Genomic DNA, 144,179 nt, shown 5'->3' on the forward strand with positions numbered 1-144,179 from the left:
TTGTCAGCACTTTAAGCTAAGGTGTCGAGGTACCCGTGCCGAGAGCTGCATGGCTGGTAGTGTCTAAATAACCAGTCTTTAACGGTCCCCTCCGACGCCCAGGCTAGGTCGGTTGTATTAAGTGCCTTACCACGGCATGCCGGCTCTGCCGTGGCGGACCACCCCTTCCGTGCCTACTCGTGGGACCAACTAGCTAATGGAATCCAAAAATAATAAAAAAACAAATGAGGAAGAAAAGGAGTTAACGGAGAGTGTGCTGGGCACTCTCTCCGAGGACGATCTTCTGGCCTCCAGCCAGGAAACGATCGTCAAGCCATGTTCGAGCGGTGCAAAACATAGCACCCCGCTTCTACGACCAAGCCTTCTCCAGGCGGCTACCAAGACGACCTCTGGTGAGGAAATCAAGGCAGCCTCTGGAAAGGTTTCCTTGGAGGCCTCTGGTAAGGCCGCCAAGGTGACCCCTGGCAATGCCCCGGCGACCACTGCGAAGGTCACCAAAAAGAAGAAGAAGTCGTCCGGTACCCTGCTCAAAGCGCGCTACCTGAGGGCGAAATTCATTCTGGCAAAGATTGCCAAGAATGAACAAGCCGGTAAAGCGCACGAGCGGGACGCTGAGGACCGGGTGAAGTACGAGGCCACGATCAGAGAGTACGAGGCCGCGTCTGCAGCAAAATTAATCCAGCCACAACAACAACCACAACAACAGCCAAAGCCGGCACGGAGCTCGGCCAAACGTAACCGCTCACAGGATGTGAGTGAACGTGTGGCCAAAAGGAGCAAACACTCCTCAACCCAGGGGGCTGGGGGCCCTTCAACCAGTGCGGCAGGCGCGGCCTCGAGGGCGGCTTATAGTGAGGTGGCCAGAGACCATCTCCAAGTTGCCCTCGTGGACGCAAAAACCAAAAGTGGTAGAGCGGTGTTACCCCTTTGGGACGCCATTGAGGGACGGCTATCGGGGATGGTCGTCAGACACCTCATGGACAAAAAAGGGCCAGCACCTCTCTTCGACTCGGGTGAAATCTGTCGGGGCTGTAGGGTGATAAAATGTGCCAATCAGTACTCGAAGGAACTTCTGGAGAAGTGCCTTGCTACGGTTAGCAACGCCTGGGAGGGGCTTTCGCTAAAGCTCATCCCTGCCTCAGAAATTCCCAGGCGACCACGAGCCAGAATCTGGCTGCCGAAAATGGAGCTGGACAGTTCGGAAATTGTCCCGTGTCTCACGCTTCAGAATCCTGAGGTTCCTATAGATGACTGGTCTGTCATCAAAGTAGAAGAACCTCAGCAGCATAGCTCAGCCATATTACTGCTGATTAACAACGAGTCGCTGGAGGCTCTCGAAAAACAGCAGTTTAAACTTCGCTTTGGCCTCAGGTTGGCCAAAGTGAAGGTCTTCCCCGCCTCTGTCGCCCTGGACGACGACCTGGAGAAATTGGGGGACGACACCAAGAAGCTGCTCGACGATCTGCGGCTGTCTGGGACGGACGCAGATTCCGAACTGGGGGAGCAGTCATAAAGGTAAGTAACACTTTTGAACAGTCTGTTAAAAGTATTACAAATTAACCTTCGTCATTCCAAACTAGCCACAGATAACCTAAGAGTCACCCTCCGGGAGGAGGACATAGATGTCTGCCTGATACAGGAGCCTTGGATCTGGCAGCATAAAATCATGGGACTGAGAGACAGATCCTATGACCTCTTTTATGTCCATACTGATGGTAAGCCAAGGGCCTGTATCCTAGTAAGGAACACAATTAATGCCTTTTTGCTATCTAATTTCAGTTCACCGGATGTGACTGCGGTCAGGGTGGAACCATCCAGTGGTAGTTGCTTCTGCTTGGTATCTGCCTACATGGCCCACGACAGATCGGCGCCTCCTGAGGAGTTGCAGCATCTAGTGGATACTCTCCAGCCAAAGAAGGAGAACATCCTGATCGGATGCGATGCGAACGCCAGACACACCATTTGGGGCAGCAGCGAGATCAATGAACGGGGTGAGTCTCTTTTTGATTTTATACTAAGCCGTAATTTACTTATCTGTAACAAGGGCAACACCCCAACTTTTGTCTTCCCGGCATCGGGAACATCAAATGGTTGGGAGGAAGTTCTTGATATCTCTCTTTCTACGAACTCATCTGCTGTTAGGGTTGAAAATTGGACGGTCTCCCAGAGGAACTCGTTTTCGGACCACAGGATGATCCTCTACGAAATCGATTTCATTCGGGAGACCTTGCTACCCCGCAGAAACCCTAAACGAACAGACTGGTCTCTTTTCCACAGGGTTTTCTGCAAGCAGCTGAATAGGAGTAAGTTCTTGACTACCACTAAGGAACAACTGGACACGCAAGTTAGACACTTAGAAGGGTCTTATCAGACTGCCTTCAAAGTGGCCTGCCCAGTATCCTTCAGCAAGAAAGACTTTCCTCCCTGGTGGAGCAAAACGCTGACCGACTTGAAAGAGAAGGTTAGGAGAGTCTTCAACAAATGTTATCAAATAAGGAACTTTCAAGATTACCGGGATATCTTGAAAGTTTATAAGAAAGCCATTAGAGATGCGAAGCGCAACTCTTGGAAAGAGTACTGCGAATCCATCGAATCCGTAAAAGACTCGGCCAGACTCAGCAGGATCCTATCCAAGGACCACTCCTGTAAAACTCTTGTCAAAAGAGAGAACGGGGAGTGGGCTGAATCTGCAGGCGAATCCTTAAAAATCCTTATTGATGCCCATTTCCCGGAAAACTCTATTGATCCGGTCTGTAACGAAGACCCGAACCGGCAGGAGGGGTTACCTGTGATGCCCCTGACACCGGTCTTGTCCGTCAACAGAATAAACTGGGCAATCGAGAGTTTTTCCCCTTTCAAATCTCCAGGCATCGATGGTATCATGCCAGTAATGCTTCAGAAGACTAAGACCGTGGTGGTTCCCGTTCTTCAAAAGATCTTCTCGGCGTGTATCTCGCTGAACCACGTTCCTGCTAGCTGGAAGAAAACCAAAGTGGTCTTCATTCCTAAGGCAGGAAGGAGGGGCCACGTCCTGGCCAAGGACTTTAGACCTATAAGTCTTACCTCCTTTATTCTCAAGGTGCTTGAAAGAGTGATCGACTGTCACATCCGAGAGCACTATGAAACCAGACTTTCTCCAGCCCAACACGCCTACCGAAAAGGGAAATCTACCGAGTCAGCCTTACATGAGGTAGTAGGGACTGTAGAGAAATCTCTGGAGGGGAAACAATTCACTTTGGCGGCTTTCATAGACATAGAGGGCGCCTTTAATAACATTACGGCGGAGTCAATTGTCACGGCTCTAAGCAGGCTAGGGGTAGAAACACCTATCTACCGCTGGATCTCGTCCCTACTTGGTGGTAGGGAAATAAATGCGGTGGCAGGAGGGGCTAGAATCACCAGATTCGTACATAGGGGCACACCGCAGGGCGGCGTCCTCTCGCCCCTCCTTTGGCTAGTAGCTGTAGATGAAGCCCTAACTCGTTTAAACAGGGGGGGGGTAAAGGTGGTAGCATATGCCGATGACTTGGTCCTGATGGTCTCAGGTCCCTTCCCATCAGTAATGGCTGAAATTTTGGAAGGTGCACTGGCTACACTCAGCAGGTGGGCCGCCAGTAGCGGTCTCAGAGTCAACTCTGACAAAACGGAGTTGATGCTATTCACCAGAAAATACAAGCCTCCGCTGTTTAAGCTTCCTAGACTTAATAACCAGTGTCTTACACTTTCCTCGGAAGTCAAGTATCTTGGTGTAATACTTGACCCCAAGCTCCACTGGAAGCCGCACATAGAAAATCGAGTTAAGAAGGCTAATATAGCCTTCTATGCCTGTAAATCTATGTTCGGCAAGAAATGGGGCCTCAAGCCACGTGTCGTACTCTGGATGTACAACTTAGTGGTTCTGCCAATTTTGACATACGGTTGCCTAGTTTGGTGGTTAGCTCTTCAGAAGGGCTATAACTTCACTAAATTAGAGAGAGTGCAAAGAACTGCATGTGTGGGCATCACTGGTGCCTGCAGAACATGTCCCACCGCTGCGCTCAACGTTATACTCCACTTAATTCCTGTGGATCTGCAAGTTAAATCCATTGCTGCTCAGAGTGCTATCAGACTGAGGGAGTTTGGCCTCTGGAGACAACTCCCTGTTGGGCATAGCAGCATCTTGAAGCAGATCTCCCCTTCCTTCTCTGATATTCGCACCGACCTCTCCATCCGCAAACTGTGCTTTGAGGGTTGTGCTAGGGCTATCTTTCCGAGCAGGCAAGATTGGAAAGAGGGGAGAGTTGTTGCGGATATAGATGCCTCTGTTTTCACTGACGGATCCAAAATGGAGTCTGGAGTGGGAGCGGGGGTCTACTCCAAATCAGCCAACATCTCGGTCTCCTTTAAACTGCCGGAGACAAGCAGCGTCTTTCAAGCAGAGGTCTTCGCGATCCTGCAGGCATGCAAAATGCTTCGGGATCGCTGTTGGGAGGGAGACATAAAAATTTTCTCCGATAGCCAAGCTGCAATCAAGGCACTGTCGTCGCCGCATTGCAGCTCTCTTCTCGTAAACTCCTGTAAGGAGGAACTTAAACGCCTCGAGCGGGCAGGAAACATCTCCCTCATCTGGGTTCCTGGGCACAGGAATATAGAGGGAAATGAAATTGCCGATGAGCTTGCCAGGAAGGGGGCGGCAGAACCGAGTCCGGCTGCCCTCTTCTCAGACATCGGTATCCCCTTGGCCGTCGTTAAAGGGAAACTACACAACTTCTTTCTAAGAAAGGCGCAAGACAGATGGAAGTCTGTCTCATCGTGTGCCATCTCAAAAGCACTATGGCCCCAATACGACATAAACAGAACGCTTAAGGTGATGGGAACCCCCCGCCATTCAATTTCCAAACTCATCGCGGTGATCACTGGCCACTGGGTGATCGGCACTCACGCGGAGAAGCTTGGAATTCCGTACAACCCCCATTGCAGAAGCTGTGGGGATCCTACAGAGAAATAGACTGTGGTACACTTTCTCTGCAGATGTCCGGCTTTGGCGGCTAGGCGCTTGAGATTCCTCAGCGTTCCCTTTGGGGATGACTTGACGAAATTCTCCAGCCTAGATCCCTCTTCTCTCCTCCGCTACATCAACAGCACTGGATGGCTGTAGACGGTCTTATCTCCTCCCTTAATCCTTTCACAGGTAGTGGTCCACTCTATGGTATCAAAACGGCACGTAAGTGCTACTTGTAGCGTACCTGGGGTACTCTTGCCATCTTACCTACCTACCTACCTACCATTTGATTGGCACTTCGTCGGGGGTTTCGCTCAAGTCGCTTCTTCACTTTTTGAACCATTTCACGTGACGTTGCAGTCTTGTGATGACCGTCTCCATGACGTTTCTACTATACGATACTACCATTATCATTGTAACGAGTAATGGTTTGATAAACAAAACCATTATTTACTTTAAGGTACTCGAGCTCACGAACAATCGCTGGTTGTGATTTTCCTGTCAAATATTATGCAATCCCACTATTAAGTTTGAAATCCATTAGGGATTTTTTTTCGCGTTTACTCTCGGCAAAATGCTTCCGCGTGTTTGTAAGCAATACTCTGAACTGTCATTTAGCCAACTAAAAGACAGCTGGTGCCCGTGCATCAGTGAATACTTATCATACCGTCCACCCGAGCAACTGTGCAGAAGATGTTAGCGCCATAAATATAAAGACAGACATTGATCAATACGAAGAACCCAATATATTGCCGATATTTTTCCAACTGCAACTATCACAATCAAAATAAAAAACGAGGTATTACATCTCTTCTGGCTAATATAAGAACTTGTAAATATGCATAAATTTAAGTTTATATTGGGCGGCGACTTCAACGCGAAGAATACCCTCTGGGGATCGCGCTTAACTACGACAGAAGGAAGTGAACTACATAAAGCAGCTGATGAAGTCGGGTGTGGGTTTCTTTCAACAGCTTAACCAGCTTACTGGGCAACAGATGTGAACAAAAATTCAGACTTTATCGATTTTTTCATAATAAAAAAAAACCACAGTGAAGACTCCGATCTCAACTCAGATCATTCCTCTATATATCTAACAATTGACGAAGAGACCAGCGACCAACCCTTTACAATAAGCATACAAATTGGAAATTCTTAATACGTAATAGCTTCTCGATCACAACACAAGAACAACTAAAAGAAGAAGTTTTCAAGTTTAGACAAGATATCCAACAAGCGGCGTGGGGTAGCACACCCTTTTTAAAAAATATATAAATCGGATCTATATATCTCAAAGAAATAAAGCAACTAATACCAACCACCTTTGCTGACGACACAGCAATTCTCGCAACACAAAAAACCGCTGAAGAAGCGAGAGCTAAGGTTTAAAGTGCTTCAGACGCAGAGGAAAATGGACAAAAACTTGGCGAATATAGTTAAACATGTGAACTTTGCCAATAAAAAAGCAAACCATCATCCAATAATGCTACTAGATGCTCCCATTCCATACGCAAACACTGTCATATACTGTTGGTATAACCCTGCATGCAAAGCTTTGTTAGAAATAGTATATAAAAATAAAACGAAAAGAACTTAATTTCAAAATAATAAAAATGAACGACTTGGATGAAATTCAAAACTGTCCATGTACAACAAAATAATGATATATGTAATATTATCAAACCAGCCACCATAATCCAACAACTTCAAAACTCTGAAAAATATTGTCAACACACGTTGGTACGTTCGCAATACCGATTCATAGGGACCTCAACATCTAGTACGGTTTCTGATATTATTAAAAACCAAGCAGAAGTCCACTCTATGAGGCTCCAGAGGCACGCTAACGAGGAAGCCAGCAAACTTCTCAACACCGCAGGCCTAACCCGACGACTCCAGCGAAAAAGCCATACGATCTTATTGGTTGGACAATAGGGCCACCTAACCTAACCTATTGATTATTAATATAAATAAGAGATTTTAAAATTCTCTTACAACACAAAATTGTTAATCCCATGCTGCTTGTGGCACGGAGAGGTGGGAATTGAGCTGCGGATTCCTGGTACGTGAGAAGCTTCGCGAAGTTCACAGCCGTGAGCGAAACGCTTGCCACTATCCGTGTCAAGGTTAAATTCTTCAATATTAGCCTCATTTGTGCGCATGCGCCGACAGATGAAAAGGATTACGCGAAACTCGAAAATGTATATGACTGCTGTCCGGCCCACGACGTGAAAATCATCCTTGGGGAATTTAACACAAAGGTCGGACGGGAAGGCGTTTTAAGTCCCACAATCGGTAAGTTCAGCCTCCACGAGTCTTTGTCGAGTAACGGTCTATGGCTGATTGAATTTGCCGCGGCGATGAAAGACATGCTTCCAGTGTGCTAGACGTACGCACGTTCCGGGGCGTCAACATTGACTGCGACCACTACATGTTACAGCCAAGATACGCATGCGACTGTGCAATGCGAACAGGAACGGTCTAATGCACAGCGAAAATTGGACGTCGATAAGCTGAAATCACAACGGATAGCCCTGCGTATTGTGTGAAAAACTAAAACTATGTGCCAACTCACTAATTACACGACATAACATAAGTAACGGAATGCCAGTGTTCATCGAAATTACACTATTTTCACCAAAAATGTGCAGCTCCCTGCATATGCCGATGACATTGACATCATAGGGAACTGCAAGCGAGATGTTACCGCAACATTTTCCGATATCGAAACAGAGTCAACTAGAGTGGGTCTGGCGGCTATCGAGGGCAAGACGAAGTATGCTGTCCACTAGGAAATATAAATTGCGTTTTGGATCCAGCATTTTAGCCGACAACTATGCCTTCAAGGAATTCATATATTATATAATATCTGGGCACCGCCGTCACAACAACAAACGATGTCAGCCTGGAGAAAAATCGAGGAATCTCGTTTGCTAATACGTGTTAATGTGGTCTCAGTAGGCAAATGTGTAGCAGAGACCTCTCTTGCCCGACAAAACTAACACTCTACAAGACGGTCATCTTGCCCGTGCTACTTTTTTTTGATAATCAGGAGGTGTAAATCAAAATGTTAGAAACATCATCAAAGGTGCCATCACACCAATGGTATGTGCGGCATGCTCCCACTAATACTATAACATTCCTCCTCGGCTGATTTCCACCCTGGAACCACGTTAGCATTTCCTCAAGGTGGAGCCGCGTTTATGTGTATTAACACAAAGGGTTCCTGCGTCCAGGTTCCGCTCCTGTGGGCATATAGAGACTTCATGCCATCGATAGTATTGACTCCTCCTACTGCCTTCGAAAGCGGTTGTGAGGGGAATGAAACATCGGAGAATGTGCAATAGTCCGATACTCACAAACTATTGTCTTGTATTCCGTTTGGCACTGTTGTGTTTGACTCAAGCGTCTGTATCTGTCGTCGGTTTGTCTAAAACAGTTCATATTCACCGCTTAGCTGCTAGCAAAGGTGCTTACAAAACTTAATAATAAACGAAATATAATATAGTTTATAAGGTTTTTTCTCTATTTTTCCTTTTTCCCTTTTTTCCTCAACTGTCGAATTATAACTTAGCTGGATTAAGTATTAAATACTTAACCTATCTTTTTGCTTCTTTTGCTGCTGCAGATGTTATTGCTGCAGTTGCAACTGCTACTGTCGTTTCTAGGCTTTCCTCTCCGAGTCCATGTGGTTGAGCCTCATCACGACTGTAGCCGCGAACGTTTTTACGGCGTCCCATTTGCATTCTCCAACATTGCTCATTCTTCAGTGAAACTTTTGCAATGGAAGACCACATGTTCTGCGCTCTCGACTGTATTCGAGCAACTTGGGTAAAAAGCGCTGTCGGCCAGCTAGAAACGATGTAGTTATTCCAGGAAGCACCCGGTGAGTATCTGAGTTAGGTAATAGTTAATATCGCCATGCTTCCTATGCATCCACCTCATTCCATCTTCTTTGCCATTCGGCGATTGATCGCGTTCTTTCTATTGGCTTTCTGCTACCGCCGGTTTCACTCCTTTTACTCCATATGAGCGATACAACTCCATGCATGGATATCTAGTGGTATCTTTCTAGCAACAGCACATATTGCGTCGTCTGATACCGTTGTATAAGCGGGTGCAGTACGAAGTGAGCTGTATATAACACGATATAACCCATCACAGTTGATATGAGTCATCTCCTCTCTCCTTATGGGAAACCTATGTTAGGCAGTATTCTTGTGAGTGCACCATCGACAGCCGCTGCTTTACAATTAACTGCTGCCAAATTATGCTTGAAGTTGACTCCAAGATACTTAATCGCCTCCTGTGAGAATATTTAGTGTCCACCACCCGTGATCCTCATAATCTTTTCTTGCTTTCGTGTGCTTATAAGCACGGCCTCCGTTTTCTCGGCTGCCAGCTTCAACCCCCCATTACCGTGCCATCGCCGTACTCTCGCCGTTTCATCGCTACATTTTGCTTCCGGCTGATCTTGCCGTTTGTCTACAGGTACCAGCGTATAATGATGAGCATATCGATCTCTACCTTATCGAGAAGTTTCAGTTTTAGGACCCCGTAGTACATGACGTTCCAAAGTGTTGGCCCCAGGACCGATCCCTGAAGGACCCCACCAGTGACTTCAAACTTTTTTGGCTCGTTATTAGTATCATACTGCAGGATATGGTTTCTGAAATAGCTTCTGATGATGCGCAAGAGATAACGTGGCGCCTTCACAAGTTTTAGGGCTAGCAGTATGTTAGACCATTTTGCCGAATTGAAACCATTTTTTACATCCAATGTGATGACTGCGCAATATTTCATGGAGGTGCTTCACTCGTTGATAGCTTCCGAGCTATATTTGTGATTATTCGGACAGCATCTGCGGTTGACCTTACTCGTCGGAAACTAAACTGTTTATCAGAGAACCCGCTGGGGCCTTTTAAGTTCTCCTGCAGGCGATCACAAATGATACGTTTAATCATACAAAAGTTGCTTGCCTGGTTTAAGTAACAGTAACAAGCGTTGAAATTTCCATCGCCTCGGGAAGGTTCCTTCGGCTAGGCGAGCACTGTATAATTTGGCGAATGTGTGGGGCTTTGCCCGTATCGCGGTTTTGAGTGCAATGTTAAAACCCCGTCTGGGCCAGGCGTCTTGCAGTCTTTCACTCGTTTTAGTGTGTTTAGCACTTCTTTCGGTGTCACCGGTTGCACGTTTGGAATTGCATCTATGCCGTATTCCTCGTAGCTTGTTTCCCCCTCTGGGTTGGTGTATGGCGTCCTTCCATCCACATCGTCTGCAAAGCTTCGTACGGTCTTTTCCTTTGCATGTATTCGAGACGTCGTCGAACCTCCAGCATTTGTAGCAAGAGAGATTACTTCCGACAGGCGGTATCGGATCCATCCAAGCTTAATGTGTCCAAGCTCCAGGCCCTTTTTTTCGTCATCCGCGTAGAGCGAAATGTACACAGGCTCTGTGCCTCCGTGTGTATTATGTAGGGTTTTGTTGAACTTTTATCAACGCTTTTCACTTGCGCCTGCTCTACTATGGCGCTGAGAATTTCATTGTTTGTGCTCAGTTTTGGAATAAGTCCTCTGCACTGGACGTCTTAAGGTTGACGTTGCCACATTTTCTAGGGCATTTTCTTTGGCCGCACAGCAACTTGGTCCTTCTAAATCCTTGCTCCTCTTTAGTTCGTTCGCAAGTCCATCTTTTTGTGTAGGCCGAATGTTTTCTACCTTCTCGCTGAGGTCTTTGAACTCTACGCTGTTTTTCACCAATCGCATAATGTCCGCGTATGTCATACCGTCTACCTTTTTTTCAATGATAATCGCATCAGACCTGGCTCTAATGGATCTGCCACCTTTTTTACCTCGCATAGGTTTTTTTTTTGATTTTCGTCCATTCTTCCTTGGCCCCGGAAGGCATCGGTGCATGCGGATAGCTGTCATATTTTCTTGTTTTGGTAGATGAACACTTTGCTGCTGTCTGCACTGCGACAGTTTTAGGGCTTACTCTATATCTAGCTCTCTTAGCGGATAGTTTCCGGCGTCGATATTAGCTTGACCCTTCGCTCTTTGACTTTGAGCTGTGTGATTACGTCAGTATGTGTGCGTTTTATTATGCGACACACTTTTCTAATGCCACTATGGGCATCACCCATCGGGGCGTCGGCGTCAGTGTAGGAGGGGGCGGAGTGCCTTTTGGTATTTCTTTTTGCTATAGCTGTCTGGCCTCATCGCTGTCTAGATGGGATGTTGGCGTCCCAACAATGCCATTTGTAACATTCCTTGCTTTCGCTGTCAATCTATATATTTGTACGTTCGGTTGTTACTGTTGCCTGTGGAGGGGACCGTCTTATAACGGTGCTCCGCTTAAAGGTTTATTCAGCTTCGGTACTCACGTTTTCGTTAGTTTTTATTTTGTGTTGTTGTTTTCTTTGTTCATTTTTGTCCTTTCTATAATATATGGGCTCAAACTCACAACCGCTATCTCCACGCTTGCATGTAGTTTCCGCAAGTTCTATGGTTATCAATGAAACAGGGAGACCATACTAGGCGTGACACTGGTCCTTATAGGCACCAGTGTTCAGAGCCACACTTCAAACCGAAACTAATGGGAAGTTATCTCAACCCAATATACAGAGTCACTGAAGACTACGCGCTTTGAGCGCTCTGTGAGACCTGGCAAGTTTTAATAGGGTGAAGGAGCAGCAAACCCTTCTGTAAGTCATTTCAACTAGATTTCACTCCGCTTACTCAGATAACAGAGGGTCACAGCATCAGCTTGATCACATTCTGTTTCCAAATCAGTATGCCATAATCAGGATCTTATTGGTATCAATCCTGATGACCCTCAGACCGCGCTAACATTTTGTAATCAGCCGCTCCTACCAGGAAGAACAGACGCTGACCAGGTCGGTCATAACCCGGTAACTGGTTGTGATCCTTGATCAAGTCATATACATAAGTCAGTAAGCAAGTTTCACTAGAAGTCATGCGGTTGATTTGAGATTCGTGTGTTTTAAACAGAATTTTCTTGTATGAATACAAAACCAGAAGTGAATATAAATTTGTTTTGTTTGTGCTTTCAATGTTAAACTCAGAGTTATCTTTAGTTAGTAATCGAGGGCATACGCAAAGTTCCATCACGAAAGATCCATCTCTATTGGATCAATGTGCGTTAATTGTAAGATAATTACATTTTCAGGTAAAGCGGCAAGATTGTGTTGTGCAAGTATATATATAGGGGTGTAGGGCAGATCGCCTCCGCGTGGTGCACCCTGGGTAGCGCTAAATGATCTGCGGCCTCAACGGCTTCCTGAACGATGACGACCCCCCTCGCTTTTTCGGATTTGGACAAATTCTTTTCATACTACTCTTTCGACTTTTTTCCGACCCCTGTGCTGGTAGTCGCGGCATTCTGTCACCTGAGTATGCTGAGGTGAAACTCAGCAGAAATGGCTGATGGGCTAATGACGTGACTGCCACCGTCCCGTTAAAACCCTGGCAGGCCTCGGAGTACGTTCCAAGTCCGTAGCCATTGACGGTGTAGGTGTGGTTGAGATGACTCCCGTCTTTATGTCCGGTCTGGCTCTGAACGCATGCCCCATAAGGACATGCGTCAACCCTCGCATGGCCTCCCTGCTACGGCACAGACAACCATGGGACCATTTAAGGACAACTACACACTACAGGTTTGGATAGCAGCTTCGAGTGGGGACTCAACAACAACAACAAAGAACAAAAACAAAAACACAACAACAGCACAGCAAACAAAACAATAACCCTGCAGAAAGCTTGAAGGGGAAGCGGGAGTTCGGAACCGAGCCCCAAAACCACCTCGCAAAGGACTGGAGGAGTGAAATCTTCTCCTAAAAAACCTACGCCCGGGGGGTAGTCTCTAGTGGGGGTAAGGCGTCGGAATCGACGTGTAGGGCAGTGACCAAGGGGGACACCGGGGGAAAGTCGGAACCGACTTTCTCCATAAATCCGGGGGTTAAAGGTGGGAACCCACCTTTGAAAGGTAGCGGATCACAGACGGAGCCATCTGCGACTCCTAGAGCAGTGGCGCTGGATGGGGTAGCCAGCACCAGCAAAGGACTTTCCCCTAGTTTTCCGGGGACTTCGCGGGTATCTCTTCGAGGACCCTCCGTTAGGCCTAAACGGCAGCCAGGCCAGAGTAAGCGGTCCTTCTCTGACCTTCGTATGGCTACCAGGATCCTGGAGCGCTACGGTGGCCAGAATGACCCTCAGTTATCTGAGAGGCATTCTGAGACGCTCGAGTGGGCCAGGAAGGTGATCAGAGGAGCAGAGGAGGGCAGCGGAAAGGGAGGGGCAGAATTGCCGCTTCGCGTACCGCAATCAGACTGAGGGGCTGGGCTATAAGCTTAATCTCACTTATGGGCACTCAAGCATCCTCAGAAACTTCGAGTTCATCCCTCTGTCAACGGATATACCCTCGTTTAGCCCAACCGGAACCTTCTCCACTTATATTCCGTCAAGGGAAGAGTGGGCGGAGGGCTACACTGGGGGGCAGGGCCTGCTGAACTTGTTCACGGATGGATCCAAGTTGGAAGGAAAGGTTGGCGGAGGAGTCTTTTGCGAGGAGCTCCCCATCAGACTCAAATTCAGGCTACCGGACCACTACAGTGTGTTCCAGGCAGAGGTAGCCGCAATCAAGGAGGCAGCCGATTGGCTGCTCAAATGCGTATTAACGGTCAAGAAAGTAAATATTTACTCTGACAGCCAAGCGGCAATAAGGGCCCTCGGGTCTATGACGGTGCATTCGGAATTGGTCAAGGAATGCTTGACCTCGCTTTCGACTGCGTCCGAGTTCTTTAACATCAGCCTCATCTGGGTTCCTGGTCACAGCGACATTGCTGGAAACTGTGAGGCAGATGAGCAGGCCAGACAAGGGACATGCGAAGTGATTTCCCCGCGAAGGGAGAGAATCGGGATCCCCCTGACTACCTGCGGTCTGCTTCTGGAAAGATGGGCATCGCACCAACTCAGCGAGCGCTGGGCAAGTACACAAAAGTGCAAGGTCGCGAAATCCTTGGAATCGCCTCGAGTCCTTTCTGCGCTAGATGTATGGAGGATGAGGTGGAATCATCTCAGCACCTTCTTCTTAGCTGCCCTGCTCTGGCAGGGCTAAGATCTAGGCATCTTGGCTCCTACTATTTTGCCACGCCTGCTGATATAGCTGGTGCTGACATTAAAAATCTGATAAATTTCATCAGCAGCATTAAGCGGTCGACGCAAATATAGTAATCGTTCGTAATCCACACGCTCCTAACCATCCCAGCACCATCTCTCCCCGCCCTCTCCCTGTATCCCATCGGTCTTTCCCTCCCGCCTCACCCCTCCATAACGGCATCACAAAGGACGAATCCTTCTTGTCCAAGTGTGCCCATTCCCTGGGCAACCATATCAACCTAAGACCTAAGTATATATATACCTACATAATTGGCGCTGAAAACCCTTAACCCTAATTGTGGCGTGCGTCTTGATGTTGTTTCACAAAAGGAGGGACTTACAGTTTTAAACCGAAACCGAACGGCAGATATTTTTTATGAGGAGATTTTTCATGGTAGAATTACACTCGGAGGTTTGCCATTGCCTACCGAGGAGCGACCGCTATTAGAAAAAACTTTTCCTTCATTTTGGTGTTTCACTGAGATTCGAACCTACGTTCTCCTCCAATCAGCCAGCCCAGATGGGATATTCCCAGCTATGCTGTGGACCACTCGAGAAAGGACGATTCCGTGGCTAGAGGTATTTTCCAAAAAAAGCCTTATGCTAGGGCATATTCCAAAAAACTGGAGGAGGTTTAAAGTGATTTTTATCCCCAAAGCTGGTAGACGCAGACATGATGCAGCGAGAGATTTCAGACCCATCAGTTTATTCTCCTATATTCTTACAACTCTCGAGCGGTTGTTGGATGTATATATCAGAGAGAAGATGACAAACACATCAATTTCATCATCCCAATATGCCTTTCTCAAAGGAAAATCTACAGAGACAGCTCTTCATGAGGTTGTTAGTACGATTGAGAGGAGCATAGAATAGACACAATACTAACTAGTCGCCTTTCTCGACATAGAGAGGGGTTTTAACAATGTTAGCACAAGATCCATAATTGAGGCTCTTAATATGATAGGCACAGACATAGGTCTCAACGAATGGATAGAGAACAAGCTCAAAACTAGAATAATCATCAGTGAGGTAGGCAGCAGCACGGCAAAACGCTCTGTCAACAGGGGGACCCTTCAGGGAGAAGTGGTTACTAGTTACCAACAATATCCTTACCAAATTGAACCGAAAGGGAATTAAAGACGTGGCGTACGCGAAAGACATAGTGCTTATGCTTTGAGGAATGTTTCCAACCATAATCAGTAAGATTATAGAAGGAGCTCTGGGATTACTCAGCTATTGGCCCACAGACTGCGGTTTAAGTGTAAACTGAGCAAAACTGAACACTAAGAGAACCAACAGGCAAAATACCTAATCCCCAGACTCAGCTGGAAGTGAATATATCACTTTACACGCGTAAGAGAATGTTGGGTAAAAAATGGGGTCTCCGAGCAAAACTATCTAATTGGTCCTAAACAGCCGTTGTAAGGCCCATACTAAAATATGCGGCACTAGTCTGGTGGAATAGAAAAGAAATACCACCAAACCAAGTTGAACAAGATACAAAGAACAGCGTGTATCTTAACTACAAGAGCGTTTAGCACCAGTCCTACTAAAGCACTCAATGTACTAACTCATCTAATACCATTAGACTTACATATAAAAACAATCGCTACTTGCAGTACGGTGAGACTCAGAGCCATAGGAAGGTGGATAACAAGATCGTGCGGTCACAGCAAGATCCTTCTATAGGCACCTTCGCTGCCCGACCTTAACTTCAGGAAAGACTTTACGGTACGTTTTTCATTGAGAGCCGAATGGGGAAAATGGAAGGTGATTGGATGATACGATATTGAAATCTACACTGACGGGTCTTAGATGAACTGTGGTGTGGGAGCTAGATTCCGTTGGGAGCCGCTCAACCTACCTGAGTCAACTGACTTCCTGACTATGATAGCCTGTACCAGGCAGAACTATGTACTAGCGATAAGAGAAGCATGTAAATCACTAAAACTCTACAAGAAAGTTGGTGCGAGAGTAGCTATCTTTTCAGATACTCAATCAACTATCAAGGCCTTAGACTCCAACTCCATTTCAACTAAAATAGCTTAGTCATTGGATTGAAATTACTCTGATATGGGTTCCCAGTCATAGGAACATACGGGGTAATGAGATATCGGATGAGCTAGCAAGGAAAGGTTCGACACCAGACATAGCAGAGGCGGTGGCAGTCGCCACCCCACTCAACACAATAAAAGCAGCTATTGCTTACCACTATCATGTTTTAGCGTAAAGAAGGTGGAAGGAAATAACTACATGTATTGCAACAAAATACACATAGCCGTCATACAAAATCCAAGGGGCGAATTACCTGTTAGAATGGTCTTGACCAAACATTTCACGCATCACTGCAACTCTTACAGGTCATTGGGAGGTAGGGGATCATGCAGCTAGACTCAACCTCCCTTTCAATCCCATCTGCAGAAGCTGTTAATCGAAAGGGGTGAAGCAAAGTCTTTTCCACTATTTATGTGAATGTCCAGGACTAGCTAGGGTGCGACTTCGTTCTTTCGGTAAGCCTTTCTTATAGCAAATTATTGAGTCCTCAGACATCGAGATAAAGAATTTGCTGCTATACCTACGATACTTAGAGAAAAAAAACAGTACATCATCATACGAGAACAGTGGTAGTAAAACGGCGCTGGTTGCTAATTATGATTATTTCTGTAGAAATACTCAACCCCTTTAACAAAAAAAACAGCAATCCACAAAAGTACTCGTTATGTAAATTATATATTATATATACATATAAAATAAAGAAAAACATCTGAAAACATAAAATCAGTGAATATGTGATATATGCACCAGCTTGTTCAATAAGGTTTGTGTTTCGATAAGAAAGGGCATTGCTACTAGATAAAATTTTGTTTTTTTCTTTTGTTGGTACATTTTTCAGGCGAACGCATATGAATTTGCCTTTAAATCTGTCAATTCATTCTTCGATTACAGACCGTGTAGTACCGACGTGTCAAAGTATTTTCTATCATACAATGGAAAAAATTAAGTTTCGTGCGGTGATTGAATTTTTATTTTTTGAAAGCAACGGAAATTTATAAAAGAACGTTGAAAGTGTGTAAGGACTTTTCGCCATCAATCAGTACAAGAGGAAGATGGGTTGCTGAATTTAAACGTGGTCGAACAAACCTGGAAAACGATCCTCGTCAAAGACGTTCAAAACAGCAACAATCCCAGAAATCGTAGAAAAAATACAGGAATTAGTATTGGAAAATCGTGAAGTGACTGAAAGGAATTTAGTAGAAGCCTTAGGCATCTTATTGGCCAGTAAAGCAATATTTTGACTGAAGCATTGGGTTTCAGAAAGCTATGGGCACAATGGATGCCGCATTCATTAAGAATGGAACAAAAGCACATTCGCATGCGACTTTCTCAGTAACATTTAGGGAGTTTTCGAAAGGATAAAGTGGATTTCGTGGATTGATTCATCACTATAGATGAGACTTGGGTATATCACAATGATGCGAAGTCAAAACAAGTGGCAAAAGAGTGGTGTGAACCTGGCTCTTCGGCTCCGAAACGAGAAATCGGCCAAACTGATAAAACAATAAGTTCTGAGCATTATTGTAACCTTTTAGATCAACAACCACTTCAACAACATATTCATTATCGTTTTTTATTTAATATCTCAAACAGAAAAACACAACTTGGGTCCGTGCTGAAGTTTTTTCGTAAAAGCGTCGGAATAAAACATACCAATATTTCGGGCTGTGGAAGCTCGTAACAGATTAACACTTCCCACTGGAAGTATTATAGTTTTAAAATTTGTTTTTTGATGTAGCAGTAGCTTTAGTAAATGTTTTTCCCTATACTTCTTTTAACGCAAACTTTCCGTATTTCCGTTTTCTATAATTCTGAGCCACTTCATACGATAGCAGGGGCCTAATACTGTCTACTAACAAGCTAATCCCATGAATTTTCGGCAGAAACTCGCGTACAGCACACTCGGCGGGCGTTTCATTTCAGTCAAAGCGTATTTTCAAAAATCGCATGAAAGGACGGGATTTACTATAAATAGAGAAACACAGTACTGTTTCTGGAAATAAATTTACGAACGTTGCTTAAGCAGGAAAAGGCTGTCCGCTTTAATATGATACATACATATATGGTATGTATACGATATATGTTTTGAAAAGATGCCTGTAGTTGGACTACCCGGCACATATTAGCAAAACAACAGCAGATAAAGGGGATATTAAGAAACACAAAATAAAAGCTTGCAACAGTGCTTTTGCGTTGCTGCTTTGACGCCAACCGAAAGAGTGGGTGCGTTGCTTTTATTTGTGTTTAAGTGTGGATGCATGCGAGTCCGCGTATATTTGTACTTACATACATATACACACATATTAGCTTTACTTTTGTGAATATGTGCATGCTAAAAACAATTTGTACATGCCATGGCAACTACTATTGCTACTGCTATTAGTATTGCTGTTGTTATTGCTATAGTTGTTACTGTTGCTGTTTTTGAGACTTCCAGTGTTGCTGTATACTGATAGGCTAGTAGTACTAGTACGGTCAATGTTGTTTGTTTTTAGTTTTATTGTTTTTGCGTGTAAGAGTATGATTGCCATCTTGTCTGTCGCTAGCAGTTCCTGCTGCTTTTATTCGCTACATGGTTGCATGAAATTGTTGATTTCTGTGCGGACTAACTGTTGTGGTTGCAACCGCGGCTGAGATTAGGGTTACGTATAACTTTGTTTGCTCTCACTGTTACAACTATACTGTAGCAGTGCCGCTGCCGCTGCTGTTGCTGCTGCTTCTTGCAATATTGTGTTCTGTTGTGTTGCTAACTTGTGTAGTAAATGGTTGATCGCTTGATTGTTAACAACAACATCTACCAGTAAAAATTCAAAAATGAACGAAGTAGGAAGGCAAATTTTTGTTTTGCTCAATGAACACATGAAACAAGTGCAGTTAATTTGTTGACAACAAATAAATTACATATATATGAAATTACATCTGTATAAATAAAACCAGTACAACTGTAAATATATTTTATAATAATGCATTCATATGCAGTAAAATTTATATAAGTGCAATGAACATTACTGACTAAGCTTACAAAAAATCTCAAATTGGAGTGAAATGTACTATTTTAATATGTTTAATACATTTTATGCTGTTTTATGTATCTTATTTACATCAACGTGTCCTTTTTTTTTGTAGCAGAAAATGTGAAGTGTTTAAATGGTCCGAAAAGTAATTAAAGATATATACAAAGTGGATCAAAATTAATCACCCTATCGGAAGATTTATAACTTTTGTAAATGGCGTCGTAAGTCAATCATATATGCCACTTGTGTACTAGACAGCTGCAGTATACAAACAGACAAGCAGTGGAGCACGTAAAGGTCAAAAGGAAGATTCTGTCACTAAAAATTTTTTTTTTTTTATTTAAAAAAAAGTTATTGAAAAACAAAATTGGATGATTAATTTTGCACTACCTTGTATAAGAAAAAGCTTGTGTATATTTGCGTATGAAAAATGTATCCTATAAAATTATTTACAACCACTTATGTCTGATGAAATACAATTATTTATTTAAAAATTTGGTTGAATGAATGCATGACCAGACGAAATAAGTTTCCACTTATTTCCAATTCGGCTAATAAGTAAGCGCGCATATTATTTTCCAATATATGTATGTAGCTTCAGAGATATTGAAATTGCATTAGACACACTCTTATTGATTAAATATGAAATTCCGATAGGCGCATGCCTGCTTTCTGGTATCTATTGATATATTAAATAATACACACCTATTTCTACAAGGGATGAAATGGTGTTTATACATATGCATATTTATGTAGAAATATGCAAACAGTTTCAATGTACATGGAAGGATGTATGTCACGATTAAAATTTCAAACTTTAATAAATTGCTTGTCTTTTCATATTGTATAATTCGTATTATTATATATAAATTACTTATTATTCCTTCATATGTAGACGTATATATACGTATAAATACATGCAGCTTCAGTCAAAATAACATTAGTGTAGTGAGGAAACCAAAACGTCTAATACTCGAATAAGTAACATACATAAGCATGCAAACATATGCGTTTAATTTTATAAATTTTCAACAAGTTTAAATTACCTATTTATCAATGTTTATGAAATCATTCAGAAATTCTGCCATTTCACATGGTACAAAAAACCTCCATTCTTCTCTGTACTATTCTCCTGTTGTTTGAGTCTAAAGTAAGGGTAGTAACATTTATTCACGGTCGTATAGGAGCGTAATTTCGTGTATGATGCACTTTCTCTCAAAAAAAAAGTAAATAAAATATATTGCCAATAACGGTGATGCTATTTCTTTATAGCAGTATATACATATACATATGTATATGTTCGAAAGAGATATTGTCAACTGTTTGACTCGGCAATGCAGCGTCATTATCATATAATTTATTTTATACATTTTACAATTTATTTTCAACACCATAATTAAATTTACGGCGGCCGCCGGAGCCGAATGGGTTGGTGCGTGGCTACCATTCGGAATTCGGAGTCGGCTTGATACTGAAGGTCCCTTCATTTGGGGAACATCATCAAGACACACACCATAAATAGGAGGAGGAGCTCGGCCAAACACCCAATTATATACATTAATTTTAATTATATAATTAAAATTATATACATTTTGGATTTTTCAGGCCAAAAACATTGTTTATGATGAAAAGTGTACAGTATTGCTCCGATAATAGATGCCACTAAATACAACTTTCAAATTTGTAATAATTCCTTTCAAAATTTAATTATAGGGTTATCTAATAAGAGATGTTATTTTGATATTCAAAGGAAAATGCTATTTTTTAATATATATGATCGGATGTTTATTTCATTATAAAGAGGAAGGTATGCCGTTAATAGTGGAAAATAGCATGAGGCAAATGACGACCACGGCCACGCTTACAGGACAATATCCTTTTCATGAAATTTTCCATAACCGAATTGCAAAGTGCCTTCCCTTCGACATCCTCACAAATTCCATCTTTGAGGTCATGAATCGACCCTGGGATGTTGGCGTAGATCTTCTTTATCACGTGGTCCCAAAGAAAAACGTCACAAAGTGTTAAATCACAAGATCTCAGTGGCCAATTGTGATCACCTCTTCGCGATATAACATGTTCCGGAAACTTTCCCCGTAAAAGATCAATGGTTTCGTGGCGCCGTCTTGTTGAAAATATATGTTGTCCAGATCAATCCCATCCAATTCCGGCCATAAAAAATCATTAATCATCTCCCGACAGCGCAATCCATTCACCAATAACACTTGCTATTGGAAAACCCTTTTTAAAAAGTAGTTTTGACACCTGGTAACTACCACCTTCTATATGTAGGTATTATAACAAAATTGTAGAACCGCCGCGATATATGATAAAAAAATCATATATTGTTACTTTGCCAATTCGTTTGAACACTTTTAGTTTGAGAACAGAATTTGATCACACTTTTACTTAAATTATTATTATGAAATGGCTATTTGTGCACTGCGACCTAAAGTGACTAAGTCTTAAAACTTCTGTCTTAATTTCTGCCAGGAATTTAATCTACGTTGTGCCACGGCTGGGCAGTCGCATAGAACATGAGTCTACAACAATCATTTTCTGCCACACCAATTTTTTCATGTGATAATTGAGCTTACAATGTCCTTTTAGTAGTTCAGTGTTGAGTTTTTGTCTTTTCTGCTGATGTTTAAACGTCTTTTAAACGGTTTGGATCAATGAGTATTTTCGATTGCCGACTGCCCGTTTGGGCTCTCCAGTATTTGATTAAGCCTTGCTGTTTCCCCTCACGTAAAAAGGCACTTTAGATGTTTATTTATTTATTTGTTTATCAAACACACAACCAAAAAATTATTTCACAGTGTTCCATTCCCTTCGTGCCCATCATGTTCCGATACCTACATAAGAGTAACAAAGTTTCGTAATGATAGAGTTTGGAGAGTTTTAAAACATTCCTATCTTGATTGAAATTAGAAGCTATCTAGCGATTTTAGAGCTGCTTGACTTGCAGAGAGAATGTTGATATATATACCACGCGTGCCTCTACCAAGACACTCCCTGGTACATAGCTCTAAGGCGTGGACTTCCGCCTGGAAAATGGAAGTTATTTTCCCATTGCAATCGCCTTCTTGAAATTTGGTCCGATAATTCCAACTCCGGCACTGCCGTCTTCCATTTTGGACTCATCAGTAAACAACATCTATGCGCCCTGTTTTAAAGATATTTCATTGTTTCTTCACACTGAGCGATCACTGATGACCACCTTGAAATTCTTGGACAATTATAGTTTTCTTTCCATCTTGTCACAGACCGTCAGGTACGGGGGGTTCAGGATGGAACTCAGAATTCTTACATGACCTATAAGATTGCCCTCTTTAAGGTGAAATAGATTAGGAAGTCTAAGGACTGCACTCGCTGTAGACCATTTGGCTACAAGGTGGAGTGGAATGAGTCCAGTGACCATTCCTAAAGCCGTTGTAGAGCAAGTTTCCATTGCTTCCATTACTCTCAGAGAGGTTATTATATATAACTTGTTGAGTGTCATATGAGTCTTAATTTGGTCTAATTTTGGTCACCATATTAAAGAGGCGTATTTGATCATTGGCTCTAATATTGTCTTATAAGACCATGCCATCATCTTTAACTAGGGACCCCATGTTTTACCATAAAGCCTTTGGCAAGTGTATATTGCTCTCAAAGCTTTATTTGTGATGTGCAATAAATTACTTTTCCAGGTCAAGGTTTCATCAAGTTTGTAGAAGCTAGTCGATGACCAATAGCCAAAGGAGCGGTGATAAAGCACCTCCTTGAGGGCATTTTTGGTTAACCTGACACATAATCTTTTCGGCTCATTTTCAAAGATTATTGTCCTGTTCTTCAGTATGTTGACAACCCATGCTATGATTAGTCCATCTGCTTCCTTCTTAACCATCCCTTCCTCAATAGAGCTGAAAGAAGCGGTATCAAAAGACCCCTTAATGTCAACCGATGTACAGAGGGCAATTTCTTTACCAGCCAACGCCTTTTCGATCTTAGTCGTAAGGCTATGTATAGCAGTCTCAGTCGACTTTCCTGACTGGTAAGCGCATTCTTAAACATGCAGAAGCGAATCCTTAAGATAAGCGTCTCTAATGTGTTGATCAAATCTTTTTTCCATGGCTTTGAGTAGCAAAGAAGTTAAGCTTATGGGTCGAAAGGCTCTTAGGGTGTGGCTCGCCTTTTTGCCAGGTTCCAGAGTGATAGCTACCCTAGCTTTACTCCAATTTTCAGGCACTATGCGCGATTCCAGGCTTATCCTGAAAATATATGTTAAGACCGGTGCTAATTAATTCGCATACGGCTGTATATTATAAACACCTGGGGATTTAAATGGACTAAAAGTGGAGATCGTCCATTTAGTTTTGTTCACTGTAAAGGGCATTAATAACCGAATGTCCCCGGTGTCTTCACTGTCCTCAACTACGCTGATACAGTCCAGCAAAAGCTGTCTCGTTTCCTCCAGACTCTCCGTCCGCCATCTTGAGAGTAGAAAAGCCATTTAAGTGGTATTTATTGAGTGACTTTTTTAGTCTTGTAACCGCTGTATGATATTCAATCTCCGCACAGTGCTTCCTCCAAAATTCTCTCTCTGATTTTCTCAGCTCCTTATTGTACGCCATTAAGGCACTTCTATAGGAGTCCCACTCTCCAGTCGACATGGTGCTATTGAAAAGATGACGGGCTTTCGTCTGAAGAACTTTCAACTCTTTACTCCACCAAGGCGCATTCCTGGCACGCTTAATTTCCAACTTTTCCAGTTTGTTGACTTCAAGATTAAGTTGCTGAGTAACTCTTCTACTCAGAACCCCAAATATTTTGTTCCAAGTAGAATTGTCTCCGATCAGTCTTCCTGATATTTCTAATCTGAAAGATATCTTCAACTTTCCCTATTAGATCGAATCGAATATACCGATGGTCCTTCAATTTGAAATGCTATTTGATATAGAAGCGCTACATTATTACATTTATAAAAGTTGACTCATCGCCTCTATTTGCTGCCATTATATTATTAGTAGTACTAAAATCAAGAAGTGACTCACCGCGTATAAACAGCATAGGAAGATATAGTGAGGCCAGAACAGTCGCTCCTCTTCCTCGGGCACTGTGGACTTCTGCCTGTACTGCCAACAGATCACGTTGTATGAGCTCTGGAATTTGAAGAAATTGAATATGTTTTACGATCAATATTGCCGTTCTGGGCCGATCAATATTGGTATCATAAATCAACTTACAACCTTTGGTTTGCAAACCTTTGATGCTTCCATATGAGACCCATGGTTCCTAAATGGCCACAAAGTTCGGATACGTTTCTGCACCATGGCACCCAGCCTGATTTAGGCTCCTTCTGCCCGGTAGAGATTTATTTGGAGACAGCGAAACTGCCTGCAAGGTTTGTATTGTTTGTGGGGTGGAGCCTGGGACATTATTTTCAAGACTGGCACTTCCGAACCTTACCACCCTTTTTGCGCCGTATTGCTTCCGCAGCCTCCGGGTGTTCGTTTTTTCAATTTTTTAGTGGACCAGGAAAAGCGGACGGTTTCTTGGCACTGGTATTACCACTTCTCGCCCTTGGCTTGGGCCCCGTTTTTCGTTTCCGGAGGCTCAACTGAGCTCAAGCCGCGGCGGATGTTAATGGCTGATCATCCGGCACCTTTGCCGCACTGTCAGCATATTTTAGCCTAGGTCTGCGCAGGACACTGCCAAAGCCGTGAAATACCTTGTTGCCTTGCTTTTCGACTTTTTCAGCCGAACTAGCGTCCAGAGCAATTTCGAGTTCCACCAGTTCACCTTTTAGAAGGCAGTGGAGTACTCGACATTCATTGACACAAAATTCCGATTTCAAGACTCTATTTGTCCCAAAATTCGCACGTTAGACCAGCTGAACTTGAGAATTAGCCAACAAGGATTGTAGTCCTTGGCACTTCTGTCTCATCTACAACCTTCAGATTGGCTCCTTCCCATGTTTTTCGAGTTGGTGTAGATTCCGTAGCCAAAAAATTCAGAACTAAACTAGCCATCCAGGCTTGAAATTGTAGTCTGAAAATGGCTACAGAATGTATTTTTGTACCTTGCAGATTTCCTCCGTAGACCAAATGCCCTCCGGAAAATCATGTGATCTAATCCCGACTTTCTTGGATGCGACGATCTTTCTCAAAATAGGCCCTGAACAAGATACTTCCGACGAAGCACCTTGTGAAGCCAGCGATGGTTGTTTGCAGTCCGTTTTTTTGTTTTAAAGGTGGAGGAAAAATCAGCCCCAGGGAGTTTCTCTTCTCCCTCGCCCGGCTATCGGCAACCCAAAAACAACAGAGACATGACGGTGCTGAGAAAGGGTCACTGGTCCCACTGGTAGCCGCACTACACTGAAGGGCTGACAAATTTGCTGGCGTCAATACGACTGCTAGCTAGCCTAAGGACTTACCCGGAATCGTAGGAAGACTACTCAGCATGTGCGTTGTAGGTAGTTCTTAGTTTGTGTGCTGGTCCATGACAGTGTTTTTCATGCCCCAATTGCCAGCCCAAATGGGAATGAGTTTTCTGAATAAGGTGTGGGTCCATATATATTAAAATTCTTATTTTAGTATAAATATATACATTTCTATCCAGAAAGCTTTATTCTCCAGGTGGCACTGGCGTCGAAATATTTATAGAAATCCTATGGTTATATAATTGGACACACCAAGTGAAGCCAAGTCCTTCTCCACCTGATCTTTCCAACGCAGAGGAGGCCTTCCTCTTCCTCTGCTACCACCAGCTTGTACCGCATCTAATACTTTCAAAGCCAGAGCGTTTGTATCCATACGGACGACATGGCACAGCCAACGTAGCCGCTGGATCTTCTTTCGCTGCCCGATGTCTATGTCGTCGTAAAGCTCATACAGCTCATCGTTCCATCGTCTGCGATATTCACCGTTGCCAACGTGCAAAGGTCCAAAAACCTTCCTCAGGAGCTTTCTCTCAAACACTCCAAGCGTCGCTTCATCGGATGTTGTCATCGTCCAAGCTTCTGCGCCATACGTTAGGACGGGCATGATGAGAGTCTTGTAGAGTTTTGTTCATCGAGAGAGGATTTTATTGCTCAGTTGCCTACTTAGTCCAAAGTAGCACTTGTTGGCAAGAGAGATTCTACGTTGGATTTCAAGGCTGACATTGTTATCGGTGTTAATGCTGGTTTCTAAATACACGAAGTCTTTTACAACCTCAAAATTATAACTGTCAACAGTGACGTGGGTGCCGATATGCTAGTGCGCCGACTGTTTTTTTTGAAGACAGGAGATACTTCGTTTTGTCCTCGTTTACCAGCAAAACCATTCGCTTTGCCTCTTTATCCAGTTTGGAGAAGGCAGAACTAACAGCGCGGTTGTTAGGACCGATGATATCTATATCAGCAGCATACGCCAACAATTGTGCGCTCTTATAAAATATTGTGCCTGAGCGATTAAGTTCTGCGGCTCTTACGATGCTCTCCAACATCAGGTTGAAGAAGTCACACGACAGCGAGTCACCCTGCCTGAAACCTCGTTTGGTATCAAACGGCTCGGAGAGGTCCTTCCCAATTCTGGCGGCGCTGCTGGTGTTGAGCAATGTCATCTTGCATTGCCGTATTAGTTTTGTGGGGATACCAAACTCAGACATCGCGGCAAACAAGTAACTCCTTTCCGTACTGTCGAATACAGCTTTGAAATCGACGAAAAGATGGTGTGTGTCGATTCTCGTTTCGTGGGTCTTTTCCAAGATTTAGCGTATTGTAAATATTTGGTCGATGGTAGACTTTCCAGGTCTAAAGCAACACTGATAAGGTGCAACCAGTTGGTTGACGGTGGGCTTCAGCCTTTCACACAATACGCTCGCTAGAACCTTATAGGCGATATTTAGAAGACTAATCCCGCGGTAATTGGCACAAATTGCAGGATCCCCCTTCTTATGGATTGGGCAGAGCACACTTAAATTCCAATCGGCAGGCATGCTTTCATCCGACCATATTTTGCATAGGAGCTGATGCATGCACCTTGCCAGCTCCTCGCCGCTATGCTTGAATAGCTCAGTCGGCAGTCTGTCGGTGCCTGCGGCTTTATTGTTCTTTATCCGCGTTATTGCTATTCCCACCTCGTCATGATCGGGTAGCGGAACGACAATTCCGTCTTCAACGATTGGGGTATCGGGATTTTCACATTCTCTATGACATGCGCAGCTGTCACTGTTTAACAGGTTCGAGAAGTGTTCCCTCCATAATTTAAGAATGCTCTGGATGTCGGTCACCAGATCGCCGTTTTTGTTCTTACAGGAAAACGCCCCGATCTTAAAACCTTCTGTAAGCCTCCGAATTTTCTGATAGAATGTTCGGGTGTTGTTCCTATTGGCCAGCAGTTCAAGCTCTTCGCCCTCACGTATTTCGGCCTCTCGTTTCTTCTTTCGAATAATACGTCTCTCTTCCTTTCTTAGCTCTCTGTAGCGATCCCAGATGGCTCGCGTTGCGCCCGATCGCAGCGTGGCTCTATAGGCGGCATCTTTTCTTGTTACAGCAGCATTATATTCCTCGTCGCACCAACTTTATTTTCGGGCCCGCCGGAATCCGATTTATTCTTCGACGGTGGTACGTAGAGAACGAGAAATGTTGCTCCATTGGTGGCGAATCTTCTGGCTGTCTGTTGTGAGTACAGCTTTTCGATGGTGAACATTCTTTGCGTAGTTAGATGTACGCATTTCGCTGCATAGAGGCGTGTGCGTAGTTTGGCTGCAAGAAGGTAATGATCCGAGTCGATGTTGGGTCCTCGAATCGTACATACATATAAAACACTAGAAGCGTGTCTACCATCTATCATAACATGATCGATCTGGTTTCGCGTTTTTCGATCAGGAGACAGCCAGGTAGCTTGGTGTATCTTTTTATGCTGGAATCTGGTGCTGCAGACTATCATGTTTCGGGCCCCGGCGAAGTCGATCAGCCTCTGTCCGTTACCGGATGTTTCGTTGTGCAGGCTGAATTTTCCGACTGTGGGACCAAAAATTCCCTCCTTACCCACCCTGGCGATGAAGTCGCCAAGCACGATATTTATGTCGTGGCGAGGGCAGCGCTCATAGGAACTTTTCAAGCGCTCATAGAAGGAATCTTTAGGGGGGGATGTTTAAGTGGCGGGTCTCAAACCCAGCGCACAACCAGCTATCCTGGAATGTTTCGCCTTCTCACTTTAGCTCAGTCCCGAACGGGTGTTCGGAAGCTAACCAGAGGATACGTGGACTAATCCCGGACGTTGTGAGCTGCTTGAACCATATGCAGAAGAATCGTCCTGGCCACTCCCAAGTGAATGGCAGTCAGTAACTTTCCCCACTTGCGTGGACTTGTACACATGGAACCATGAAAACGTCCTTAGCGCACCATAATTCGGACAAAAATTAATAAATTTCAATGAAATATATTACTTTTTGTCTAATGTAGTTTGGTACTGAAAATGGAATTAAAAACAGCAAATTATTCATATGTGGTAGAAATAATGAGCCTAAAGAAATATATACATACATATGTATGACGTAACTAAAGTTTTGGAAATTGATGACGATTTAATAAAACTTGCCTGAGCTTGGTACATGTATTGCTTGCCACTTTATTTATATTCGACATAAATATTACTGAAATCGGATGAGACTCTCTCCCTCTCTCTCTTTATCTTAGCTTCAGAGTCTATGGTAGCTTCATTAGCAATCCTCCTCCAATTCAGTCTCTCTCTTGCCTCATTTCTCCAATTACAAACGTCCATCGCTTTTACGTCTGTTTCTACGTTATCAAGCCATCTCTTTCTTGGTCGGCCTCTCTTTCTTCCTCCAATTGGACGCAAAGTAAACACCCTTTTTTGGATTCTTTCGTTGGACATTCTTATGATGTGGCCAATCCGCTGCGCTTTAATAAAACGTACTACATTCGAATGAACTACTTTCTTATATGTTCAGTCAAAACTTTTGTCCGTCCGTCTGATGTTTTAACATAAATTTATGATTACAACATTTTAAAGACGTCCGTTGCTGTCCATGGTCGCGCGTTCAACTTGATTGCCTCAACTATTAATGGTATTTTCCTTGTGATTAGGCGAATAAAATTATAGTCCTCGTACTCTTGTTCAAATTTTCCTGCTGCGAAGTTTGAACTCACTGAAATTGTGTTAATGGTACGGGTTTTGAAGTTATTTTCTTCGAACGCAACTTATAAATGGAAATTTCAACCGGAAGTATGTACTGTAGTGGATCTTCTTCTGTCTTTGATTTCTATACAAACTAACGCTTTATAAATTAAAAGTTTTATTACAAATTGGTACTTAAAAAGTTTTTTCGGTGATACACTTTTTCTGAACGCTGCGACAACACTGTCGATACATTCAATAGAGCATGAAATATGGCACCTTAAAAATATCTAGAAAAATACAAGTTAACACATGAAGCCCGTCGCCACCGTGACACCACAGGGCAGACGATGGCTAAGAAATTCTTCCAGAGTGTAAGCGCGTGAAATGCTCGAGCTAGGGTGTTCCCACGCCAAATAAGTGGACATATTAAACCCCTCGCCACAGAGGAGACTTTGGCGTAGCAATTCTGCCTGTGTGCAAGCGCGTGAACTGATCGCGTCAGCGTATTCCGACGCCATATAAATCCAAGCTTACCGGCGAATGCTACAGCAACTGCGTCAGCGCGAACTGCATCAACAACAGCAACAAGGATCATATAATGCTTAAAACCAATAACTTACATTCAGAACTTTTTACTTCATCTAATAAACAAAACGACACTCCTATGGAAAATAACTACAGTTCAAATTAAATCTAACAGTGCTCGAAACCACCATTGATTTAATAGCTACATAAAGAGTCTTCTTCACGAGCGCAACAAAGCGTATCGTAAGCTGTGCAAGTGGTAACCATCTATAGAATATTTAATTTAAAAATCACAAATATTAAAATTACAATATTACCAAACCATTCATTCGTTGTGTTTTACACCACACGAAAAAAAAAGCCAAGATGATTATGTAGATATCGTCATAATCACCTTGGCCTTATATTTTTTTCTAAAGCAATAATAAAAAAAGTCCAATATCATTTATTTCATTACATGTTTAAAACGGTTACCTCATAACGGAAATTATTCCGCATTTATTGCTAGTATTTTTTTTAACACCCAAATTCTTCTTCTATGCAAAATGAAATAATTATAAGACCAAAAGCGTTTGCTTTTAATTAAAAAAATTTCCAATGTAATTTATTTAGTTAAAATTATTATATTGTATTATATGTAAGTGCTTTTCATCGCTTTATCTCGTTATAATATTTATGTGGTAGTTTTGGTTTAGAGACAAGAAATATGCCGCGCGGAAGAGCTTTGCCTGAATTTAAAGATAGAGAGAGAGTGACCTTACAATGAGAGAGATTGCGTCAAGATTATAAAGAACAAAACTAGGGTTTTGCATTACTTCAAGTGAATTGTAGTCTATAATAAGTAAAACGAGAACCTAAACCTAAAGTTAACAAAAGCAAAACGCCTATGTATATGATTCATATCCACAAAAATGAATAGTGTCAAGTATATAGAACTTCTAGACGTGCTTTGTTAATCCTTTTTTTAATCATCATTTCGATGAGGAATAGATTTTCCAGCATGCCATTCATGCTTCCAAAGCAACAAAAGAGTTGTTGTCAGCGAAAAAATACCTATTTCTAAATAGCCTGACTGCATTCTTGACCCTAACCCAATCGAAAATGTATGGGCAATACTTTCTCAAAATGGAAGACAGTGTGATAGTGCTAAAACCCTTAGAAGTGCCATTATTGTCGGATGGTCAAAATTGATCAAAATATTATAAACAACTTAATCAAATAGATTTCTCGACGACTTCAACAAGTTATAATCAAAGGAGGCTCCAACACAAATTACTAAGCTCCAAATTATAAACTAGACTCAAGAATTCTATTTGTTTTTTTGAATTATAATAACATTGGTCTTATACTTTTTTCGTTCTGTAGATTTTACTTTTCTTACTAATTAATTTGAGTTTTGCGAATTGTCAAACATTTATCATTAAAAGTTTAAATATTAATAACATAAATTGTTGGCCCTAAACTGGTAATAAAAATATAATATAAGAAATGGAATTGGTCTTATAATTTTTTCGTGAGATGGTTTTTTATAGAGATGACGGCAACCGGCTGTCAAAATTGTCGAAAAATTAAGTAATCTTAAGTAGACGCCACCTTTAGTATTATGTACACCGTGTATCTACGGCGTCAACATTTTGAGAGTAACTCCGGCTGACGCGTCATCGGGCATTCGACCGCTCATTTGATACGTATTCCATCATTCGTTCAATCAGTCGTTGCTCAGACCATAGATGATGAGATGCGAAACTCTTTTTCTCGTGAAAGCGCTGAAAAATGAGCATTTTTATAACATTCGTCAGTAATGCCAACCGGAAGAAACACTGAATGGGTATTTTTTAAACAAAAATTGGAAATTTTTAGTTTCCACACCGCCATTGAAGTTAGTATTTACTGCGCGGTTGCCCAGTAGCCTTATATCTCCCATATACACTTACATATAATAAAAATAAGCAGAATCAGCATAAAAAACATAAATAAGCGAAAACAATCAAAATTTATATTTAAATGAAATTATTCAAAATTAAAATACAAAGGTAATAAAGATAAAACAAAACACACAATTTAAATACAGTGAAAAAACTTTTTACAAACATCTAACACAAGACCAAAAATACTATGTACAAACCCGCTAACAAAACAGGAAATGCAAACATACTGGCAAGATATCTGGTCACATTCCACACAACACAACAACAATAGCACCTGGATAAAACAAGAAGAACAAACATATCAAAACCTTATACAACAGGAAAATATTACAATAACCCTTTCAGAATTGGAACAACCCCTCAGAAACACCCATAACTGTAAATTCCCAGAGATTAACCACATACATAACTTTTGGTATAAGTCAATAACATCTTTACACTGCAAACTTCTCACACTTATTAACAGCACACTGCAAAATTCATTACACCTTCCATCATTTCTCACACAAAGCATATCGTTCATTAAATCTAAAAACAGCCAAACCGATAACCCAGCAAACTACAGACCAGTAACATGTCTCCCTACTCTCTACAAAATCATAACATCACTCATATCACACAAAATATACATACACCTCATAGACAATAACATACTAACAAATGAACAAAAAGTTTTCGGAAAATATAGCCAAGGATGCAAAGAACAGCTCATAATAGTTCAAATCATCACACAGCAAGCAATAAAAGATCAAAGAAATCTCCACACATGCTATATAGATTACAAAAAAGCATTTGATAAAATACCGCACAGCTGGCTAATAAAAGTCTAAAAATATACAAAATACAACCCAGTTACTTACTTTTTCTTCAAAAAAATATGGCAAACTGGGTAATCAACATTTACCTCCAAACTCACTTAGAAAATATCATCACATATAATATAGCAATAAACACGGGAATCTTTCAGGAAGATTCCCTAAGTGCGTTATGGTTCTGCATATGTTTGAATCCTCAATACAATAGAAATACTAAATAACGAAATATTACAAAACATGGAAGAAAAAGAACATTACAAATACCTAGGTTTTCATCAAAGCATCAAAATAGACCACACCACAATCAAAAAAGAAATCACAAATGCATATCTAACACGGCTTAAGTAAATCACAAAGACCTTTTTAATACGTATGCTGTACCACTACTAACATACTCATTTGGCATCATCAAATGGAGTGACACAGATATAGAAAATCTAAAAATAGCCACAAGAACAAAGCTTACAAAATATCAAAAACACCACCCACATGCATGCAAAGAAGAAATAACAATACCCCGAAGAGAAGGAGGGAGGGGGCTAATAGATATCCAGCAGTTACATATCAACCAATTACTAAATCTCAGAACATATTTTTACTCACAAACCACAACCCTTCACACAGCAATAACCCAGGCAGACCATAACCTAACTCCTCTTAATCTACATCATCGCAACCACATCAGATGTACACCGACCATAGAAGAAATTAAAGAAATATGGAAACAAAAACAACTCCATGGGAAACACCCACACATAATTGAGGTTGCCCAATAATTGAAAACGATACATACAAAATCTACTGGGATAGATCGATTTAGTCTGATAAAACATTAGCATGCAATAGACCAGATATTACAATAATCAATAAAAAAGACAATACCACCCAATTGCTTGAAATAAGCGTACCAAATGATACCAACATACACAGCACATACATTGAAAAAATAGAAAAATACGCAGATTTAGCAGAGCAAATAAAACAATATGGAAACAAAACGAAGTGAGTATCATACCACTCATAATCTCAAATACGGGAATACTGCATAAAACTTTTATAGAATATTTAAAATTAATAAGGTTAGGTTAGGTTATGGTGGTAGTCGGTCTGCACGACCAACTCACTTAGACCTTACCGGTCCGTTGTGATACCACTTTGCTACACGGGAACCTCATTTATCTTCCTTCGTGGAACCATTTCGTGGCTCTTATGAAGCGTAGTATTGATGCCAACCCCACGCCAGATAGTTCTGTAAGAGAATTAAAAAAGTATTTACCTAGACAACCTGCTCTGATTTTAGCTAGGGCTGGACAATTGCAAAGGAAGTGCTCAACTGTTTCTTCCTCTTCCTCATCTCTGCAACTTCTGCAATATTCAATTCAATAAAATTAATATCCATTGACAAAAAAATTCACGCTAATATTCAAAAAGCAGTGATAATAAAAACATGCAATATAGTTAGGTCCTTTTTAAACACGTAGTAATAAAAAACGAAAACACTTTGACATAAATAACAATAAAATAATACAAAATATAATACAAAAGACAAATACTTAGTACCGACACGACTTGCATCCCGAATGTGTGAAAATTGACTCCGCCTCGCACGGTATGCGGGGTGGCGTGGGAATAATAACAATAATAATAATAATAATAAAGTAATGAACACGAAAAACATAAGTATAAACAAATACAGAAAATATTGCAATTTTTATAACATAACAAATAGCCCATGGTGTTTAGGTTAAATGCTGACAGCAAAATAAACGTTTTTTCGTTTGCATCCATTCGGACAACATGAGCTCCCTCGCTGGACCTTTATTTACTGTTCTATGTCTATGTAAAGCTCATTCAGCTGATTGCTCCGTTGCCTTCGATACTCGCCATCGTCAACAGGCAAAGGTCAAAAATCTTCTTCAAAAATACTCCAAAGACGCCTCATCAGATGTTGATATCGCTCAAGCTTTTGCACCTTGTAATGGGACGGGCATAATGAGAGGCTTATAAAGTAGTATATGTGTTCATTCAGAGGATTTTAATACTCGATTGACTTCCCAGTCCTACTCACTCATACACTTGCAGGCCAGAGATATTCTCCATTGCATTTCAAGATTGGCATTATTATCGATTCAGTCTTACATCAAAATCATAGCTGTCAACAGTGGCGTAAGTGCCGAAACGCGACTGCACGACGGTTTGTTTGATGACAGCAGACCTTGCCAATGTTGACGGCGTTGCTGGTATTGATCAAAGTCATCTTGCACAGCCGTATTAGTTTTGTGAGGGTACTAAACTCAGATATCGCGACATATAGGTAACTCCTTTTGATGCTTCCGAATGCCAGTTTAAAATCGACAAAAATATGGTGTGTATCGATTCTCCTTTCATGGGCCTTTTTCAACACTTGGCAAATTGTAGATTTTCCAGGTGTAAAACCACACTGATAAAATCCAATCACTTGATTGATGGTGGGCTTCAGTCTTTCGCACAATACGGATGAATCCTGCGGTAATTAGATTGCAAGATCACTCTTCTTATGGATTAGGCAGAGCAGACTTACATTTCAATCAACTGTTACGTTGACTATATCTGACCATATTTTGCATAGGAGCTGATGCATGCATCTTACCAGCTTCCCTTCGCTCCTCGTCATGGTCGGGTAGTGAAATGACAGTTCCATCGTCAACGACTGGGGGATCGGGATTTCCATATTGTGTGTGATATTTACAGTTGTCACTATTCAGCAAGTTTGCGAAGTCCTACCTCCATAATTTAAGTATGCTCTGTGCGTCAGTTACCAGATCGCCCTTTTTGTTCTTACAGGAAAACGCCCCGGTCTTGAATCCTTCTTTAAATCGCCGAACTTTCTGGTAGAACTTTTGGACTTTTTTCCCGTCGATCAGTACGCCTTTCCCACTTTCGTATTTTCGCCTCTCGTTTCTTTTTGCTGAAAATAAATTTATTTTCCTTTCTCAACTCATGGTAGCGATTCCACATAGCTCACATTGCGTCCGATGCCTTGTTGCTCTACAGGTAGCGAGTTTTTTTCCGCGGCAGCGTGACACTCCTCGTCATTCGAACTAATCTTTCGGGCTCTTCGAAATCCGATTTCTTCTTCGACAGCGTTACGCAGAGAACGAAAAATGTGCCTTCATCGCGCTTTCATGTCGGCTCTTTCAGAGCAAGAGTGAGATATCAGTAACCTTAAATATTAAAATTTGATTTGTCAGGATATCTAAATAAAGTTATACCTAAATCTAAATATACCGGGTGTTTGTGAAGCTGCATGAGAACTATCGATATCGATAACTTTGAATAGATAGCTGAGAATGCCACACTGTGTTGATATTTCTGTTCAGTAAGGTTTGGTAAGTAACGCCAAAAAAATGCCTCCAAATTGTGGAAATTTCCTTTCAAAAAAATAAATCTGTTCGCGAAGTTCGTAGACCACTGGCGGCATGATCGGTCCTAATTTCTTTCGAAATGAAAAAGGAGCTGCCGTTACGATGCATGACAAGCGCTATAGAGCGATGCTGATTGGATTTTTGTTTCCAAAAATTAACCGGCTAAACATCGACGACATTTGGTTTCAACAAGACGGTGCAACTTGCCATACAGAACGCTTACAATTGATTGATTGCAATATTCAAGCCACCACTTTTTCATAGCAAAAAGTAGTCAAAAATTGGAGTGATCTAAGGGACCATGCAATTCGTAGTCGCGGCAAACATGTTAAAAAAATAAATGCTGTGGAGATCTGGCAACGCAGTTGGCTCTGGGAAAAACGCGGTTGGCTCTGACAGCAACGGGAGCAAGGCAGTTAAACAGAATTTGTAGGATATAAACATAAGTATGTTCTCCCCGAGGATTTACTTGTACATTCATAAATTGGTTGTCAAATAAATATTTACAGTGTAAGTGTGAGTCGTTACATTGGCGACGGGATAAATTTGGGAAACAAATAATAATAAAAACAGCATATATACGTATATCAAAAAAAAAAAAGAAAAGAGCAACTGGCATACAAAAAATATGCCAGCAAGCACCACAGTTGACATAAAATACGCAGATAACCAAAGCAACTGGCAAATAGAGAGATATGCGGGCGAGCAACACAAATGGCATGAAAATTAAACGCCAACAACCAAAGCAACTGGCATGTGGAAATATGCCGGCGAGCGACACAAATGGCATAGAAATTAAACGCCAACAAACAAAGCAACTGGTATACTTAAATACAGGGCGAATTCACTGCACAAGCTGTTATTGTAATAGCAATTGGTTTTGACTTTGGGTTTCGAAAGAAAAATAAGGAAATACGAACAAATGTTATGTTGAGGCGAATTACAACTTAATGAATTTCGCTTAATATGTTTGCTATCAGCTGGAGCGAACTCGCCTTGTATGAATGTGTGAAGGTGAGCTAAAAAAAAAAAATAAAGAAAAAGAATGAGAGAAGATTAAATTAGAATTGTAATAAAAACGCGTTGGCTGCTACTAGGAAAGGAAATAATATTTGCTTTCTTCTATCGGCAGAAATAGGAATTTGCAGCATAGCAATACAGTGATTTAAGTACCCAAGCATATTGGAAAAAAGCAAAATGATGAACGCAACTGGAATAACACCATTTTTGTGCAATGCAATTGACAAAGCACTTATCAGATCGGAATGGGAAAAGTGGCACCGCGCTTTCTGTTTATACCTGGAAGCCGAAGACGTACAAGATCCCGTGAAAAGGAAGAACAAGCTGTTACATTTAGAGGGAATGCAACTTCAAGAAGTGGTTTACAATATACCTGGTGCGCTTGTAGATGCAAAGGAGGGGATCGATGTGTTTAAAATTTTAGTTGACAAATTGAACCAGCATTTCTCTCCTAAGAGGAACTCCACCTTTGAACGCCACTTATTTCGGGCGCTAAAACCTGAGGAGGAAGAGAATCTTAGCAAATTTATACTCAGACTACGAAATCAAGCCGCTAAGTGTCAATTTGGGGAAGCGAAAGAAGAGGTAGTTCAAATTAACTTGAAAGATAAAGTAATAGACGCGTGGGCGACTACTGAGCTTAGGAAACAGCTGCTAGAAAAGGAATATTCTTTGGATGAAATAATTGACATGTACCAGGTGTATGAGCAGATTAAAACCCAATCAGAAACTATGGTATTGCCTTCGCAACCAGAAAGCATTAACAAAATTACTCCGGTGGTCCCAGATAAGAAAACGGATGCAGAATGTAGCAGGTGTCGTCGACAAGGGCATACGAATGACAGCGTTGGGTGTCCAGCCAAAAAAGTTAAATGTAACAAATGTAATTTTGTAGGCTATTTTGCTAGAATGTGCAAGACAAGGGCTCACAAACGGAAACAAAATGATGAAAACGGCAATAATGTAAAGAGGAAAAGAAATGACGCAACCAAAATCCACTTCGTTGCCGAAAAATGTAAACAGCATTGCGATCATAGCAGACTTCATGAATTTGATTGTGTTAAAGTATCAGATGACACCATTGGAAGGTCGAATAAACTTATGGATTGTTTCGTTGGTGGTCAGGAAATTTCGATGTTAATAGACTCTGGCTCGCGGTTCAATTTACTCACGGAAAAGGATTGGAACTATTTGTGTAATAAAAATGCCACAATATGGAATATCCGAGGCGAATCAGATATACAATTTCGAGCGTACGCAGGAAGCGACCTGCTGAAAGTAAAACTGGTATTCGAGTCTGTTATTGGTACCGATTTAAACTCAAATACGATTTCTTCATTCTATGTTATTGAGAGTGGTAGACAATCATTGCTAGGTAGAGATACGGCTATAAAACTAAAGGTTTTAAGTCTAGGCATAGAGGTAAATGCTGTTAACAATGTGGTTCCTTTTCCGAAAGTAAAAGGAATACAGATATCGTTGACCATCGACGAGTCGGTGAAACCAGTACAACAACCACTCAGGCGAATTCCATCTGCGTTGGAAGAAAAAGTGGATCAGAAGTTGCGAGAAGCTTTGGCACAAGATATTATTCAATCTGTAACAGGCTCAAGTGCATGGATTTCGCCCGTGGTAATTGTATTTAAAGAAGATGGTGACATTCGTCTATGCATAGACATGCGTCGTGCAAATAAAGCCATCCTAAGGGAAAATTACCCGTTACCAACGTTTGATTCATTTATGACACAACTCAAAAGAGCAAAGTATTTCTCTAGGTTAGACCTTAAGAACGCCTACCACCAGTTAGAATTAGATGAGAGTAATCGGGAGATAACCACTTTCATTACAACTAGGGGCCTTTTCAGATACAAGAGACTTTTGTTTGGGGGGAATTCGGCTCCTGAGATTTTTCAGCGAACTATGGAAAATATATTAGCCGGGCAGAAAAACGCCCTTAACTACCTAGATGATATTATTGTATATGGTGAAACAGAGACCGAGCTCGAGATAAACTTAAAAGGCGTCTTAAAAGTTTTTGGGGAATTTAACATAGAGCTTAATAATTCTAAATGTATCTGGAAAGCACAAAAATTGAAATTTTTGGTACACGTCTTATCGGCTGAAGGTATCGACCCGGACCCGGAGAAAGTTGAAGCAGTTGTAAATTTTCGCGCGCCCTCTAGTAAGGAGGTCAGAAGTTTCTTAGGTCTGGTAACGTACCTTGGGAAATTTCTGCCAGACTTGGCTGACACCACTGAGTCAGTGGGGAACCTGGTGAAAAAGGACGTAAAATTTGTTTGGGGTCCACAACAAGATAGCGCGTTTGAAAAGTTAAAGCATAGCCTTGCAAAAATCCCGATATTGTCATATTTTGATCCGAAGAGACGTACTCAGGTAATAGCTGATGCAAGCCCAGTGGCGTTAGGAGCAATTCTCCTGCAATTTAGAATTTAGTCACCTCAATTAATTTCATTTGCCAGTAAGTCGCTCTCTGAAGTGGGACGCCGATATTCGCAGACTGAGAAAGAAAGCTTAGCGTTGGTCTGGTCAGTTGAGAGGTTTTATTATTGCCTGGCAGGCATAGACTTCGAACTCGTTACCGACCACAAGCCGCTGGAAGCAATTTTCAAAACTACAACGAGGCCCCCAGCAAGAATAGAGCGCTGGGTTCTCCGGTTGCAATCGTTTAAATTTAAAATAGTTTACCGCCCGGGAAAATACAATATTGCTGACACATTTTCGAGACTATATGTAGGGAAACTTTCGAACACATTCGATCAATACGGAGAACAGAGTATTTGCGCCATTATCGAAAAATCGGTTCCGCGAGCCCTCACAATTTTGGAGATATGTAAAGGTAATTCATCAGATCCTGAACTATTGGAAGCAATAAGCAATGTCAAAGAAGATACCTGGGGTGGTGAGCCTATAAATAAGTTTTTTCCTTATCGGTTGGAATTGTGCACAGTTGGAGATATACTTCTGCGAGGAACAAAGATTGTTATACCCATGTCATTGAGGGCTCGCGTTCTTGAACTAGCTCATGAGGGTCACCCCGGGGAGACAGTGATGAAGAGAAGAGTTCGGTCCAAAGTTTGGTGGTCTCTAATCGACCGAGATGTTGAAAAATTCGTCAAGAATTGTCGTAGTTGTTTGCTAGTATCAAGACCCAACAATCCAGCTCCAATGAACAGGCGCGCCTTGCCAGAGCGTCCATGGTTGGCAGTCGCAATGGATTTGCTAGGCCCTTTACCAAATCATGAGCATATTTTCGTTGCCATTGACTATTATTCGCGATATTATGAAGTAAAACTTCTGAAAAGAATAACTTCGACAGCCATAATAAATTTTCTAGACGAAATATTTTCAAGACTTGGATACCCAAAGTCCATTACTGCGGATAATGGTCGCCAGTTGTAAGTGAGGAGTTCAAGAGTTATTGTTCAGAAAATGCGATTGAGCTGATAACATCTCCACCGTACTGGCCACAAGCAAACGGGGAGGTAGAGAACTTAAATAGGTCATTACTTAAGCGCCTGCAAAGCGCCAATGCACAGAGAGCAAACTATACGAAAGAACTCCAAAAGTTTATTCTTATGTACAATGTAACTCCACACGGTACAACGGGAAAATGGCCATCAGAAATGTTATTTAACAGGTGTATACGAGATAAAATCCCATCCTTAAGAGACATTGAAGCACCTGCCTTAGATTCAGAAGCCAGAGACCTAGATTTGCCCAATAAAGAAAAAGGGAGGAGGAAAGGGGATGAGGACTGTGGAGCTAAAGAAAGTGGAGTTTCGGTTGGGGACAAGGTGCTGGTACGTAATGACTTCAAACAAGTTATCGACGACTTTTAATCCACAAGAATTCGAGGTTACCAAACGAACAGGAAATGATGTTGTAGTGCGTGGAGGTGGTAAAGAGTTAAGGCGAAACGTGAGCCATTTAAAGAAGCTACCTGAGCCGGACACGACAGGAGTTGGTAAAGATGCAGCAGAGCAGGAGGCTAATCCACCGTTGAAGATGACTCTGTAAAATATAGGAGGGATGTGGAGATCTGGCAACGCAGTTGGCTCTGGGAAAAACGCGGTGTGCTCTGACAGCAACGGGAGCAAGGCAGTTAAACAGAATTTGTAGGATATAAATATACCTTCTGCTCAAATATGAACGAGACGGTATCAATAAAAAGGTCCGCGGATGACATATGGCAGAAATAAATTTTTTGTTTTTTGGTAGGTCTGTTATAAGCTTACATGGCAAATTTCAGCGTGATATGTCACATAGTTTGTTTTCTGTACTACTGTAAACAAGTCAAGCTCGAGTGTGATCTTCGAATTCTCTTTTATGACTTCAATTGTCTCAAAATGTTTTCCACGGAGCGGCAACTTGAACTTGGGAAACAGGTAAAAGTCACATGGAGCCATATCAGGCGAATACGGTGCTTGCGGAACGATTTGCCTTGTAAGCTTATAACAGTCTTACCAAAAAACCAAAAATTTATTTTTGCCATATGTCATCCGCGGACCGTTTTATTGATACCGTCTCCTTCATATTTGAGTAGAAGGAGGATTTACTTGTACATTCATAAATTGGTTGTCGAATAAATATTTACGGTGTAAGTGTGAGTCGTTACAAATACTATAAAATTATCCACCAGAATATAATAATAAAAATCATTCTAACAATATTTCTGTTTTTTATCATCATTCTAAGTTCCCAAGCTCTTAAGGAAACTCCCGATAAATAAACACATATATAATATATATATGTACCGTAAACCCCGATTCTCTCATTGGTATGAAGCTTCTAACGCATAGGTAAGTTGTGTTCCTATATTACATTGTTTTTCGGCATATTATTTCAGCTATCAGCAATTATTCTACGGATTATGTAATTCGTCATACAAAATTTTGAGAGCGAATTACCTCAATTGTAAGTAGTTGAGACGCAATTTCCTTGGTAATTACAAATCGTAGACTTCGCCTAATTTTTATCGGAAATTTATCGAAATTAGCTGTTAATTGACAATTGTATTAACAGCTAATACTAGACTAAGAGATGGTCAATTACTGTAGATGTATGTAGATATGTACACATATCCCATAAAGTCTGCGTACACCTCATAAATATTTTTAAATTGATTAACTCTAGAAGGACATTCATAATTTTAGTACACTAAAGACATTCTTCGTCGAAACGACGAAAACTCTTTTTAAGCTTTCTTCAGATTGTACCTACAGTCAAAAGGAATAAAATATAAGTTTTAATGCTCGTTGAGTTATTTTAATATATGTAATATGAAACTTAAAATTAAAAATATTTCTTTTCAATAAAAATTTTTCTTTTTGCTGATAGCTCTGACAAATTTCAAGAAAAAAGTAATATTAATCAAATTAAAATTCATTAATACTTTGAAAAGGTACATTTTATGCTTAAAACTAAAAATAAAAATCTGTTTTATAAGTCTTTAACTTTATTTTGCACATCAGGCACAGAGGTCAATTTTATGCTCCCCACACAAGTTTTTTTGACATTCGGCGCATGAAGATTTGGTCATTCGACGTTTGGATGATGGACAAATCGCGCAAATCTTTCTTTTTTTATTTGCTGATACCTCTCCACTGTTTTCTACATTCTCATCACGTTGTACTAGTCCGCTTTGTATTGGGAGGTTGAATTAGTTTTAAAGGTTTTTTTCGAAGATTTGGGGCTTTATTGTGAAAAAACGGTACAAAATATTTTATTCGAAGTATTGGCCATCGCTAGCTACAACTTTCGCCCATCTTTCGGGCAATTTCCGGATGCCGTTTCTCCAAAATTCTGGCCGGTGCTTGGCTATCCATAACTCAACCCATATTTTGGTAGCCTCGTACGAGGAGAACCGCTGGTCCGCCAAATCGAGACTCATATGCCGGAACAAATGATAATCGGAGGGAGCTATGTCTGGACTATACGGCGGGTGGGGTAACACTTCCCAGCCAAGAGTTCCAAGGTATTTTTTAACAGGTTGAGCAACATGCGGCCGAGCGTTGTCATGTTGCAAAATAACCTTGTCGTGCCTTTTTACCGTTTCCGGCCGTTTTTCTTTCAATGCCCGGCTTAAACGCATCAATTGCAGTCGGTAACGATCCCCCGTGATTGTTTCGCCCGGTTGGAGCAGCTCAAAATATACGACGCCGACCTGATCCCACCAAATGCAGAGCATGATTTTCTTGCCGTGTCGTTTTTTATTATATAAGAAATTTTTCTTTTTAAATGCTCATAACTTAGACAAAAATGAACCGATTTTAATGATTCTGGATTCAAAATGATCGTTATTACCTACACGAACGACTTCATGCAGAAACAATTGCAAAAAAGTATTTGAAAACTTTTTATTTTCCAAAAAACAAAAAGTGCGAAACAGGTTCTTTACTCAAAAATTCATTATTCAAAAACAACTCATTTTAGCTACTGGGCATTCAGCTCACTTGAAGTTTAAAAAAAAAAAATACACTTTTTGAAACATTGAATTTCGAAAAATTTTAAATTTTTTCTTTTTTGCTGAATAAAAAATGTTCAACTACTTTTTTGCAATTGTTTCTACATAAAGTCGTTCGTGTAGGTAATGACGATCATTTTGAATCCAGAATCATTAAAATCGGTTCATTTTTGACTAAGTTATGAGCATTTAAAAAGAAAAATTTCTTATATTATATAATAAAAAAAAAAATCGATTTTGAGCCGAAAAACAAAATTGCTGATAACTCTTGAAAAAAATTTTTTTCGGGCGAACAAAAAAATACGTGTCTCATTATTTTGACTAGGGAGCAACATATTTGAGTTACAATGAAATCGATGTACATGACCCTACATTAGAAATTTTAATCGGTTGTGAGTCATTGTGGATAGATATTTTGATCCAGAATAGGACTGATCAAATAACTCTGAAATTGAGAGGTGGCTATCCCTCATGGCAGCTGTTAAAGCTAACATACCGATCAAAGCTTCAATTTCCTCATTGTTTGTTTCTTTTCTTTGCGCCGCTTCAGTGGAATTAATACGCGATCGTGTGCTGATTTCGACGTTTGTCCACTCAACAATTTCTTCAATTATGGCGTCTGTTATAAAAAGTCTGGAAAACTTGTAGTGGATCCACAATATTTTTGCACAAGCGAGTAGGACCACGTCCTTGATGTACAATATTTTGTCCATATCTATGAGAGGTAGCTTTTTTCCACGTAATATGGTTTTTGAGAAAGTAATTATATCAGGCTTTTCAAGTAACACATTCAACGTGATATCGTCTTCGTCTGCAGAAACCCCTTGAGAAGAATTTTCTTCGTCCCTTAGTTCTCCCAAGTCTGTCTCAAGCTCGCCAATGGCATAATCATCTTGATCCGAATCTATTAAGTCATCGTCTTCAGCAAGAAACTTTTCAATTTCCTCGTCATTTAAAAAGGCTTGTCTTGTAATGTCGAATTGAATTATATAAAAGCTTTTAAGACAAAAAAAATCCTAAAAGCGATATATTATTTTATTGCAAAAGTCACTCAAAAGACATTCTTCGTCGTTTCGACGACGCAAATTTTTTAAAACGGTACTTACATGCAACTACCACAGATGAACGTACATACGCTCACAACTAAATCTCAGGAACTAATAAAGCTGTACGAAAAATTAAAGAAAAACAGTGAACGGAAATTATGATAATCAGTTAAATGCAATCGAGCGTCGTCGAAACGACGAAGAATGTCGGTCTAGGGTTAAAAACACAATATAAATATATGGCTAAAACATGTTATGTTGAGTTATAGAACCAAAAGAAAATAATTTCCCACTTCATTGTTTACATAACGTTAAGCAATTGGAGCACATTGTAAATATAGCAACCAGAAAGTCTGCGTACAATTTTTTTCTTTTAATGTAACCGTTACTTTGTTATGATTTTTTTTTTCGTTTTGGCGTACTTTTCATTAATTGACATTATAATTAATCGTTGTTTGATGCTTGAAGCTGAGGTATTGAAGTGAGGTACTTACGTCTTTTTTTCCCATATTTTGAGTTTTAGTCCACATTTTTTTGTTATTTTCCTTCTAGTCATATCAGTTTTATTGGCAAATGTGCGTTCATTGCTTGCTTCATTGGGTTAGCAAATTTAAACCAGTTTGGTGTTGAGTCCAATGTAGATTACTGCTCATTTTTGATTATTTTTATTATGTGCTTTTTTATATACACACATTTCTCACAAAAATGAAGGGAACAGTAAAATTTTTTAGTGATTTTTGAAAAAGCTTGGTGAAAAATGGGGGTACGGAGTTCCGACAAAAATCATTTAGAAGCTTTAAACTCTTAGTTTTAAGATCTTCAAGCAAATTTCTTTTATTTAAAGGTTATTTTGTAATCGTCAATTAAAGGACGACACCAAAATTTTCAAAATTTTTGCCTTCTTTTTTTTTGATTCCACGGGCTTGGAAAAATTTCTCCGACTAAAACTAGCCATACAGTCAAGTAGCTTGATTATTTAGCTTCAATTTGCTTGAATTCTCGCTACGATCATTTCTCTCTGAGATATCCGCATTTTACGAAAAAAGACCATTTTATCTTTGATCATTGATATTTCCACAACTAATGACCCCCAATAAAGGGCTTTGGAAAGTGGAATAAATTTCCTATAAGATCCTTATTTAATTTTTTGACAAAAAATTTTTTTTTACCCTTAACGTTGGTTTGATTTTATTTTAATTTAATAAGATACTAATGCAAAAATGCGAAAAAAGTTGAAAAAAAACTGTTTTTTTTCAATTTCATGTAATAATGTTTAGCCAATGTTTAAAAACAATGCACTTGTTCTTATAATTCTTTTGTAAAATTTTGATAAATCCGTCCGGAAAAACGGCTTCATGATCGATTAAAAAATTTACAGGGTTATTAGTGGAATATTAAACTGTAAAAATCCTTGGAAACATGAGCTCCCGCATTACTATTTGTAAGTGAGCGGTAGATTTTCTGAAAAACCGTAAAAGGGCGTTTTTTTGTGTTCACTTCGAACCAACGTTAAAGGTAAAAAAATTTTTTTTTTCAAAAAATTAAATTAGTATCTTATAGGAAGTTTATTCCACTTTCCAAAACCATTGTTTGATTTATTGTGGTATTGTTATTTGTTGAGATATCAATGATCAAAGATAAAATGGTCTTTTTTCGTAAAATGCGGATATCTCAGAGAGAAATGATCATAGCAAAAATTAAAAAAAAGCAAATGGAAGCTAAATAATCAAACCAGCTGACTGCATGACTAGTTTTAGTCGGACAAATTTTTCCAAGCCCGTGCAATCAAAAAAAAAAGGAAAAACTTTCGGAAATTTGTGTGTCGCCCTTCAACTGACGATTACAAAATAACCTTTAATTAAAAAAAAATATTTGCTTAAAGATCTTAAAACTAGATGTTCAAAGCTTCTAAATGATTTTTGTCGGAGCTCCGTGCGCCCATTTTTCACCGAGATACAGGTTTTCAAAAATCACTAAGAAATTTGAGAAATTTTACTGTTCCCTTAATTCTTGTGAGATGTGTATTTATAATATAAACAAAAATGTGAGGGAACTTCGGCTGCTACGTCGCTTGAGAGATTCAGCCGAATTCTGCACGGTTGTTTCACATCCATTAACACAATCGCCCAATCAGCCGTTGTGCAAACAGCAACGAAATAACATGAGGAAAGGCTGCGTTGATCTTTTTCGTACATCACTTACACAATCCTATCGCCAGTCGAATTCTACACAACCACTTCACAAGGCAAATTGAGTACCTTTGGTGGCTCCTTTAAAAAACAGTTACTTTATTTTTCGCGATCTTGACAAATTTGACGTTAGCAAACAAAAGGAGGAGGAAATATATTATATATTACATGTTTGTGAAAATTCAGTGAACGGCTTGGTAATATTGTGATTTGTGAAATGGAAACTAATCAAACTAATAAAAAGGAAATGCCGTGTGTTAAATTGTGAAGGCACAATTTAACATAAAGCCTCCAATTGTAGTTTGTTTGCATTTTTACGCGGAAGACTCCGTGGCTAGAAAATATGTATGTGTGCGTATAATTTCTTGTGTTTGACTGTTTCAATTTCTTTCGCTCTTCTTCTTCACAAACAAGTAACTCCCCTTCCTTTTGTTTGTGCTGTTTATGGTGACGAAGCCGTAAAAGAACGGCAGTGTCAAAATTGGTTTATAAAATTTCGTTTTTGTGATTTTTCACTCAAATATGAAGAACGCTCTGGTCGTCCAGTTGAAGTTGATGACGCCCTAATCACAGCAATAATCGATTCGGATCGTCACAGTACAACACGTGAGATTGCAGAGAAGCTTCATGTATCACATACATATATTGAAAATCACTTAAAACCACTTGGCTATGCTCAAAAATTCAATACATGGGTTCCTCACGAACTGAAATAAATGCATTTAACGCGACGCATGAACAGCTGATATTTGCTAAAGAAACGTAATGAAAATGATCCATTTTTAAAACGACTGATAACTGGCGATGAAAAACAACCCAATATCAAGCGGAAAAGATCGTGGAGCAGACCAGGTGAACTAACTCAAACAACATCAAAAGCTGATATTCATTAAAAGAAGCTTTTGTTACTAGTTTGGGGGGATTACAAAGGAGTTGTCTACTTTGAACTCTTAACACCTAACCGAAAGATCAATACTGATGTCTACAATGAACTACTAAGAAATGACAATGCAAGGCCACACATATTTTTGGCCACTCTGCAAAAGTTATTGGAGCTTGGTTGGGAAACTTTTTGTTTCGATATTTACAAAATTCCTTGAATGGTAAAAATTTCAATAATGACGATGGTGTCAAATCGTACTTGGTTCAGTTTTTTGCTAATAAAAACCAGAAGTTTAATGAACATGAGATTAAGATGCCGCCTGAAATATGGCAAAAAGTCATTGATCAAAATGGGTAATATATTACAGAATAAAGTTATTTAGTTCCATGAAAACATTATCTTTGATTTTCTAAAAAAATCTACATTTACTTAGTTGCCAACCCAATACTTCTCTATGGCGTCTTCCTTTAATTGATCAAAGAATACATATATAAATAAATTGGCGCTTACACGCTTTTTGCGTGTTTGGCCAAGCTCTTCCTCCTATTTGTGGCGTACGTCTTGATGTTGTTTCATGGAGGATCTACAGTTTTAAGCCGACTCCGAACCGCGAGTATTTTTTATGATGAACTTTTTTATGACAGAAATACACTCGGAGGTTTCCCATTACCTACTGAGGGGTGACCGCTGTTAGAAAAAACAATTCGGCTACAGCGCCCGAAAGTATACCAATGTATGTAATTAGTTAAAACTTTCATTACAGTATTATTAAATTCCTTCAACCAATTCAAGTTATTTTTTTCATAGAGAAATGATTCATATAAGCCCACAAAAAACCAACGCGCATACTTAAATATGTCTTTATAATATATATGCATACAAACTTACACCCTTGAGCAACAACATAGAGTCACAATATGAACAGTATTCAATATAAACAGTGGGCAAAAATAGGCAAAGGGATGAATTTTGCTAAAACTTTGCTCCTTGATAATCGGGCTTGTTTTTTGTTTTGATTTTTCATGGCTTTTATAGTTTTGATGAAATGAAGTCAAAAATGTGGATTCAAATTTTTTTGGTCTGAAGCATTTCAACAATTTCATATACATACATCTATATTTCGGACAACAAAATATAGATTTTTGTCCGCTCATAAAACAGTGTGCGACACAGCCAAACAAGTGCCGTACGCACAGAAAATAGTTTTCTTTCTTCTAAGGGAGAACAAAGCAGAACATATTTGAAATTTTTATTATTTTATTAAGCTAATAGCAACTTTTGTTTATATCATTAGTGTATGATTCTGTGCACACTTGACACACAGCAATTAAAACAATCACTATTCGCACGGCTGTCGCCATTCTGTCGGACACTTGTCACGACAAAAATCGACGGTTCACCAATTTGTCTTCCCCGGCCGCCGTAGCCGAGTGGGCTGGTGCGTCACCATTCGGAATTCACAGAGAGAACGCTGGTTCGAATCTCAGTGAAACACCAAAATTAAAAGAAAAAGAAAAACATTTTTCTAATAGCGGTCGCCCCTCGGCAGGCAATGGCAAACCTCCGAGTGTATTTCTGCCATGAAAAAGCTCCTCATAAAAATATCTGCCGTTCGGAGTCGGCTTGAAACTGTAGGTCCCTCCATTTGTGGGACAACATCAACACGCACACCACAAATAGGAGGAGGAGCTCGGCCAAATACCCAAAAAGGGTGTGCGCGCCAGTTATATATATATATAAGAAAAATGGTCTTATGGGCAGCTCAGGCGTGTAATGGAAGATGTGGTTGACTCGTTTTATGATTAAATGAGCCTTACTTTGAGAAACATGCGCTTGCGTTTGTGAATGAAATAGTTTTGGTTGTATTAAAAAAATATTTTAGAGTGCTTAGCGGCAAAGCGGCCATCGCGCTGCGTATGCTGCTGCTTCCATGCACCTATTTTTGTAAGTATTGTATATTATTTGGAATATCGACTTCTTCTTCTTCTTGCTTCATTAACAACCTTTCGCCACTTGTCTCTATCTAAGGCTACTTCTTTCCACCGACGCACGTTCAGCTTTGCAAAGTCATCTTCAACGTCTTCGAGCCATCTCTTTCTGGGGCATCATCTTCCTCACCCCCAAAAGGGAGCAATTCAACTGCCCTTCGAGTTGTTTTATCCTTAGGCATTCTAAACACGTGTCCAAGCCATCTTATCCTCTGAGATTTTATAATTAAGTCTTACCACAGCTTTGTTTTTTGCTAAAAGTTCCAGCTAATTATTCTGTATATCTTATTCTTATTCTAATTACACTGTGGAACAAATTCAGGTTAGCAAAAGTTAGGTCCATTCTGAGAGTGGCGGGTGAAAATAGAGGCGAAATTAGAAGACCCGTATCGCGGCGTTTGTTTATGTTAGTTCGAATTTTTTTTTAATCGGCCTTCGAAGTTTGCAGTCAAATGCCGATTTTCAGTATATTGTTTATATGGTTTTTTGGCTATAACTCGTCGACTAATTGACATTTTTTCAATCTGTAAAAGCCAAATTATTGCTAGAGACCTGTGCAATAATTACAATTTTTGAAAAAAATGATTTCGAAAATTTGTATGGTACTTATGAGGCAAAATGTTGGAAAAATTATTTTTTTTTCATGTTTTTTGAAAATATTTTCAACAAAACTAAGTCTTTTTTACATTTTGTGTGGTCTATAATATGCTTCTCAGTTTCTTAAATAAATGTAATTTGAAAAGAAAATTACGGGATTAAATACTTTGGCAGCTACTTTGACGAAAGTCACAAAATGTTCGAAAAATTAACGTTTTCCTTATTATTTCTTAATATCTGGCAAGCAACTCATTTTTTTCGCTTTTTTTCTTATCTAAAATATAGTTTTCAATCCATGACATAAATATCATGGAAAAAAATAAAGTATCAGTCGAAAATTTGTGCGATATACACACATTCATTACATAAAACTAATGTAAAAAAACCCAAAATTCCTAGTAAACACATAGTAATTAAAAATTCCCGAAACCATTAAATAAATATCGATTTCGGTAGAAGTAGTTAAAAAGGGATGTTTCAAGAATTAGGAACATTCCAAAAACAATTAAAGAAAAGGAAATGCTAAGTATGGATTAAAAAAGGGATTTTCCGAGAAGAATGCATGTTCCAAAAATAATTAAGGAAAAGGAAATTCCCAGAATACAATTAAGAAAGGGAATTTCCAGGAACAATCAATAGCTATTAAAGTAATATTTGTAAACATTTGTGTTGCATGCGAACTAATTTTAAAAATAAAGATTCAGTTAAGACTCGAAACTCAGCCGAAGCTGATGTCTTTTAATTTTCGCTCGGTCGTGATAAAATTTGCTATTCATTCTTTTGGAACCTATTTCATTTATTGAGTGATTTAAGTTAAGTGTATCAGTTTCATAAAATTAACAAAAAAAACATTCTATAATATATATTGTATTAAAAATGTCGGAACCAACATGTAAAATGAACCATTTTTGTAATATTTGTGGACGTTTCATAGTAAGCGATGAAAAATGCGGCAATGTGACTGATTCTTTTTTGGAAATCTATAGGCAATATTTCTCGCAAGAGTTTATCAATGACGTAAACTATGCCCCTAAAAAAGTTTGCTTTAATTGCTATTCAATTCTTATGCAATGGAAAAGTGAAAAGAAGAAGGTTATGCCTTTTGGTGCACCAATGATTTGGTCAGATAATAGCCCACATCAAGAAGAAAATTGCTATGGATGTACCAACTACAATAAAACTTTGAATAGAAGGAAAACAAAGAATAAAACTTATGTAGCAGTGTCAAGTGTCCAATTACCATTACCGCACTCAGAATTCGTTCCAGTACCAACATACCGAAGTACTGATCTTCAAACAGGTATCAGTACTACAACCACCCCTGCCACACCCATGGATTTCTCCTCAGAATTCAACCCTGGTGAAGGTACATCAAATAAAACATCAAAGGACCCAATCCTAATAACACAAAACCAATTGGATGGAATTGTTGCAAATTTGTGTTTGACTCAGAAAAAATCAGAACGACTGGCGTCATTTTTGAAAGGAAATAATTTGCTGACGAAAGGTACAAAAGTAACAGCATATCGAAAACGCCATAAAGAGTTACAAAAGTTCTTCAATGTCAATGATGCAAAAAATTTCGCTTATTGCAACGATATTGAAAAGTTAATGGAGGCGATAGGGTTAACCTATAAAAAAGATGATTGGCGTCTCTTTATCGATAGTTCACTAATCAGCTTAAAAGTTGTGCTTTTGCACAAGACAAATAGAATGTCTTCTGTTCCGATTGCGTATAGCACTGACACTAGTGAAACTTTCGATAAATTGAAAGACATTCTGGAAGTAGTCGAATATAACGAACACCAATGGCGCATTTGCTGCGACCTCAAAGTAGTTTCCTTGATTACAGGCTTAACAGCATCTGGCCGTCCAAAATATCCGTGTTTTTTGTGCGATTGGGATTCACGATACGGAGAAGGTATTAAAGGAAGAAACCAGTACAAACAACATAACTGGAGTAGTCGAATTGGGCGAAAATGGCCTAATGACAATAGGCTACACGAAAGTCTTGTTCCTGAAATGAAAATTTTGTTGCCGTTGCTCCACATTAAACTTGGCATTGCTAAAAATTTTTTGAAATGTATCGCAAAAAGACCAGCAGTATTCAACCGCTTGAAAGATATTTTCCCAAGACTAAGTAAGGCCAAAATTCAGGAAGGGGTTGTTAATGGTCCCGACATACGGAAACTAATGAGTCGTCAAGATTTTGAGCAAGTTCTGACAGACCGAGAATTAAATGGATGGCTCGCATTGAAAGCAGTCATCAAAGGACTTTTGGGTAAAGAACGTGAAGAAAACTACAGGCAATCTGTTGCAAACATGTTGGCAGCTTTCGCTGAAATTGGGGTTAATATGTCATACAAAATTCATCTCTTGCATCAGCATATTGAAAAACTCGCTCAACAGTTGCCAACTGAATCTGATGAGCAAGGCGAACGTCATCACCAAACTGCGCTTCCATTTGAAATAAGGTAACTATAGAGTGTGCATATTTTGAATTCCTAGATTTTTCTAATATCTTGGTCAGAGTGCACAATTTAAACATGTTAACGATTGAAAACTATTTTCGTTTCAGGTACAGAGGAAAGAAATCTCCAGATGCGATACTCGCTGAAATTTGTTGGTGGTATAAAAACACCTTTGAAGAAGAGGAAGACGAGGAAACAGAGGAAGAAAGGGAAGACACAGATGAAAATCCAGAATATCTGTTGGACGAAATAATCGATCTCTCTGATGATGATGACGATGACCAAGACATTAGAGAGAGCAGTGATGTTGATCCACAGCCGCCTGCTAAACGGCAGCTGGCCAAATTATTAATTTAATTTATTTTATTTTTCTACTTAAAACTTTTCATTATTAACATTTCAAAATTATATTTTTTTTCCATATTTTTATATTTTCTTTTTCTATGTTTCTTCAAAACCAACACTGAACAAAATTGGTAAATAAAAAATGAGAAATAAATTAATATTAAGCTCAAAAAACGCAAGTTTTGTATTATGACTGTATGCCTAAAGCGCAAATTGTCGACTAAGACAATTTTTTTTCAAATTACATTTATTTAAGAAACTGAGAAGCATATTATAGACCACACAAAATGTAAAAAAGACTTAGTTTTGTTGAAAATATTTTCAAAAAACATGAAAAAAAAATAATTTTTCCAACATTTTGCCTCATAAGTACCATAAAAATTTTCGAAATCAATTTTTTCAAAAATTGTAATTATTGCACAGGTCTCTAGCAATAATTTGGCTTTTACAGATTGAAAAAATATCAATTAGTCGACGAGTTATAGCCAAAAAACCATATAAACAATATACTGAAAATCGGCATTTGACTGCAAACTTCGAAGGCCGATTAAAAAAAAATTCGAACTAACATAAACAAACGCCGCGATACGGGTCTTCTAATTTCGCCTCTATTTTCACCCGCCACTCTCAGAATGGACCTAACTTTTGCTAACCTGAATTTGTTCCACAGTGTTATTGTATATCCTTAACTTTTGGTCGCGAGATAATAATTTTGACTGAAGCAGTTTCAAATGAGAGTAATAAGACTTATTTGCTGCTAAAACAATGAAATATCCTTATTGGCTGATATTCTGATTTCAAATAGGTAACTTCTTGCACACTCTCGAATGCATAGTCTCCGATCAGCAGGTCATCATGCCTTAAACCGGAGCTGGACCGGACCATAAACTTCATTTTTTCTGTATTAATTCTTAGCCCAGTATATCAATGTTGATAAAGCGTTTGCCTGTTTAACTCCCGATATAAGCGGGAGTGTCATAATAGTTAGAAAGCTCAATTAGCTTTAGTGGGCTTAGCTATAGGCATAGACTGGAGCAAAAATTTAAGATGCCTTCTGTCTATGCTGTCAAATTCTTGTATAAAGTACATAAATAAGCAATAGACGTCAATGTCATATTCGTATAGCTTCTCGAAAGTTTATATCGTTATGAAGCCTTGATCTTGATCTGAAACCTGCTTGGTAATCATCCAGAGTTCGTTCGGAATATTCGCGTACTTTTTCATAAAATATGTTTGTAAATATTTGTTTGTTTGTATGTTTGTAATAATATGTTTACTTTATCCCTTTTTTTGGATAGGAATTATCAAGCTTGATAACCATACAATAGGCATGTTATTATTTCGCCATTTCTTTACCGTATTTTAATAGTTCAGCAGCTATGTGGAAGGAGACACTGTACATTCTCTTTTCATGTCTCATTCGCGGTCACACGGGCAAAATTGTTTTCGGTAACATTTTGACGTTTACTACTTAAACATCTTCTGGTTCGAATATATTCTACAACCCGCTAACATGTAAAGCGGAAAACGTTCGTCAACAGTTTCCTAAATATATCAATGAAGAATGCCAACTGGTTAAATAATAAATAATTTGTTGTTGTTTTTATTCAAATATATTTATAAATTGTTGTTGTTAAAAAATACTTCATATATAAATAATTAACTTAAAATTAACTTGAGTATCTAGAAATGCGCAGAAAAATTAGAATTCAATATAAACATGTCCCATAACTATTTTAAACTAGGGGACCTAACAGACTTCATTCTGTCAAATAGATTTTGAATGTGTCAGCTTATATTTCGACCTTAAGACGTTTTTACTCTGCTGACCCTCACACACCGAGAATTAAAGAAAAAAGTCAGCTCGGGTGTATATCGGAATATGCAAACAAATCTGATGGTTTTCCAACACTGGAACAGGCAGCATACAATTGAACATGTGAGAAATATGGGTTTTCTAGATTAATTAATAATGTTTGTCTTTTGTTATTCTTAACATATGTTTGGATATTATTCATTCCTTAACTCGTTCTGAAACTAAAACAAAAGAAAGAATATTGCGAGGCCAATCAAATCTATAGCTCTTACATTTTTACTTTTCAATTTGGTCGGGTTCACGATGTTATCACGCATGTGAGCGCATTAGATAAAATAATAGAAAAATAAAAGGGCTGTTTTATGGTTTTCCCGGGAATTAGTCGAATTTTTCTCGCCGTACAAACCATCCTTGTAATAATTGTTAAGATTGGTCCATGCGTTGTTGAGTTATGCGCTTACCAACACGTTTTGCGATTCATTTTTATATTATAGATTCTACTTACTTTACTAGCAAAAATAATAGTGCATTTCCCAAGCAGCATTCGGAAGTTTGTCATCGTTGTTGTCTTCCGTTTGATTGAAACCCAACACATGACTCAGAACTTTCTCCCACAAAAGAAGAAAACAAATGAAGCAACTGAGCAACTAAGAAGAGCAAAGCGTGTCGCCAGTGCAGCAGACAAATTCCCTTCTCTCTTCCGCGTCCGTCCTTCTCCACCGAACAAAATGTTTCCCTTCCAAATGTTTCCGTGTGTAAATGGGCACTATACCATCGGCATCATTGCATTTGTGATTTTTTAGTTTAGCGATTCCAGTTTTTGTTTCTACAAAACTAGGGCCACTTATCTGTATTTCAGCAGTTCGTAGTTTTCCTCATTTTGCATCTTTAGAATTTCATTAAAATATTCTTTACAGCGCTGAAAAATGCCTTGTTTGTCGCTTATCACTTCTCCATTTTTGTCCTTGCAGTTATTAGTTCTTGAATAGAAGGGTTTAGTTTGTTGTTTGATGGCTTAGTACATCTTTCTCAAACTTTTATTCTTATAGTCTGTTTCTATTTGCTCGACTTGTCTGTTCAGGTACTCTTTTTTCCTCTTTTTAATAATCATTTTTGCTTGTTTTCTTGATAATCAAGTAAATTTTGGCGAATGCATTCAAGGTATATTCCATGTTTGGCGATGTACTTCCGATCCATAGATTGTATGCCGCTGCGAAGTTGCACAGGCACAAGAATGATAGAAACAAGATTGCATCTATCAGAGAATGCGTGACGTCGCATTAGCTGAGTTTTACAGTGTTGCCAACCATTTGCTCTTCGCAATAAATTTAGTGCTTTTATATACCCAAAATGCGAAAATTTTTAACTTTGGTGTATGCTTCTTTTATTTAATTTAAAGCTACCGAAACTGTAAGTTAAAAAAAAAATTGTATTATTAAACAAAAGAATGTTAAAAAAGGTCACTGTGAGAAGATTTTAGTGTTAATGAGAATTTGTTGGTTCTTATAAAATTTGATACTTTGGTCCTTTTAAGGTTATGTTAGAATATTAAATATTCTTCTCTCAACTCTTCTTAACCTCGGAAACCTTTTTACACATTTTAAAGAGCATTTGAATTTACTGAATGCGAATTAAAACCATAGAGGTGTAATCGTTTCTTCTGGCTCTCAATCCGTAGTGGGACATAGGGCATCAAGAGGTGTATTCATAGTAAAAATAAGCAACCAAATACCAGAAAATACTGAAGAAACCATAACGACGTTTTTACAAAAAGAGTACCTTATATTATTACATAACCTGAAATGTATCAAAAATAAATAAATAAAATATAGCTTAACAAAACATACATACACATTTACACATAAAAAAACGCACATTTTAAAGACTATGTGTCACGCACACAAAGTTTTTCAAGTAATTCAATAAAAATTTGGTATTTTATTTTCCTTAAATGTGCATTTTAGTGCGTTTTTATATCCAAAGCCAGGCAACACTGCAGTAGCGAGAGAGAGATTTGACTGCTAAAAGGAGAAGAACACCAACAATAACCGCGATCGCGGGCAATTCGATCAGACGTTAAAAAAAGTAAAGCTAATTAAAACTGAGTGAATTATTGAAATAATTTAAAAAAAAATTATATTTTAGAAAATTATAAACATTACATTTTAATTAGAACAGGCTAGAAAATGTAATGAAGAAAAAACTAAAACTCCGAGACTAAATACCAAAAAAAAAAGCTAAATCAAGTTACGGAAATGGTAAATGGCCATACCGGTGCTAATACTACATCACTCATTGTCAAATTTGCTGAGAGCAAAGTAACGTAAATATTCTCTCCATCATGAGTCGTACACCATTATCGTTCGAAGTTTCATGGAGGGAAAATTTTCCTGTGATATCGTGATTAGTGTCATGTTCTTTCCCAACTTTTGCATAATAGTCACCTATGACAAGCAGCAAGTCTTGCTCGCTAATTTTATTGCAAAATTTATCTAATAGATCATAAAATTCGTCTTTTACGCTTTCTGTGCTTTCTTCAGTGGGAGCATAAATACTGATTAAGAATAAGTTTTGAAATTTTCCCTTCTTGCGGACGGCAAATTTCATGAAATAAATAAAGAGCATATATTTTTATTATAATAACATATATGGATAAATAAAAATGTGTATGTATGTATACATATAAAATCCTCTAACTCCTAGTTGAAGCATAGGACGTCTTATGATAATGTATGGTAGGTATGAAATTATATACTTTTATGCGCCATAAATATTTAAATAAAATAACTATAAAATATTTGATATCAAAAATCGAAATAGTATCAAATATACTGTATTTGTGCGTTGAGTCCGTTGCGGCAAGCAAGTTGACTTAAGCACAATATATAATATTATGTGTAGTTGAGTCGAAGGCGCCACATAGGTACTGTACGCAGAAATGCACAAAAACTGGCAACTTTCTCCTCTCGCAGTTCGGCACGTGCAGCGAAAATGACAATTGTTGAAAGAAGAATAATTTTTTATCACGCACATTTTTATTGATGGTGTTTTTTATTATATAAAATTAATTATATTAATTGATATACTTCAAATGTACCCTTATCTTTTCCATAAAACTCTGAAAGAGTAGAGAAAAGGTTAGGCTTAACCGAGTTGTTCAAAAAAGTTAATGCGCGTCCAGATCTCGAAGTTATAACCACATTGCGCTATCGAGAGATGCTTAACGATTTTTTATGGCCCCAATCGGATGTTATTGATCTGGACAACGTTTATTTTCAACAAGATGGCGCTACGTGCCTCACAAGCAACGAAACCATTGATCTTTTACGGGAAAAGTTTGCGTACCATGTTATCTCTCGAAGAGGTGATCACAATTCGCCACCGAGATCTTGTCATTTAACACCTTGTGACTCTTTTCTTTGGGGCCAAGTGACAGAGAGCCAACAGCTCAGGGTCGATTCAAGACCTCAAAGATGGAATTCATGAGGCTATCGAGGACATAGGGCAGCCACTTTACAATTCGGTTATGGAAAATTGGTTGAAAAGGATATTGTCCTGTAAGCGTGGTCGTGGTTGTCATTTGCCTGATGTTATTTGCCACTATTAATGGCATACCTTCATCTTTATAATGAAATAAAAACCCGATCATTTATATTAAAAAAAATAGCATTTTTCTTTGAATATCAAAATAACACCTCTTATTTGAAAACGCTTTATTAAAACCCTGCGCAATGCAAAGACAAATCGTCAACGCACTTACTTCGTATCGCGTTCTGTTTGTGTTCACTAGCAAAGACATCGTTCTCGCCAATTACAACGCGCACCTGTACGTGCACGTTCACCCCAAGACTGAATCACTCTATTACTTTTCGTTTATTTGCTTACAAGTTCAACCTCCAACTGAATACTTTATGCGCATTAATATATATATATATATATATATATATATATATATATATACACGCGTACACCCTTTTTGTGTGTTTGGCCGAGCCCTCCTCTTATTTGTGGTGTGCGTCTTGATGTTGTTCCTCAAATGAAGGGACCTACAATATCAAGCCGACTCCGAACGGCAGATATTTTTTTATGAGGTGCTTTTTCATGGCAGAAATGCACTTGGAGGTTTGCCATTGCCTGCCGAGGGGCGACCGCTATTAGAAAAATTTTTTTCTTCATTTTGGTGTTTCACCGAAATTCGAACCTTTGTTATCTTCTGATTGGTAGTCATGCACCAACCCATTCGGCTACGGTGGTCGCCCTATGCGCATGCACCTCTGCTTATATTCATGTGTTTAATAACTATCGTAATTTTTAGCTGGTATCTTGCGAGTTCTATTGTTCCAGCAGATTACTAAGCCCTATCAGTGCAATGTAGTCACCTGTCGTCTTCGACTAACTCATCTCGCTAACTGCTTTTGCTCTCAATGCTAATCCAAGTTTTTGTTTTGTCATCGCTATTGTTGTCAGCCGGTTCGCGAAACTGCACCAACCGCAACAATACATATGCGGCCGCGTGCACTTCCCACAACAAAAATAATACGATTCGCCAAAAATAATACGATTGTGCCAAAAATTATGAATTGTGAAGCGTTAACAAAATTCTTTTATAATTTACTTAAACAACTTTTTAAGTCTTTATTATTACATAAGTATAACATTATAATTTGGGATATGAATTGTTATATTAAAGACGAAATAAATGTAATGTAACTGTAATGCACAATACTGTACGTGAACTTCACAGAAGCTTTAGTGATTTCTTCAATGCTAAATGTTTAGAACTATGGGCTTTATCCGAAGGCTAAAAGTATGTGCAGTAACCTACAATAAAGTCGCACTCCTGTTTCAGAGTAACTTTCTAACCTTGCGGCTGTATATGTACATTGCACACTTTTTTTTAATTGGAAAACCTCATATTTAAGGGAGCATAGTATTTTAATATTTATCTACTGTGAGAGAAAAAATAATAATGACTTCAAAATTTTGCTTAGTATTGAAATATCCGATACAGAACTTTTTATAAGCTACATGTTGCTGCTTTCTGCATCTTACTGTATGCTTCTGCGCACAACTGACTCGGAGCAGCTGTGGTATATCGAGTATTAAGAGATATATTTACCTACATATGCATGCATATGTATATTCGGAGCCTTAAGCACTCGCCATGGTGAAAATTTACGACTCACAAAATATTGGCAAATATTTCTATAAGAAATATTCCGATATTGACTATTTTCGAATGGTCGTCAGTGATTTCTTTAAACTCAGATATAAAATTTTTGTCATCGTTCAGAAAAATTGGCGTATGGGGGATCAAGCGCGTTCGTTTTATGAATGATCAGAAATATAAGCTTGAATATATGAAAAAGTTTGTTTTTGTTGTGCTATACACTATTTAAAAGTGATCACCGCCGTCACGACTAACATAGTCGTCTAAAAGAATCATGCAATTTTTCTATGCCCCGGCACGGTACTTGCTTGGCTGCGTCGTACAGTGCTTTCTGAGCGGACACAAAACGACAATTTTGTTGTCCGAAATATACATGTGTTTGGTATTGTTGACTCAATTTTATCGAAAATATAAAAGCTATGAAAAACCAAAAAGACGAACCCGAAAAAATTTTTTAACAAAATTCAGCCATTTGCCCCCATTGGCCCACTGTTTTCCCGTTATCGAGCTGGACGAGGGGAAATAGTCTTCCCCGTTTGACTTCGGCTTTGGCAATTCACACTAATCGTAGGCCGTGAGACTTCTCGGTACCATTAACGTTTTCTGCTGTTGGTTTCTATAAATTGCACAGCAGAAATGTGTTCTCTGCCGCTTGCGCTCCTGACCTGGTTTTCAATTTTCCTCCTCAATAACTGATTTTCCAATATTTGTACTCTGCCCTCAAACGCTTTGCTGCTTCACTCCTGCTGTTCTGCTTATACCTGTTTGCGCCGGCTTCTTTTTTCGCGAAATGACACATTCTATTCAGACTAAAATGCGCTCGTTCAAAAGGGTTGCTCATTTGTGACATTCGAATTTTGACACTCCGTTACAGAAGGTTAAATTTAAGAAGGGTGGAGAAAGGAGAAAAAATTAAATCAGTATTGGTGATAATGGTATCAAAAACGTACTCTTTGCTTTTATGGAAACAAACTGCAAACGGTTTAAAACATTATTTAAAATTAATATTTGAATTTAAATAAATTATTTAAAAATTCATTGTTCATATACGATGTAAATCGATTTCATATACATACATATGTAAGCGTACAAGTAAATACATATATTGTACAAATAGAAGTTATTAGCAAAAATTGTGAGTTATTAAAAAAAAATGGTTTAACTTAATCCAATAATTATATTGCGCGAATTAATTTTCCAATTGAAGACAGATTGCGAATTATTGTTGATGTTGTAGTTGTGAGAGCATTAACATTAGCCATAAGTATTGGGAAATGTTACTGGAGTGACAGTCCTTGGGATATAACTCCGACTGCCTTGCGATAGGCTAATAGAGTAATAATGAATTATTTCATAGAAGAAACAGATTCATCATAAATTTACTTTTCGCTTTGCCTACATAAGATTGGAGTTTTGATCCCCAAATCACAATTTATCTTATGTTTTACTACTACTACCTGACGTACTAACTGTGCTTATTCAAATTAATTAATACTATATTTAAAGAGATTTATTTCTAAATGTCTTTTATTTCGAATTGGTTTATTTAAATTTTAATTTACTGATGCATTCTGGTTTAAAAAAAAAAGGTTCTTGACGCCGACGCTGACATTTAAGTGCTCTGAACACACAAACAGTATTTCCAAATAGCTGTCGCAGCGAACAGTTATACCGTTACAATTTTTGAATACAATGGTTTACGGTACTTATTGAAAACGGGTGAATGTAGGCTCATTGGAAACGTGTTCCGGCTTTCTTATAATGAAGTCTGCATTGCATTCAATCGCGTTCTTTCGGAGACTACCCAACTGCTCTCCCTGTTGAAGCGTGTTGGGAAATGCTAGCTCGCTGCATGGGGTGAATTCCTTCAATAGCACCTCATCATCAGAAAGAAAACTTTGTCGACTCTCCACTGATGTACCACTTAGGCGAATCCACTAGGTTTCATCAGTTCCCACCTCACCACGAAAGGAAAAACTTCCATTCTTTCCTTCGATAAGTCGGGGCATTTACAAGGGAAATGGAAAATCGTTTCCTCTTTCTCCGGTTGTTTACAACAGGTTGCTTGTACCCCGATATACCAGAAATATGTATGTATGTTATGTTCTTTATTTTAAAAAGATAATTATATATATAAAGGGTGGTTAAGTTTCAAGGGCCGGTGTTGATTTTAAATAAAATACAAGTTTTTTAAGAAATTATTGTTATTTCTCTTTATTATGATAAAATTGGTATAGTTCAATTATGTATAGAATGAAATATTGGCCAAATGGCAGCCACGGTCTCGGCGGCACACCTCCAAAGACCACCAAATGCAAACAGTTCCTTATCTAAAGGGTGGTTAAGTTTCAAGAGCCGGTGTTGATTTTGAATAAAATAAAATTTTTTTAGGAAATTATTGTCATTTCTCTTTGTTATGATAATACTGGTATGGCTCAATTACGTATGGACCTCCATTCGATGGTCCAAATTTTCGATGACGCTGAGGCGTAATGGAGGCTCTATGCCGTTTCTTTCAAATAACCCCAAAGAAAGAAGTATAACGGTGTCGTTGACGTTTAGGTGTGGTTAACATTCGCCCTAGAAATTGAACCATTCTTTACAATGGGTACTTATAACTAATAGAACGTACGGCTACAACATTGATATGTTGTCGGTCGGAATAATTTAAAATTAGTATATGAGGGCAGATTTTCTCCATTTTTAATTCAAAGGATTTTGGTTCAAGTGTAATATTATAAAATGTAAACAATAACTAAAACGTCAGTACGCACAATACATTATTATTCATACTCAAATCCCAGTTATGAAAATTCATTTAAAACCAATTCCCTATACTTGAGACAGCAAGATAAATATTTATATAAGGCTCTATAACCACAGCTGTTTAATATATTATATTTATAATATTGGATAGATACAATGTATTTTGACCAAAATACTCTAAACGTAAATTTTCATAAATTGGATGCCTATGATATGTTGGATGTTTTCAGGGTCACATAAGTTACAAACTGTGCAGGCGGTAGAAAATACATTCTTAGAAGGTCTCACATTTAGGTTAAGAAGACTTCCTCTTGAACGATACAATAACATCTCTAAGTAAGCATACAAATCGTGTGATTCTGAGATTTCAGGAGTATTAAAATATTTAAGCCAAGTTGCATTGACACCGGTTTTAGAATCAGCAAGTTTTTTCTAATACCCGTCGCCCCTCGTCAGGCAATGGCCGAGTATATTTCTGCCATGAAAAGCTCCTCATAAAGAAATATCTGCCGTTCGGAATCGGCTTGAAATTGTAGGTCCCCCATTTGTGGAACAATATCAAGATGCACGCTACAAATAGGTGGAGGAGCTTGGCATACACCCAAAAAAGGTGTACGCACCAACTACTCGATGCTACAAAATAAAAAAATCGAAAGAACTCTTCAAGTGCACGTTTTAGGTAAAGACCAGTACAACACAAAACTGTGTTTAGAAAATTCAAAACACCCTCAAATTTCTTATTTATTGTTAAAAAACCGATTTATGGTGTTTTTGATGAAGTAAAAATTCATAACTAACCTATTTTTCAACCGATTTCTTATTTCAATATGGTCTTGGGAAGGGGAGTGTATGTACATTATGAATATAATATATATAATTCTAAGATTGAACAATTGACGTTCAAAAGAAATTTTCAAGAACAAGCTCTGATTTGTGCAATTTTTCCACGATTTTTTCAATGTAAAGCAATTTTTTGCTCGAAATAAGCTATTTTTCATCTTCATACATTCAAAACTGTAAAAGTTACAATTTTTTTTTTTAATTTATTTTTCCACATTTTTAAAAATTCAGCTAAACCGAGACTGCGAGAGAATACCGCATGACCGATAGTGCTTTACTGCTCATTGTGGCTAATTTTGGAAGACAGCTATAAGTTCACATAACTATGAATACATCTCACATATCAAAACTCATTTAACGGCACCCTTCTGCTGTTTGTTAAAAACGATTTAATTGCAAAAAAAATTCTCGCCACAACTAAACTAATTGGAGTTTGCGATGTGAAAATCGAAATGGACAACAATCTTAACCACTCCAAGGGTACTATTTATGCGCCTCGTCTAAATGATGTACCAGAAACAGAAATAGTGGAGAATTTAAGTGATCAAGGTGTTGTCTCAGCATACAAATTCCTTAAACGTTATGATGGGCAAACTGTTGCTAGTGGAGTCGTGTTGCTCACATTCGACTTGTATCAGCTCCAAAAAAACTAAAAGTCTCATGGTACACTACTAAAAGTACACTACTTTCTTCCCGAACCCGATGGATGTAAAAGTTGTCAAATCCGTGGGCACACAACTAAACTTTGCAACAAAACGCCAGTATGCGACTCATGTGCACTTCCATATCACACGCCAATTATGCTATGCTAAAAAGAAATGCAGCATGCGCGAAGCTATTAGAATACATAAAATGCAAATACCCCCCACTCTTAATGAATCTTCATCCTCTTTCTCTAATGTAACAAAAAAGGTCTGCAGTAATCCACAAAACAATATAAACACAACAAATATAACTAATCACCAAGCAGAACAAACCTCCAGAAACCCCAACAATTTAAATATCATCAAAACAAATAATACCACAAAAGGAAGTAACAAAAATACAACAAATACATCATTCAAACCAGCATCACCTACTCCCACTGTTGACACTCTTCTACCCTCCACCAGCAAATGAACATAACGCGAATATCGATGGCACTGTTGACTACGCACATAATAATTCAGTCGATTACTACACCAAAAACCCCACTATTTTCTCCTTCCTTTCTCAACTTACTTCTACCCAGCTTCCCACCCACCCTTTTCCACCTGTTATTACAGAAAGCCCACCCCAAAAAGAAGAATAGATGATACAAATAATACAATGGAATATTAATGGCCTACTTAATAACTACATAGATTTAAATATACTAATCAATGAATTCAACCCGGCAATTGTCGCGCTGCAAGAAACACATATTCAATCCAATAAAACAGCATACGCACCTAATAAATATAATAGCTATTTCTATAATTTGCCTCAAAATACCTCGTGTAAGCAAGGAATCGATTTCTTTATAAAAAAATCCTTAAGTCATAAAATAATTCCTATTTCATCTAATATATCCTGCCTAGCTATTGATATTGATATTGGAAGAGAAATCACTCTAATTAATTGTTATATTCCTCCTAGCCAAAAATTTTACTTACAAAGAGCTCACCGATATAATTAACAAATTTTCCACCCCAATTATAGTCCTAGGCGATTTCAATGCCTGGAGCCCATTGTGGGGCTCCGATCATTCCAATAGAAGAGGAAATACTATTGAAGTACATTGGACGAACTCCACAACAGTGACCATTTCCCGCTTATAACATCCTTTCCCATCCCTGATTTGTACGAAGTCAAGCCGATATCAAAATTTTGAACAGGAAAAGCTGCCTGGAAAAAATTTCATTCCTTACCCATAACTCTAAGAAACAATAAAGCGGTTTCAAAAAACATCAACGCAGAAGCTGCTAAAATTAGAACAGTAATTCGTTCGGCAGCCCACCTCTCAATACCACAAACAAATACAAGAAAATTTTCCGCCAAACTACCATAATGGTCTAACCTACCTACCATCTTAAGAAAAAGCAAGCAAAAACTGTGGTCCAAATACAAGTACCACATTAACGATACCAACCTCGTTATTTATAAAAAAGCGCACGCTGTTTTCAGAAAAGGGATTAAATCAGCTAAAAGGCACTCCTTGGAAAATCTCACAGCAAATATAAGTCCCTCTTCAAGCCCTAAACAAATATGGTCAGATATTAGAATGCTGACAAGCAGCTCGCGTCGTTCTAACATACCATTTATTTATAATGAACAAGAGCCAATCTACGCTCCACCAGATATCACTGAAGAATTTGCTAAATCCTGGTCGACCTACTCCCACGACTCCAACTTTCATTCCGCCTTCACCTCGCAAAAAAATCTAAGGGACTTCTTAGTCCCAACCAATTTGGTTTCCAAAAAGGCATAGGAGTGGCCGAGTCGCTGACATTCTGAACACTCTGAACATTTCGCATCCTCGGCATTAGTGTCAGGTAATCACGTTTCTGTATTAAGTTTAGACTTCGAGAAAGCATTCGATAGAATCGGCATTCATGTTGTTCTTAACCAACTCAAGCGCTGGAAAATCGGAAACAAAATGTATAAATTCGTTAAATCCTTTTTAAGTAATCGCAAGTTTTCAGTCAGCGTTAATAATTGTAAATCACAGGTTCATAGCCTCTTTAATGGTATACCACAAGGTTCACCTTTCTCAGTGACATTGTTCACTATAGCATTCAATGAAATTACTTGAATTATCGCCTCTAATGCCGAGGTGCTGATGATGTTTTAGTAAATATTTTCCTAATTAAAAAACCTTAACGAACTCACTTATACTTTCCTGAACATTTTAAACTGTATAAGCAAATGGTCAGAAATATCAGGCGCCAACATTTCAGCAAACAAACGCGCTACTTTTCATATATGAAGAAAACGTAAACTTTGCTTCCCAAGTTTGTCCTTTTCCAATGTACTAATCCCACATTCTAACACACTTAGGATTTTAGGCTTAACATTCGACAAAAAACTTACATATAAAGAACACTGTAAACCCATTAGAATAAGTTTATTTTTAAGGCTCAACATAATTAAGTTTTTATCTTCTAAGCATTACCATGTTCATCCACACGCACTTGCTAACGTAACAAAGGCCCTACTGTTATCCAAAATCGATTTTGGACTTTGTATTTATGGACATTTTGCCAAAGAAAACATAAAACTGTTAAATGGTCCTTACCATGCGGCAGCTAGAAGGAGTATCCGCGCGTTTCCAACATCACCAAAAAAAGCTGTTCTTGCAGAAGCCGAACTACCGGATATATCCCACAGAATCAACCGCAACACAATAAAGCTGTTGAACTAATGCACAAAATGAATGTCACATCAGATGCGATTTTGCCACCAATTCCAGTTCTCCCACAAGGCTTGAATCCAAAAATAATTTTTTTTTGCGGATTTGCTAAAATTCCTCAAAGTGTACACCTCCTCTAATGAATACGTCCAACATTTCAATGAAATCGTGGCTCCTTTAAGAAACGAATTGGAGCTCGTTTATACCGATGGAACTAAAACAGACACCAGTACATCGTTTGCAGTCACAAACCAGTTGGTGTCACAATCTCAGTCGGTGCTTTACCTTCCTACTGCTCAGTATTCAAAGCGGAAGCAGCTGCATCGCGTGAAGCGCTAGTTTATGGCTCCGACAATGGCAGCAAATTCACTATTTGCAGCGATAGTAAATCTGCAATGGACGCTCTATTGAACCATTCTAGCGAAACCCCAATAATCACCGAAATTCGAAATAATATCTTATTAAATGAAAATGCCATAAGGATCATGTGGGTTCCGAATCATGCCGGAATACAAGGCAACGAGTGCGGTGATACCAGAGCCAAAGAAGCCGCCGAAGAACCTCTTCACTTCAGTGCACATTTTACTATCAAAGATATTCGGATCAATGGTTTAATTATCAATACCACTACAAAAAGTACAATCCTATTGGCATCAAGCCCATATATCCTACACAAATGTCTTCTCAGAACCTCAAGGTATTTACACGCCTTCGAATCGGTCACACTATAGCCACCCATGTTCACATCCTAAGCGGCACAGTCAAACCAGACTACCCTTTTAGCAACTCAGACGAGTACACGACTTCATACCTCCTCGATATCTACCCAGGATTGAAATGCACTAGAAATGCAATTCATCCTAACCTTGAACTTTCGAAGCTACTCAACAACACAGATGACAATAGCATTAACTTAATTTGTAAATTTATTAAACTAACTAAATTAAAACTTTAACTCTTTGCGAAAACTAGATATATGTAAAATTATGCTCCGGTCAAACTCACACTACCCACTAATCTTCTAATACTCCCTCAACTGCTCTCTCCCATCCTCTTGTATAGTTACTTACCTATGTATATTATTACTCTAGTTAAGATATCATAAGCCGAAGGCCCTGGCAGCCAGTGGTTATTTGGTGAGTGGAATAGTTATTAATAACTGTTACTCTTTTAAATAAAAAAAAAAAAAACAAAAAAAAATTGTTGTGCTTAGTGTCGTTTGAAACTTTCCCGTAAATGAGTGAGTCAGAAGTACGCGAAGCGTTTTCAGGCGGTATTGTTATGCACGCATTCGAAAGAGCCGAATTTATTTTACGCCGCGGCTACTAATGTAATTTATCAAAAAAGTTTGTTGTGATGTGGAATCAGCAGTATAAAGTGTGCAAAAATGTTGATGACTTTTACAAGCGCGGTTTTAAGCGAGTGACGACGAAAAAGCAGGATAAAGTGATCGTCCAACTTTTTAAGCGGGACCCTTCTTTGTGACTACGCCAAACACCATCAATTCCTGCTGAAAGGGAAGAGATGTGAGTATCAACACCATCGAAAGTCGGCTGAAGGAGGCGAACATATCTTACCCTTCCACATCATCAAAACCATTGCTCTCAGAAAAAAACATTGAGAAACAACAAAGCAAGAAAGGGCGTCACAGTATTGGACTGGCCTTCCCAGTCCCCAGGCGCCAGCCCAATTGAAAATGTGTGGGGAACTATGTGAAACACATCTTGCCGTAAGGCTGGTCCGATAACTCTTGCGACAAGTTCGCAAAATCTAGTCGTGTTTGTCAACGAGCTACGCAGAAAAGCTGGTTCGAAGCATGAAGAAGATGCCAGGCTATACTCGACAACGAATAATCGCGGTTCCTTTTTTTTGACACAGACTGTATAATCTTCAGATTTAAGTGTTTCGCTTAAGAGAGTTTGTATGTAAGCAGCACGCCTATATATTTATATTCTTTAACAATCTCGATATTCTTATCGCCAAACTTCCAATTTTGAGAAGAAGGAATTCTGCTACATTCTCTAAACAGCATGCATTTCGACTTGGTCAATTTAATTTAATGCCCATTGAATGGTATGATCTCAAGTCGAATCGATCATATCCTGCAATTCATTCGTACATTAAAAGTTTGATACGACGGTTAGCCACTTTAACCCCACCAGGTAGGAAATCGCTTAAGCCACTTTAATACAGGGAGAACAAGGTTGGACTTAGGAGACAACCTTTTCTTACCCCTTGATTTACGTAAAAAGGGGGGAAAGTTCGTCATGGAGCCAAATATGATTTGAATTGTCTTCGTATAACAATTTTAATATATCTATCATATGGGTCGAGAGACCATATGATGCTAGTTTATAGAAAAAGTATATCTCGCGAGATAGTATCGAATGCACATGAGAAGTCAACAAAAAATGCGAAAGTTTTCTTCTTAGCCTTGAAGTTTAGATGGACTACTGAAGACAGGTTAAAAAGATTATTGTTGAGTATCCTCACCGAAAACCTGCTTGAAATTCAGTAATTATTTTGTTCACATTCGCCCAAACATTGATTCGCGTTAAAAGAAGATCAGTAAAGGCTTTATATAAAGTATCAGGCAGGGAGAGACCCCCATAATTTAAGGTGACACACGGATCCCCTTTTTTGAATAGACAAACAATTACGGATTTTCGGAACGAGATGGGAATTTGCTTTTTTAAAATATGTAAAAAACAGACAACTATATAACAAATTTGTTGAACCTCATAGAGGTAATTGGGAGTTTATTTTTACAGACGGATCGAAGTCTGACAACAGCACTACGTCTACTGTGACAAACGAACTTGGTGGTTTGATTTCGGTCGGTGCAATGCCAACGTATTCCTCGATATTTACAGCTGAAGCAGCTGCAATATTTGGAGCGGTGCAAACTCCCCTAGTGGAAATAAATATCTAATATGCAGTGATAGTAAATCCACATTCGAAGCCCTTGCTTACCACATTAACAACACCCCAATAATTGAAAAAATTCGCCAAATACTTCTAAAGCATAAGGATTCTATAAAAATTATGTGGATACCAGGTCATGCCGGTATTCGCGGGAACGAGAAAGCTGGCGAACTTGTTAAAGAAGCTTCCAGACAAACTTTACATCTATCCGAACACTTAATCGATAATGACATTAAGAGGCTCGTAAAAAATATATTCAGGAACGTTTCTCTAGCGCTTGGTGTAGCTATCATCACTGCTACAAAAATTACAATCCAAGTGGGGAAACGCCGATATATTCATCCAATGTATCATGTGGCAAACTCAAAATATTTGTTCGCCTTAAAGTTCAAGCCGATTCCGAATGGCAGATATTTTTTTATGAGGAGCTTTTCATGGCAGAAATATACTCGGAGGTTTCCCATTGTCTGCCGAGGGGCGACCGCTATTAGAAAAAACTTTTTCTTCATTTTGGTCTTTCGCCGAGACTCGAGCCTACGTTCTCTCTGAATGCCGAATGGTAGTCATGTACCAACGCACTCGGCTACGGCGTCCGTGAAAATTAATAATACCCGATATAAAATCTTTTAGGTGCATATTTATAAAATTCGGAACCTATACGATCGAGGTCAGGGGCTTTATTGTTTTTTGATTCCTTTAGCGCAGATTTTAGTTCGTGTATTTTAAAAGGCGCATCCAGAAACGGATCCGACATAGCCGGCATGGTCCAATGTATATGAAGCCCGCCATCCTGGCGGAACAATAATAATTTGAAATGATCGTAAAATTCAGAAATTGAAGGGCTGTTATAAACGCTGGGCGAAGGTTGCTTATGTTATTATCGAGACGCCACCAATCACTACTATTATTGACTGTATTTAACTGGTCGATCGGATTACATTGCCACTCAAGCTTCTTATGACTGCATAATTTGTTGTACATGGTTCGGGAGTCCAAATATTTTACTCTGTCTTAGTCTAAGTTAAACTTACCTAAAAAGCTTAGGGCGTCCTTACGAGCATTGTAACATTGGCAGTCGAACCATTCATTGTTTGGTTTAAATATCTTCTTCCCCGTCGTCTTACTTGCTGGAAATTTTATCTTTTCTGTAAAGAAGATTTTTTAGATTAAGATTTTTTCCTCTAATGGTAGGTCAGGCTTGATGAGTTTATGGTCAGGAATGTTAAGTGCGTCATAATATTTTTCAGCTCATTTCGGGTACCACTTTAGTTTCGGAGGGAACTTATTTGAGACCGCAATCGGCGCAACAGAGTTTTTGAAAAACTGAAAGATTAAAGTCGTGTGGTCCGAAAAAGCTTTGCTTCCAACATGAAATTCTTGAACTAAGGGGAGTAGATTAAAGGAGCACATTTCGTAATCAGTCACAGAGCAGCCAGCAGCCGCATTAAATGTAAATTCATCAAACGCGTCCCCGGGAATACACCCCTTCAAAACAACCTAGTCTACGTCATTGATCAAATTTAGAAGTTTTTCCCCTTTTTGATTCAGTGTAGAGTCTAACCGTAACTTCCGGAAACCGGTCGAGATCTTCATTATCTAAAACTATCTCTGTTCCTATACGCGCGTTGAGGTCACCCACTATAAATAAAGATGGAATACTAGACCTATTAAAGAGTTCTTCTAACTTAATAAAATCGTTGTTCCAGCTTGTGCAGTTTATGTATTGAGGTATAAACAATGAATTGGTGTTACCAAGATTAAGGGGCGGATTGCCTAGCAGATCAACAAAGTTTGTATTAAAAATAGTTCCAACATTTTTTTTTGTAGCTAAATACACAACCGCCACTGGTACGTCCCATCCATCTCAAATTGAAATCCATCAATAGGTGAAAAAACGTTGATCTTCCATCCTTAGCTGCATGTGTTGATTCGGGGTATTTTAATTTGCTGTTTAAGTTTGCTATATTATAAGAGAGTACACGACGTACATTTATATGAAAACTATTATGCTTAGTTTTTTTATTTCGGGTTTTTCGCGCTAATTTTGGCAACAATACTATTAAAATCCATATCTAATCTCCTCAGATTGGAATCATTTAAATCATTTAGAACATTAACCCCTAATTCGTTGCCACAAATTAATTTTCTATCGTTCCGAAATTTGAACCAATTATTGCCTATTTTCATTTTGTAGCTTAATATGTGTACTTTGTGCTTTGGGCTTGCTGTTAATATATGTATATAGTGTGCTTAAGATGAAAGAAAACTTGCTTCTCCCACCATTTAAACCTGTTTAACCCTAGATGGGTACGGTTAAATTGTAGGCGCTTATAGGTACCGATGAGTAAATTTTACTCACTTCAGAATTTTTACGTTATTATCTGATTTATTTTGTAAAATAATAGTTTTAAATGAAAAAAATTTAAAGCCAGCATATAATATAAGTGTAATTTTTTATTATAATATGTAAAATAAGCAAAAATAATACTTTATTATTGATTTTTGACGATTATAAATACATAAAAATTGTTTTTCAAGCACATTCAGGGCACTTTTTTTGTGCATGTTCACCGCAAATAGCTAATCCACAATTGCAATAAGTGGTGGTGTATCTACGTTTGGTATAACTACAAAAATTACAGTACTTTCTTGGTCCCTTTCGGTCTTCTCCGGCACTATGGGCCTCTTGGCTTGCGCCTACAATATTCTGAATGGATTTTTTCAACGCCAGGCTCATATTTGTATTAGTTGCTAATCTTTTACTTTGAAATCCTTCCGTTAACTCCTTGTGTAGAGATAACACAAAATTAAGTCGGGATTCTGGCTTTTGCCCACGGCTACACATGTTGTGCGCGTAAATGATGTATGCGTTTATTGCAGCTATGTTCATCATATTTTGGAAAAATGATAGAGGCCACCTTCTGGTTTTCCTGCCATGGTTAATGTTTTGGCACATCTGGTCAAAACTGTCAACTCCTCCTTTTGTTGAGTTGTACACATGCACTATTTCTGGTTTTCCAGTGATCTCATGAATACTACCCGTACTGTGCATACTAGACGCCAATAATACAAGTTTATTATTAATGGGCTTGTATGATACAACTGTCAAATCCTCATGAAATATAAACAATGAAGTGGATGCGGCTCGTTTTTGAAACTTTATAACTGTAGCTTCAATAGGCAATTGTGGTTTATTTTTTTTTATTGTGCCAAAAGTTGTTATTTTGTATTCATAACGGAGACGTTGAATGAGTGGTACACTCGTAAACCAATTGTCTATCGTGACATTTCGATTGGTATCCTTTACATTTTTCAGCAGTTCAAGAACATAATATTCACCAGCAGCCATTGCAGGAGGAACACTTCCTTTTCCAAGGTAAACAATGGTATCCAACATATACTTTGTTCCGCTATCACAATACATGACAATTTTGATGCCATACTTGTTGGGTTTAGAGGGAATATACATCATAAATGGACATTAACCTTTAAGTCCAACTAGTTGCTCATCAATGGTTATATAGCTTCCAGTCTTATAGTTCACTCTGCAATTGTTTAGAAGTTTGTCCCAGATAGAAGAAACTGGAGCTAGTTTGGTCATTTCTCTTCGAGCAGTTCTTGTTTCTTTGTCATCGAACCTTAGACAATTTAGGATAAATTTGAACTTTCTCTCAGGCATGGTTGCCTTGTACCTTTCCCCACAGTAGGTAGTGTCAAACATCATATGTGTTGCCAAGTGATTATCTTTGAGAGCAGCGGACAAGACTTACAAACCAAGAAATGCTTCAAGTTCGTCCATTTCCAAATTTGACAAAACCGCGTGATATTTATCGTTATAGTTCTGCCTTTGAATGTTTATTTTTTTATTTGTATAAACCAAAATCTCTTCCAATATGTCTGCGGTAAAAAACAGTTTGAAGCAGCTGGCAGGACACAACGAATTTTTTGCATTTGCTGTTGGGCCAGGGCGAATGTGAACAATATTTTTTGAGGGAGTTTTTTGGCCTAGCGCAGCAACAGGTTCCTTACTCCAAATAAAATTTCCATCTTTTCCGATCAGATTGTTGGTACTAGGTGTAATAATTGTAATTACCTCTTCTGTTTCACAAATTTCTTGGGCAGCTGATCTTTCATTTCTTCTCCCCTCAATAAGTTTCTGTTTCTTACGTTTGCTGCTTCCAGGTGTTTCCTCCCTTCCTTCGTTTTCAGCTTCTTCTGCATTTATGATTCCGTGTATCAAATTTTCAACGACATCATTTAATTCTTCCGGTTCTGGTTGATATTCCGGATCTGTAACACTGTCCCTAGAATCCTCATCAAAGTTACAAAGCTCCAACTCCAAATTGTCTTCTTCCTCAGATTCTAGTTCAAGTATTGCATCCAAAATATTTTGTTCTGATAACCCGCGACCTGCCATTTGTATGCTCTGTAGTTTTCTTTACGGTAACATAATACAAAACACAAACATAATTGTCATAATTCAGCACAAAATATATTTTTTAGACACGAACTAAGTTACTGATAAATAAATTTTACTCACATAATTTAGTACGTAAAGGGTACCGATGAGTAAATTTTACTCACTAACTTTTTTTAAATTGTCCACAAGCGCGATAAATCAAACAACACCATTCAATGTTTGCGGCAGCCGACTAATGACAGAGTGGGCCAAGCACTGCTAGTGGCTTGACTTTCAGTGTGGCCAACCTGCAGATTTACGAACAAATCTATTCCTTATGTGAGTAAATTTTACTCACAGTACCCTTCTAGGGTTAAATCATTGTTGAAAGAGATATTCGAACCCGAAAGCTTACGAATGTTCTGGAAAACCTCCCTCACTGCAATTTCTAATGAGAACTCCACTTTGACCGTTAGCTTCGCTCCCTTCTTATAAAGCACCTTCACATTAGCGATCGCTGCTGCTCCAATGCCAAATTTTTCAGAGCACAATTTCGTGACTGTAATTAGGGGTGAAGAACTCTTCCCCACTCCTTTGAAGATCAAGTTTTTCCGCTTACAATCATTGATAAATCTATGGAATTCAGCCCGATCACTCTCCTTCTCTTTTTTAATTTGGCATATTTCTTCTCTCAGCGCCTTGTTTTCTTCAGCTAACTTATTTACTCGTTCCGCTAAGTCCTCCAACTTTGTCGGAACCGCAGAGAGATCACTTTTTGTGGCAATGTCCTGCAGCTTCTGGTCCAAGAAACCATGCATTAGTCGCATAAGTTCATTAACATCTAAACTATCACCTGATGTTTTTGATGCAACTGGGTTGGGTTCAGGTGAAAATTTGAGCAGCACTATTTTAGAATGACAGGCGACAAACCAGCTGCTTGCACTTTCAGATGTAGGTGGCGTGCATTGCATATTAGCTGAGCTTTTAAACAGCTGTTGTTATTGCACTTTTTGAAACTTCTAAGCTTTTGTAATTTTTCGTTTTGGCACAATTCCATAGGTGTGAAAATAAAACTAAATAGTTTCTTTACCCAAAAATCCAGCAGACAATTTTAAAGGTGTCTCAAGTCGAGACCCGACGGGTCGTAGGCAGAAGTAGGAACTCAGGAGATCAGCAACAGTAGGAACACCAATAGACATCAACAGCAGAAGCTTCAAAAATAAAACGGCAGTCGTCTTAGGTACCAGCAGGTAAGCAATAAGCTTCAGTCGAAAAGTTAAATATATTCCAAACTCCAGTGATTCTTTGGGTATTTATTATGGTAATTTAAAACCGATGTATATGTGATTTTTTTATTTTAAAAGTCAGTTAGGCACTGGCATCAATGTCCTAACACTGTGTTTATCTTGGCTTACCAGAGATTCTGTGCGTTTAGCATTTAGAGTCGGCCACAGTTGACGGGCGATTTTGCAGGTGGCTTCATTACGCCATCTTTCGTTTGCTTTCTTTACAATTTCTTTAAGGATGAGTAGCTTACATGTTTGTAACGGTATCCTTATGTCATTATCTATGTACTCATCGGTCAATTTAGTGCTACAGTTGTAGCAATGTAGATATTATTTCCGGATATCGCATCACACTGTATCAGTGTCGCGGCTTTTATTATTGCCATCAGTTCAGCCTGAAAGACACTACAGTAGTCGGGAAGCCGAAAACTGAAGGAGATCACTAGATGTTCGGAATATACACCTCCGCCCACCCTGCCCTCGAGCTTTGAGCCATCTGTGTATACATGGATGGACTCGCCCTGTCTCACATCATCCTGTTCCCACTATTCCCTTGAGGGTAGGAGGGTCATAAACGATGTACCGGCAGGTATAGGCGGGACCAATGGTTAATGGTTGTAAAGGGTTAAGGTGTTGCCCTTTAGCACTGCGACCATATTGATCTATTGTGCACCCTATGCTGTCTATTGACTGTAAAGTATGCTTATGAATTGTACCAGCTCCTTCTGAGGGAGTGATTGAAGGTCTTCATCTGTAAGCATGAACTTGTATAAAAACCTTTTCCCGGGAAGCCCCAAAGTGCCAGCCAGGCATCCCACCATATTACAATACCACAGTAGAGAATTGGCCTAACCACTGCAGTGTACAGCCAATGTATCATTCGGGGTTCCAATCCCCATTTCTTCCCAATAAGCCTACCGTAGAAGAACATTGCGGTCATAGCTTTGCGTGCTCTGTTTGCGACTGTGAGCCCCCAATTTAGCTTCCTATCTAGTACAAATCCTAGATATTTGCCCTTTATGTTACTCTAAGTGGTTTCCCTCCTAGGAATATTTGTTGAATAGCAGGTGTTTTGTGTTTCCTACTAAATAGAGTCAGATCCGTTTTTTCCGGATTTACTTCTAGTCCTCGACTTTTACACCAAAGTGATAATCTGGGAATCTTTGGGAATGAGAACCACTTTTACTTCTGCCCATTTCTTGGGGATATGGCTGCTCCAAATATTAAGGCGAGTGTAGGTGCAATCATATCTTTTGTGTGTTGCAAATCAGCGGAGATGATTCCATCAGTTCCCGGTGATTTGTAAGGTTTGAAGCTGACAATGGCAAATTTTATGTTATCCTTTAAAATCTATTGGGGGATTCTCGTAGTGAACTATAGGGTGGGTTCTACTGTCTTCGTTGCAGAGACAACCTGGAAAGTGCGTCTGCAGTAGTAATTATAGTGTTTCTTCACTTCTGGTTGTCCAATTGTTTGTGCGTCTGCGGTTTGTAACCGCCTTGCATTGTTTAGTTGGGAATGAAATACTGTACATTAATTACCTATGATCTCAGAAGGACTAGTCTGTAGACACTCTCAAGTCTTTGAAAATTTCGGCTCCTCGTTCATTGACACACGTGATGTATAGAACTTCACTTGTTGTAGTTGTTACAAAAGTATGTTACTAATACAAAAATTGTTGCACATAATGAATTCAAAGATGTACTCACCACGTGCGTTTGTGTCTGAATTGATTTGTACAATCCTCACCATCGCTTTTGTTAGTTATTGAACCAACCACGGTTTGGTCTGTGTTCTCTTCATCGGATGTAGGGGGGAGAGACTCCTCATCCTACATACCAGAGAGATCGGAGTATTCCCCCTCCATGTCCTCTAAGGTAACCCTTTAGAAGAGTTTGCCTTCCATGCCGGAGTTGGAAACCACCTCATGGTTATCTGTGACAACCTCGTTCGCTTCCGCAGATGAAGTCATATTTTCTGCGGAGGTGCTCTTGCTAGCTACATCCTGTCTGTGTACATGGGGAATCAGCGCTTGGAAGCCGTAGTTGATCTTCCATTTCCTGTTTTCAAGTGGGTCCAGAGATTCCTCATTCAGGATTATCACGGCCAGTCTCCTCTTGCCGTCCACTTCGCCAATCTTTGCTACCTTCCAGTCGCTGGTTTTATCAGATCCAGGACTTCCTCTGGATCAGAATGGAAGCCTGGTATCCAGGCTCTAGATCTTGACCGGTCAGGGATGTCTTTTCGGGGGACCATATCAAGGCGGGCCTCCTGCCAAGGTTGCCCTATGCGATTAATCGCTAGGGTGTATAGGTCCACGGTACGTTGATCAGCGCACCTTATTAGTTCGACGCATGATTGAAACCATCCCTCATCCGAGCAACTGGGTGGAGGTCCGGGATTTCCTTTCAGGATGTCCCTGTACACCTTCCAAAGACTCCAGTTTATTAATACACGAAATTTCCTCACTTTAAACAAATTTTAAGATAATGTATGATCTACTGCAAAACTTCTAACAGAACACCCCACTTACAAACCTTTAAAAGTTTTTAAAGAATTTTCAATCGGGTGGATTAGTTGCTATACAATGATTGCTCGAACTATTGAAATAAAAGATCAATCAAAAATGCAAGGAAGCCTCTTAGAGGTGACGAACTTGAAGTTTGGAAAGAACTCGAAATTATTTCGAAGCTTTATGATGGTATAACTCAACAATTATCCCCAATATTTCAAAGAAAGTGATTTCATCTCTCATAATTCCACTCATGTGTGGATTACATTTACTACAACAGCTTTCTAAGGAAATCTATACAAAGGAAAAATATTTTATGCAGGATGCTCCGGATATGTATAATATTGGATCAACGCTGCGAGAAATAAGGCTTTATAAGTGAAGAATATGCTGAACATTGGAATCCGAAATGTTAATATCTGCTGTTTTTGAAGACAGGAAATATCGAAAACGCAGAAATACAAATATATATACATAAATATAGCGTTTTTCAATAGGTGCGCTTCAACTTTTTTCCGATAGGGAGGGCGAACGACGCAATATTTTTTATTTTTCGCTTGTCATTTGTAAACTTCATTAGTAAACATTTCATCATGGAACGCTACGCAGTTGAGCAAAGCTTGCAAATCATTGATCTTCTTATATATAAAATAAAGTCAACTTTTTGTGTGTGTTCGCTAACCGGCCGTGTCTTTGCACCGAATTAAACCAAACTTACACACATTGTTAAGTAGGTATTGAAGATGGTTTACCTATAGTTTGGATGCCTATTGGTGGATAGGGCTCGAGATATAGGCCAAAACGTGGACCCGGGTAACCTTCGGACGTGTATGTACAATATGGGTATCAAATGGAAGCTGTTGGTGAATGCTTTAGTACAGAGTATTTTTCATGCCGCTCCGTGACTAGGGTCTCGAGATAGAGACCAAAACGTGGACCCTAGAATGTGTTTGTACAATATGGATATCAAATTGAAGCTGTTAGTACAGAGTATTTTTCATGCCGCTCCGTGACTGGGGTCTCGAGATATAGGTCAAAACGTGGACCCGGGTAACCTTTGGTTGTGTATGTACAATATGGGTATCAAATGAAAGCTGTTGATAAGTGCTTTAATACGGGGTAATTTTCATACCTATTGATGACTAGGGTCTCGAAATATCAGCCAAAACGTGGACCCGCCGTGTCTTAGCACCGAATTAAACCAAACTTACACACATTTTTAAGTAGGTATTCAAGATGGTTTCCGTATAGTTTGGATACCTATTGGTATATAGGTCAAAACGTGGACCCGGGTAACCTTTGGACGTGTATGTACAATATGGGTATCAAATGAAAGCTGTTGGTGAATGCTTTAGTACAAAGTATTTTTCATGCCGCTCCCTGACTGGGGTCTCGAGACATAGGTCAAAACGTGGACCCGGGTAACGTTTGGTTGTGTATGTATAATATGGGTATCAAATGAAAGCTGTTCATAAGTGCTTTAATATGGGGAAATTTTCATACCTACCTACCTTTCTGGTAGAATTTTCGGGCCGAATAAAAGTTAGTAGACAAAAAATTAAATTGAACTTAGTCAATCGGCTTATATCAATAAAGTCTTGGAAAAATTTGGCATGGATGGTTGTAATCCAGTTAATACTCCACTTTCAAGTAAATTGGACTATGAAAGTTTAAATTCAGGTGAAATATATAAAGTTGGAATTTGTTTGAATACAAAGAAACAAAACTCGATTGCGGCATCGTCGACTGAAGCTGAGCACACTAAAATAGAATAGATATGGTTTAGAACAGAAAAGATATGGTTTTCATATTATTTATTTCTTTATTCTTTATTCAAGCGCTTTGGCATAAACAATATTTTTTGTTTTTCTATTTGTTTTTGAGTAAATATAAAATATAAATTGAAAATCAGGAAAAAAGAAGATTGTTTTTAAATTTCAAATCAACGCAAATGAATAACTAAGAAACAATCGTCTTTTTTCCTGATCATCCATGAATTTTTCGTGTGCCCAGCGAAGCGGGCCGGGTTTGCTAGTTTTATTATAAAAATGCGTGTTCTGTTAAGAAAGTTTAAAGTCGAAAAATCATCTTCAGTGATGAAGCTCACTTTTGGCTCAATGGCTTTGTCAACAAGCAAAATATACGTTACTGGGCAGAAAGCAATCCACACGTGATTCATGAGCCACCGTTGCATCCCGAAAAAATCACTGTTTGGTGCGGTTTACATGCCGGCGGCGTAATTGGCCCATATTTTTTCGTTGACAAGAACGATCGCCACGTTACTGTGAATAGAAATCGATACTGCGACATGATAAACGATTATTTTTTGCCGCAATTGAATGTTATGGACTTAGACGACATGTGGTTTCAACAGGACGGGGCCACAAGCCACACAGCACACGCTATAATGGATTTGTTGAAGAGTAAGTTCGATGAGCGCATTATTTCCAGAAATGGACCGGTCGAATGGCCGCCGCGCTCGTGTGATTTGACGCCTCTAGACTATTTTCTTTGGGGTTATATGAAGTCATTAGTCTACAGTAACAAGCCGGCGACGATTTGTGAGCTCAGAGCCAATATTGAACGCGAAATTGCTGGAATTTCGGCCGATTTATGCAAAAGAGTGGTCGAAAATTGGGTTCAACGATTGGACTTCGTAAAACGTGCACGCGATGGTCATGCAAAAGAAATCGAATTTCATACTTAAATGTATATGTTCAAACTCGATAATAAAAAAAAAAATTAGTTAAAAAAGTCAAACCGTTTGTGTTTTATTAAAAAAAAAAGTTGAAGCGCTTTTACTGAAAAACGCTTTATCTTCTCTCTTAAAGGGTAATAATGGTTTGCTGCTTGAACCATAACCATATTGAGCCAAGAAATACCTTTGCGTTCCAGCGTCATATCTCGAAGCAGAGAGGATACTTAGCAAGATTGATTACACAGCCCCACAAAAAAAAAAAAAAGTTTAAGTCCCAGAAACTTAACCTCAGCTACTATATGTTTTTGGGGTCGCTGAATCGGAATCCGGGGTCAGTTTCACCACATGAGGTCAATTTCAAGGTCAGTTCAAGGTCAAATCATCAAAATCTGTAAAAATGGACCATAACCATACTATCTCGAGGTTTTTGGGGTCGCTGAATCCGAATCCGGGGTCAGTTTCACCCCATCAGGTCAATTTCAAGGTCAAATCATCAAACTCTGTAAAAATGGACCGTAACCATACTATCTTGGGGTTTTTGGGGTCGCTGAATCCGAATCCGGGGTCAGTTTCACCCCATCAGGTCAATTTCAAGGTCAGTTCAAGCTCTAAAAAGTAAACAGAGTGAAAAAATTTGTTATAAGCTGAAACAATGCAAAAGGTATTAAAAAATAGAAAATAACAATATACACACAAATACAATCCCGTCCATTAAATCTATATCACAATTAGATACATTAAAATTTTTTAGAAGAATATGTATTTCACAATACTCATGAAAAATCTACTTTATTACTCTTTTTTATGATAACGAACTTTTTTATTGTCAAAAGATCTACGTAGGGGGTTTCGCTTCCGCTTTTTGGAGTTCGATGGCAGATCTCTTTTTAACGACCAGCAGTAATCTGCTAACATATTTATATTCCATGTTCCTTGGTACCTCCGCTCCATTTCTTTAATATCTTGGTGAAACCTTTCTCCCTGCTCTTCGCTGTAATCTCCCAAGTTATTAGGAAAGTCATCTACGTGAGAATGTAAAAAGTGCAATTTGAGGTTCATTAAGCAGCCTTGATTTTTATAACTTTCCACTAAATTCAATACTATTTGTTTGTAGTCCGGGCTTTTTCGATTTCCTAAGAAATTTTCAATTACGTTTTTGCAACACAACCATGCTTCTTTTTTGGAAATTGATTCCGGAGATACCTAAAACAACTACCATCTTTATTAAGTGATTTTACCCATTGTTTCATAAGTCCTAATTTTATGTGCAGAGGTGGTATTAGAATTTTTGATGGATCAACAAGTGGTTGTTCTATTACATTCTTAGAACCCGGTTCGAGCTTTTGTCTCAAAGGCCAAATACTCTTGGAGTAATGATTTGTTCGATCCCTACTGTCCCATTCACATAAAAAGCAAGGGTATTTTGTAAATCCCGATTGTTGCCCTAGAAGTATTGTTAGAACCTTAAGATCCCCACAAATTTGCCATTGGTGTTCTTTGTATTTAATTTTATCTAATATTACTTCCATGTTGCAGTATTTCTCATCCAATATTACCGAATATCCTATGAGAACAGCTGCATAAACATTTGTATTGTGTAAAAGAACAGCTTTTAAACTTCTCTTTTACGAATCGATGAACAATCTCCACTCGTTAGCTTTATAACATCCTTGCTTGAAGCGATTCATCAATCCAACTATATCTTTGCAATACACCAGAGAGTATTCTGCATCATTAGCGAAATATTCACGAAATTCCTTATCCCTATCTCGATAGTAAGAAACTTTAATTTTATCAGCTACATTAGTATTTCCTTTTAGCCATGATGCTAGCTACTCTGCCCCGTCCTTTGGTAAACCCAAATCACGTATGAGATCATTCACATGTTCTTGTGCAATTGGACCTTTACTATTCTCAGCATTATTGGGAGTGTACTCTTCGTCATCACTAGCACTAACAACGTCAGTGTCATCATCAATCGATTCGTCATTTTCTGTAAATCCTTCTTCATCAGGTACTCTTTCTATTTCTTCTACCAAGCTCTCATCTGCATCAGTTTCCAAATTTTGCTCAACATCCATATGTTCACTTGCAAACGAATCCAATGATACTTCTTCTTCCTGAATTCGAGATAAGTAAACCGGTTTCGTGACACTTTTAACATTAGCAGACTTAATTTTTGATGATTTGACCTTGAACTGACCTTGAAATTGACCTCATGGGGTGAAACTGACCCCGGATTCGGATTTAGCGACCCCAAAAACCCCAAGATAGTATGGTTACGGTCCATTTTTACAGATTTTGATGATTTGACCTTGAACTGACCTTGATATTGACCTCACGGGGTGAAACTGACCGCGGATTCGGATTCAGCGACCCCAAAAACATATAGTAACTGAGGTCAAGTTTCTGGGACTTAAAATTTTTTGTTTTTGTGGGGCTGTGTTATCAATGATAGACGCACCAAACCTAAGGCAACAACAGTCGGCAAGCTGATTTCTTTTACAAAAGAATACTGTATGTACACCTCAAAGCGTGACATCCGCTGCGACAGTTCCCTCAATTTAAAAACGATGGGCAAGCCCGCTGTGGGTATGCAACAATGTATATGCTTGAATATACACATAGGTATATGTGGCTGGACGCACAGAAAAACATGAGGATTCGCTAATAATGCTCAAGGAATCCAGCGGGCTTTCAAAATTGTCTCATACAACTTTTTCGGTTTTAACTATAAAGTATTGCATTATTATTTGGTATACGAATTGTTATTTATATAAAAGGCGAAATATATAATATGTATAAAAGCTTTGAAATTAAAAGTGCATATGATTGAAAAATTTTAGTTTAACAATTTTGCGGCTTTGGTCTCTGCTGTTATGAACAATAATCTACGTGAATACAGCTCACAGAAGCTTCAGTGGTTTCTTCAATATTAAATGTTTGGCACTGTGGGCTTCATTCGAAGGCTGAATGTATGTATAGTAAATTCCAAAAAAGTCGCATTCCTGTTTCACAGTAAGTTTATAACTTTGGGCAGCTTCGTTCAGCTAAATATGCTAACTTTTCCCAGTCGTGTTGGAATTATATAAATTTCGTAGCCCCGTTTTTTTAGCATTTGATATTTAACCTGCCCATTCGTTCCTGAAGCCTCTCTATTAAATCAACGTTCTCTGGTAATAGGTTTTACCTTTGCGCGCAGGGCTGTAGTTGTTGTAGTTGCTGTTTAAGCCAATAAAACTAAAATAGGCCAAAACCCAGAGAGGTTTATTATCAATGCTAGCATCGTGCAAACTAAAGCAATTTGTTTGGTTCAAAATTAGAGCCACAAATGAATAAATCAAATTGAAAATACCACGTTGTATTTCTAGTAAATTGTTGCTGATGGTTGTTCGAATATATAAATTTCATCTGCAAAATATGAATACAATACAAAAGATAATTTTATAACCAGGCCCGCGAAAATTTCATTTTACCTATTCTCCATTTGCGATGATGCACAATTTGTTAGAAGTAAATAATAAATGCGCGGAAAATATTATCAATATTTTTTGCAAACAATTTACGCCTGAAACTTGAAACACTTCCGTTTCTTCTTTTCTTTATTCAAGCAACTCGTCTTGGAAATAATCAGCCGAATTTAAATTTTGAGTACATTACCATAAACAAAATACATTTAGCTTTTTGTTTTTGGTCTACTGCTATCACCATAATGAATTAGCTTTGAGTGGTAGCATCATTGGACCAGCATTCTCATCTTGGTGAAAGCAATTTGCCGCCTCAGAATTGTGATTTGACCATGGTTTTAAGGTTTCCTTAAAGTTACATAAATGAAATCACGTTCCACTAAAAAAGGGAACGTTTGATTTTTTCAGATATGTACTTACTTTGGACTACCCCAAAAAATTCGCAAAACGGCTTCCTCGTAGTAAGCGTTGTCCTCGATCGCGAAGTTTCTAAATAGGCCTGGTATACGTGTACTTGTGCAAAAATAACACAAACTGGAATAAAAGGATCGCCTATTCCTGAGCTCTAAGATTCTATGTCTATTTAAAAAACGAATGTAATGAAAAGTATTAATTCTAAATATTTTTTACTTCCAATGCCGTCAATTTATTGAATCGGAATGATTTTAGTTACAAATACCTTCTATAAATTTAACTTTATTTCAACGTAAATTGTATATACTATATATATGTATAATTGGCCTGTACATCCTTTTTGGATGTTTGGCCGAGCTCTTCCTCCTATTTGTGGTGTGCGTCTTGATGTTGTTCCACAAATGGAGGGAACTACAAGTCGACTCCGAACGGCAGATATTTTTTTATAAGGAGCTTTTTCATGACAGAAATACACTTGGAGGTTTGCCACTGCCTGCCGAGGGGCGACCGCTATCCGAAGAAACTTTTTCTTACTTTTGGTGTAAATTGTTTAAAAATAGTAATATTCAAGTAAAACATTATTTACATTTCAGGTGTAGCTGCATTTTAATTCGCGTAATGAAACAATCCACCTTTTTAAATAAAATATTACGTCAGTTTCGGAAAAAACAAGTATGCACTGAAAGTAAATCAATTAATAAGTCCATCAATTGGCAAAGGAAACAACGTTTAAAAATTAAAAGCAATCTAAAGCACTCGGCTTACAAATCTCGGGAGATAATCAATCGCAAAAGCAGGGCTTTGCTAAAAATTGAAGGAAAGTCTACAACTAAAGTAAATTTCATTAAATTTAATAAAAGAAACGATACTGCATTAAAAGAGCATAAAATACCTGTTGCGTCAACCAGAAGAACGTCAAGTGAAATCTTAAAATTTAGTTCACCACACTCAGTAAGTGATATTTCAGCTCATATTAAGTCGGAGGGCAATTACAAAGAGCACCCTATTGAAAGTATCACACATACGAAAACTAGAGAATCCTCCGTTTTTGGTTACAAGCGTTTACCAAATGGTAATGTAATGCCAAAAATACAAAACAGGCACAGGAATTTAACTTTCAGTGTACAAAACTGTATGTGTTGCAATAGTACTGCTTGCACGAGTGTCGTCACAAAGTCTGACTTTGACCTGCGCAGTAACCACAATTTCTATGAGCTACAACCCGCGAAGAAATTATACCGTCATGACCATCATGAAACATTTCTGAGCAACAAAACTCAACTTCTAAAGGAAACGCTTTCCACTATGCAATTGCAACATCATTTGAGCGTGCAACAGCAAGAATTAATACAGCAACTCCAGTTCGTACAACGGCAATATCTCATGCATCAAGGTACGTGAAAGAGTGAATGCCATACTTTTTGGCGGAAATATAAATACTATATATATAATATTGAATTTATATTTGTATTTCTATAGAAATATAAAATCACCAAAAAGTAGTTTTTTTTGGTAATAATCGAGGGATCTCTCATTCTTATGACTTTTATAATTATTATTCACCGAAGATATCGTTCCGGCATTTCGAAGTCCGTCTCGTAAAAACAACAAACACTTGCAACTGTGTATTTAACTTTTTTATCGGTTTTCTTTTTTTGGCTTAGTTATATTAATAGTTCGAGTTGGTTGAACTATACATATACCTTGTTGCTAATGATATCTTTTGTGTGTGAAAAGAGCCCTGAATATCGGTAGACGTACTTCGGCATTTTCTAGCCGTTCCGTCCTTTCATTGAATCATCGGGTCTCATACACAACCAATAAAACTTCTGTTAATAATAAATATACTTATATGCGGGTGCATTCTTCACAATATTGGTTGTTTCGAACATGACAGCATTTAAGATGAAACGTGAATAGAAAATGAAGGACTTGTAAATAATACACATTTCCCAGAGGATGATATTTATTTCAACTGAAAATCGACTTAACGTATTGTAGTTTTTCATGAATTAATTAATTAAAATATTCCGTTTGTCGTAATAGTTTATGCCCATTGGTGTTTACTTCATATAACTTCATGTTTATGTATGAATTCACTTGTTAGTGCTACCATTCACAAAAGGCTGTGCTGCCAAACTAATGGCGAAAGAGAAAACGAAGGGAAGGGATTTTTAATTGAACCACATCATTATCACATCTTTGTTGTTGTATTGACGTGCAAAATTTTTATTTGGATCTCGATCATTGACCATTGGCACAGAGCTTTTATCTAAATTGTCTAAATTATCTAAATTGATATGATAAATGTGTAAAAGGAGTCAGAAGAGCAGACGGAATCTTTCATATATGCTATGAGTGAACTATACCGTTTTTTTATAGTAAAAGTGGTGAGTGCTAGGACTGTTTTGGAGGGAGCTTTAATTGATTACCAGTATTTCCATGCTTACATTAATATTGTTCATGTTTTTTAGTAAAGTAGGAAAAAGTGGAATGGACGAAGACTGGCTGAAAAGAATGAAATATCTATTGACATATTCCGAATTCATGGTTTTCGCTTAAATCAACATAATGTAAACTCGTCCCTGGTGCTGAACAGTAAGGTAATTGAAATCGAGAATCCTCTAGATGTATCCTTGTATTTTGCCAGACAAGGCAGAAAAAAAATCAATGAAATAAATACATCATTTTCGAGGGTAGACAAGGAGGTACGTAAGGCAGTAAAATGCTTTACGAAATTAAAAAAAAACTTCAAAATAAGCAGTGAGCCTTCTGACTCAGAATAATGGTGTGATGCTAGCTGTTCGCCACCTCTAAACGCTACTAAATGCTACTCTCTCTAAAATTTATGATAGGATCGGGTGTCATCTTTCCTTGGAAAATGTTCTTTACTGAAAATACAGATTCTATAATTAAGGCGATAAATCCATTGCTCGGCTTTATAATGAAAGCTTTAAATAAATTTCGGAACCTTTTCTTCACCAAGAGTTTGTATTTTTCATTTGTAAAATTGAATCATGAGCAATGCAGCATCATTTGGGTTCCTTTTCATTCGGGCTATAAGGGGAGAAGGCACGGGCTATGTGTCACGACGCTTCGTTATGCTGAAACCAAAAATTGTCAAAGAATATATCTTCAATTTTCGATTACAAAAAATGCCACTGTAGCGCTCACCGTCGAACGATATAGCGTTTCCGTATAGCACTGCTCTGAAATCCGCACCAAACCGTCACTGAGTATGAATTGGTTTCTCGCCGATCGCGTGCGAGTTTTCTGATCCTCAGATACTGCAGCTATGAGTCCATTGGACCTTGTAAGCGAGGTCTAAGTAAAAAATTTGCATCAGGATGAAGGTATGAGTTGTTAGGGTCGATGTTCTGGGACTGAGTCGCACACTCGGCGTTTGACGGCGAGGGCCATGAGTGTTGCCATTGACGCACACCACAAATATGGAAATAACCTCGGTCAAACACCCAAACGAAGGGTGTTAGCTCCAATTACTTATATACTTTATATAGAAATATGCACGATTTGAATGCCCATTTGTTCTTTATTCTGTGCCAAACTGGTGAAAACTTTAGTGATGCATAAATCAAATTTGGAAACGAACATTTCCCCGCCAATGAGGGTCAAATCAAACGCGCTAGAATCAATAATATCACAAAAATAAATGTATTATTATACCAACTTTTATAACATAAACCAAATCATTTATTGCCAAAAATAAATAAACTGCTTTATATTATTATTTGTAGATCATAAGCTTTAGTATATATACATTAGGGTGTCCTTTATATTAATATAGAAAAACATTTTTTTTTAATTTCGAATACATTTTTACTAATGCTATAAGATACTCAAATATTGAGTTTCATCTTTCTGGCATAATTGAAACTAGTGCCGACCGACCTTCAAAGTTTAGTAAAAATCATGTTTTGTCCTGATATTTCGGTGAAGAAAAGAAAAAATTAAATGAGATGAACATTAATATTTAATTAGAAACATAAAGTAATAAAAATTAGTCAGGGTAACTTCTTTTTAGAGTAGTGCTATTTATTTAAGCGCTTTGATCGCCAATGATCATTCGAGCCAAGCTTTAACATACATACAATATCACGACAAATAAGCAAACATCTTGTAGGGTATTTTTGTCATTCGCAGTCATTCTGCATTGTGACTGAAGTAAAAATATTTTTAAAGAACAGATTGCTCTCGCCATTCAGAGTGGCTGATGCATAGCTCCGTAGGGCCTTAGTTTTAATTTTTCCTCGGTTTCTCTTACCAAGAATATTACGCACAGTTCGACCAATTCGCGGTAGTCATCTCTCACAAAACTTTTCTCTAATTCTGCCTTATAAAATATTAACAAAGCTTGAATGTCTGTCTCGGCGATACGTCTTTTATGAATCGTTTTTCCAAGATCGGAATATCTGGGCTACTAGTAATTTGATTAATCTTGGTTTCAAAGACATGATAACGACAGGCGAAAAACAGCAATTCTCTTCCTAAAGTTTGCTCCAAAACGACCCAAGCTCCTTTGACACGGCCAGTATTGGAAGCTGTTGTATCGCAGCACATTATTAATACTTTATTGTGAAGGTTCCATTCAAAGAGAGCCGTTGAGACGGCCTTAGCTTGATGTTTGAACATACCTATCTTCTTTATGTGTACCTATATGCTTTCAGGACAGAGCCTCTGTTCACTTTTAAGGCAGAAGCGGACATGTACAATAGACCGGAGTGAAATACGTAAATTTTTTCAAATCATATCGTAATAGCAGGGAAAAGTTGCTACATATCAATACAAATGCAGGAAAAAAAAGAAATTTCAAATCGGTTAATATCTTCCGTTCGCGCATTGCATTTAAAATTTACAAATTTTATCCCAAATCTTGCTGATTTACGAAAACTTGTAGAAGTTGTAAATGATTAAAGATCGACCTCACTTTTTATACATAGCACTTTCAGCATTGAGTAGTAGATTTTTATTTTTCTAATATATCCATTTCTGTGGTTCTAAGCGACACAACTTTCACCAATTTTACACCAAATCTACTAAGGAAGCCTGTGCCAAATGAGGCTTGCGTGAAAGCGGCTTACGGCTACTATAACACGTCTGTGCTTTAGATCGTCTTCCACTTGGTTACTTGTATTCCGTCGTCTTTCTTTTCATTTTGCTTTTGATTCTGCCATACCGATAAACGAAGTGCACAGAAGAGCTAGTACTCTCTGGTCATTACCAGTTCTGCTTTCACTCTTGTCGAACAGCGCTGTTTGGTCAAAAAAATGTCTATTCGATGTTCTTTTGAATTACATAGTTTACACAATTACTTAACATTAAATCGCTTCAAACATTTTAATCATGTCTCTTACTCCTAAGGACATACACTGCACATTTTTTGGTCCACCTAAACCACTGCTGTCATCGGTCCTTGCCACTAATACCGACATTATACAATGTTGGCAAGAAGTGAGGTACAAAATGACAGTAGAATCTTCTGCTGCCAGTTCTGGTCAGAAGTTAAGCTTCACAGTTGTAGCAGATACTGTAGCTCATAAGACTGAGTCCCTTTATTCCAAGGCTTCGATTCCAATAGTTTCCCACACAAAAGTTGTACAAAAGATCAAACATCTACATGATCGATACTACACTCTTCGTAAATCTTATTCAAGGGACAAAGACACACCTGAGAAGAAGTACAATGATTTTATTGAACAATCTTCAAGTACATTATTTGACATTTCGTCCTGCAAGTGCGAGATGACACTCAATTGCTTTTGTCAAAGAAGCTTTGACAAGTGTATTTGTCCAAGGCCGGTAACTATCAACTGCACATGCCCTAAAGATAGAAAGATACCTCCATTAGAAATCAATTTTTTATATGCTCAAAGATATCTCGGACAAGGTAAGATTGGGACAGGAGATACCAAACAAACTCAAAAGCTTACATTAAAGTTGCAGAGAAAAGCTCGTCACTTAAGTCAGACCAACTTACCTGGACCTTCTTGTAGTAGCATTGATTCTGAAACAGAGATAACTCCTGAAGTTGACAATGATAAGAATGATCCCGATTCTCAGACCTCACGCTCTATTTCCTCTCAGTCAGCAAGTTCAAAAAATGCACAGATGCTCTTATCACTTCCAGCAACGGCTTGAACAAGTGATCGTTTTGGAGTATCTGATAGAGCAGCAGCATCTATTGTGTCTAGTGCATTTAAAGACGTTGGTCTTATAACGGACAAAAATACTTCTTTTGTTGTTGATCGAAGCAAAATTAGAAGAGAAAAAGAAAAATGTAGACTAAAACTTATCGAATCGGGGAATGCAATAGAGCAATTAAAAGATCCGACGTGTGTGTATTTTGATGGCAGGATGGATGACACTTTAGTTTTAGTTGAAAAAGGAAACAAACGTTATCAATCTATAAAAAAAAGAAGAGCACATTTCAGTAATAACAGAACCAGGCTCAGAGTACTTTCGTCATTTAGTACTTACTTCAAAAAGTGGAAAGGACACAGCATACAGCATTCCAAATTATTTTGAAGAAAATGGTATAAATCAATCTAATGTTGTAGTGATTGGATGTGATGGTACGTCAACAAATACTGGGTGGAAGAATGGTGCAATAAAATTCATTGAAACGCGTTTAAAAAGACCAGTACAATGGGCTATCTGTCTCCTCCATTTTAATGAATTACCTCTGAGGCATCTACTTGAAATACTTGATGGTAAAACAACAGGTCCTCAGTCTTTCAGTGGGCTTCTTGGCAAACAGCTGGCTAAATGTGAATTTTTGTCCATCGTTGCTTTTCAGAGGATTGAATGCTCTCTTCCACGAACGCTTGACACAATAAGCTTAAGTAAAGATCAGAAATACTTACATGACATTGCCATTGCTATTGATGCTGGTTTTTGCTCCCCAGATCTAGCAAATCGAGATACGGGACCAATATCACACTCTCGTTGGTTGACAATTGCAAACAGGTTCCTAGGATTATACATTTCTTTGCAAGAGCCATCTAAAAATCTCATTCAAATTGCAAAATACATTTTGACTGTATATGTACCTCTATGGTTCGAAATCAAAACAAATTCTTGAATAGTTGACGCACCTAAACATATTTTAGAATGTATTAAAATATGTAGAATCTTATCTTCACAAGTCCAGGCAGTAGTTCATAAGGTCATTCAAACAAGACAGAGAGCATGTCCGCGATCTTGGATTGAGGCGAGTTCTGAAAATAAAAGAAATCCCTTCAAAAGACAAAAATATTAGAAACTTTTTGGTTCTTAAACTAAACTTTAAAGCAAATGAATATTTTGAAATAATTAATTGGTCTGAAATGAAACTTACCTGCCCCCCAATTTTAGACAGCCTTTCTTCTGAAGATATCTTGCATTTAATTTCTGATAAAGAAAAACCAAAACTAACCATAGATTTAACAAATATTCTATGCCATACGCAAGCTGTGGAGCGTTGCGTAAAATTAGTAACTTTAGCGTCCTCAAAAGTGTATGGGAACGAGAGATATGATGGGTTTATAAGAGCAACACTCTCTTCTCGTACACTTATGCCTCAATTGGACACTAAAGCAGACTTTGCCACTCTCGAATAAATAATTTTTCATCTTTGGTTGGTTGGTTGGGAAGGGAGTGGGTGGAACTCGTAGTACAGTCACCTTCACGTGGTGAGTTCTGAGTCGTCCAAAAAGTGCGGGCCAAGAGCTGTACAAAACTTCTTTAAGACAGTGTGGTTAGTGGGCGCGCTAAGAGGGGAATAATTTATTCTACTTATATACTCAAGAAGACTTATACAAAAATTAAAATAGAGAAACTAACCACCCGCAATTACGTAAATTTATACAAAAAATGACATTTCCCACTTCTTTTCAGGGGCTGTAGGGGCTTTGATAGAGCGGTAGACGTTTTTCTTTTCAAACTGTACCTGATGTTGTAATAGTCTACAAAAAATGAACTTTATCTAACATCATTTCCACCTCTTACAATTTTTCGAATATTTGTTCAATTTGTTATAAAATTTGTAAATTTTAAATGCAATGCGCGAACGGAAGATATTAACCGATTTGAAATTTCTTTTTTTTCCTGAATTTGTATAGATACGTAGCAACTTTTCCCTGCTATTACGATATGATTTGAAAAAATTTACGTATTTCACTCCGGTCTAATGTACAATGCCTCAGGTGCCTCATTTTAATTTTTTCCGAAAGTCAAACAATTGGGGAATTACAGGCGTCAGCGTTTTAATTCGCTTCTGAAAATTAAAAAAAAAGTATAAGTATTGTTATAGATTACTTATAAATTATTTACCGCAAAAGTTCCTGGGTTTTCTCTTACTGCCTCAAACTGCTTGTCAAACTCCAGAGCCTGCAAATCTGTTCAACGAAGAGAGCGATTTATCCTATTTGGCATTTTTGTTTTCCCAGGCCTCTGAAAATAAAACAAGTTTGTATTCCCTTTGCAGTTTAGTTTAAATTTTTTAACAAAATATATCAGCTGAGAACTTGAGAAAGTTGCATTCGTTGCAGTATGAAATTATGCATACGTCTACACACTGAAATCATCGGTGGTACACTTATGCAGTTTATACGGGGATTTTACACGTTTCGATGAATGCTCTAAGTGTGTTTAAATAGCTGGAAATAATGATCCACTTAACATTTCAAATGCCTTTGCTTTAGCGGCACAACAATGCGGGCCGAGGTTTTACCTACGTAATATACAAGTGATACAGCAGCCGGTGGGTACGTGGGTACCTAGCGACGTCGGTTTTAACCCCCGGGACTCAAGAGTATAGCGAAGCAAATAAATGCGTGGATCAGCGCCCTGAAAGCAAGACTTTTCTGTATATACAATGCGGTATGGACACACAAACCACGTTGGTAAGGTTCGAGGTCAATCTAAAACCTTTGCCGCCTATTGCGCAGTTTGCAATACAACTCCACATCGAGGCAAGCTTGATCCCCGTTTGGGTGGTATATAACATCCAACATATCCTTCTACCAACAGGTTTGAGCAAACTTTGAGAGCTCCTCTTCCCCGTTCTTAGTGTGGTGTTTCGATACAAGTAACTGCGAGAAAATACTTGATACTAAGTACCATTGCAATAGCTACAACCTCAGACCCTAGATTCGAGAGCCCCAAATAATTAAAGAGCTTGTTACACCTAGTAAAGACATACTTGGGCAAAGGCAGAAAAAAAAGTTCTTGACGAATATTCTATCCAAGTTAAAAAGTAATTCGCCAGACGAGCAGGAATTATCGGCAAGTATTAAGTATTTTTCTCCGAAACTTTTGCAGCACCGATTCTTTTCTTCGCTACTTTGAATGAGTACTGGCATCGCTACCAGAACTAAGTATTCGGTCAGACTCAAGAATGATAGAATACAGGATTGCGGTATCCCGGGTCTGTGTAATCAGCTCAGAAAATAAACAAAAGAAAAGAAGTGGAAGAAGTTAGTGAAAATCAGAATTATAGAATAAATAATGCACACATACATTCGTATACAAAATTTTGTTTATTTTTTGAGCTGGCGTCTCTCATACATGTCTCAAATTCGCCAAGAACAAAGTAGCGATTTTTGCATTGCGCTACCTTTGTATCTCCCCCGTCTAAACACACGCACACTGTCCTAACATTTCTACGTTCCTATTAGTGGAATACGGATAACGGAAATACTATACGTGTATATGACAAATTTGTCTAAGGTGGAAGTAATGGTTTTTAAATTGAACTCATATATAGGAATTGATTAATTATTAAATGTGGTTACGAGTATTACCTTATAGTATTACATGTACAGCGGCCGACTTAAGCGAGTGGGTTGTTGCGTGCATGAAACAGCAAAATAATAGAAAACGTTTTTTCTAATAGCGGTCGCCTCTCGGCAGGCAATGGCAAACCTCCGAGTGCAAAGAAACCCATTTTCCAGTCGGCTTAAAACTGTAGGTCCCTCCATTTGTGGAACAACATCATTACGCACACCACAACTAGGAGGAGGAGCTCGGCCAAACACATAACGGAAGTTTATGCGCCAACTATTTTTTGTTTTTTATTACATATATAGTTTATTTAACCGGCTTCTTTTTATTTATATTTCTATGCATTCCAGGATTTGTGAAGCCATTGCAATTGGACTTTCAAGCCCAGGTCAACAACTCTCCACCACCATGTAGCAATCCGTTCACTCATGAACATCAACAATTTGATTTGCAACAAGAGCACCCGCATTCATTGGCCAGAGGAAATGCTACATACTACGAGTCGAAATATTTATTGCAACAAGAAATGTATTTACAACATGAACAAAATTTAACAAAACCACTCTCTGAATATAGAGAACTGCAAAACCAACAACAACATTACGATGCGGCTATTAACAATCAAGCAGTGAGTTGCAAAATAAAAAATACTAACGTGAGCGATAATAGTAAAAATAATGACAAGAACAATGACATACAAAGTGCTCATGACAAGAAACAATTTATTAAGCTTATAAAAAAAACAACATCTGAACAACACGAGCATCAACTACTGCAAGAACATCAATCAAAGGAAGATCCATCTAGGTTCAGTTCAGAGTGTAAGTCAATTCTAGGAGAACCGTATAAGGAGCGAAGTGAAACCAGTTTAAGTGGTGATTTTAAGCCTTCAAGTACTCAATTCATGGAAGGAAGAGAACAGCTGCAACAGGCTAGCCGCTCGAGCAGTGCGACCAGTAGTAACATTTTTCAATATCATAAACGAAACTCTGGGTATAAGGAGAATGGCAACAATAATAAGGTTCTTAATAGAAATAGATGTACAATACGGCAACAACAACACCAAAAAGAACTACAGTCGCATTACATGAGTAAAGCGTGTGCACGCGGCGACGACAGTGATAGTACCCAACATACCACTAATATTTTCCCAGAGGATGAGTCAATGTCGGCGGTAGCTGAAGACAATATGCTGGGGACGTCTAGTAATCACCCTCTCCCCAATGGGAGGATGTTTATCGACAAGCATGATCAAAAAAATATGACAGGATCGCATAATCAGCATCAGCACATGCAACATATCACTCAGGCACTCTGCTTAACTGCGCCATCGCCACCTTCCTCGCTTGACGAAGAAAACATTGGCAGTAATAGTCACCACTCTACAGCTATTGAAATGGATGAGTTCACATCCTGGACGAATCCCGTAGGCCAAGTCAGCAGTATAACTGATGATATAAATGGTGAATTAATTAATTCATATTGTGAACTAAAAAATCATACATAAGTACTTAAAATAATACATGCATTTCGTTATGTTGATGTAATTTTATTTTTCATTGTTTACTTCACAGAATATATGCAATACCAACACAGCAGCGTTGGAGGAGGAAGTAAGAGTCGGAGTAGAGGTAGCAGCAATAGCAATCAAAATAGCACATTTGACAATGGTAGTGGCAACAGAGATAACATCAAACGTCAGACGCATGAAGTTCGTAGTGACATACAGGATATTAGAACCACAACGCCACCGTCGGCTAATTCACAACACCACATACAATCAGGGCATAAGCTAGAAACTACCCAGTCATCCTTATCGCGCCAAGACCTGCAACCTCAACAACAGCAGCAACCACAACAACATCATCATTTGGGTCAAGGCAAAATCAACCTAGCGTCGTCTTTAATAACACTGCCACCGCCGCTAACAATGTCGCCAATAACGACTTTGTCACCTGCATCAACAGCTCCAGTATTGGGCGTACCGTCGACACTGCGTGCAGCAGCAATAGCGGCTGCTACTGCTGCATCGCATGCACAAGTACCACCCGGCAATGCCGCCGCAGCTGTGGCAGTAGTAGCTGCAGCAGCAGCTGCTGCAACGGCTGCAAGCAGTGGCTGCGTCAGTGGTGCACCGACGACACCAAACTTTGGAAGTCTATTGGATGCAATAAGCAGCGGCAGCAGTGGGAGCAGCAGCGATAACAATGGCGAATATAATGGCACAGACGCCTTAGCAACCAAAGCTACCATTGTTGATAGCAATAAAAACACTTACAGTCCAAAGAAATACTATCATCCACTGTATGCACATGGAATGTGTCGTTGGCCAGGCTGTGAGCTTGCGCTTAATGATTTCACAGCTTTCGTTAAGTAAGTAAAAGCACATATGGAAGTAAAATACATATAAATACAATAATTACTAGTGCATATCACAACGAGCGTTTACTACGTTTTAATAATAATTGATATATAAACCCAGGGTCCTCAGGTTTTAGGCTTGAGAGAATTGTCAACTATTTCTATTGCGTGTTTCAAGGAAATTGTGTTTAAACTGTCACTTGTTTTTTTTATTTTTGTGTATGTATTAGGTTGGGGAATAAGTTCATAGCGAGTCAAAGAATGCCACAGTTAACAAGGAGCTCTATATTGCCCAGCTACTTCGCGTGAATGAGGCTATTCTACTGAAAAGACCTGATCGACACGGTCAAACGACAACGCCAGGCCCCATATTGCACAAGTCGTCAAAGCCACGCTCCAAAAGCTTGAAACGGAGGTCCTTGCAGCGACCGATTACCATCTTTCCCGCTTCCTGTAAAATCATATGAAGGGCGTAACCTTCGATAACAAAGAGCCCCTTAAAAACTGGCTCATCAAATTCTTTGAAACCAGACCAGGCGATTTACGGCTGAACGGCATCAACAAATCGGTCTAGAGATGGGGAGAGGCTGTAAACAGCAACAGCGAACATATTATTGATATAATAATGGTTTTTGGTTTGAATAAAAGTCTTCGGTATACACACTACGAACTTATTCCCCAACACAATATATACATATTTTAGACGCTTGCAACCAATTAAATTGTCTCAATATTGATAAACTTCCGAGTAGTGTTGCCATATTTGTATGAAAATGCAAAGCAAGTGAGAAATCACGTAAGAGAACAGTATTGTTACCATATAATATTAAAATGCATGCGAACCGAATACAAACAAGCTACGTAAAATGTGTTGGAAGGGGATTTGGGTTATAACATTTGTATGGAATTTTAGAAGTTCTTTGACTTATATTTTCGCTTAAGCGCGCTCGCGGCAGCAAACTTAATAAGTTGCCAGGGAAACGCTATATATAATATGTAAATGTATGTATATATGCATATGCATATCCATATATCCCACATGAAAGTAATAATAGTTATACACCTATCTTCACCAACATATGCATATTAATGAAATTATTTACAAATTGCCGCTATGAATTTTTCAATTTATTTATCTCTTAACGTTCAGAAGCATGAACCAAAATCATATGCTGAAGACGTCAGCCATCGCTTGACTTGAAGCATTGGGTAAGTAATACTCGTAACATAGAATCCCAATCTCGAACAAAAATTCTTTTGTATGTTGAGTGCTATTACTGGTACCCCATTTCCACTCAAATATATTGTCTATCTCCTTTTTGTAAAATAAGAAGAGGAAGAAAAGAACAGGTTAGACAAATTATAGTTAAATCATCATCGCAATGATCATGTCGAGCTATAAAGGCGACCAATGATGGCGTTGCTCGTATACACAAAGAGGAATGCTGCGACTCAATATAAACGGCAGGAAAACAAAATTTTATTTATATTTGTATTTATCAATGGCGGCCGCCGTAGGCGAATGGGTTGGTGCGTGACTATGATTCCGGAGTACGTAGTTCCGAATCTCTGTGAAACATCAAAACTAAGAAAAAGTTGTTGCTAATAGTGGTTGCCTCTCGGCAGACAATGGCAAACCTCCGAGTGTATTTCTGTCATGGAAAAGCTCCTCATAAAAAATATCTGCCATTCGGAGTCGGCTTAAAACTGTAGGTCCCTCCATTTGTGGAACAACATCAAGACGTACGCCATAAATAAAAGGAAGAGCTCGGCCAAACACGCAAAAAGGGTGTAAGTGCCAATTTATTTATTTATTTATTCATTCTTTCATTAAGTTAAGTACAACTCAGATAGATTACTAATACTAAAGCTTAGATATAACATATGGTAAACAATAATGTGAGATACATTAGTCACAATTGAAAAAATGTATCCCCAGATTAAGTTTTGACTTGAAAGTCTCTCGTGAGTTAGAGAATATATCTAAATTATTACATAGTTGGTACGTAATTGGTATTGTGACAAGGTAAATGGAACATATTGCTGAGTTTAAGGTTACGAGTGCGACAATTAAAAAGTATTAACTCCAGCATCAAATGACATTTGATATGGTTCGTAACTATGTCTCTTATAAACATTACCGATAAAATTTTCTTCGTATTTTTAAAGTTGGTAATATCATACTTACAAAAGACATCTACGTTTATATGCAGGCAAACTACAAGGTCAACGAAGGGAATGAATGTCAAGTCTAATGAAACGTTTCTGAACCTTCTTAATTCTTTGAGATCAACCCATATAACTAGAATGGATCGCAAATAATGCTGCATTATTTGAGTTTTGATCTAACAAGACATCGGATTGTTGGATTGTTTCAAATTGGCTTAAGAAAAATTTGCGAATAACCCTAACAGATCTACCCCTAAACAAAGCTGTGCTGATAAGGCGATATGCGATCTGAAATTTAGAAGAAAATCAAATCATGGACTAGTTTTTCAACGAGTTTAGGTATTCAAGAAATTTTGCGTTAATTTTGGACATCTGACTTGCTTCCAGACTTACATATGTATGGGTATGCTAAACGATATTTTGCAATTATGTAAAAATTCACTAGAAGCTAGTGATTTACTGAAGATGATCGTTAATGGTTTTGCTAAATATGTAGCAAAGTTGTTTAATAATATAGAAGTGAAGCCATCTTCTCAAGGAGTTGGGTCATTTGTCAAGGCCGAAAGGGTCCTGAGTACATCATTAAATGAGAGCTGGCAACCTTTATTTGTATGTGAGCTGTTAAAAGACATATTTTCTATTCCGGTGTCAGATTGACAAACATAAACAGATCGAAAAACATCTGCAAAAAGGTTACTAAATTTTGAATGTCTGACAATGTTTCCCCCAAATAATGCATTTTACCCGGAATTCTGGTGGTTTTCTTTTTATCGATAATAAACTGACAAAAAAGATTTACTATTTTCTCTGATACCACTCTACTTTAGAAATGTATTTCTGATATAAGATTAGTTCACAAACATCGAATTGTTTTTGGAACCGATTGTACGCTTCATAAAGTTTTGCGTTATTTTTTAGATTTGCGGTATAGTTGGTATGCATTGGCTTTTTTATTATTAAGATAAATGAGCCTAGAATTGTACCAGGCTGGTTTGGACTGAATTTCCACTTTCAGTCTTTCTACAAAATCATCGTAGATCTGTGATAATTCGGGTTTGTTTAAGACAGATTCCTTGTTGAGCTTCCAATATTTTTTGTTAACTGTACAGGGTGAACGATATGAAGTGTTACCAACTTCACACTGCTTGTATCTGTAAAACAGCTCATGACATCAACGTCAAAATTGTTCTAATGACAGTTCAATATATTGTTTATAAACCATCAAAAGCATTTTCGTCTCAGTTTTGTTGAATTTTTATTTTCTGTGATAGAATTCAAACGTAATAGTGTGATTGCATTACATTTGGCTGGAAAATCACAACCAGCCATTGTTCGTGAGCTCAGTCACCTCAAAGGAATAAAATGTTTGTGTATCGCACTATAAAACGTAGAATTGCAAAACGCTATGGAGGTGGACCAAAAAGAAACCGCCACAACGCCAGAAATGGTTCGGAAAGTGAAGGCTGAACTTGAACGAAATCCACGTCGAAGTGGAAGAAAAACGGCCAAAGAACTGAGAATATCGCAAGACAGCATTCGACGCATATTGAAAAATGAGCTCAAGGTCAACGCTTACAAGTTCCAAAAAGCACACGATCTTTCTCCCCAGAAAAAAAAGTTCGGTGTGAAAGACCAAAGGAGTTGTTGCGCTTGCACGAACTTGGCGAATTTCCTAACATTGTGTATTCTGATGAAAAAAAATTCCCAATTTTCTAATCGTTTTTATCGAGGCTGGTGTCAAAGTGAATGCGACTTATTATCGCGAAAAGGTTTTAGAAGCTGCTTTAGAACCGTGGACACGCAAACATTTCGGCTATAATTAAGAAAACTAATTTGTAGGTTGGGAAACGGGATTAGCTGCTGCTCCGAACATCCTCCTCCCCGTTGAAAGGTCTGGGCTTTCAACAGACGCATTTGCAGGAAGGACGCACAGCTTATTGATAGCTCTACGCATAATGACAGTAGACGTGCGCAAGACGGCTACTTGTGCAACATCGTTCCAGTGATGAGTTCGACGACGTGTGCCAAAGGCCACTTTAGTGGAGCCGTGTATTCCTCTTTGATGCACACAATGTCGTTGACCTGGAAGCTAGGCTGAGACGTTTTAACTCGCTGCTGTAGAATAGTCAGGCATTCTTGACTCCAACGCTTCCAGAAAATTTGTTGAATGTATGATACGCGTTGCCATTGATTGAGACGGTTATAATTCAGTGACGTAAGATAAGGTTCAGGGAAAGCGGTTGGTGGGCCACCAAACAAAAAATGGCACGGCGTAAGCACATAAAAATCCTCTGGATTCTCTGAAAGTGGAATAAGAGGTCACGAGTTTATTACAGCTGTTATTTGACATACCAAAGTTCGCAATTCGTCAAATCCAAGAATTGAGAACCAAACTGAACGATATAGATGCTGCTTGGCTGTTTTAACCGGTGCCTCCCACAGGCCTCCAAAATGCGGGGAACGAGGCGGTATGAAACGCCAATCAAATCCATTGCTAATGCAGTAGTTATTAACTTTGCTACGATGATTTTCATTGAGGACTAAATTTCTTAAATCTTTAAACTCGTTTCTGGCGCCCACAAAGTTTGTGGCGTTGTCTGACCAGATGCAGCTAGGCATGCCACGTGTAGCGACAAAGCGTTTGAGAGCGCCTAGAAAGGCGTCAGTAGAAAGATCTTTTACTAGTTTTATCCAAATGGACTTTGTTAAAAAGCAGATGAAGGCACTCAAGTAACATTTTTGGGGAAATTTTGTGCGTATTTCAGACCTATAATACAATGGGCCACAATAATCTACCTGAGTTCTCATAAAAGCGCGTGTTATCTGAAGCGCTCTTTAGGTAGGTCAGCCATGATATGCTCGAGAAGTCGCGGTCTTGCTCTACAACACATGATACACCTTCGTATGGCTGGCGCAGTAGTTTTTCTTCCTCCTAAGGGCCAAAACTGCATGCGAAGAGAAGCAAGCAAAGACTGCGGCTTACATGGTGGTACTTACGGTGATAATATGTTATTATGGTGAATGTCAGTAGGTGATTCGTTCGAAGGTTCCATGGATGAAGTGCTTCGAAGCTGAGCGTTGAATGTCTTAGTCTGTCACCTATACGAATAAGGCCCAAATCATCTAAAAATGATGACAACGAAGCGATGGCGCTTTAGATTAGATTAGATTTGTGGCGGGCTGGGCCAGTCCATGCAGTCAATCAGTAGACCATTGTACTACACCCGGATAGATATATTTGTGGAGAGATAGAGATAGGAAAGATAAAAGGTGGATGGTAAAAACGGATAAATTAGTTGAGACCACTCTTCCACAAATCTCTTGGATTCATTGATGAATTTAAGAGATCCGGAAGAGGAAGAGTATGAACTTTGTCCATACTCAGTGTATCGCAACCCAATATCCTAAGTCTGATTGTGGAAAATGCAGGACAGCTACATAGCCATATGCTGACCACAGATGTTGTGCCCTGTGATTACACCTATCAGTACCCTCAGGTCCCCCCTGCTGAGTTTTAGGAGAAAGTTCGCTGTTTTCCCGTTTGGTTCTTTCACAAAGCACTTGGCAACTGTGCACGAGTTCAACTCAGACCAACGACCTTTTGTGGGCAGAGCTCATGAAGTCCTCAATCCATAGTTGAATCGATGCGGAATTGACACCTAGAAAGGGTTCAGGGCTTAGTGGCATACTTGCAGAGCCTTCATTTGCCAATTTATCCGCTAACTCGTTCCCTGCAATATCACAATGTCCAGGCACCCAAATAAGACTAACTGTGTTGGGTTTTGCAACACTGTTCAGTTTTGTCTTACATTCACTGACTAACTTCGCAGAGAAAGGGTTAGCAAGGGTTTTCAGTGCAGCTTGACTGTCACTACAAATTCCAATACTGTTGCCCCGCCACTTTTTCTCAATTAGCCAGTACGCCACATTCAAGATGGCATAGACTTCCGTAAGGAATACCGTGGCCATCTGTTCTGTGGCATAGGAGTATTTAGTATCTTAATCTAAGTACCATCTAGATGAACTTCCATCACTGGTTTTGGATCCTTCGGTGTAGAAAGTGTGCTGATATCCCGTTAATAGATTCTCTGGACTTAATCATTGATCTCTATCTGGAATCAAAACGTCATACTTCCTACCGAAGCTAACGGCAGGCACCCGATTGTCCACCAGCATCGAGAACAGTGTGCGCCGCTCTGACAACTGGTGGTATATCTGGCCAGTGCTTACTTCATTTCCCCAGACTCCGTTTAACTTGAGCCTGTACGCCGTCTTCATTGCTTCCTTTCGAATTTGAAGATCTAGAGGTTGCAAGTTCAGAATGACATTAAGGCATCACCAGATGTCGTACTCATGGCACCTGTGATACCCAAGCACACACTTCTCTGTAGCCTGTTTAGGGTTTTTACTCTGGAATGAACCATTGCGGCTTTCCACTATACTACAGAGGCGTATGTAATAATGGGTCTAATCATGGTGATGTACAGCCAGTGTACTATCGCCGGTCTTAGACCCCATGTCTTGCCAAAGGTTCTCTTACACTGCCAGAAGACTTTTAGTGTTCGAGGTAAGTTTGCTATCTAGGATTACTCCCAGATATTTAAACTCAGAAGACAGTTGCAGTGTTACCCCTTTCAATGTGGGGCTTGAGGCGTAAACCAACTTATTGCTTTTCAGAGCCACATACTCGGGCCACAACTGCAGCCTTTGAACGATGTGAATCAACAATTTAGTACCCCTGTGAATATCCCCAAATGTACGTTGCGAAGGTCTTGGTGAGATTCTGCTTGATAAAAACTTGTTTACATATCCAAAACTACGTCGCATCTTGCCGAACGAGTTTATGTACATATAACTTAAAGGATAGTGTTAAGTCGGCTCGATCATTTGACAAGAGCCACACATTTTGTCGAAGTTCTATGATTTAAGTTTTAGGTGCGCAAAATTCGGTCCAATTGTTGTCAATCTCTCTCTCAAAAACGAAGGTCCGTGCATTCAAAGTGGTGATTGTGAAAGTGTCGTTGGTGAGGCTCCCTTCAACAAAATGTCAGCAGGGTTTCATTCTGTGGGAATGTAATGCCATAGCATACCCTCTGTAAGTAGTCGAGTGGGTACGGCGGCCGCCGTAGCCGAATGGATTGGTGCGTGACTACCATTCTTAGTTCACAGAGAGAACATAGGTTCGAATCTCGGTGAAACAGCAAAATTAAGAAAAAAATAGGTGGAGGAGCTCGGTCAAACACCCAAAAAGGGTGTACGCTCCAATTATATATATAGACGATCTGTAAGTTCTTGTATCGTTTTGTTGTTAAATTTAGTTGGATCTTCACGCACCATGAAAGTAGAATCGATGAATCCGACCAGCAGTTATAGCGGCCGGTTATAGCACCCCAGAATTCCAGTTTAGGTACCACAAGTATCTTCAATGGATCAACGCGAGCGTTGGAACACAGTAGATACACTTGCGCGCGTTCATCCATTATCGAACGAATGTATATACAGGCACTGTAGGCTTCCATACTTGCATCACAAAATGCATGAATTTCGACGGTGGCTCCAGGCTGCAATACATACCGACTGCACATGCTTCCCTTCGACGAAATCGTTGCGAAATGTGGACTAAGCAGTCTTCAGTGAGTGCGGTAAGCTCTCATCCCACTCTAGCTTATCCCTCCACATGCACTGTAAAAGATTTTTTCTTCTGGTCAAAGTGGGGTCAATGAGCTCAAGCGGGTCATAACAACGAGTTAGCGTAGATAACGCTGATCGCTTGGAGTTCTTGCAAAATTCAGGTTGCGACGGCTTCCAGATCAATCCCAATGCCTTGGTGATGTCGCTGCGGACATTAAACTTAAGCAAGTTTTGTTTATCAGTATCAGGAATATTACAAAGGACCTCTGGACTATTGGAATAGCTAAAAGTTACCTCGAGCGAGAATATTCGTTGTTTATCGTTTGATTTCTTCTACTTCTTCCAATTATCGCCACCACTTATCAAGTCGTCCACGTAGAAGTCTCGAAAGAGGGTTTGCGAACCAAGTGGATAAACTGAGGTTTCATCCGACGCAAGTTGGTGTATTGAACGAATCGCTAAGAACGCTGCAGATTTAGTTCCATATGTTACCGTGTCTAATTTGTAGATATTTAAGTCATCTTCAAGAGAATCACTCCACAATATACACTGGAGCATGCTATCCGGTGGGTAGATCCGAAATCATCTATACATTCTGCAGATGTCTCCAGTGAGTTTAGTTGGAAACGTACGAAAACGAATTAGAATATTGAAAAGTTTGGGCTGAATTGTTGGTTCAGTCATGAGTAAGTCATTAAGTGATAAACCTGAGGTTGTAGCTGCAGAACCATAAAAAACAACTCTTAATTTTGTTGTAGTACTTTCGTCTTTAATGAAGCAATGATGCTGCAGAAAGTAATTGCACTCATGGATAGCAGCATTTGGAACTAATGACACGTGATACTCTTTCATGAATGCACAATATTTTGCCTTGAGCCCAGGATTACGTACGAGTTTTCTTTCAAGGTGAGTATGACTCACCTAACGAATCTAAACTTAGCTTTGATGGCAGGGGAACCGAATATCGCCTGAGGCTAAACGAATGAAATTTTGCTTGAAATGCAACTCACAGTCAAGCTCCTCTTTAGAATTTTTAGAAATCGGTTCAACGACATGATCGATCTCCCAAAACTGCCGGACTAAATCACCTAGCCGATCATCAATACTGATATCTGATATGAGCTACGACTTGCTTCTAATGTTGAAAGTTTGGGGGCCTATTGCTTACCGCCAGACAGAACCCAGCCAAGACTAGTGTTTTGAAGTAATGGTATTTCAGGTGCTAATTTAATCTGTGCTACGCAAAGTAGCTCATAGAAAAGCCCTGCTCCGATGGGCAGATCAATACGCTGGGGAACGTTAAAACCGGGATCAGCTATTTGGATGTTTGAGGATATGTTCTAATTAGCGATGTTTATTGAAGCGACTGGTTGACTATCGGCAATTGTTTTCACCACGACAGCAGTGGGATTTGTACAAAAATCTAAAGCCCGCGACTTCAGAACTATATCAACAGAGCACTCATCAGTAGAAAAGCTTGCATCTCCAATGCCGGAGACAAGTTGTAACGAAGTGAAGCTTCGAGCGCGAATTTAGGAGGGCGCGGCAAGGTACGAAGTTCCAGCACGATTTTTAATTAGAAAAATTGCAGAGCACAACATCTGGAGGAGTATGAGCATGGGACGTGACAGATAATGGTGAAATGGATAATCGATCAAAATGTAACAGTTTATTATGGTTCGCTTGACAGCTGCGACAGCGGAGCGTTGACAACGGTAAATTAGATGTTCGGAGGATTCGAAAAATATGCAACTACCTGCTGAGCTATTCGAAGCAACAAAAGATTTTCTTGGATTTGTACTCACGCTTTTGATGACTTTTACTGGAATGCAAGTTAGTGTCTGCAATGCATATTCGACGTTTTCGAGTGTACGGCAGCGTTTTTCTAAAAATTCAGCTAGTTGATCCCAAGTCGTTGTTTGTCGAATTCTCCTCCCATTCAGCTTGAGTCACCTTTTCTAACTTTTTCACTATCAACTGAATCAGGATCCTATCGGATATTTGTGTTTTTGAGCCGAGAGATTGTAGAGCGCGCATGTGCGCTATTGCCTTGACTGTCAATGACCACTAACGCAAGACCGCAAATGTTGAAGCTTGTCAACTTATGTCAGTTCACTGTCTTTATCGGTTACGGATGTGAACATTGCGTAAAAATGTGTGCACTCCGTGTAAGCTCCACTAAATTTGAGCAACGTTAGTAGTGGCACACGCGAACAATTTGCATTTACAATAATAGACTGTGTGTCGGTGGTGTTCCTCCGAAAAGTTGAGCAATGTTGTGAAGTACTGCCCTTCCCGATCTCTCGTTGCAGAGTGGCTCTGAGATTGACTAGCGCGGTATCGAACTGGTAATTGACATAAATTCCAGTTCCTCCAAACTGGTAAGAGTGACCGAGAAACTCGATCTTAGCTCCACCAACAATTCCAGTATTGCCGTGAGAGCATATTCATCCCTACTGTGCAGCTTATCAGGATCCAAGTCGATGGCTATACTTTCAAGACGATTAAGTATTGCTTTCAATTTCATCATCAAAAACGTCACTCGACCCATAGGTGCACCCATATTTGGCCCATTTGTTGGACAAACATCACTCATGTCTTCTCTGGCTTGGGTGCCAGTAGCCGGGCTGAATGGCATAGTGAAAAAATTCGTTAATTATAACGTTGCGCCACACGCTTCAAAAACTAGGTGCGTTATACTCGACAACAATGTAATACAGTAAAAATAAATGCACCTTATCTAACTGACCGGATCAACAGTTTTACAAAATCTTGGTACCGGTTAATACGTTAATTGCACTATTTAACGGGTTCTATTTACTGTCTTATGTACTCTGCACTAAGTACACAACAAGGAAAAATGATCGAAATAAATTATTAAATTGATCCGAATAAAAACACACTTTGATCATAGTGAAAAGCTACAAGCGTCAGCTTTGAACCGCAGCCAACTTCATGTAAATCGTTTGACAGGTTAAAAAGTTACGCGTCTTTTATTGACAGTATGCTTCGTGCTTGTGTCGTAAAAATACAATGGAGCAAAGAGCAAATATTAAATTCTGTGTTAAACTTGGAAAAACATTTAGTGAGACTTAGGAATTGATGCAAAAAGTTTATGGTGATGATTGTTTAGCTCGTTCAAATGTATATAATTGGTTAAATCGATTTAAAAATGGTCGTGAAGATTTGAATGATGATGAAAGACCTGGTCGTCCAAAAGCAAGTAATCGTGCTGAATTGGTGGAAAAAGTCCGCGAAATCATTGCTGTTGACGGAAATTTCACTGTAAGAATGCTGGCTGAAGAATTAAATTCATCTACTGGTACTATTTGGAAAATTTTAACTGACGATTTGGGTAAAAGAAGGGTTTGTGCACGCTTTGTTCCACACCAATGAAATGAAGATAAAAAAATCGCGCGTGTAGAGCATTGTAAAGACATCATTTCAACAGGTGAAAACGATCCAGATTTTCTTGATTTGATCATAACTGGTGACGAAACATGGTGATCCAAATATGACCCTGAAACTAAGCGTCAATCTGCAGAATGGAAGACGAAAGAGGAGCCAAAAGCAAAGAAATTGCGTTTTCAGAAGTAAAGAATTAAAATAATGTTGATCACGTTCTACGATTCAAAGGGTATTGTACACAAGGAATTTATTGCATAAGGTCAAACTATTAATGGAGAATACTACTTACATCGTTTGTGGTCAAGAATTGTTCGGGTAAGACCTGAATATCCAGAGGGGAAACAGCTGTTTTTATTGCATGATAATGCACCACCTCACAAAACCAAAAATGTTCGTGAATTTTTGATGCAATACCATATTTGTGTCATCGACCACCCTCCGTATTCTCCTGATCTATCACCATGCGACTATTTTCTGTTCCATAAATTGAAAACTGCCATGAAAGGTGCGTTTTATGATGATATTCCAGCCATTAAAGCAGCCGTGACACAGGTGTTAAAGAACATTCCCTTAGATGACATAAAAAAGTCCATGCAGAAATTGGTTGATCGTTTTGAACGTTGTATCGAGTTAAACGAAGACTATTTTGAATAAAAAATAACTTTCAAACACAGTACGATACGTGTTTTATTCTACATCTGAAAAGTTATGTTATTTATTGAACATACTGTGTATGTGCATATGTAACTGCATTAGACTAGCGAAAAGATAAGTAATGTTATGTGTACATATGTTATGCTAAGCAAATGCCTGTATATTAGGAGTGGGATTATTTTCGAATAATATTCGAATAAACATTATTCGAATAAAACGAATAATGTTACATATGTAACTGCATTAGACTAGCGAAAAGATAAGTAATGTTATGTGTACATATGTTATGCTAAGCAAATGCCTGTATATTAGGAGTGGGATTATTTTCGAATAATATTCGAATAAACATTATTCGAATAAAACGAATAATACTATTCGTTTCAAATAATTCGAATAGTTCATTATTCGAAGACCTTACTATTCGAATACCTCACTATTCGAATACCTTACTATTCGAATACCTTACTATTCGAATACTTTACTATTTGAATACCTCACTATTCGAATACCTTCTTCTGAATCATCTGTAGCACGGCTGCTCGAAGGTCCCGGTTGATTATCAACTCCATAACTGAGTTTATGCTTAAAGTTATAATGGTTCCATAAACAAGTAGTGGATCCCATACGTTTCAGCATATCACCACAATAATTGCAGGAGGCCTCACCGGTATTTTCCACGATTGTAAAATGTTGCCAAACTTTGCTTCTGGGCATTATTATTATTATTTTTTATTTATCTTGATTGATGATTAGATTGGCTGAACGTTCTTGCTTGAGGTTCGTGATTGTTAATGAGTGATCTAAGCGCGGGATTTAAAGCAATACAAAGGAAATATGTATTATAAGCGATCGAAATTCCCCCAACTAAACTCAACCCAAAGAAAAGTTCGCCTGAAATGTCCATCTATATATTTCTCATCGCCAGTTACCTAAGCGTATGCATGGTCGTAGGACTGTCTACACTCGTTTATCGGGCTTAGGTCAGTCAGTAGCAGGTAGAGTATATGAGTATATGTATGTGCATATAATAGTACTGCGAAAAGCAAAAAACCTAAAAGAAAATAATTTCACGCCTCAAGCAAGAATAGTCCGCTAATTTAAGTAAATATTTACCAAAATATGAAACAAGAACAAAGCGCCGACACAATAAAAAGTAGGTAGTATTTCCATTTAATATAAGCCTTTGCGTGGTTTTAGAATTTGCATACATAGGTACATGCACTTGTACAGAAACCGATTAGTAGTCCGCTAATCTAAGTAAATATTTACAAAAAATATTCGAATAGTGAGGTATTCGAATAGCATTGTTCGAATAAACGAATAAAAAATTCGAATAAATATTATTCGAATTACGAATACCTATCGAATAAAAGATTTTATTATTCGAATAATTTTTATTCGAATAGTCCCACCACTACTGTATATGCTTTGTATGTTTGGATGTCGTTAAACAAAAGAGAATATAACAGGAATGTCTGATCAGAGAATGTTAATGGAATGAGAAGGCGCAAATGTTACCGTTAACTACAATATTTTTAGTACAATTGAGATTTGAAAGGTTTGTAGTAATGGATTTTAGAACATCGACTTTATAGACACCACACTGAGTTTTGCCCACACAAAAATTGAAAACACCACACATCTTTCACCTCAACACAGAACACATTTCTCACCTCGACGTTAAACCAATTAAATTTTTACTATTTTCGTATTTTTGAAATAATAAGCGAATACTTCAAATTTATTACACAAAATTTTTTTCGCTTACATTAAAGAAAATAATAAATTAAAACAAAAATGTGAGAAAAAAATTTTGGCGCCGAGCATTGATGTCAAGTCATCCATTTGGAAGGGATAAAGGCGCGGTGCGTTTACTTCTGCGACTGCGTTTTGATTCTGCAAGTACTTCATGCCGTTTTTATTACATAATTACATACATACATAAATGAACGCATATACTATATATGTACATGAATGATGGTATATAACAATATAATATAATATGCAATATGTACATGTCAATAGGAGGTATTTGCATTCAAAAATAAAATAATGCTTAAGGATAAACCAACAGTTTATGTATTCGGCACCAGATTACATATTTATGTAAATACAGTGCTGTGCATATGCTAAGCTAGTTGCACCAAGTTTCAATAAACTGACTATTTACTCTAAAAAAAATAGTCAAACGGTAAATATTATAATTTCATTTATTACTTACATGAGTACAAAAAAATAAATAATGATCAAAATAACAACAACTTCTTTATCAATTAAATACAACAACAACACAAAATTAACTCAATTTTAAGCTGTGCATAACTTAAGCAACTTTCCAATATTTTGTATATGAACCTGCATTTTTTATGACTGCAGCACATCTTTTTGGCATTGAGGCAATTAATATTCTAAAAATAACTTTTGGGATGCTTTTCCACTCCTTTTTAAATCCTTTGAACAAGGCTTTTTTGTTCGTATATCGATACGACCCCATTCGCCATTTTACAATAGCAAACAAGTTCTCGATCGGATTCAAGTCGGGTGATTGTGCCGGCCAATCAAGCACTTGAATCCTATTCGCATTGAACCAATCTTAGACCAACTTCGATGTGTGTTTCGGATCATTATCCTGCTGAAACACCCAACGAAGTGGCATATGCCATCCTGCATAAGGAAGCATTTTTGTTTCTAAAATGTCCCTATGCATAAAACGGTCCATTTTATCCACAATTTGATGAACAGGACCAAGCCGATTTCCGGAGAAGCATGCCCACACCATTACATTACCTCCACCATGTTTCACAGTCTGCTTACAATAACGTGGATTTAGTCTGTTACCCTTCTGATGCCTTACTGTGCACACATCGCCCGAATTAAAAAGGTTGACTTTAACCTCATCGCTAAATAGAACCGTACTCCATTTCTCAATACTCCAATCAATATATTTTTTGGCGAAATCAACACTAAAAATTAGAAAAACAATGTGATTGTTCTTCTATTAGCAACTTAAAAATAACAAACCGTTTCTTCATATGCTTCTTTGTCAACATTGGTTTACTACATGCTTTATAACTATTTAAACCAAGTTTGATTGCATGTCTTTGTATTTTACTTGAATCAACATTCAAGTTAAGAATTTTAAGTATTTATTTTGAAGAAACAAATGGGTTTTTTTTAATCAATTTTTTTAATATCGTCACTTCTTAATGTTGCAACATTACCGCTAGTGTTAAATTTATGAATCCATCTAGAAATCATGGATTTATTTATTTTCAATGATTTGGAAATGTCTGATTGACTTTCTTCAGCCTGGTACAACGAAATAACATAAGATTTAAAGCTATTATTGTATTTAACACTGAGTGCATATACGTTGTGGTGTGAAGAGGTGTAAAGAAAATACTCCTGTAAAATATATTGAAAATAATTAAAAAAAACCATTACAAATACGATTTCACTTACGTGGGTAAAAGGATTCGCCTACATTTCCACCTCAAAGCCAAATTCGTTGGAAACAACGTAGGTAAATACACATTCAATAAAAATAAATTTGGAAAAGAATAAACCTTTCCGGAATTAAAATCACTCAATTCACATCGGTACAGCTGTCTGTATACAGCAACTGACCCCGTCTAACAAACATAGGGCAGTGCTGCCATCGATTTTTATAAGTCGATACAACAGTTTTGCCCAAATGCCCGTAAATCGCTCCGCACCACTAGGTGGCACTGCAAAGCAAACTGATGCCGACATTAACCCAAGTGTGGCTCAAAACAAAAAAAATTAATATAATTGCGAAGCTGAAATTTTCTTACAAAACAAGATCTCTGAACTTGAAGCAATATGTATGCAACTTAGGCAAGAAATGCTTCAACTTAAAGCTGATAATGCTAAGCTAAAAGATGAAAATCTAAATTTAAAAGGTTCACTAAGTACAGGGACATTGAAAGATAAAATTGTCGCTAATTATGAAACTGATGAGGAAGAACTTAACCGAGAAACCGACTGGATCCTAAAAAAACAAGAAGGCCAGTGTTGAAACACAGAAATCCTTACTGGGATAACGCAACAGAGAAATTACAGGGGACACACACACAGAACCATAGCAGTGCATTGAGTTCATTATACTTAGCGGTAGGTCAGTTTCATCGTTCGATTAGATGTCCTGCTAATCAGGAGCCAATACAATAGTGCGTGCATAAAAAATGTAATTTCGGCACGACAAAAATCACGCCACCACTCGTAGTAGCTGCAGCGAAAATCACACCACCATACATCACCGTTTTGTTTTTCGTCTTCGTCACCCACCATTCTTCGTCATCGCCTACCTACTGCTAAAGGATTTTTAATATATTCATTCTTTTGCTTGACCGCGCAACGCACCTGTGCTTTTAAATACATTTGATTATAACATTAGACAACTTACAAATAAGTGTAAATAAAAGGTTAATAATTTTTCTAATATAGAGCTAGAAAAACGCTTCTAGCTCCAACATAAAATTGGTCCTTCGAGCCGGATTTAATTTCATAAATTATAATCATCGGTTATTTTTCGTTTCAAGTCACGGCAAAATGATAGAAAGCGATCATGACAATGTAGAGGTCCTCTGCAACGCAAAGAAAATTCTAGAATCGTTCGCATAAAAATGAAACAACGACAATCGTTAATCACTCGGGTAAATTTGTTAAAAACTAATACAATCCATCTGGACGAACTTTCGCTCAAAGATGTAGAGGCAAGGCTAGCCCTGTAAGAGCGTCACTACAACGCCCTGGATGAACTGCAGTCGGAAATAGAATTTTTAGACGAAACTCAATTTGAAGGTGACATTCGCTCCGTGGTGGATGATACTTACTTTGAAGTCAAGGCAGCATATGCAGAGGCTCGCCTTATTGCGGACGTGTGCCGAAGAACTGCCGTTAAGCAGTACAGTTGCCCAGCAGTCAGTGGCATCATCGCGGACGCAGTTCAATTTGCCCAAATTGCAGCTGCTATCCTTCGACGGATCACATCGAGAATGGCTCGATTTTCGTAGTATGTTCTCCGTGATGGTGGACAAAAACCCAGCACTGTCAGATGTCGAAAAGTTCCAATACTTGCGCTCGAGTCTAACAGGAGGTGCTGCGAGCCTGGTTCAATCGTTAGAAATTACCAGCTTGAATTACAAAAGGGCAATGGAACTACTTCAAGCTCGCTACGACCACAAAAGATACATTTACCAGTCTCATTTGCACCATATTTTCGAGATTCAGCGCGTCGCCACCCCAAGCGTTAAAGCTCTTCGCGACTTCGCTGACGTCATTAATGCAAATATACGAGCATTACAGTCAATGGCAACACCAGGACAAATTGGAAACAACCTGTTGCTTCATCTAGTTGTGTCAAAGCTAGACCAAGAGACACAGCTGAAGTGGGAAGAGGAGATAGCAGCAAGGTGGGACAGGGAATCATCATCAACGGCAATCCAGCTACCAATATGGGATGACCTCGCCGCATTCCTTGAGCGGCGCTGCCAACTCATCGATATCATTGACGCCACCGCAGAGTCCACCAAGACGTCGCATCAGAAACATGCCAACTCATCACCATCGTCATCTTCAATGCCAAAGCATCAACCACAATCAAAACAGCTATCATTCATCGCCACCAAACAGCAAAACTGCTCCTTGTGCGATCAACCAGTTTTTCACAACGCCTTCAAATGTACGCCATTTATGAAACTATCACCTTTCCAGCGCTATGATGTCGTAAAAAAGAAGAATCTGTGCTTAAATTGCTTGGGCCAAATCACACATCCAAGCAGTGCCCATCGACGCATAGATGTTAAGTATGTCGGGTGAGTCATCACACGCTGTTGCACAGAAATTCTACAGGTGCGACCAATGAGCAATCATCGACATCGTCATTGACACCACCATCAACTAACATGCGTTCAACGTCAGCCCCAACAGCACTTCAGGTATGTAACGGTAGCCAAGAAGTTTTACTGGCTACAGCCATTGTTCAGCTTCGTAGTTCTTCGGGTGCGTTAGTACTCGCACGTGCACTTCTCGATTCCGCCTCACAACTGCACTTCATTACCGAATGCATGGCTCAACTGCTTCGTTTGAAACGGGAAAAGGTTCCGTTAGAAATCAGTGGAATAGGTTTGCGCGGAGCTAGGTCTCAATTCTTATGCAAGGTAGAGATGCGCTCCCAACATACAGCTTATTCTTCAACAATGGATGCGGTTATCATGAACACAATAACCCCGTCCCAACCACGCACACCGTTGAACACATCAGCATGGAATATCCCAAATAATATCACCTTGGCCGACAAAACATTCGACACACCACGCCCAGTGGATTAGCTGATAGGAGCAAGCATATTTTACCATTTACTGTTGGTTGGGCAGATCAGCTTAGGCGAGAATAGGCCAGTCCTTCAAAAAACTAGAGTTGGGTGGGTGGTAGCCGGAGCCGTTACAAACCACCCACTGTTATCGTCAGCTACGTTAGTTTCATCATACACTACATCTATCGCGACTGACTGCATTTTATCGAATTCACGGTCATCACTACTTGCAGCCAACGCAGCTAATATGTCGGCACCAATACTAGAGCCGTCCCTTGATCAAATTTTGGAAACATTTTGGCACATCGAACATTATCCGGACCAAACACAATCTAGCCTAACCATTGATGAAAGAGAATGTGAAAACTACTTCGAAAATACTACAAAAAGATGCCCCACTACCAACAAATTCATCGTATGCCTGCCGTTTAAGGAACCACCTCAGTCTCTGGGTACTTCTTATGACATAGCACTGAAACGACTTTTTTCCATCGAAATAAACTTCGCCACAACAGATGCCTTGAAAGGGATTATAATTCGTTCATGAAGGAATACATCGCACTATACCACATGATCCACGTCCCCTTTGCAGATGCATGTTTAAACTACATACCGCACCACGCAGTCATGAAACTGGACAGCAGCACGACGAAGCTTCGTGTGGTGTTCGATGCGTCATGCCGAAAATCAAGTGGCAAATCTTTGAACGATATTCTTCGTGTAGGTCCTACCATACAAGATGATCTTGTTTAAATTCTCATCAGATTCGGGCAGCATGCCTTCGTGATAATGGCGGACATCACCAAGATGTATCGCCAAATCATAGTAGACAAGGAACTGGCAATGCATATTGTGGCGATATGAGATAACAGATCGAATTAAGACATATAAGCTGCAAACTGTTATGTATGGTATGGCATATGCACCGTACTTTGCTATAAAGTGCTTCCAACGACTTTTATGTTGACAATCTCATGACTGGTGCACCTACAATTGAAGATGTTATCGAAATCAAGCAGCAAGTCATCGAAGTGTTAAACAAAGGTGGATTTCCAATGAGAAAGTTTGCAACAAACGACGTAAGCATTATCGCCGACGTAGCCGCAGTGGATCGTGAAGACATTATCCAAGTTGAAGATTTGGGCTATGTTAAAGCATTGGGCTTGAAATGGCCACCATCTTTGGATAGCTTTCTCTTCAGTTACACACAACCAGCGGTATCATCAAAAGTTAGCAAGCGTATCATCCTCTCACATATCGCTAGATTCTTCGATCCGTTGGGTTTGCTCAATCCGCTTATGGTCACTTGTAAAATTTTGTTGCAGGAGTTGTGGAAGCTTCGGCTGAATTGGGACGAAAGTGTACCTCCGTCTATTTATACACAATGGGAGTCATTTTGCACAAAACTCCCGCTTGTTGAAAATCTTCGAGTGAACAGGTTAGTAGCATGTGATTACAACTCTACTATACACGCATTTGCAGACGCCAGTACAAGGGCATGCGGTGCCACCATATACGTGGTATCCAACTCAACATCGGCACTACTCTGTGCGAAAGTAAGTCTGCCTCGACTAGAACTTAGCGCTGCAGTGCTTCTGGCAGAGTTGCTTGAGTTCGTGTGTAAGAAAATCCACCACAACCCTGGGAATGCTCACTACTGGCCCGATTCGATGATTACGTTGGCCTGGATAAAGGGAGATCCATAATGATGGACAACTTTTGTCAGAAATCGAGTAACCAAAATACAATTGCTCACTCAGCACTATCACTGGCACCACGTCCCCAGCGAATTAAATCCTGCTGACATACTTTCACGTGGAACAAAAGCTGACAAACTCATCGAAAACAGCCTTTGGTTTCATGGCCCGCATTTTCTTACCCAAGACGCTCAACACTGGCCACTACCATCATGCAATACCATCAACGACAATAATATACCAGAGCAGCGTTGACACAATACCGTTTTGCTAACAAATCCAACAACAGATATCATCAGCGAGCATAAATTTGTCACGAGTTACAATAAACTTCTTCGAATAATGTGTTATGTGCGACGCTTTGCAGATGCATCGCGTGGAATTCGTACCAACGAAAATAGCATCACCGCATCGGAAATAAACGATGCTCTTCTCATCATTTGTCGCATCGTCCAAAGTAACAAATCCTTCGATGAATTATCCAAGCTTCAAACAGACCGCCTCGTTCATCGGAAGTTGCCGTTATCGCAACTATCACCATTCTTATGCAATGGAATCATCAGAGTTGGAGGTCGCCTAAAAAATTCTTCACTCACCTTCAATGAAAAACATCCTATCGTATTGCCAAAATCGCATCCCTTTGTTCACACACTTATCATGCATTTACTCACCATCATTCGAGAAAAATTTTGGATCACCAATGCCAGAAACACTATCAAGCGCGTTTTACACAAATGTATAGTTTGCTACCGGTTTCGTCCCATTTTATCAAGGCAATTAATGGGTGATCTACCACGCGACAGGGTAGTTCTATCTCCGCCATTTGAGAAAACCGGAGTGGATTATTGCGGTCCGTTGCTTATCACACAGCGAATACGAGGTAGGCCTCCTGTTAAGGTCTACATTGCTATTTTTATATGTTTCAGCACCAAAGGAGTTCACCTTGAATTAGTACCTGATCTAACGACAGATGCATTCATAGCTGCTCGGAGACGCTTTATGGCTCAGCGTGGCAAATGTCGCATCATATATTCAGATATATATATGGGACGTTCCACGTCAACCGGTACACTAGCCGGTCCAAAATTCTATGGGACCGATTTTGAAGTCCAAGGTCTCAAAATGATCGTCTGAATGTCCACTATTGAAAGCCGTCTGGCCCATTGAGAAATTCAATATGGCGTCCAAATTATGGCGTCTAAGCTGACTAAAAATTAGAGTTTATTTAAAATCTTGTGTGCTCCTAAGAAAACCAAGAGCAATGAAAAAAAAGTAATACTGATTCTTTATGTTCTTAGGGTCGCAGATTACGATTATGGAAGCAGATTTCCAAAATTCAAAATGGCGGATCCAATATGGCGGCCGAAAATATTAATTTATTTCGATTTATTTAAAATGTATTTCTAAGGGGTTTTTGGGGTCGCTGATTACGAATCTGAAGTCAGATTTTTTAAATTCAAAATGGCGGATCCAATATGGCGGTCAAAAATAAAAAAATTATTTCGATTTTTTTGAAACCTGTTTGAAAAGGGTTTTTGGGGTCGCTGATTGCGATTCTGGCGTCATATTTCAAGAATTCAAAATAGCGGATTCAATATGGCGGCCAAACATAAATAACGTTATAAAATAAAAAAAAAATAAAAAAATAAAATAAAATAAAATTGGTGGTCCCAAAATTTGTTTTTATTTCATTGCTGTAATTGTACGTGTATGTTGCAGCGATAACGTGCTATTTGGGTCTTTTGTAGCTGTGTTCTTGACAAACATTTATTTCATTTACTCTCACAGTGTATTTCAAGGTGCTTCAATTTCACTTAATGTGATTTTATTTTGTTTTTTCAATCTAAAGAAGGAAGGTCGTTTTCTTCTTATTGACTTAGCAGATAAAATTGGTGATCCCAAAATTTGTTTTTATTTCATTTTTTATTTTATTTTATTTTATTATTTTTTTTTATTTTTTTTTTTTATTTTATAACGTTATTTATTTTTGGCCGCCATATTGGATCCGCTTTTTTGAATTCTTGAAATATGACTCCAGAATTGGAATCAGCGACCCCAAAAACCCTTTTAAAACAGGTTTCAAAAAAATCGAAATAATTTTTTTATTTTTGACCGCCATATTGGATCCGCCATTTTGAATTTAAAAAATCTGACTTCAGATTCGTAATCAGCGACCCCAAAAACCACTTAGAAATACATTTTAAATAAATCGAAATAAATTAATATTTTCGGCCGCCATATTGGATCCGCCATTTTGAATTTTGGAAATCTGCTTCCATAATCGTAATCTGCGACCCTAAGAACATAAAGAATCAGTATTACTTTTTTTTCATTGCTCTTGGTTTTCTTAGGAGCACACAAGATTTTAAATAAACTCTAATTTTTAGTCAGCTTAGACGCCATAATTTGGACGCCATATTGAATTTCTCAATGGGCCAGACGGCTTTCAATAGTGGACATTCAGACGATCATTTTGAGACCTTGGACTTCAAAATCGGTCCCATAGAATTTTGGACCGGCTAGTGTACCGGTTGACGTGGAACGTCCCATATATATATATATATATTCAGTGTTCAGGCGGCATGCTGCACAGACGGCGTTGAATGGAAGCTCATCCCTCCAAGATCACTACATTTCGGTGGCCTGTGGGAGAGTGCGGTGAAGCAAGCCAAGAATTATCTTCGTAGAGCCGTGGGTGTCCACATTCTTACATTCGACGAGCTTCACACAATCTGTTGCCAAACTGAAGCAATGATTAATAGCAGACCCCTGATGCCCATGTCGAGCTCACCAGAGGATCTTCGCCCTTTAACACCAGCACATCTCATTATCGGTCGATCATTATCGTCTATTCCTGAACAATCGCTAACATCAGTAAACACTGGAACACTAAAGAGGTACCAACTAATACAATGGATCCAGCAACAATTTTGGGCGCGATGGAGTAAGGACTATCTCCAAGAATTACAGTGCCGAAAAAGATGGAAGTCTCCAATGCCAAATATAATATTCAAAAGGGCGACCTAGTATTGCTACAGGAAGACAACACTCCACCATTCAAATGGCCCATGGGTCGCATCTTAGATACAATCGAAGGCTCTGACGGAAAGGTCAGAGTAGTCATCATAAAAACCGCATAAAGCACTCACAAGCGAGCCATAACACGGGTAGCTAAACTGCCAATATCTCAATGCAATTAGCAAGGACTGTAAAGCATCGCTTCCCAGGGGGTGTGGATGTTGAAACACAGAAATCCTTACTAGGATAACGCAACAGAAAAATTACCACTGGGACAGACACAGAACCATAGCAGTGCATTGAGTTCATTATACTTAGCGGTAGGTCAGTTTCATCGTTCGATTAGATGTCCTGCTAATCAGGAGCCAATACAAAAGTGCGTGCATAAAAAATGTAATTTCGGCACGACAAAAATCACGCCACCACTCGTAGTAGCTGCAGCGAAAATCACACCACCATACATCACCGTTTTGTTTTTCGTCTTCGTCACCCACCATTCTTCGTCATCGCCTACCTACTGCTAAAGGATTTTTAATATATTCATTCTTTTGCTTGACCGCGCAATGCACCTGTGCTTTTAAATACATTTGATTATAACATTAGACAACTTACAAATAAGTCTAAATAAAAGGTTAATAATTTTTCTAATATAGAGTTAGAAAAACACTTCTAGCTCCCACAGCCAGCTAAAAAGAGAAAAGGTGATGAAACGTTGGAAGACGCTGACCAAACAACTCCTACAGCAAAACCAACAACAGCATTGGTGATGCAAAAGTCAATTGCTAAGCGTCCGCCCCCTATAATGGTGACAAATGTAAGTGATTACCAAAAACTACATTCTTATACCAAAGTTAACTCGGAAAATGAATTTAATATTAAATTACTAAATAATGATGTGCACAAAATAACCATGTTTGATGTAAATGACTACAGAGTAGTAACCAAAATATTATCCGATAAAAATATATCCTGGTACACATATGAAAATAAGCAATCCAGAGATATTAAAGTTGTAATAAAAAATTTGCAGCACTCAAATCAACTAAGCAGTTTACTAAAAGATTTAGAAGCGCAAGGTTTTAAGCCAAAAAGTGCCATTAACAACCTAGCTTGGAAAACCAAAAAGCCACTAGAAATATTTCTTGTCAGCTTTGAACCAACCGATAAAATAGAAGATATATTTAAGATAAATAGAATATTTAATACTCTAGTTAAAGTAGAACCAGTAAAAAGTTCGACGTTAATACCACAATGTAAGAACTGTCAATCGTATGGGCATACTAAAAATTATTGTGGAAAACCACCAAAATGCGTAAAATGTGGAGAAAAGCACCTTACAGTTTATTGTACAAAACTGTCAACTGAAAAACCAAAATGTAGCAACTGTGGAGAAGCGCACCCAGCAAATTATAGGAGATGTGCAGTTGCCAAGAAACTGCAAAAGCTCAGAAATAAATCTCGCAATATTTTAAATACTAAATCGCATGAAAAAGAACCTGAAAATAAAAATTTAGAAACAAGAGCACAACAGACATATGCTACTATAGTTCGATCTGATAATGCACCGCAGCCGACCGAAAACTTTGATACTAGTCAAATCTTACAAAATATTTTGTCAAAGCTATTAAATATGGAAGAAGCTATTACAAATATTGATGAACGATTAAAACAACAAGAATATAATAACGGAAGGAGTATCCAAAAGAAGAAGTAAACATATTGAATACCTTATGCTTTGGGATGCAAACGGTCTTTCTAAACATGAACATGAGTTACAAATTGTTTTAGACGAAAACAACATAGATGTCTGATTAATAGCAGAAACACATTTCACAAAACAGTTGTTTATAAAATTTAAAGGTTACAACTTGTATCACACAATACATCCATCAAATTCAGCAAGAGGAGGTAGTGCCATAATCATCAAAGAAACGTTAAAGTACAGTGAAGAACCAAAATATCAAACGGAAAAAATTCAGGCAACACTAATTAAAATTTATACAAAGAAGTGCAGCATAACGCTAGCAAGTCTATATAGTCCACCAAAACATGCACTTAAAACAGAAGATTATATTGTATTCTTCAAATATGTTGGAGATCGCTTTATTATAGGTGGCGACTTCAACGCAAAGCACACGCATTGGGGATCCAGATTGACAACAACGAAGGGAAAGGAGTTACTATGTGCAATAGCTCTTTCCGTCACGCTCTTTACTGCGACATAAAAAATTTATTTTTTTTTTTGTTAATTGGTGAATAGGGAATACAAGTAACACACGAATGCAAAAAAAAAATGTTTACCGTTAGGTTTTTGAGAAACAAGGTGGTCACCACCAGTAACCGTCATGGTGGTGAAGGGTACAAAAATTTATTAAAACTAATGCACTCAATTACTTCACTTTTTTATTTATTTTTAGAAAAAAGACAATACAAAATTTGGTAATAAATTTACAAATAATTAATTCTTGTGAAAATCTGAAAAACATGTCTTTCCTTTTCGGAGGCAAAGTGGGACGTGGCATGTTCTGCATTGCCATACTGTGCGGACAGGGGCACTTTTGGTACTGCAAAGCGGTTGGTGTCGATTACTCTCATGGCGGATTTCAGCAGGCACGCTAGGCTTATACCGTTTTATAGCAACTGGTACAGGAGATCGCGGAACTTCCTGGAGCTCGCTTGTTTCCGTAGCAAGATGCTAACAGCCCCTGATAAATTGAGCGGCGAAAGTCCTTCAATGTCAACTCATCCAAATGAGGTCTGTTAATCAGAGCACTTTTGGGATTTTCGGTCGATGGAGTTACACGCTTTTAATTGATCGAATTTATCAACGAAGTTCATATTGCTGTTGTATTTCTTTACAACCAGAGGGCAATCGATCCTAACTGAACATCCATTACGTTCCCTGCGAGTAACTTGTTCCACATCTTGAGGGTTTAGATAGTTCGAGAGAATAAAAACGGATCGTTTGTCTTTCCATTTTAAAAGGCTTATATTTGAGTCACTTATTTTATAGTCATATATACCTATATATGCATATATATCCATACGGAAGGTCCTTTTCCATTTAGGAGGCTGCAAGGTCGTAGAGCTAACAATATTATTCTGACGCACAAAGTTTGATAATGGTATGTCATCCACACATCCAATATAGATTTTGACACTGGTCACTCAGGCGTGTCTAGATTTTCATCCTCATCCGAACTGGCTTCACTTTCAGGTCCTGAAGGTAAATCTTCATACAAACATTCTTCAATTTCCCTTTGCGTCAATGATCGTTGCATTATTGAAATAATTGCCTAAAATATTGTAAATACCAAAGAAAGTCCCACTCATAGTGACCGTATAAAAAAGCAAACTCTAGGAATACTTACGTCACGGTGGTTATTGTTGCTAACCACCACTGATTATAAAAAGTATTCGTAAAATAATCGAAATTCGAGCGAGAAAGCAACCACTGTGTATCAAACACACCACAAGAACTAAATTTGCACAAAAATCAAACCATAAATTGCGTTATTGAATTTATTATGAATTTTTACTTCTAGCTTTCACAAAAACGCGCGGCCACGGATTTGTACTTTAAATTTTCTCAACACGTGGTGGGTGTATTTCTAGCTATTAGCGCCCTCTTCACTTAAAAGGAAGCAATAATTAATATTCGTGCAAAATTAAAAACATAGATGTCCCCAACCGTCGTAAAAAAAATAAAAAAACGTTGCTAACCACCGAGACGGAAAGAGATAAACCAGTATAATTGCGAAACTTTTTCATCAGGGAGTCCAACGTACTGGCCCTCAGATCAAAACAAACTTCCAGACTTAATAGACTTTTTCATAGTAAAAAATATCAGTTGCAACTATCTACAAGTAGAAGAAAGCGCTGATTTAAACTTGGATCACTCACCAATTGTATTGACTTTAAGCGAATACTTTATATCAAAAATAAACAAACCAACACGCGTGAATCATAAAACTGACTGGCAAAGTTTTAAGTTAATTCTAAAGGAAAATATAAATCTCAATGCTTAAATAAAATCGATAAAGAAATTAGACGAAGAAATCGAAAAATATATCAAAATTATCAATCAGGCGGCCTGGCAATGCACACCGGAAATAAAAAGAAGACTTAAAGGAAATAGTTATCCGAGGGAGATTTTTATGCTAATAAAAAATAAACGTAGATTGAGAAGAAAAAGGCAACAAACCAGAGCACCACAAGCCAAAGCCAAACTCAATAAACTCTCTACACAACTAAAAGAAGAAATAAAACAACTTAAAAATTACTACATTAGAGATGCTCTAGAAAATTTAACGAGCGATAAACGTACGGACTATACACTTTGGAAGGCAACTAAAACCTTGAAAAGGCCTATTAAGCATTCCCCACCAATAAAAAATTATGATGGCAGCTGGGCCAAATCTAACGAACAAAAAGCTGAGAGATTTGCCGAATATCTTCAAAACATTTTTCATCCTAATGAAGGAGATGAGTTAGAAAATATATTATACCTCATCCTATTCGACAAAAAATCGATAAAATCCCCTTGACTTCCTTTAAAGAGGTAAAGGGCACTATTAAAAATAAAATAGATAGCAAAAAAGCACCCGGTTATGACCTTATAACAGGGAAAATATTAAAAGAATTGCCCATCAATTTGGTTTTCGAAATGAGCACTCAACGATTGATCAAGTGCACCGCATTACTCATGTAATTGAAAAATCACTGGAAGAAAAAAAAAATCTGTTCTGCGGTATTCCTGGATGTATCGCAAGCTTTTGATAAAGTATGGCATGAGGGACTAATCCATAAACTTCAAGCAGTTCTACCAATCCAGTACTCAAACATTTTAAAATCCTACTTAACGAGCAGATACTTTAGAATAAAGCAAGCAGATGTCTATTCGTTATATTTGTATCTCTTGTATACTAACGATATACCCACATGCAGCAATACAACAACTGCAACATTTTCCGATGATACTGCAGTATTAATTTAGCAACTGATGAAAAACACTTAGAAGCAATTCAGAAGTTACAAGCATCAGTAAATGCAATTCAAAATTGGACCAAAAAATGGCGTGTCAAGTTAAACGAAACCAAGTCTGTGCATGTTGACCTCACTAATAGAAATATAAATTATAAACCAATATTTATCAATAATACGGCAATACCGCATGCAAATACGGCAAAATATCTAGGAATGACCTTAGATGCTAAGCTGAGATGGAAAGCACATGTCAAGAAAAAACACGAGGAGTTAATTCTTAAATACCTACAAGAAAATGTATTGGCTGTTAGGCCGACATTCTAAACTCTCTATTTATAACAAAATACTTTTATACAACCAAATACTGAAACCAGTGTGGTCATATGGCATACAGCTCTGGGGCTGAACCAGTGAAAGCAACAAAAACATCATTCAACGATTCCAAAATAAAGTATTACGCGACATCGTTAGAGCGCCGTGGTACATTCGTAATTGCAATCTACATAAGGATCTTAATATAGACACCATTACGGATATCATAAAAAAATTCGCAAATTAACATAAAGAGAGACTTCAGCAGCACATCAGTGACGAAGCAGCCAAACTACTTGAAACTGATGACCTTACGAGAAGATTAAAAAGGACGAAACCGCATAATCTCTTTTCATAAAATTTTGTCTTTACTTGAGATGTTTTAATTTAATTAAATATATGTAAAATGAATTGCTTATTAGATTTGTTAACTAGATTGCAATAGTAATAAAATAAAAAACAAAAAAAAGAATTGTATAATATTTAACACGCTGCATATTCGGCGCCAAGTTTTTTTTTCAAATTTTTTTTTTAATTTATAATTTTTTTAATGCAAACGAAAAAAAATTTGTGTAATAAATTTTAAGTATTCGCTTCTTATTTCAAAAATACGAAAATAGTAAAAATTTAATTGGTTTAACGTCGAGGTGAGAAATGTGTTCTGTGTTGAGGTGAAAGATGTGTGGTGTTTTCAATTTTTGTGTGGGCAAAACTCAGTGTGGTGTCTATAAAGACGATGTTCTAAAATCCCTTACTACAAGCCTTTCAAATCTCAATTGTACTAAATATAGTTAACGGTAACATTTGCGCCTTCTCATCCCATTAACATTCTCTGGTGTGAATGTGTGGTGTGTGTATAAATGTTCGCTATAATTAAGAAAACTAATTTGTAGGTTATGGGACGGGATTAGCTGCTGCTCCGAACATTCCTTATCTATCAAATCCAATGACCGCGATATCTGATCGAAATTGGCTTTATAGAAGTTATAATTTTTGAAATGATTAATAACTGATTTGATGTAGTTCATATATTGGGGAGAGGGGGTGAAGATAGGGGCTCGACATCAGACTTTAGATCGTTGCTTATGAACACCCGTTGTTTATATTTGGCGGACTGTACCTGTAGACATGCTCATGGTGGACATTTAAATGATGCCATTTTCACATATATTTGTTTTTAGCCGTAGTTCAAAATAATAATAATAGAGAAACCTGGAAGAATCTAAATTTTTTCATGTTTTATTTGAAACAACATCTAGGCGCCTCTTTTGCAGAACGTTTGGCATATATATGCACCCATATACATGTGTCACACATATGTCTTCTAAGTGCGCGACAGAATGGCGACAGTCGTACCGAATTGTGATTGTTTTAGCTGCTGTGTGCCAAGTGCGCGCATTTAGCTTATAAGAAGGTGACTACTTCGACATTTTGTACTACTGAAAATTTCAAATCCACTCCTTTTTGTAGATAGATACTCCTCCACTCATAGTAGATAAATACTTATATTAATTAATATATGTCTTCACGTGTAGCATTATCCAATTAATAAAAAAAAAGTATTATAGCCGTAAAGTTCGAAATCTAATATACGTTCAAACAAGACTGCTGCTTTTTTGTGGCTGTAGTGTATCTGCCTGCGATACTTGGAGACGATGTCTACATTTGACTAATAGCTAGGCGGCGACAAAATCCGTCACAAAATAGTCGATAAACTCAAAAGTAACCAGGAAATGCCACACAATCTTAACGAAATGGCTGAGTCAAAACGTGTGCCAAACATGTGAACCACTCAATCTCGGTCGCGTTTTCCTGCAAGCTTTCATTTGTCCTCTGGTAGTTATTCGTCAGTGCCTTCTGGAACATTTGCTGCCTGTGGTCACTCCCGTAATGTCTCTCTATTGCTGCCATCAGATTTCCATAGTTACCGCTTTCGTCTTCTGGAACTTTCTACAGTACCTCGGCGGCGGAATCCTTAAGCGAGACAACTAATGCTGTAGCTTTGTCTGCAGTACTCCTGTGATTTGTTGTTGCTGTTGTTTCAAACTGGAGCTTAAATATCAGAATGGCTACAGTGCCATCTGAGGATGGAGCTTTTATTTAGGGACAACTAATTAACATATTCGGCAGATTCAATTGCAGTTCACAGAGGCGAGTCTTAACTTCCGCTACCTCAGCCTCAATCGATTCCAGTTGCGAAATCATATGAGTCTTCTCTGCTTCCAATATACACGTATCCTGTTTCTTCAGTTGTGCATCTATTTTCGACGACAACTCCTCTGGAATTTGTTACATCTGTGATATTTCCGATTCCACACAAAGACCACGATGATATTTCCAACTGGAGTGCATATTCATCCATAGCCTTTTTGTAGCCGTACTTGTAATTCTGCCTTGTTCCCAGTCACGCTATTCCAACCTTTTCTTAACATTCTGAACATTGAGTTCGCTTAGCTTTTCTCGTTCGAGGAGGGAAAGTATGTACATGGTTTAAATTTCATATTAGTTTTTTGTCCTTCAAATCAACTATGGACTAAAGCTTTTGGATTGGTAGGATGTCAATTTAAAGCATAAGCAACCGAATTTAGCGAGTACAACACTCTACGACCGTTGATTTTACGTTATCTGCACATCACAATTTTTAAGGCACATTGAACTGCATGTATAGTTGGTATTGAAAAGCTTTGATGTTTGATATTTTATCCCAGTTCTAAAGAGCGAAGTTGTCTAGCCATGCCCTTTGTGTTACAAAATGTGAACTACCTATTTGCTCTAATGATTCATCGATGCATTTACTTGCAAGTAAATACCCGATACTTTTACCCCCAAAACAAGAGTATTTTTTGAGTCTGGAGCTTCGAGGATGTTTCGATACTGATTTATCATTCTGTCTAAGGTTATGAAATTATTTTGAACTGTGTCATTCAAACTATTCCGTAGTTTTATATTTGCTATTCTCTATTCTTCTCTATTTTGCTGTTTACTTGTTTTTGGTGGCTCCTGTGAAGACTTAATAAATGCACTATAACGTCAGCTTAATTTGCACGATTACTCTGCACTGAGGCTTCACATTAGATTACGCCTGATTTTACAGATAATTGCGGGTAGCTTTTTGGATTTCGTTGTTTTGTCAGGAATAAATCTACGCAGGTTTCATACGGCCGGTATTTTGTGGATATATGAGCAAACCAAAGAGGCGGAGGCTGATGAACAAGCAGGTTGAATTAGAAGTACATTCGGTATGGTGGGACTCCACTACATGGATTTATGAGCAACGCTGAATCAACGATGAAAGGAATTCGAAGGTGCATCTCCGCCAGCCAACACTTGGCTCAAAGTTTTGCCGATGGAAATAAAATTAGAGCCCCTTTGTATATCATCATTTGACGGGGCCGCCTACAGTTGGCTTGCATTCAAGGATGCATTCGAAACTTTGGTTCATCAGCGGGATTTACCGGTGGCATATTAGCTGAGAAAACTGCGCCAGGCAGTTAAGGAAGAGTCTGTTCCGTTGGTAGGAGATTAGTATTCGGGTGGATATGAAGAAGTGTGAAAGGAGCTGATAAATCGGTATGACAACCTTAAGCAACCAGAGGAGATCCACGTTGCCAGATTTCCGAACATGAAGTCTTATACTGAGGATACCGTCCAGGGCGTTATTGGGTCTCGTGGATGTGGTAAATGAGTCCTTGCGAGCGTTGGTGGTAATGAATTTACCTGTCGACATGTGGGGTTCCCTTACTGTCCCATTGGGGTTTCTAAACTCTCCAGTCTCACACAATGAGAAGGATGCATGAACTGCTCCCACCGAGCTATCAACTTTAAATGACTTGCTCGCGTTTAAAAAAAAAAACGAGCGGACAGTCATTCGACAGAATTTTTCCAGGTAGCAGATCATCGTGAAGTTCCGCATTCTTCGCCAAATCAGAAGAACATTCCCCGCTTTCTAAATTAAAACCTCGGCACAACTGATGATGGGAACTGCCAACACTGTCGAATACCACACGAGGTTATTCCCTGTTCGTAGATTCTAGCTTTGAAATCAGAGCAACGTTTTGAAGGTCTAAAGCGATCGAATTTATGCTTTAATTGTTTGCGATCCCGCACTCGTCCAAGCTTTGTTTCTCTGCTAATTGTCGTGGCCACATACATCTTGCTAATTTTGGCAACCACAAATCACAGCAACCTAGTTCATCACAGCAACCTACATCACAGCAACCTAAGCCACCATGATTATGACTGGCATTGAAAAGGGAAGCCAAACTGTTCTATTAGCTACAGCCAAAGCTAGGGAGGGTTTGGCTAATAGTTTGGGTCTTTATAGGAACAAGTGTTTGGTCACGGTGAATCATCGTGGAGTTGCGTCCAATTCACAATAAAAAGTATTTGTTTTAAATTTAAACAGGATCTTCATGCGCTGGTTATTGGTTCGATATTGGGCAATTCAGACATTTGGAAATTCTCCAATTGGCAGAGCCATATTATTCCACTCATAGATCGATTCAGCTCGGAAAGAAACTTCTACATACAACGGCGTTAATATTGTGCGAGTCGAAGTTCTCGTCATTCCCTAATTAATATCCAGGATATAGAGATGGCGCTAAAATGGCTAATGAAGATCCGGGGAGCTGTTTTAACAAAATATATCTCGTCGCTGACGAAGTAATCGAGTCCATGCAGCTGGATCCTTCATTGTTCGGCGTTGATTATTGCGACATGTTCAGCTTGCTTATTAGAACCAATAGGTCGCGGACTATAGTAAAAACTTATTTACTTATTTGTTTTTGTACGGCGACAAAAGCTGTTCACAGTGAAGTTGCTGATAATCTCTCCACACAGGCTTTTTTGGACGTATTTACTCGGTTTGTTAGCCGATGAGATCCGTGTAGGGACTTTTTCAAGGAAAGCGCTCGTCGGAGCTAACAGTGTTTTGGAGGAAGATTTAGCTGCTCGGTTTAATGAGCTGCATATTCAGTCTCGCTGATTTGGGTACCCGGTGGCATTTTACAACGCTGATTGCTCCCAGTATTGAGGTTTGACTGAATTCTCCCACACTTGTACCACTGCACAATGACAAGGCTGACATACGCACTAATCAGTGCATACTTCTTAATAAGATCCCCGATAATAGCTATCCCAGAGCCAGACGTTTCGGGGACTCCTGCAAACCGAGGGAACCACTGGCAAGGGTTATGACAGATGCACCAGTTATTTTGGCAACGATGGAATGAGGAGTATTTGGCAACCTTACAAGCTAGGACCAAGTGGCAACGACTTGCTCCTTGTATAGGGCTGGGTGTCATCGGTGTAATACACACCGAAAACTTACCGCCTACGCATTGGAGGCTAGCACGCGTTACTGTACCCAAGCAATGCGAAAACTATGCATTCTTCTGGACTTTGAAACTAGCGCTTCGTCCGCTGAGGATGCTTAAGATTATGAAATTATTTTAAATTGTGTTATGGAAACTACTCGGTAATTTATATATTTGATATTCTCTATTCTTCTCTATTTTTTTCTTTACTCCTTTTTTCATTTTTAACTTGGACTTTGAATAAACTGGATGTGCTTTAAGCTGAGCTCAAGTTTATATTGTATTTTTGGAATGTGCTTAATCCATCTGTTGAAGTAGGCCATGTAAATTGTCATTGATATAATATTGAAAAAAGAAAGATAAAAGAATTGCGACCTCGACCCCCAATTATAATACATAGTCTGTCAGCAAATATAATATTTAAAAAGAAAATTGCTTTTACGTATCTTAGTTAATCAAGACATTTTTTTTTTTGCTCAATATATTTCATTAAATGTAAAAATATTAGTTTGTGTGCATTTTTGATAAAAAAGTATCTTTTTGCGATCATGTAAAGTGCATACAGGAGAAAGTAAATTTGGCGATTAAAATGTTATATCCCCTAATAAATAGACGCTCAGGCTTAAGTGATGAAAATAAGCTGATAATTTATAAGTCTATATTTCAGCCAATAATATTATATGCCTGTCCAGCCTGGAGTAATATCGCAAAGTCACATGTTAAGAAACTGCAAATCTGCCAAAATAAGGTACTCAAAATGATGCTACGACTCCCATGGCATTTCTCCACCAGAAAGCTTCATGATGAATCAAAAACTAAGATTTTGTCAGATCAAATACAAAATTTGACTAAAAGATTCAAAATTCGTTCCAGTTTTTCAGACAATCTACTAATAACTGAACTTTCTTAATGTTCAATTAGGCCCTGGTACTTAAATGCGTATAGATTAACCCTAGCTTGTAAGATGTATAGCGGAGGTTTTTCATAGTAGTTTTTTCCTTCGAAAAAAAGAAAAAATCATTTAAAAAACCAAACCTGTGATAAATATACAAATATAATGATGTAGAATTAAGATTTAAATCATATTCTGTAAATTGTGCGATAACATAAGTATTGTAACGTTTTTCTACTTAATAAACTCTTATCTTATCTTATGGCATGGATATGTGACGAAATGGCGAAGTAGCAGAAAGATGCCGGAAATAACAGACGAAAACTAACACGAGTTCTGCATCTACATAGTTATTTACAGGGTGTCCAGTGGCATAATTACATAGGAAATAAAAGCTAAATGAATTACGAATTACTAATTTTAATAGTTTATTTCAATAACTCATTAAAGGATTTTCTCGTATCATTTCTGATAGTATGACGCCATGTATTTCTCGGTCTGCCCCTTGTTCGGCTGGCTTGGGGATTCTAATGTAGCGCAGCACGCGAGATTTTACTAACATCTTTCCTGAAAGTGAGACCGATCCAACCACATTTTAATTTTCTTATATACACTTCAATGCCATTTCGTCGATGTCTGGCCGATTAATTTTTGGAATCAAAAATTTATTCATTTTGGCTTTATTATAACTTTACCGAATATTTCTCAGGTTCGCACGCATCAGTCCCCATTTCACCGCGATATCCGCCTCTTCTGGAAACCGCCCATAATATGTTTGTACTCTTGGTTTTTGTAATTGATATTAATATACATACATTTAATATTGCATTACAAACTCTCTATATCAAAATTTCTGTTGGTCAACAGAGATTCTACCAGAGCGTTTTCTTCTGCTACTGTCAGTTTCTTAATCGGATTAAGGCGCACACTTTTTTCTTTCGACTAAAGGAGAATCTTTTCATACATTTGTGGTCATTTCTACTTTTGCGTATTATAACTTGCCTGGATATTTTCCTCTTGATAAATTTCGTTTTAAAAGCTGCAAATTTACTCAGCCGCAAAATCGAAATTGCTAAAGTAAAATTTCAAATAAAAAGGTCAAGAGAAGACAGTGGAGCTGGTAAGATAATACACACACCAAGAATTGCTTCTGTCATTGCGCCCAGCAGAGAGTACGTTACGTCACATTGGTGCAGTTGTGCATTGTTGCCAACCCTTTGCTCTTCGCAATAAATTTTGTGCTTTTTTATAACCAAAATGTGAACATTTTTGAGTTTAGCGGATTCTCTTTTAATTTAAAGCTACGAAAGTGTGAGTTCAAGACGATGTGTATAATTTAAAAAAGAAGCTAAAAGGGCCTTTCCTCAATTTAAAGCTCATGTCGAGAAAATAAAACTTTGTTGATTCTTATAAAATGATGTTTTTAAAAGCAAATCTCATTTGTTGCCCCTTTAGAGGTTATGCAAGAATATTGGATCTTCTTCTCTCAACTGATGTTTACATTTAAGGCCGTTTTATAAATTAAAAAAAGCCTTTGAATTTACTGGCTATGAATTAAAGCCATAGAAGCATGTCCATATTAAAACAAAAACAAAGAAATACCAGATAATACTGAAGAAACCGCAACGACCTTATTGAGCAAGGAGTGCCTTATCTTGTTACATACCCTCAAATATAGCAAACAAGTTTTTTTCGGCCCTTTTTAAAATAAATTCTCTTAACATAAGTTTTAAATAATAGAATGGATTTTCAAAACTCGGTTTTTTCATACAACTCTTTGTATTGAACCAGAACATATTTATTAAAGGGGACCGACTTCATTAAAATTATTTAAAATGGCAAACAGTTTATTTATACATTAAAATAATACAAATTTTTTTTTAATGGCGGATGTACACTCAATTATTTCAGGAAGGTCTCAGCGGAGCTTTCCAAAAATCCAAAAATTTTTTTGTTTATTAATGTCACAATTTCTATATGAATTAGAAACAAATGGAAAAAAATTCGCGTAATAAAATGCTTAAAAAAAATGAATTTTGGGTCGAATTTTCCTACTATTTTTGCTTCAAAAAAATAATTTATTCGAAAAATTTTCGAAATTGTAAATTCACATAGAAATTAATATCATAAAAAAGATAATATAAGAAATACTTAAATTTACGTTCTAAAAATTGTTTTACATATCTTTTTTGTTTTTTTGTTTTTGTCGGGACAACTAGCAAGTGCAGCACTCAGACATTAACTGAGTCCATTGTACTACACTTGGATTCCCTTTTAATTTTCTTTAAATCTATCCGATCTCCGAAGAAACCTGAGTAGATCTTGTGGTGCCAAGGAGCCAAGATGGTCGCTTCTTAACACATCAGTGCCAAAGACCTCAAACCTGATTCGAGCGAAGGCGGGGCAGACACACAGGAAGTGGTCCGCCGTCTCATCCTCCTCTTCACAAGCTGGGCAGAGTACACTGTCTGAGATGCTCAACCTTTCCATGTGCTTTGCCCACAGAAAGTGGCCCGTCATCGGTCCAACCAGCCGTCTACACTCCCCTCTGCGTAATGACAGAAGGGTTTGCGACAGTCGATCGGACATGACAGGTAACATCAGTTTTGTCCATCTGCAGCCTCTCTCAGCCTGCCAAGCTCGCTTGTGGGTGGTAGTTACCCATTTGCTAACCGTGGCCGTGATGGCCGCAGAGGGGAGTGGCAAAACGGGCTCTGAGGCCAACTTCTTTGGCCTTCATCTTAGCTAAGGAGTCAGAGGTCTCGTTACCCGCGATACCCACGTGTCCCGGGACCCATGTTAGCATCAGGCTATTATGTCTACCGACATAGTTCAGCCTGGAGTTACAAGAATTCACTACCCCTGATGTGGTTGGAGGGCTGTCTAAAGCCATAGCGCAGCTTGGCTGTCGCTGCAGACACATATAGATCTGCCTCTCCATCGTTTTTCCACAACAAAGTTCATCGCTTCTAGAACTGCATACACCTCCGCTTGAAACACAGATGCATGCATTCCAAGAGCAAAGTGCAGTTTTGTCCCGCTGGATTCCACGTAGACCCCAGAGCCGGAGCCATGCTCGGTCCTGGAGCCATCCGTAAAAATGCGAAAACAGTGTTTGCCGGGCTCATTTTCTGAGTCTCCCCACAACTGAGCCTCTGGTAACACTACACTGTATCTCTTTTCAAGTACGACCCTTGATGGCATGGAGTCAAGGGGCATGGAGAGAATCGTTGGATCGATGCCCATGCCCTCTCTGTGTTCCAATGCCGGACAAGGGCCGTACCAGTTCCCACTGTGTTTCAGTCTGCAGATGGCCCTCAAGGCCTCTCCTTGGATGAAAGCATCAAGTGCTGGTAAACCAATCAGAGCATCTAGTGCCGGGCCTGAAGTAGTCGGAAAAGCTCCGGTGCAACAAATGGCCACAGTGCGTTGTAGTCTCGATAAGGTCCTCCTGACTCCCACTAGAGAGAGTCTACTCATCCAGACCACTGATGCATAGGTGATAATGGGTCTTTTCATAGCCGTGTATATCCATAGGACCTTGCTAGGAGAGAGACCCCACGTTTTCCCAAAGACACCTTTGCACTGCCAGAAAGCTGTCAGTTCTTTGGATGCCTTTGCTTCAACGTGTAATTTCCATAGGAGCTTACTATCGAGGATTACTCCAAGATATTTAATTTCCTTGGATAGCTGGATTGTGACTCCTTTTAGCTTTGGCAGAACGAGTCCACCAAGCTTCCTCCTTCCGGTAAAGAGGACAATACCAGTCTTGGCGGGATTTGCCGATAGCCCGTTCGCACAGCACCAAGTGTCAATTCGATCCAGAGTTTTCTGCACTTTCCTGCAGATGTTCATAAGCGAAGGGCCTGTTACCAAACAAGCAACATCGTCCGCATATGCTTGTGCGTAGACTCCCGACTCGTTTAAGGTGGCGAGTAGAGGATCGATTACCATGCACCAGAGCAATGGAGACAGCACATCGCCTTGGGGGCAGCCTCTATTAACCCCAGATGACACCAGCAGATCTTCCTCTGCTCGCACCGAAACGATTCTTTGGGCCAGCATCGAACGAATCCAATTTACTAGCACCCGGTCTACGCCGTGCCTACTGGCAGAGGTACACATACTATCAAAAGTGGCATTATCAAACGCCCCCTCTATGTCTAAAAAAATGCCCATAGCGTAGTCCCTCCTGTCGATGGCCAGCTCTACGCTAGCAACAAGGTTTTGCAGTGCCGACTCGCAAGATTTTCCACTCTGATAGGCATGCTGAAATAGAGACAGAGGGTGAGCCTTCAGCGACATACATATCTTAAAGGATTATATTAAAAAAATTTTGTTTTCGAAATTTTACAGTGACAATTTGTCACGCACATACAAAGTTCTTTAAGTTTTGGAATACAAATTTTTGTAAATGGGCATTTTATGGTTTTTCGTTTATATCCAAAACTGGGCAACACTGCAGTTGCGAGAGAGAAATTCGACTGCTTGGAAAAAATGACAAACTTGTAAAAATTGTGAATAAAGCGAAGATATATCACACACGAACAATTCCCAACACCAAAAATAATGGCAATTGCCGACAATTTGACCACATGATAAAGAAAAGTAAAGCTAAATAAAGCTGAGAGAAATACTGAACTAATTTCTAAAAAAATTATATTTTACATAATTATAAATTTCGCATTTTAATTAAAAGAGGCAGGAAAAATGGCAGGAAGAAAGAACTAAAACTCCGAAGCAAAGGAACAAAGAAAATGGTAAATCAAGTTACGAAAGTGGTAATCTGGTTACACTAATCACCAATTACACCAGTGTGGCGTCACGAAAATTAGCTTATATCGTAAAATTTGCTGAGAGCAAAGTAGTAGAACTATGATTGGCGCCACCTTATTATTCTGTCCATCGTACCAAAAACTTACATTGTACACGTTTTGAGTAGAAACCTATAACCTTATTGAACTCAATATTTATTTAATTAATTTGTTAATGATATGAAATTGCATTATAATGATTATATTTATATTGTAATCATGTGCTTATAAAAAGATATAATAAACTGAGGAAGAATTTAAAGATATTTTAATTGTGTGGGACCAGAAGATTTTAGTCATTCCAGCACAACATTCAGCGAGGTGAATTAGTAGCGATTGATGAGTAGAAGGAGGTGGTAGTGCAGTAAGAAAACCTCAAAACGATAGTTAAAAGTGTTAACTGAATAATACGCAAGCGGTCTTTTATTTCTAAAGGAGGAGAACAATACTTTGTACAAAATTTCGTTTCTACCTTAGTTCTCAATATAGTAATTAAATTAGTAATGAATCGAAGCCGAGTGGCTTGTGCGTGACTACTTTTTGGTATAGCCCGGGATCGAAATCCACTAGGAGCATAAAATACCAAATAATAATTTCTTTGTAATATCGGCTGGGCAGCAGATGGCAAACCTCCGAGTGTATTGCTATTGAAAAGCTCCTCATTAAAAGCCATCTGTCGTTTGGCATAAAACTGTAGGTCGTTCCATTTGTCAAACAACATCAAGACGTACACCACAAATTAGTGGAGGAGTTTGGTCAAACACCCAACAAAAGATGTAGGCGCCCATTATATAAACATACCTATATATATATATATATATGTACATGCAATATTGCTTTTACCACATAAAAGTTTAGTAGATTTTGATACACTAAACTCGATTTCAGTCCTTGATAACCATAATTGTTAAAAGCAGCTTTATATTTTAGTCAATACTCGACATGTTTAAGCATTCTTTTAGCTAAACGACTGAACAGAGTCATCCATATGAAATGAAAAAATTTAACTAAGCACCAGGAAGAAACATGGGTATTTGAATAAGTTATGTCCCAATACAACATCAAAAACTAAATAGGAATCAAACATTTGTGTAATTTACAAAAATTAAATAGGAGGCAGACTGAAGTCGGAAATCCCCTGATATTACTGGGTCTTTACAAAATAATTAGTTGGTATCGGGCATACAATTCTTTGAGCTCAAGTTCAAAAGGCTTGTGGTGCTGTTTGTACATTTGTTTTTCTGATCGTCATTACATCTCTAAAGTACAGCACAGTCAAGCATTATTCTTTTTTCTTTCTATGCATTATTCTTGTTCCTTTCTATGCATTATTCTTTGAGTATGAATCATAATTCACTAAATCAGTCAACTCTATGATTTCTATGAAAAATCACTACCTAAAAATCAAAAATTTGTTGTATACTCCGCTTTGTCTTATATATAAAATATAAACACGTGTGTATGCATTTCAAACCAATAATGACACGTTTGGATATATAGGTGAGTATTTTAAGCCCCGAAATTTCCTTTTTAACATTTTTGAAAATAAATATACGAAAAGTATCATGTGTATTTTCATATTACTTGCGTAATATTTGTATCCCAAATATTTGAAAAATGTATGCAATAAAGGCAATGTATTTTCGAAACTTGGCATTTGTCGTTTTACTATAATAAAATCTACAGTCTATCAGTCTACTTCAACTTGTACACATTTATGTACATTAGGCAAGCAAGTTTTTTGAAAAATTAAATATCAAACACTGAGCTTTAGTATATAAAAAAAGGTGTGATAATACACTTCTCACAAACATTAAGGGAACAGTAAAATAGCAATAGCAACCATTATAGGAATACCGAAGGAAGGTTTAAAAAAAATTCATCTATTACAGAGTAAGGCAATCGAAGTGTAGCCAATTAAATTTAGTTAGGAAAATTACTTTTATTCAAAGTTAAAAAAGTTTGAAAGTAATTCAAAACTAAGAATCAATTCACTTTTGGTCTGAATGACCACCTTTCGCCTTGACTATGGCCTTGAGACGGTCCAGAAACGAATCGCAAACTGTTCGAATGTGACTTCTAGGTATTTTGGCCTACTCGCGAACAATGGTTTTTTACAGCGCCTCGAGACTGGTGATTTTTTTACTTCGGACTTTGCTTTTTAAAATGGAGCAAAGAGAACAATCCATCGGCTTCACTACTGGTGAATTGGAGGGCCATTGTGTGGGCGTTGTGAAGTTTGGAAGGTTGGTTTTTAGACATTCTTGGTTCACTCGAGCTTTGTGAGACGGTGCCGAGTACTGTTGGAACGTCCAAGGTCTGCCACCGAAATGTTAGTCTGCCCACGGCTTCAAAGCAACCTCCAGAATGCTTTCCCGATAATATTTCGCATTTACCTTAACGCCAGACTCGATGAAAACGATTGGAGAGCGCGCGTCTGCGGTTACAGCGGCCCAAACCATTGCCTGTGGCGGATGCTGCCTCCTGGTGACCAATCGATGACTCAAATTCTCGTATGAACGGTCGGTCAAATAAACCCTATCGTTTTAAGAGTTTACGAATTGCTCAGTTTGAAAAATTTTCTCGTCAGAAAACACAATGTTCGGAAATTGACCGCTTTTGGCCAAGTGAGGCAACTCCTTCCCTCTCTCAAGTCTGACTTGTTGCTGCTTTGGTGTGAGATTATGTGCCTTTTGGATCTTGTAAGGCTTGACTTTGGGATCATTTTTCAGGATGCGGCTGATGCTACGGTCAGATATTTTCAGTTCTATCGCCATTTGATTGGCGTCGGGGATTTCGCTCAAGTCGCTTCTTCACTTTTTGAACCATTTCACGTGACGTTGCAGTCTTTTGATGACCACCTCCATGACGTTTCTACTATGCGATACTACCATTATCTTTGTTACGAGGAACGGTGCGATAAACAAAAACTTTATTTACTTAAAGGTGCTCGAGCTCACGAACAATCGCTGGTTGTGACTTTCCAGCCAAATATAATGCAACAACACTATTACCTTTGAAATCCATTACTGATTTTTTTCGCGCTTACTTTCGGATGCCCGTGCATCAGCTGCACGAGCGGTGTGAATTTGGTTACATTTCGAGTGCTGGACCCTGTACATCAGGTGTCACCAAGAGTATAACAAAAGGTCATTAAATTCGGGGATTCCTGCAAACCGAGAGAACCACTGGCAAGGTTTATGACAGATGCACCAGTTATTTTGGCAACGATGGAATGAGGAGTATTTGGCAACCATACGGGCTAGGACCAAGTGGCAACGACGTGTTCGGTGTAATACACACCGAAACTTACCGCCTACGCATTGGTGGCTGACACACGTTACTGTACTGCCCAGGCTTTGTGTCATCGGTGTAATACACACCGAAAACTTACCGCCTACGCATTGGTGGCTGCCACACGTTACTGTACTGCAACCGGGCACAGACGGAGCTGTCAGAAATGCTACACTCGCAGCCGCACATGCTACGTGTACCCAAGCAATGCGAAAACTATGCATTCTTCTGAATTTTGAAACTAGCGCTTCGTCCGCTGAGGATGCTTAAGATTATGAAATTACTTTGAATTGTGTCATCGAAACTACTCGGCAATCTATTCTTCTCCATTTTTTTCTTTACTCCTTTTTTCATTTTTAATTTGGACTTTGAATAAACTGGATGTGCTTTAAGCTGAGCTCAAGTTTTGTATTGTATTTTTGGAATGTGTTTAATCCATCATGTTAAAGTAGGTCATGTAAATTGTCATTGATATAATATTGAAAAAAGAAAGATAAAAGAGTTGCGACCTCGAACCACCAAATATAACACATAGCCTGTAAGCAAATATTTAAAAAAATGCTTCTACGTATCTCAGTTAATCAGGAAATTTTTTTTTGCTCAATATATTTCATTAAATGTAAAAATATTAGTTTGTGTGCATTTTATTTTGTAAAATTCAAACATAACTAAATAAAAATTACTTCTGTTCAATAATGAGTATTAGAAAAAAACTTACTTAATATTTAAAATTTTTACTCGACCCTTTTACCGATATTTATTCAGTATTCGATATTTTGTTTCGATACTAGAAACAATAAATGGTATAGATACCACTATGGTATCGAATGATCACGAGTACGCCTTCAAATATGATTTGTAAACAATAGTTCAATGAAGGTCAGATCTATACAGATAGATGGCATGGATATGTGACGAAATGGCGAAGTAGCAGAAAGATGCCGAAAATAACAGACGAAAACTAACACGAGTTCTGCATCTACATAGTTATTTACAGGATGTCCAGTGGCATAATTACATAGGAAATAAAAGCTAAATGAATTACGAATTACTAATTTTAATAGTTTATTTCAATAACTCATTAAAGGATTTTCTTGTATCATTTCTGATAGTATGACGCCATGTGTTTCTCGGTCTGCCCCTTGTTCGGCTGGCTTGGGGATTCTAATGTAGCGCAGCACGCGAGATTTTACTAACATCTTTCCTGAAAGTGAGACCGATCCAACCACATTTTAATTTTCTTATATACACTTCAATGCCATTTCGTCGATGTCTGGCCGACTAATTTTTGGAATCAAAAATTTATTCATTTTGGCTTTATTATAACTTTACCGAATATTTCTCAGGTTCGCACGCATCAGTCCCCATTTCACCGCGATATCCGCCTCTTCTGGAAACCGCCCATAATATGTTTGTACTCTTGGTTTTTGTAATTGATATTAATATACATACATTTAATATTGCATTACAAACTCTCTATATCAAAATTTCTGTTGGTCAACAGAGATTCTACCAGAGCGTTTTCTTCTGCTACTGTCAGTTTCTTAATCGGATTAAGGCGCACACTTTTTTCTTTCGACTAAAGGAGAATCTTTTCATACATTTGTGGTCATTTCTACTTTTGCGTATTATAACTTGCCTGGATATTTTCCTCTTGATAAATTTCGTTTTAAAAGCTGCAAATTTACTCAGCCGCAAAATCGAAATTGCTAAAGTAAAATTTCAAATAAAAAGGTCAAGAGAAGACAGTGGAGCTGGTAAGATAATACACACACCAAGAATTGCTTCTGTCATTGCGCCCAGCAGAGAGTACGTTACGTCACATTGGTGCAGTTGTGCATTGTTGCCAACCCTTTGCTCTTCGCAATAAATTTTGTGCTTTTTTATAACCAAAATGTGAACATTTTTGAGTTTAGCGGATTCTCTTTTAATTTAAAGCTACGAAAGTGTGAGTTCAAGACGATGTGTATAATTTAAAAAAGAAGCTAAAAGGGCCTTTCTTCAATTTAAAGCTCATGTCGAGAAAATAAAACTTTGTTGATTCTTATAAAATGATGTTTTTAAAAGCAAATCTCATTTGTTGCCCCTTTAGAGGTTATGCAAGAATATTGGATCTTCTTCTCTCAACTGATGTTTACATTTAAGGCCGTTTTATAAATTTAAAAAAGCCTTTGAATTTACTGGCTATGAATTAAAGCCATAGAAGCATGTCCATATTAAAACAAAAACAAAGAAATACCAGATAATACTGCAGAAACCGCAACGACCTTATTGAGCAAGGAGTGCCTTATCTTGTTACATACCCTCAAATATAGCAAACAAGTTTTTTTCGGCCCTTTTTAAAATAAATTCTCTTAACATAAGTTTTAAATAAAGAATGGATTTTCAAAACTCGGTTTTTTCATACAACTCTTTGTATTGAACCAGAACATATTTATTAAAGGGGACCGACTTCATTAAAATTATTTAAAATGGCAAACAGTTTATTTATACATTAAAATAATACAAATTTTTTTTTAATGGCGGATGTACACTCAATTATTTCAGGAAGGTCTCAGCGGAGCTTTCCAAAAATCCAAAAATTTTTTTGTTTATTAATGTCACAATTTCTATATGAATTAAAAACAAATGGAAAAAAAATCGCGTAATAAAATGCTTAAAAAAAAAATGAATTTTGGGTCGAATTTTCCTACTATTTTTGCTTCAAAAAAATAATTTATTCGAAAAATTTTCGAAATTGTAAATTCACATAGAAATTAATATCATAAAAAAGATAATATAAGAAATACTTAAATTTACGTTCTAAAAATTATTTTACATATCTTTTTTGTTTTTTTGTTTTTGTCGGGACAACTAGCTCAGACATTAATTGAGTCCATTGTACTACACTTGGATTCCCTTTTAATTTTCTTTAAATCTACCCGATCTCCGAAGAAATCTGAGTAGATCTTGTGGTGCCAAGGAGCCAAGATGGTCGCTTCTTAACACAACAGTGCCAAAGACCTCAAACCTGATTCGAGCGAAGGCGGGGCAGACACACAGGAAGTGGTCCGCCGTCTCATCCTCCTCTTCACAAGCTGGGCAGAGTACACTGTCTGAGATGCTCAACCTTTCCATGTGCTTTGCCCACAGAAAGTGGCCCGTCATCGGTCCAACCAGCCGTCTACACTCCCCTCTGCCTAATGACAGAAGGGCTTGCGACAGTCGATCGGACATGACAGGTAACATCAGTTTTGTCCATCTGCAGCCTCTCTCAGCCTGCCAAGCTCGCTTGTGGGTGGTAGTTACCCATTTGCTAACCGTGGCCGTGATGGCCGCAGAGGGGAGTGGCAAAACGGGCTCTGAGGCCAACTTCTTTGGCCTTCATCTTAGCTAAGGAGTCAGAGGTCTCGTTACCCGCGATACCCACGTGTCCCGGGACCCATGTTAGCATCAGGCTATTATGTCTACCGACATAGTTCAGCCTGGATTTACAAGAATTCACTACCCCTGATGTGGTTGGAGGGCTGTCTAAGGCCATAAGCGCAGCTTGGCTGTCGCTGCAGGCACATATAGATCTGCCTCTCCATCGTTTTTCCACAACAAAGTTCATCGCTTCTAGAACTGCATACACCTCCGCTTGAAACACAGATGCATGCATTCCAAGAGCAAAGTGCAGTTTTGTCCCGCTGGATTCCACGTAGACCCCAGAGCCGGAGCCATGCTCGGTCCTGGAGCCATCCGTAAAAATGCGAAAACAGTGTTTGCCGGGCTCATTTTCTGAGTCTCCCCACAACTGAGCCTCTGGTAACACTACACTGTATCTCTTTTCAAGTACGACCCTTGATGGCATGGAGTCAAGGGGCATGGAGAGAATCGTTGGATCGATGCCCATGCCCTCTCTGTGTTCCAATGCCGGACAAGGGCCGTACCAGTTCCCACTGTGTTTCAGTCTGCAGATGGCCCTCAAGGCCTCTCCTTGGATGAAAGCATCAAGTGGTGGTAAACCAATCAGAGCATCTAGTGCCGGGCCTGAAGTAGTCGGAAAAGCTCCGGTGCAACAAATGCCCACAGTGCGTTGTAGTCTCGATAAGGTCCTCCTGACTCCCACTAGATAGAGTCTACTCATCCAGACCACTGATGCATAGGTGATAATGGGTCTTATCATAGCCGTGTATATCCATAGGACCTTGCTAGGAGAGAGACCCCACGTTTTCCCAAAGACACCTTTGCACTGCCAGAAAGCTGTCAGTTCTTTGGATGCCTTTGCTTCAACGTGTGATTTCCATAGGAGCTTACTATCGAGGATTACTCCAAGATATTTAATTTCCTTGGATAGCTGGATTGTGACTCCTTTTAGCTTTGGCAGAACGAGTCCACCAAGCTTCCTCCTTCCGGTAAAGAGGACAATACCAGTCTTGGCGGGATTTGCCGATAGCCCGTTCGCACAGCACCAAGTGTCAATTCGATCCAGAGTTTTCTGCACTTTCCTGCAGATGTTCATAAGCGAAGGGCCTGTTACCAAACAAGCAACATCGTCCGCATATGCTTGTGCGTAGACTCCCGACTCGTTTAAGGTGGCGAGTAGAGGATCGATTACCATGCACCAGAGCAATGGAGACAGCACATCGCCTTGGGGGCAGCCTCTATTAACCCCAGATGACACCAGCAGATCTTCCTCTGCTCGCACCGAAACGATTCTTTGGGCCAGCATCGAACGAATCCAATTTACTAGCACCCGGTCTACGCCGTGCCTACTGGCAGAGGTACACATACTATCAAAAGTGGCATTATCAAACGCCCCCTCTATGTCTAAAAAAATGCCCATAGCGTAGT

General features: G+C 38.7%; 1 protein-coding gene and 2 long non-coding RNA genes across 10 annotated transcripts; 1 reads left to right on the top strand and 2 right to left on the bottom strand.

The window, feature by feature from the left end:
• Positions 1-18,866: 18,866 nt before the first annotated feature.
• On the top strand, positions 18,867-97,704 carry LOC129251258 (myb-like protein AA). Of its 8 annotated transcripts, none has more exons than XM_054890618.1 (5): positions 18,867-19,156; positions 19,339-19,523; positions 85,290-86,089; positions 94,827-95,939; positions 96,051-97,704. In XM_054890618.1, exons 3-5 carry the CDS (start codon positions 85,315-85,317, stop codon positions 96,851-96,853), a joined length of 2,691 nt encoding a protein of 896 aa, XP_054746593.1. In that variant the 5' UTR covers positions 18,867-19,156; positions 19,339-19,523; positions 85,290-85,314; the 3' UTR covers positions 96,854-97,704. The 8 variants fall into 8 exon arrangements, with proteins under 8 accessions (XP_054746593.1, XP_054746591.1, XP_054746597.1 ...); XM_054890616.1 differs by having other exon boundaries at positions 19,339-19,447; XM_054890622.1 differs by having other exon boundaries at positions 18,867-19,035; positions 19,342-19,371.
• Positions 34,081-35,813, bottom strand: LOC129251259 (uncharacterized). Its single transcript, XR_008582944.1, has 3 exons — positions 35,611-35,813; positions 35,167-35,553; positions 34,081-35,109 (listed from the first exon to the last, which is right to left on the bottom strand). It is a non-coding gene; the product is annotated as an uncharacterized LOC129251259 (long non-coding RNA).
• On the bottom strand, positions 90,441-91,389 carry LOC129251260 (uncharacterized). Its single transcript, XR_008582945.1, has 3 exons — positions 91,192-91,389; positions 90,692-91,117; positions 90,441-90,535 (listed from the first exon to the last, which is right to left on the bottom strand). It is a non-coding gene; the product is annotated as an uncharacterized LOC129251260 (long non-coding RNA).
• Positions 97,705-144,179: the final 46,475 nt, after the last annotated feature.

The sequence above is a fragment of the Anastrepha obliqua genome, unplaced genomic scaffold, assembly GCF_027943255.1.
Source record: "Anastrepha obliqua isolate idAnaObli1 unplaced genomic scaffold, idAnaObli1_1.0 ptg000012l, whole genome shotgun sequence".
NCBI lineage: Eukaryota > Metazoa > Arthropoda > Insecta > Diptera > Tephritidae > Anastrepha > Anastrepha obliqua.

Bases quoted from the DNA above. Each gene is read 5' to 3' on its own strand.
- LOC129251258 (XM_054890614.1), top strand. From the start codon at position 19,289: ATGCTGTTTTATGTATCTTATTTACATCAACGTGTCCTTTTTTTTTGT. The intron at 19,372-85,289 runs GTAATTAAAGAT...TTTACATTTCAG, and splicing joins GTGTTTAAATGGTCCGAAAA to GTGTAGCTGCATTTTAATTC. The intron at 86,090-94,826 runs GTACGTGAAAGA...TATGCATTCCAG, and splicing joins GCAATATCTCATGCATCAAG to GATTTGTGAAGCCATTGCAA.